The sequence below is a fragment of the Halichoerus grypus genome, chromosome 11 (assembly GCF_964656455.1).
Source record: "Halichoerus grypus chromosome 11, mHalGry1.hap1.1, whole genome shotgun sequence".
Classification (NCBI taxonomy): domain Eukaryota; kingdom Metazoa; phylum Chordata; class Mammalia; order Carnivora; family Phocidae; genus Halichoerus; species Halichoerus grypus.
This window is the reverse complement of record NC_135722.1, coordinates 75,655,477-75,799,655: the sequence shown is the minus strand read 5'-3', so window position 1 is coordinate 75,799,655 and position 144,179 is coordinate 75,655,477. Positions and strand designations below refer to the sequence as shown.

At 38.2% G+C, this 144,179-nt stretch overlaps 3 protein-coding genes across 8 annotated transcripts in view; 2 read left to right on the top strand and 1 right to left on the bottom strand.

Moving 5' to 3' along the window:
• MTMR2 (myotubularin related protein 2) overlaps positions 1-20,027 on the top strand; it is a 108,510-nt gene extending 88,483 nt beyond the window's left edge. Inside the window, exons 8-13 of the mRNA XM_078058724.1 lie at positions 3,769-3,954; positions 6,612-6,818; positions 12,019-12,111; positions 15,322-15,435; positions 17,546-17,722; positions 18,636-20,027. Of these exons, the coding sequence (XP_077914850.1) occupies positions 3,769-3,954; positions 6,612-6,818; positions 12,019-12,111; positions 15,322-15,435; positions 17,546-17,722; positions 18,636-18,797 (939 nt within the window). The 3' untranslated portion in view covers positions 18,798-20,027. The remainder of the gene's footprint in view (positions 1-3,768; positions 3,955-6,611; positions 6,819-12,018; positions 12,112-15,321; positions 15,436-17,545; positions 17,723-18,635) is intronic.
• A 5,774-nt stretch (positions 20,028-25,801) lies between these two features.
• Positions 25,802-65,170, bottom strand: CEP57 (centrosomal protein 57). 2 transcript variants are annotated; one of them, XM_078058721.1, is made up of 11 exons: positions 64,681-65,170; positions 51,183-51,339; positions 42,505-42,684; positions 41,995-42,116; positions 40,755-40,871; positions 40,059-40,136; positions 37,020-37,127; positions 36,396-36,473; positions 30,172-30,413; positions 29,267-29,411; positions 25,802-27,598 (listed from the first exon to the last, which is right to left on the bottom strand). In XM_078058721.1, exons 1-11 carry the CDS (start codon positions 64,720-64,722, stop codon positions 27,365-27,367), a joined length of 1,503 nt encoding a protein of 500 aa, XP_077914847.1. In that variant the 5' UTR covers positions 64,723-65,170; the 3' UTR covers positions 25,802-27,364. The 2 variants fall into 2 exon arrangements, with proteins under 2 accessions (XP_077914847.1, XP_077914848.1); XM_078058722.1 differs by lacking the exon at positions 64,681-65,170 and adding an exon at positions 64,329-64,660.
• A 219-nt stretch (positions 65,171-65,389) lies between these two features.
• Positions 65,390-87,093, top strand: FAM76B (family with sequence similarity 76 member B). 5 transcript variants are annotated; one of them, XM_036104445.2, is made up of 11 exons: positions 65,390-66,029; positions 66,853-66,917; positions 67,776-67,830; positions 68,914-69,069; positions 71,454-71,653; positions 75,226-75,273; positions 75,465-75,545; positions 76,210-76,345; positions 79,333-79,434; positions 80,131-80,211; positions 84,419-87,093. In XM_036104445.2, the coding sequence occupies exons 1-10, from the start codon at positions 65,943-65,945 to the stop codon at positions 80,170-80,172; spliced, it is 972 nt and encodes a 323-aa protein (XP_035960338.1). In that variant the 5' UTR covers positions 65,390-65,942; the 3' UTR covers positions 80,173-80,211; positions 84,419-87,093. The 5 variants fall into 5 exon arrangements, 4 of the variants coding, with proteins under 4 accessions (XP_035960338.1, XP_077914849.1, XP_035960336.1 ...); XM_078058723.1 differs by lacking the exon at positions 84,419-87,093 and adding an exon at positions 80,945-81,045; XR_013442533.1 differs by lacking the exon at positions 80,131-80,211 and adding an exon at positions 80,945-81,044 and having other exon boundaries at positions 65,391-66,029.
• The last annotated feature ends 57,086 nt before the right edge of the window (positions 87,094-144,179 follow it).

Here is a 144,179-nt window from a genome sequence, read left to right as displayed (position 1 = left end):
TCTTCGCTATCTGGTATGGGGAGATACACCAGACTCATCAGAAAGTCTTGTGCATTGCCTGGCCACAGCCTCGAAACAGCTATTTCTTTTCTTTTCTTTTTTTTTTTTTCTTTCTTTCTTTTTTTAAGATTTATTTATTTTTTTATTTGAGATAAAGAGGGAGAGAGAGCACAAGCAGGTGGGAGTGGCAGAGGGAGAGGGAAAAGCAGATTCCCTGCTGAGCAGGGAGCCCCATGCGGAGCTCTATCCCAGGACCCTGAGATCATGACCTGAGCTGAAGGCAAACACTTAACTAACTGAGCCACCCAGGTGCCCGAAACAGCTATTTCTCCAAGAAGTTCTCATTCCTATTAGTACCAGATGGTGTTGCAAACCATCGTCTGGGGTGCTGAGGATATCTGCTACTGGATTTGTACTGTTTTGAGGTCTTTCCAGTGAATAGGATTAGGGAATATTTACATATTTTTAGAGGTAAAGTACCTCAAGAGTTCCTACTGGTGTTTTCAATTTAAATTCAGTGCTAAACAATTTTTACGTAGCTTCTTCTAAATTACATATGTATCTCCTTTCTTCCACACCAGCAATCCCGGTTCTCAAAGACTCAGGGGATGATATGTATGTTTCATAATTACTTGTGTGCTTTATCCTACCAATCTCAGAATAACAATATTAATACCACCATCACCAGTACCTACTGGAAAGTTAATTGTTTTTCACTTGCTCTCCCCATCCTCCCCCACTTTTAAATACATTGTATTATATTGACATTGTCAGCGGATATAGCCTTAACACTTTCTCCCTTTGGAACACAGTTTCCCTTTTACCTCTGACTTCGACAAATAGCTATATATTTTGTGCTCACAAGCAATTTGTATATGGATGACTTTCTAGACATTATTATTATTATTATTATTATTATTATTATCATCATCATCTGAAGTTGTTCTCTAAATATTTCAGCAAGAGTTCGTGGGAACAATACTCTGAGTGTTTGTATGCTAATAGGAGCTTGTGTCCTTTATTAAAGTTTGAAAGTCAGTTTGGCTGGACATAAAACCCTTAGCTTACATGTGATTTTCCTGAGTTTCTTAAATATGTTGCTTATTTTCTTTTGGCATAAAGCTTCAAAGGCTAACGATAAACTAAATTTCTTTACCTTCTACGTCACTCTTTTTACTTGGATGTTCAAAGGACTTTTTTCTTTTCCTTTGAAGTACAGTTATTGCCAGAATATGTCTCCATGCTGTGTATTCTGGGTCTGTATTCTCAGGTATGCACGTGTGCTGTTTCAATATGTAATTTCCAATTTTTTTAAAAAATACATGCAGTTTTCTTTAATCATTGTTCTTAGCATTCTGTTTCCTTGTTCTGACTTTCTTCTTCAGGCCTCTTGTGTTGGCTCTTCTTCACCTTTCTTCATCATTTGTCACTTTCTCTTGACTCCTTCTTATGTCTTTCTAATTTCATTTTGGTTTTAAATATTTTCCTTTTCTCTATTTCTTTTAACTCGATACCTACTGTATTATTTACTCTTGTGTTTCTTCTTCTTTGGTCTTCCTGATTTTTTTCCTCTTATTTCTAATTTGTTCCCAAGTTCTGTCACTTCATTTTTGAGTTTTCTAATTCCAATTTATTTTGTTTTTCATGCCTGGTATTATTTTTTAATGTCTTTAGCTTGCTTGAAAAGAGATTTCAGTGTTGAGAGGCATTTTCAGAGGATATGTTATGAATGCTGCTCATTCTCTTTTTAAGATAGCGCCTATGGGACTTGACCTTGATCCTTTCCTATTATTCATTTTTAGGTGAAATTAGTTTTCCTGAACCTTCAGGGTGGTTGGTTCAGTTAGAAGCCATGGCTCAGAAGTTAGGTGTACCCAGAAGTTAGAACTAATTTCACTGAGCTGCCTCTTTTATTGTTTGCATGTAGCATCAAAAAATATGAAGTCTTACTTTCTGGGATTTCTTGGCTCTGTCCTGTCTCTCCCACCCAATACCTCCCCCACCCCATTCCCTTACCTGAAACTTCTTTTCCTTTGTCTTATTTCTCTGGACCTTCTCTTCCTTTGCCTCTGTTGACTCTGTCTGCTCAATTTTGATGATGTGCTTAGCAGAAGCAATCCCTGGCTGGTCTGTTAGGAGAGTTCAGAAAGGTTAGACTGCTTTGGCCCCTTTAGATCTACTGTAGATCCGTTAGATTCATGGGCTGTTAGAATGGACGGAACCCTTCCTGGTTTTCAGCTGCACGTCTTAGATTGACCTGTTGGGCTTCCCTATAGTTCTGGAAGATGAAGGCCAACACGGGAAGCAGAACAAACACTAAAAAGTGTAAGGCTCTCTCATGGTTCTCCTGTTCTCCAGTCCTTTTATATCCATCGCTTCCTCTGCTTCTTCCCACACATTCACTGACAGCATTCAGATCTTGTGGCTGTGGGTGGTTTTGCGGTTTCACAGAATGCTTTGTCCCCATTTCTGTTTTAAATGATTTGTGTTTTTGGTTTTACTGTCTAGTTGTTCTGTTTTCTTTTAAATGTCAATTTTTTTGAAATCTAATACACATGCCAGAAAACACACTCTTTTCAAGTATATATTTCAGTGTTTTTAGTATACTCACAAAGTTCTACAACTGTCTGATTCCAGAGCATTTTCTGTTTGTTTTTGTGACTGGCCTGTGTAGTTTCCACTGCCATCTTTCTAGAATTTGTTGCAACCAGTTTGAATTGAAAGCATCTCTTACCCCTGACCTGTTCAGTTCCCATGCTCCAGGAATAATCCTTGTTAACAGGTACCCACTGAAACACTGTTAACTTTGTAGCTGTGCCAATCTTGAATCCAAACTATTTCCCAGACTGTCAGTGTTAGAAACAGACCTTCTGTTTTTTGGTAATCTGTTGTTGGTTAGGCCTTGGTGGGTTTTGTAGTTTTCAATGGTGTGAGTCATATGAACACTTAATTTTTTTATACAGTGGCTACCCTAGTATGCTATGGTATTCTGTGCTGTTATACTTGTTCCGTCTTTTTATTTGGAAATAATTATGTGGTTGAAACAGAAGCAAGTCATTATGATTGCAAAGCATTTTGCAAATATTAAGATTAAAATGAGGTGAAGAGGAAGGGAGGTGAAGAAGCATGGGCCAGTACAAAACTAGCTAGACGTCGTCCCGGCATACAGAGCTGGTGATTTCAATCTTCTCTAATAAATTATGCTTGGGTAGAACTGGAAATATAGGTAGGAAAAATTTAGTGCTTTAAAAATATTTAAGGACCTTCATATATGGTATCACATTTAATTTAAAACAGCCACATAAGGAAGTCAGGGTTAGAGTGTATATTCCTGTTTTATAAAGAAGAACGTGTAATAGGGAGTGGCTGTGTTAAGATGTCCTGAGCCATTGACATTTTCCCATGGAGTTTTCCTATTCATCAGTAATATTTATCATCGGGGCGCCTGGGTGGCTCAGTCGGTTAAGCATCTGCCTTCAGCTCAGGTTATGATCCCAGGTTTCCAGGATCCAGCCCTGCATCGGGCTCCCTGCTCAGTGGGGAGTCTGCTTCTCCCTCTCCCTCTGTCCCTACTGTCTTCCCACCCCAGCTCGTGCTCTCTGTCGCTCTTTCTCTCAAATAAATAAGATCTTTAAAAAAAAAAAAAAAGAATAATATGTATCATCTTTCATGTTATTGGATATTTTATGGCACTTTTTCACATATGTTTACATGCAGTGGGTGTACATTCATTTATGATTTCCTGTGGTGTGTGCTTTTTTTCCCCAGGCGAAGGGTGGAGGTTATGAGAGTGAAGATGCCTATCAAAATGCAGAACTAGTTTTTCTGGATATCCACAATATTCACGTTATGAGAGAATCATTACGAAAACTGAAGGAGATTGTGTACCCTAACATTGAGGAGACTCACTGGTTGTCTAACTTGGAATCTACTCACTGGCTTGAACATATTAAGGTTAGGTATATGTTATTTCCTTATATTATTACAGAAGATCAGACAAGGACTTTCTCTGCCCCTCTATTTTGGCACTTTTCTTACAATTGAACTTAAGATGAAGGTATCTTTCTGTATAATGAAAAAATTGATAACTGCTTTGAAAATTGTAAGTACTTCTAAGGTGTGTTGCTTGAATGAATTAGTTTTCTATACTGTGCATTTGGTTCTGTTGTGGTCTTCTCTTCCCCTCTCTTCCCCACCCTGTCTGAATTCTACCCATCCTTCAGACCCCGGTTCCGATTTCTTCTCTTCCATGAAGTCTTCCCGGATCGCACCCACTTCCATTGTCTCTGCACTTTTCACTTTACTTTCTCTTTCCAACTCATCAGGTAAGACCTTACACTTCAGTTAATTACTTTGTGTCAGCTGGAGTATATTCCTAATTCATGGAAACCTGGGCTGGGTAATTTATTAGTGTTTTTGGACCCCTCAGGAGCTAGGGCAGCACTGTGTGTGTGAATAACAGGCACCCGCTAAATCTGTGTTGCTCGACTAGTGAAGTGAGAGGCATTCTGGTCAGAGAAGGGAGGCGAAGCAGTTGAACGAAGGGTATGAAGGCTAAATGATGTGGAGACTGCCCTGTGAACACTAATGTGCCCAGCCTGTCACTGTCATGTTTGGAACACCGGATGTGATCGCACTTTGTATGGTTACATAACTTTTTTCATCTGTGTTCTAAATTTCAGTAACACAGCGTACCGAGAGACAGACTTCTATAGCCACATACACATTCATACTGTGAAATAAAGGGAAATGAGATTTTTCATGATAAGGAGCAGACATGTGCTCACATTTGAATCTAAAATTCGGACAGAACTGAAGAGAAGGCCAAATTGACCTAATTGAGAATTAGAGATTATTTTTATTTTTGCTCTCCCAGATGCTTAGAAGCTTGAGTGTAGCAGAGTGCACCACTCCTCAGTCAGAGAGCATGTTCTGGGGGCCCATCTGTTACAGCCTGTGAAGTGTAAATAGTAAACAGTAACACTTGATTGGAAGCGAAAGCGAACATAAATTGCAGTGTCAGCTTCAGTAAATTGCAAGGCATTCCACCAGTGCATAGAACAGTCTCTCCAAAAAGCTTGCTCTAACAGAAACAAGTCTCCTTAGAGGTATAAGAGATCGGCTGTGCCTGGACTGCCTTCTCCACCCGCAGTCCTCACACCAGCAAAGCTACCTGCTCACCTCCTTCAGAACTCTGCTCAAATAACACCTTCTCAGAAAGGCCTTTCCCAACCACACCTTACAAAATAACAGCTCCACCAGCAGGGGGCAGTGCGTATTTTCTTATTTACTTGCATCTGGCTGGCCTCGCCGGGGTAGAATGTACCAGCCCTTTGTCTCTTTGGTTCACTGCTGTCTCCAGCACCTAGAGCAGAGCCTGCCACATGGTAAGGCACTCCAAAATGTTTATTTTATAAGTGAAAGAAGGAAGGAAGGAAGGGGGGGCGGAGGAAAGGAGGGAAGGAGGGAGGGAGATGACCATGGAAGAGAGGTGACCACTTTGGATAACTCCCTGGTCAGTCTTAACTTTCTAGCTGTTCTAATCCTTTGGGTCGGTGATTCTTAAGTCTCGATATCCACTGAATTACAAGTGGAAGATATTTAAAATAGTAAGCCAGGAATAGTGAAGAATGGAGCCCAGACACTTAAAAAAATGCTCACAGGTGACTCTGATGCATAGTCAAGATTGACATTGCTTCGGAGTACCCCAGTTCCAGAATATGCCTATAGTTAAAATCAAAAGGAAGTTATCACGAGATTCTCCAAGCCTAGAAAATCTACTTTCTTTCATTCTGATCCATGTTTGTGGACCCATACTGTTCTCTAAGTATGTATGGTCTAGCCGTTGCAGAGAAGAATGGGACTGTATTATTCATTTTAAAGAATATTATACTTTTGTGTTTCTTATTTGGTTATATCTAATTCTGTCTAGTTTTAACTCAAGATCAACTTCAGAAAAGATACTTTGCACTGTCTGCATATTTAAAAAAATAAATTATTTCAAATACCAGTTAAGTTGACATAGTAATATATTGATCTGATGAGAATTTTTCATTCATACTGATAACAGAAAAGTAGCTTTAAAGTTCTGTACTGTGCTTGCTGTAAGCTATGTGACAAATATAAAAACAGTAAAATAAATGCTATAGAAGCTATAGAGTAAGAGAGATCCAATTTTATTGCTTTCATATTTATCCTGTTTTGGTTAAGTAGGGATTGTTTAACGTGTATGACTTCATTTGGCATATTATTTTTTATTTAAATAGATGATCTTGGAATATTTGAAGATTCTTAGAAACAGATCTCTTTAAAACTTAATCCTTCTTTTCTCTCACTCATACTGTTGATTTGTACAGAACCCAGAGATACCCATCATTTGACTCTTTCATTGTTCAGATCAATAGGAGCCTGGATTTATGAGATTTTTCTAGGTACAAAGGCAAAATATTATAGATCTTCTGCCACTTACAAGAATTCTTTTTAGGAAGGGACTGATGTTTTTTTCTTCATGTGTTATTGAGACAGTCATCCGTAATAAAACTGTATTAGTTAATTTTGAAGAAGGAAGCACTTAATTTTTTAAAAATGTCACTTAAAAATCTGTTTGGCAGCTCATTCTTGCGGGGGCTCTCCGGATCGCCGACAAGGTGGAGTCCGGGAAGACGTCCGTGATAGTGCATTGCAGTGACGGCTGGGACCGCACGGCCCAGCTGACTTCCCTCGCCATGCTCATGCTCGACGGGTACTATCGGAGCATCCGAGGCTTTGAAGTCCTCGTGGAAAAAGAATGGCTAAGCTTTGGTCATCGATTTCAGCTTGTGAGTAAAGAACCCTGACTCCATATTTGACATGCATCCTGCATAAGGCATGTGAAAACAGTGCCTTTTATTCATTACTCGTCGGAAACCACCCCTTTACTAAAGGGGTGAACTTCTAGAGAGAACTTTCTCGTTAGTTGTGGAAAGCGGTAGGGTAGCCTCTCATGCTGTCGGGTCATGTGTCTCTTCTGTGATGAGTGCTGGGGGAGGGCGACGACATCAGGTACCATGCCTTCATTTGTGCCCGTGTCTCTGCCTTTAAATGCAGATTAGCAGGAGTGGTTGTGGAATTACAGGCCTCTTCTGATCTCCATGCAAAAGAAGCCAAGGATGGCTTAATTGTTATTCTTAATTTAAGAATACTTCAGAGTAGCAGTGCTCACACAGGAACAGGGTCTTAAAAAAATCAGGCTGGGACCAAAAGAAATACCAGAGGAAAAAAAAAATTAACTCAGAGTGGGGAATAAAATGGCTTTTCGATTATCCTTCTTAAAGTACTAACACTGTAATGAGCATATGTATGGAGAGTGTTGCAGTTGGTTTTATGGAAAGGACGAATTTTCGTGCCCTCTATTTGCCTCAGTGCCTTTTGATGTTGTCGTTCGTGTCAGATCTGAGTTGGCAGGACCTCAGTGTCCAGGCCTCATTGTTGGATGTCTTCTGCGGTGTCCCCATGAAATGATTGTTCAGTTTCTGCATTTACACCTCCAGAAGGCAGCAGTCAGGCTCTTCCTCAGGCTGTCCAGTCTCACTTCAGAAAGTCTGCCTACTAGAAAGTTCTTCCTCATAGTGGACCAAAATTTCCTTCCCATTTCCCTTTTGAAGACAAGAACAAATATGACTACTTAACCAAATAAGATAGCCCTTCAAGTATTTGGAAGTAGTTGTCTACCCATGTCATGCATAAACTTTTAGTTCTTCTGGCTAAGCATTCATTTTCTTCAGGGTTTCCCATCTCAATCCCCTCTTCACTCCAGTTGTCCTCCGGACTTAGGTCATGTCTTTCATCAAATGTGGTACCCAAAACTAATCACAGTTCCTAAAATAGAGGAATGGGGTTATTATGTCCCTTTTAAAGGATACTAAGCTTTCAGTTTTGCTTTTTTGCTACATCATACTTTGGATTCATGCACCTTTTAATTAAATAAACATTCATGTGGTTTTTAGTTGTGTTTCTGCTAAACACTAAATTTGCAATCAGAAAACTTGAGAACAGTAACCACATAGGCCTTGGTTTTCATGTATTGCTCATCTCTGTTAGTTGTAATCATAGAATTTAGAGTGAGGAGTAGGAATATTTTCCCCAAAAGGAGGAACAGGGTGAGCAAAAGTCTAGATGGGATTGAGCTTGGCAAGAGTAGAGTTGAGGGAAGGGTGGGGTTAGAGAATCATGGAGGGGGAGAGTCAGATTGTCAGAGGCGTTGAAGCCACTGAGAGTGTGCGTGGTTCCTGGCAGTGTTTTCCTAGATTAGCTGAAAGACTTTTGAAAGATGTTTACCCAGAGGCTGTCTCGAATGTTAACCTTTACTATTCTGTAGTTCCCAGGGCATACCAGCAATGTTTATAAATACAGATGACCCTTGCACAATGCACAATGTGTGGGTTAGGAGTGCAGTCAAAAATCCACATACGACTATTGACTCCTCCCCAGAACTTAATGGTTGACAGAAATCTTACCAATAAGATCGTCGATTAACACGTGTTTTGTATGTTGTATGTATGATATACTGTATTCTTATAATAAAGTAAGCTGACAAAAGGACATGTTACTAAGAAAATCATAAGAGAAAATACATTTACAGTTCTGTAAAAAATCCACGTTTAAGTGAACTCGCATACAATCCGTGTTGCTCAAGAGTCAACAGTTAACTTGAAAGAAACAGACATTTAAAGGTAGTCTGCTCTTTTGAACTTGAACTGTTAAATAAAATTGGGCATCTGGAGTATCTTTTCAGATGGCTCACATTTTTGAGTTCTCTCTAAAATAAACCAACCACGAAAAAAACATTACAAAAACCCTCTTACTTCAAAGAATGAAGTGTTAGTCATCCAGAGTTGCACGTGTTCATATCAATGTGACCAAAATAGTAAACATTTAAGACTGTTGGAAGTTGCTGTGGATTCCTAGATTGCTAACTCTGGTTCCCTACTCCATCCCCCCCCCCCCATTTATCTGAAAGCAGAATTTGACAATTAAAGGACAACTGGTCAAGAGGGTACATTCACCTGGTTAATATAGGGTAATGAGTCATGATGTCAGGATCTCTTTCCATTCTTAACAATTCTTGATGACCCCAAAGAACTTTGTTTATATGGTTTGTATCTACCAATATTTACCATATTAGAAATTAAATTCTAAAAAATTTTTAAATATTAATTAAATAATAAACCTGTCTTAGTCTGTTTGGGTTGCTCTAACATAATACCACACACTGGGTGGCTTGTAAAATTTCAACAGAAATTTATTTCTCGGGGCGCCTGGGTGGCTCAGTCGTTAAGTGTCTGCCTTCGGCTCAGGTCATGATCCCAAGGTTCTGGGATCGAGCCCCGCATCGGACTCCCTGCTCAGCGGGAAGCCTCCTTCTCCCTCTCCCACTCCCCCCGCTTGTGTTCCCTCTCTCGCTGTCTCTCTCTGTCAAATAAATAAATAAAATCTTTTAAAAAAAATTTATTTCTCACAGTTTTGAAGGCTGGAAATCCAAGGTCACGGTGTCAGCATAAGTCAGGTTCCGTGGAAGACCCTAGATTGTGGTTTGTAGATTGTCAACCTCTCTGTGTCCTCACATGGTGACGAGAACGAGAGAGCTCCGTGGGGTCTTTTGATAAGAACACTAACCCCTTTATTGGGCTTCTGCCCTCATGACTAGCAGCTCCCAGATGATGACTCCTGCCATTACATCTGGCATTAGGATTTCAACATGAATTTTTTGGGGGGGGGGGCGGGGGACACAAACATTCAGGACATAGTACTACTATATATTAACCTAAATAAAATTTTGAAGAAAACTAACTGTATTTTCCAAAACAACAACAGAAATTTAATATGAAGAGTGGCATTGTTTTACATTTTTTGCAAATTCCTTTCATGTCTGGCTTATTAGAAGACAGCCGAATTTCACAACTACTTCCACATTCAGTTTATTGCAATGTGTGCTGTTGCTTAAAGTAAATGAGGAAAATCTGACCACACACAGATACGCAGGTTGAAAATCAGAGAGTGTCTTAAAAGCTTTTTCAGGGAATTGTGGATAGTCTTCATACTGTGCCAAAATTTAACAAATGCTAATTTCTTCGAGGTTACTTGTAATGTGGAATCCAAAACTAGATCAATGAGTTTTTCGTTGTTTGTTCCATTAAATTCCATTGGTCTGTCTTGCGCTTTGAATAGAACTTTTACCCATGCATGATTCTGTAACATCAGGGATTGGTTATTTTGGAAAATACTGCCTTACTGACTTATACAGCTCTTCCGATGTTAATGCATTTCCTTAGATACTATCATAATATCTCATTTGCGAGTATCACCAATGATTTTATCAGAAAAGTCTATTATCAAGCTTATAGTGGCAGGTAGTTTTCCAAAGATCTAATGTGCACTCAAAGCTTGAATTTTATCATAGTTTTCCTTGAGATGACACATTCACTTTGTACATTAAAAAAAAAAAGTCTTCAGGACTTTCAAGTCTTAATAACCATAGTTCATATGTCAGTTGTTCTTTCAAGTCAAAATGATGTTCCATGAAAAGGTGGTGTTTTGTACCATCAACTTATGTTTGCAGCAGAAGAATATTATGTGTATTTCCCATTTTGTTACACAGGCTGTCCTTAAGGGGAGAGATTTAACAGGATTAATATTTACTGCTTCATCAAAGAAACTGGCTCCCCCGCCCCCTTCATTTAACTGCGAGTGTGTGGCAAGGCGGGATATGACACGACTCGACCAGCTTGATTCCAGTGCCTTGCTTGGTTTCTCCTAAGGAACCCAGAGTTTTCTCCTTCGTCACTTTCGCGCCATCAGTGTAAATGGCAGTGCATTGAAAAAGGCAAATAATGTCTTAGTATTATTCTGAAAATGGTTTTGATGTCACAGACCCCCCCCGCCCCCCCCCCCCCCGGACCCTGGAAATCTATGAACCAGACTCTTAGACTCACTGTTTTGTTGGAGTGTGGAGGGTCTGTTTCAGTCATCTGGGGCAAAGGTCCTTAGAAGAGAAAAAACTGAGAAAGTAGGTGAGTCCATGCTTGGAAGGCAGATGTCAAGCATTCCTTAAAGGTTTTCAAGAGTTTGTGCTGATGTGATTCTTCTTGATAAAGACAGCTGAGCTAAGATAACAACAGGTCTCCTGCACTCACTGGCCAAGTTGTTAAAGGAGACGGGTGCTTCCTGAGGCTGTTGGATAAGTAACTGTTAATATATATATTTTTAATTAATTATTTATTTATTTTTAAAGATTTTATTTATTTGAGAGAGAGAGAGAGAGAGCGAGCATGAGCAGGGGGAGGGGCAGAGGGAGAAGCAGGCACCCTGCCGAGCAGGGAGCCCGATGCGGGACTCGATCCCGGGATCCCGGGATCATGACCTGAGCTGAAGGCAGACGCTCAGTCAACTGAGCCACCCAGGTGCCCCAAGACTGTCAATATTTAGGGAATATTAAATCTCTGGGACAAAGATATCTGGGTTCTGGGGTCTGACTGCTCCTGTCTTCCATTATTAACCTTTTAAGATCTGGGTTCCACTTAATAAACAAAGTTGTGATTTCCTATTACAAGCATCTCATGTCAGAAAAAAATATGGCAGTTTGTACATCAAAATGGTAATAGAGACTTTTGCTTGGTAAGACTGAGTGATTTCTGTTTTCCTTGCTGTGCTTTTACTTTTTTAAATTTATTTTTTTAAGATTTTACTTCTTTTTGAGAGAGAGGACGAGCCGGCGAGAGAGAGGGGCAGAGGGAGAAGCAGGCCCCCCAGAGAGCAGGGAGCCCAGTGTGGGACTCGATTCCAGGACCCTGGGATCATGACCTGAGCCGAAGGCAGACCCTTAAGTGACTGAGCCACCCAGGCTCCCCCTTGCTGTGCTCTCTTAAAAAGACTTTTGAACTTTAAAAAATATTAGAAGATAATTACTTTTATTGGAAAATAAAGTTATTTCCATGAAAAAAAAAATTCCACAAAACTCATACTTGACTCTTTCTGCTTCAGAGACTTGGCCATGGAGATAAGAACCATGCAGATGCAGACAGATCGCCTGTTTTTCTTCAGTTTATTGACTGTGTCTGGCAAATGACAAGACAGGTAACTTCTCTGGGATAGTCATTCTTGCATCTTTCTTTTAAGCCATCCAGAATTGGGAGGTTTGGTCAGTGATTATCTATCCTGCGTTTCATGTAAAATGGAAATTCTTGGAAGATTTCTTGGTAATAGAACTATTACTTGTTGTTACATTATGAACTAAGTTAAAGGATATTATTTGGAGATCGTATTAAACACTTCAGATTTCAACCAGTAGCATTAATAATAACCCAAGAGGTTTCCTCCTTCGTTTTGGACAAGTAGTTAAATAATGGCAATATATTTACCCGGAAGCTCATCTATACATTGCTAAGAAAGGTAGAGGTAAAGAAATGAAGAAATAGGCTAGGTCACTCAAGCAAAATAAAATCCTATTTTAAGTAATTTTAATGGAAAAATATGTTTACGTGGGAATTATGGGTAGGTAGGTATGTAATAGATTCAGTTCTTTTTGTTCTTAGGTATGGAGAGATTGTTTTTTAGACCTTCTATTAACTTTCTAACAAACTGATTTGAAATATTAATGGTAATGGATTTTGTCTTTTGGAAAGATATCAGAGGAGATTGAAAAACACCTGGTTTATTATGGGATCACTTCGCTAGTGAGGCAAAGCGTTGGTGTCTTAAAAATATTTAACTCAAGAGAAATCATCTCAGACCTTGGCTACAGCTCACTGCTATGTCAGCTAATTATTTAGCCAAGGGTTTATCAGACCCCAGACAACTGGGAGTCTGGTTTGTTTCTTGTGAGCCTGCCACGTGAATATAAAATAGGGTGGTTGCTGGCTCTGCTTTGCTTGAGGATTATACTTTAGCTTCAAGAAAATCCTGTTATTTCATTAAAAGAAAACGAATGGTGATCTTCAGGGGAAATACACCAATTATATAAGCATCTCCCCTGGAAGCATGTATCAGTTTGGGTGGGTTATTTTGAAAGCTGCTGGGTTAAATGAAGTGTTGTAGTAGATACGACTATGGTATGATGAGGCTGGTATTTTAATGTATATACTGCAAATGTGTATGACAGTTCCAGTTCTGTTGTATAAAAGGCCCTTGGTGTGTTGGGAGGAGGGGAGATACTAACCGCATAGTTAATGGTGTTTACTACTTCTTGGACTAGGTTTGAATTTTTCCTTTGGGATTGCTCTTGAGTTAGTGTAGCAGCTCTACAGATCCTTGCCAATCCTTTTTTGGGTGTTTGACCAAAAACAAGAAGGCCCACTATTGACCATTACCATATTTGATTTTAAAATAACATTTGACTCTTGGCAAAAAGTAAATATGCCCTATAAAAAGGCTCTAAAAGCTGTTTGAAACCACGGCACCATTGACAGCTGAGTGTACTGCTTCCCCAGGGCGATTACCTTGAAGGGGCAACATGTGTGAATATGTTAGTTCTGGTTTGTTAGTAATAAAATCACATTTGCCAATTGTTTGCATAGAAGAGTACACTCTAAGTATCTTCCTCGGTAATTGTGTTCACTTATCGCATGCTACAGATCTAAAAGCAGCTTCACTCGAATTTTGAGCTTAAGTTACTGCATAGAAAATCAGTTTACTCTTACGTTTCTCTGATAGAACTGAAAATACATCATATAGTGATGAGTATTTTAGATATCTAGTTCTGTTTTTCTGTATGATATTCTGGAACACAGAACATGGTAGACATGCTTATTGGCAATCACCAGTTTTATAAATAGTTGATCTTTGGTGCAGAGACTTAAGTAAGCACATTTGTCAAAATGACACCAGTTATGTGGTGATTAGCCAGATTCTACCTGTCCCCGCACCCTCGGCCGCAGCCCCTCACTCCTGGGTCAGGAAGCAGTTGGAGAAGGGCCCTTCAGATTGTAAACCCATTAGGAGTAGGAAATATTCCTCCTGTGCTCCCAGCGGTTCCAGCTCTGCTACCCCCATTATGTGGTGGGGACCTGCCGCTGTTGCAGCTCTCGTCTTCTCATGACTGAGCATGTGCTTTGTCCAAAAAGATGAGGAACTGATGACAGGCTTAGCTCCTTTGGATGGCTGTTTAATGAGTCAGCGCATTCACAGTTGGCTAATAAGGCTGTTCAGGGTGTCTAGCAATACAGGGGATGGGATTTATTTTGTAAATGAATGAATGGGATTTGACCAAGTTTCTTACAGGTAATTGGCTTTTTGTTGGTATGTGCTCCGGTCACCTGGTTCAGCTTTGCAGCCACAGAAATTATCATTCAAGGCAGGCTAGTTAGCCTTCATTGTTCGAGAAATTTGCCGTATTAGCCTGCTTCTAAATTTAGGAAATGTCGAGGCAAAGGTGGTTTCATCCCTATCCCTTGTGCATGCGCTTCAGGCTGTTTTCTTGCACTACTAGGTAGGGATCATTCTAAGAAAAACTTGAACCAATGCTTAGTCCCCAAATCTGCAGTCCAAATATTCACAGAATTTCTTTTTCACAGTCCTAGAATTGGTACAATTTTCAAGGAGACTACTTGAAAATTTTGAAGTATTAGATGGATAAGGGTGGATTATACGAACTCTTTCCCTCCTGGCGTCTGTCATCCATCCTTGATAAGTCCCCCCCCCCCCCCCACCAAGTTGGTTGTTTATGTAATATTAGGATATCTAGCCAAGCTCTTGTCCTAGGTTAAAGAGAAAGTGCATTTTCTTTCTGTTAGAAAGAGGCTGCCACAGTACCGGATTACAGGATACTCAGGTTTGACTAGGCTGGCCTCTAAGTGATCTGCACATCTGCCTTGGATCTTTATTTTTGTGCGTTGCTGACATTTTCTGGAGACAGTGATATTTTTTGTGTAATTCCTAAAACCAAAACTATGTTGCTGAAAATTTAAAGAAAATCTTATTACGTTGTTTATGGTCATTTTTGGCAAAGAAAGGCTAAGGGTTGCCAGATTTGCCAAAGTCAAAATTCATCCCTGTCCACGTTTAGGATTAACAGATACAGGAGATAAAGGAACACACCAGGGTCACACCATTCAAACTCTTGCTGCACAAGAAAAGGATTTCTCTTGGGGAGAAGTCTCAGAAAAGTGGTAGAGTGATTTTTGAACAGAAAATGAAACAGATAAGGCCATAATGGCTTAGAAATACATAGTTATGAATATTGTTTAGCCTAATTTTAAGAAGTATTACAAAGAATCTGCCCATATATGGGGATGAATATGCTTGAAAAAATGTCCTAATAATTTTATGTTTGTGGTATTCAATTTGCAGTTTCCTACAGCTTTTGAATTCAATGAATATTTTCTCATTACCATTTTGGACCATCTATATAGCTGTTTATTTGGAACATTCCTCTGTAACAGTGAACATCAGAGAGGAAAAGAGGTAAAATATGAGCCCTGACCCTCCCCGCTCTACTCCCAATATGTGTGATGTTCCCTAGGAGGGTGCATTCTCTGATAGATTTCAACTTAATAGTCCTCTTGGATGATTACTTTGGTCATGTTTTATTCTCACGTACTGTAATATGATGACTTCTCTCCATATATCTGAGCCTGATTTGTTTTTAAGTACCTCTGGGGCGAGGCTGAAGGTACCAGGTGCGTTTACAGGTGAATAGTAGTGTCTGCTAGAGAGCTGAAGTCTGTGTAATCATAGGAGCTCCAGTCCTTGCAGGATGGAAATCCTTCAAAGCAGGTGCAGAAAAATCTAATTAGCAAAAAATATACATACGAATGAAGAGATCCCCAAATACATTGTGCATACATATGAGCCATTTTAATTTTTTTTTAATTATAAAAGAATACTGTAAAACATCCAAACACTGAAGAGATACTGTGTAGAAAGTTACCATTTCCCTGCTTCACCAGAGACATCACTGGTAAGTGGTTGGTATTACTTAGAAGAAACCCTGTAAGGATGACGTTTCAAGTTTTACTTCTGACCTCAAAATACATTATCTATCCTATGTATGAAATTCCAAATCCTCCTGATTTGGTGTCGCCCTCTGCATCAATTTTCATTCTAAAAATGTGGTTACAGCCTAGTTTTATTCATGCTGGGAGTGCTTGCTCTGGAGCCAGGCTGCCTGGGCTGAAATCTTAGATCTGTCCCTTCTGGTGTAACCTTGGGCAAGTTCATTTCTGCTTTGGTAAATTGGGAAAAATAGTGCTTACTATTGTGTGGCTAAATAAAACAAGCTACAGAACACTGCAGTAATTACCATGTAGCAGACTGTAAGTTCCTTGAAGGCAGGTATTAAAATTTTTTTTTTAAGATTTTATTTATTTATTTGAGAGAGCGAGCACAGGAGAGGTGGGGAGCAGCAGAGGAAGAGGGTGAAGCAGGCTCCCCGCTGAGCAGGGAGCCCGGCCACATGGGACTTGATCCCAGGATCCCGAGATCATGACCTGAGCCGAAGGCAGACGCTTAACCGACTGAGCCACCCAGGCGCCCCAGGAAATTTTGAATCCACCGTATCTTCAGTGGCCAGCCTGCAGTCAGTATTCCCATGCAGAGGAGGCACTTAAGAACTTACCGAATGTTGGGGCGCCTGGGTGGCTCAGTTGATTAAAGTGTCTGTCTTCGGCTCGGGTCGTGATCCTGGAGTCCTGGGATTGAGCCCTGCATTGGGCTCCCCGCTCGGGGGGAAGCCTGCTTCTCCCTCTGCCCTTCACCCTGCTCATGCTCTCACTCTCAAATAAATAAATAAAATCTTTAAAAAAAAAAAAAAAAGAAAACTTACCGAATGTTAGATAAGTAAAAATACCTAAGTTCCAAAGATACTTTTTTCTCATCTTTTGAGAGGCTTGAATAGGATTTAACTATATCTTGATTTTAAGAAAAGAATATTTTTTGCTGAGCTGTAATTTGCAGTCCGTAAAATTAAAAGTGTATTATTTGGTAGTTTTCAGTTTATATAGAGTCGTACAACTATTGCCACTATTAACTTCGGAACATTGAGAGGTAACCGTGTCCCTGTTTGTGCAGTTTGTCCCTAGTCTCCTCTCCTGGTCCCTTGGCCATCACTACTCTCTGGATTTGCCCCTTCTGGATACATCCTGTAAATGGAATCATTCACGATGGGGCCTTTGTGTCTGGCTTCTGTCACTTAGCGTGTCTCCAAGGTGCAATCTGTAGTATGCATCAGTGCTTTATTCCCTTTCATGGTGAAGTGTTGTTCCATTATATAAATATACCAATTTTATCCATTTTATCAGTTGATGGACTTCTGGGTTGTTTCTTCCTTTTGCTCTTATGAGGATGCTGATTTGAACATCTGTGTACAGGTTTTTGTGTGCATGTGTTTCTGTTCTCTTGGTATATAGACCTGAGTGGAATTCTGGTGTGGGAGCTTGTTTAACTTTTTAATGAACTGCAGTGTTTTCTAGTATTCTCTGGTTTGATGAAAGTGGGGCTATTACTGAAGTGTCCATGTCCTCTCCCTCTAAAGAGATTTTAATAATCAAAAATACCTATGTTACCTTCTTTACAGAATCTTCCTAAAAGGACTGTGTCACTGTGGTCTTACATAAATAGCCAGCTGGAAGACTTCACTAATCCTCTCTATGGGAGCTACTCCAATCACGTCCTTTATCCAGTAGCCAGCATGCGCCACCTAGAGCTCTGGGTGGGCTATTACGTCAGGTGGAATCCCCGGATGAAACCACAGGTATGCGTGCTCTCCAGTAGACAGTGGGAGTTTTCATCGGTTAGGTCCGTCACCTTTAAAGCAACAAAAAAATTAGATATATTTAAAACTTTCTTTTTTTCCTCTTAATAGTTATAATTGTATAGTAGAGAAAGCACTGCATGGGGGTCAGCAATATACTTGATTCTTGCCCTGCTTTTGCTTGTATGGTCTTGGGTGAATCACTGTCTTTTTGTCCCTCCTCAGGAAAATGAGTGTGGTGGATTGGATGACTTCTGCAGGTCATTTTAATAGGTTTGAGGAAATAGCTTTAAGAAAATTAAAAGCCTGGGGCGCCTGGGTGGCTCAGTCGTTAAGTGTCTGCCTTCGGCTCAGGTCATGGTCCCAGGGTCCTGGGATCGAGCCCCGCATCGGGCTCCCTGCTCAGCGGGAAGCCTGCTTCTCCCTCTCCCACTCCCTCTGCTTGTGTTCCCTCTCTCACTGTGTCTCTCTCTGTCAAATAAATAAATAAAATCTTTAAAAAAAAAAAAAAAAAAAAGAAAATTAAAAGCCTGACAGATTCTGGTCCATTTTGAACCATGTTATGGAATATATACTACTTAGAACTGCTTAAAAGACTAAAAATCTGCAACCAAGTGATAGGAAATCTTTTGAGTTTTGGCTTTTAGATTGTCTTGTTACTTAGTTGTTTGTTGTATTTAAGTACCAGCCGCAGAAAATACTTGGGGGCACTGGGAGAGCCACTCAAAGAGCAGTGTTGTCAAGAGAGTCCAGTTAATTCTCACCGATGTGCTGGAAAGGTCGGCCTGGTCCCCAGAGCAGAGAAAATGCACGTTGCAGCACTTAGGGAAAGGACCACGTACCAGAACGATTTGACTTTGGGTTTGTTTAGGATTGCCTCGTTGAATGACATTATGGTGTTTTGCTCTTGTAGGAGCCCATTCACAACAGATATAAAGAACTTCTTGCTAAACGAGCAGAGCTTCAGAAAAAAGTAGAGGAACTCCAGAGAGAGATTTCCAACCGATCAACCTCATCCTCCGAGAGAGCCAGTTCTCCTGCACAGTGTGTCACTCCTGTCCAAACTGTTGTATGAAGGGACTGTTCAAGGGGGACCGGCATTGCCATGAACTCCGGATTACAGTGGCAGCTCTAGGAGGATACAGTCTTCTGAAGTTAGGATGCACCCCCGGGAGAAGTGCAGTTGCTGTATTTATTTTAAATCCCTCCAGGATGGGTTTAGAACTGTGGCAGTGCGGGTGGTGTGTGTGAAATAACCCTGTATGTAATTACACGATTATGCCACTAATCTTCTAAGTCACCCAAAGAATATTAAGACGCTTCAATACCAGATCCACAGTGGGAACAAGTTTCTGATTTTAAAATCAAAATACAGACCGCTTCAGAAACATACCTCCTGCTGGAAGAGAACTCGTGGCACAAAGGGAAGGAGCATCCCATTTATCTCAGCACACCGACCCTGCAGTTCCGTGGCAGTTCCGTGGCATTATACAGATACTGAGCCTCGATGGCCCGAAAGCTCAGAGATCAGTAGACACTCCCTTCCCCCGTCGTGGGTTTTTCTTTTCTGCAGTAATTTACTTTGAGCACCTCTCTGCACCCACTCTCTTCATATCTGATGTGGCAAAGTCTTGAGGCTGTGATGGCGTAGTAGTAGTTGGAACTTTCTGCTGTCGTGCCTGGCGTATGTACTGAAGATGTAGTAGCTAGCTGTTCCGGACAGACGCCTCGGGGATGGGCTTGGGGGCGGGGGCGGGACTGAGGAGGAGGGAGTGCCAGCCGTCCAGGATGTCAAGAATTCTACACCCTTCAGATTCGTTTCCGTTTGCCCAGTTACCAGAAACATAATGAAACGTATTTTACAAATTCATTATTACCTTACTTTATTGCATTTATGCAGTAATGTTTTTTGTGTGTGTCTGAACACAGAAGTTAACTGGTTAAGTTCTGAGGCAATATTTTAAAAGTTCACTAGGATTGACTTTTTTCCTGAAGGCTGTACAAATAGCTTATGGGTGAGAAATACGATGCTCAAATTTTACATAAAATATTTTACTACTTGGCAAATTCTGTAATTCCACTGAAAGATGAAGTCTACCAAAGAACTTACTGCACGTACAAATGTATTAGTCTCAATGCCAGTAAAGGAAATACTGCTTCAGTGTTCACCTGCCGGTAACAGTTCAGCACTGGTATAAACATTTGACTCCCTGATGTCTAAGAGCCATATGTTATGTACTGTAACAAAGGAGCTTCTTGTCCCTTGGGGCTTTAATTAAAAGGAAATTTCAACTGACTTTTAAAACGTTGTCCTTATCCTAAGTTGTTTGCCTGAAATGTCTTTTGCAAAAATGTTATTTGGAAAGTTTTTGAAGAAAGGGGTGGCTTAGCACCTGCTCCAAATTGAAATGTTCAGTTTCAACCCGTTTTGCTTCTAATACCCAAATCAAACAGTACTCAAAAATGCAGTATTCTTTCACTTGTTAATTCACCATAGTCTGGACCTCAGCCCTGTTCTTGGGTCTTGTGGTGAGGAACTATAATTTCTCTTAGTACCTCCAGTATTAGCAAAATTTGTACCAAGATGATTTGGTCTTTGTATGATACTCATTTTAAGAAAAGTAGTGACGGTATTTAAGTGGCCGGCCTATCAACTGAAGCTAAGTTTTCTATTCCACATGTTTTACATATCCATTCTTTTCTGTCCATTCTACCATTTTCCTTAATTTAAGCCTTGATCATCTTGGTCTGATATCACATAAAAGAATATGGATAACTGAAGAGATCAAGAATTTCAAACTTCCAGCCTCAATACCCTCACATCCACTTTAAATTCCATTCAAAGGCCAGAGCAATCTAAATGCAAATCTATCACTTAACCATTTTAAGACTTTCCACGGGTTTCCTTTTCACCTTCCACAGGAGTCTCCAAAGTGGAGTGCATTTAAGATAATCCCTTGGTGGTAAAGTCAGGATCATGACGGCGTGAGACATTCCTCTTTCCTCCCCTTCGATTTAACAACCCATTGGACATCCCTAACTGAATATAAGCGCCTGTGCACATCACACGGGGACATCCATCTGTGCACTTGACGTCAAAGGAAGCTATGGAGCCAAGGGACTCATGTGGCGGTGACCTCTCTAGCGGAGGTGGTAGAAAGAGAAGGGGGTAACTCAGTGCGCTGCAGCTGGAGGGTTCTATTGCTTTTCAGGAACACCTAGATTTCTGAGGAGAGACCTCCATGACTGGGTAGAGGGGAAGAAAAAAACCGCCAAAGAGAGCTGAAGGGACATGTTTCCTGCCATATGCCCTGGGATTCCAGCAAGAGGTCCACCCACGGGCCTTTGGGAATCCCCCAGTCTAGGACTGCCCTACCAGACCCTGGGCACACCTAAAGCCCCAAGTGCTAAGCACACATCCTCCCCCCACCCTGCTTCTAGTCTTTAAAAAACAAAACCAAACCAAAGATTTTATTTGAGAGAGGAGATGGGCGTGCATGCATGGGGTGAGGGGCAGAGGGAGAGGGAGTCTCAGGCTGACTGCACTGTGCGCCCCCCATGGAGCAGAGGTGGGGCTGGATCTCAAGACCCTGAGATCATCACCTGAGCTGAGACCAGGAGACGCCCAACCCACTGAGCCACACAGGCGCCCCCCAGCGTGTTTTTTTAACGCCATCTTCTTTAAGCACACGTCAAACTTTAGCAGGGAGTCACTTCCAGTAAGAAAACCCAAAAGCTAGTGCTATAGCACCACCTTCTGGAAAACAAAAGAAAGGCTTCTAACTGCCAACCTGATGAATTATTAAAATCAAAGCCTTCGGTAAATAAGAAAGGTGTTTGCTACTTTAAATGTGGCAGCACAGGCGCATTTCATTGAACACTATGAAAAATCATGGTAACACAGGATCACAAAAAGGCAATGACAATTCTCCAGCAATGGTACCCAAAGACATGGAATACCACAATTTAACTGATAAAGAATTCAAAACAGGACAAAATTCAACAAGCTACAAGGAAATTCAGAAAGGCAATTCAATGAACTTAGGAATAAAATTAATGAACATTAAGAAGTACTTTCCCAAAGAGATTGAAATTCTAAAAAAGAACCAAAATGAAAATCTGAAGCTGACAAACTCATTGAAATGAAGAATGTATTAGAGAGCATTGGAAATGGAGATCAGATGGAAGAGAGAATAAGCAAGCTGGAAGATAAGGGTTTAGAAATGATTCAGGAGGAAGAGGAGAGAGAACTAAGATATTTAAAAGGTGGACACAACCTATAACAATTACCAGACTCCATTAGAAAAGCTAACATAAGATTAATGGTTATACCAGAAAGAGAAGAGGAGGCAGAGAGTTTATAGAAATAACGGTTGAAAACTTCCTAAACCGGGGGAAGGAACTGGATATACAAGAATACAAAGCTTAATAGACTTTCTCCAAGACACATTGTAATGAAACTGTCAAAAGTCAATGATAAAGCCAGGGGAAAAAACCTACAAGGGAACCTCCCCCGCCCCCACCCACCCAACCCCCATTAGGCTATCAGATTTCTCAGCACAAATTCTACAGGCTAGGAGAGAATGGAATGACCTATTCAAACAATTGAAAAGATAAAAATTGCCAGGCAAAACTACTCTTAAGTGGCAAAGTTATCCTTGATATGAAAGAGAAACAAAGGATTTCCCAAACCAATAAAATGTGAGAGTTCACCACCACTAACACTGCCTTACAAGAAACGTCAGAAGTAGATCTTCCAGCTGAAAAGATCTCAGTACGCAACCTTCTTATTAAGGTGATCAACAGAAAACTATTTTAGAATAAAAAATAACTGCAGCATAAAGGTTAAAGAGCATTAAAAATGATAGCTATTAAAATCTGGTAACAATTCACAGCATAATGAGATCATTTGTGACATCTAATAAAGTATAAAAGGATGAAATTAGTAAATGAAGATAAACTTTTATCAGCATAAAATGACTGCCCCCCCCCCACCCCCCAATGAGATGTTTTATTTAGTAAAACTTCTGGTAACCATAAAGCAAAAATTTAGAGCAAAGACCCAAAACAAAAAAAGGAGACTGAGCAAATCACCAAGGACAAACACCAGCTTACAAAGGTAGACAGAAACAGAAGGAAAAAGAAACAACGGAGAGATAAACGAGAAGGCAAAAGATAAAATGGCCGTAGTAATTCCTCACATATCAATAATCACCCTCCATGTAAAATGGATTGAGTTTACCAAAAGGCACAGAGTGGCTGGATAGGTAAAAAAAACAAAAACAAAAACAAAACAAGGCCCATCTATATGCTCTCTACAGAATACTCATTTCAGCTCTAAAGACATACATAGGCTCAAGGTGAAAGGATGGAAAATGACATTCAAAACAAGTAGAAACCAAAACAAGACAGGCATTGCCTACTTACACAAAATAGACTTCAAGCTAAAAATCATAAAACTGGCAAAGGTCATATGATGATAAAGAGGTCCATATACCACGGAAGTTTAACAATTGTAAATATATATGCTAACAACTGAGCACCAAAATACATTAAGCAAATACTAACAGATCTTAAGGGAGAAATAGACAATAACTTATAAGAGTAGGGGACTTCAATACCCCACTATCACCAATGGGAAGATCATCCAGACAGAAAGTCAACAAGGAAGATGTGCAGAAGAGTGGCCTAGTGATCTAAGGCTCTGGGTTAAGAAAATCAACAAGGTGAACACTGGAATGGAATCATACTTTAGAGCAAATGAACTTATTAGACATACACAGAATTCATCAAACAACAGAATACACATTGTTCTTAAGTGCACATGAACATTCTCCAGAACAGATCATATGATAGGACACCGAACAAATTTCAGCAAATTTAGATTGAAATCATACTATCTTTTCTGACCACCATGGTATGAAACTAGAAATCAATAAGGGAGAAATGAGAAAATCTATAAATATGTGGAACCTAAACAACATATTCCTCAAAAACACATAGGTCAAAGAAATCAAAAGGGAAAGAAGGTAAGTTTATAGTAATAAACACGGATGTTAAGAAATTAGATCTCGACCTAACTTTATATCTCAAGAAAGCAGAAAAAAACAGATTAAGCCTAAAGTTAGCAGAACAAGAAAATAATAAAGACCAGAACAGAAATAAATGAGACCAGAGAAACAAGAGAAATGGTCAACTGAACTAAGAGCTGGTTCTTTGAAAAGGTAAAATTGACAGACTTTTAGCTAGATTAAGAAAAAGAAAACTCAAAATTAGATTACAATGATACCACAGAATAAGAAATATGAACAATTATGTGCCAAAAAATTACATAACACAATACCCATCAAAATATCAAAGGCGTTCTTCACAGAAATAGAACAATCCAAAATTTTTTGTGGAACCACAAATGACCCCAAATATCCAAAGCAATCTCAAGAAAAAAGACCAGCACCAGAGGTATCCTTGAACAACATGGCAGTCAGGGGTGCAGAGCCTTCATGCAGTTTAAAATCCTAGTATAACTTTTGACTCCCTTAATACTTAGCTACTAATAGCCTACTGTTGACCAGAAGCCTTACCAATAACAGAGTCAAAAAACATTTTGGGGGCACCTGGGTGGCTCAGTCTGTTGAGCATCTGCCTTCAGCTCAGGTCATGATCCCGGAGTCCTGGGATCGAGCCCCGCACTGGGCTCCCTGCTCATCGGGAAGCCTGCTTCTTCCTCTCGCTCTGCCTACCGCTTCCCCTGCTTGTGCTCTTTCTATAATAAATAAATAAAATCTTAAAAAACCATATTTTGTATATATAGTGTATTCTTAAAGTAAGCTAGAAAAAAAAAGGTTAAGATCATAAGGAAAATACATTTACAATACTGTAAAAAATTCATGTGTAAGTGGTCCTACACAGTTCAAACTCATGTTGTTCGAGAGTCAGTGTATACTAGTAAAGCCATAGTAATAAAAACAGTATGGTACTGGCACAAAAATAGAACAGGAGAGAGGCCAGAATCAAATCCTGGCACATGTGGTTAACTAATACTCGACAAGGGAGCCAAGAACACCTGATGGGGAGAGGACAGTCTCTTCAACAAGTGGTGCTGGGAAAACTGGAGAAATACATGCGGAGAACAATGGAATTGGACCCCTACCTCACACCACTCACAAAACTTAACTCAAAATCTACCAAAGACTTAAACGTAAGACAAGATGCTGTAAAATTCCTAGAGGAAACATAGGAGGAAGCTCCCTGATGTTTTTTTGGACATAATGCCAAAAGCACAAAAAAGAAAAGGAAAAATTAACCAATGGGACTACATCCAATTCAGCAGCTTATGCAACCTTCATATTTGAGTTGACAGATGTTTTGTAACTTTGTATCTATGACTAGCGGTTGTGCAGGTGCACTTCTTCCTTTATGATCCGGGATACAAAATTGAGACCCGTGTGGTTATGTCAAAGCTCTTTAGCCCCCTGTAACTCGTTGGCTTACCCTTCTAGTCTCACGTGCATACCTCGACTCTTACGCACCGGTACCACTCAGCTGGTCACAGCTCTCCCACGTCAACTGCAGAATCTGGCCTCTTCCCTTTTTATTTTATCCTGTTGACCTGGAACTCTTCTCCCTTATGACTAATTCCAGTTCTCCAGAGTCTAGCATCACTTCCTCCTCCAGGATGTTAACCTCCTCTTCTGCATCCTCACAGCCCTGTGCTCATGCTGTCACCACTGCATTCACCACACAAGTGTTAGAATAATTCAGACGTCTACCACCTACCTTGGATCATACCCTTCTTACTTAGCCTGGTATTCATATCGGCATCTTCCACGTAGAAGATACTTGTATTTGAAATGCACTGCAATAGCACTCTTACAAGAGAGATGTAGAACAGCATACTCCTCCGCTGTAAAGTCTCAGATAAGGAGACTGAGGGAGTATTGGTATCTTCTTGTTTTCAACTCTCACCTGAAGGTATTAAAAGCTGGAGTTGAAGGTCTGACTCCTACCTGTGGGATGGGGTAGGTTTTTAACACCATTAAACTTCTGCTAATTAGGACTGAGAACCACTACAATGAAAAATGAGTGTCACACAGTTTAATGACCTGAAATTCAAACAGCGATAACAAAAGTTTAATAGTTGAAATGGTGGTTGAGACACAAGAAAATATTTTCCATGTCACTAGAGCAGTGATTCCTTGGGTCTGTGGACTCACTGTTGTGAATTCAATGAAGATACAAAACTGCACATGCAAGCAAAAGTTTACATAAAATTTTAGAACATTCACAAACAGATCCAAATCGAAGGAACCTAAATCAAGAACTCTGTAAAAAAATTAATTCAATTAAGAGGCCTAACAAGCTTAGTGCCCAGACAGGCACCACATTTCATGCTGATTATACCCAGATAAAATCCCAGAATGCCCATTTGGATCCCAGGGGAGGCATAAAAAGGAATCTCTTTAACATGTGGTTAATGTGTTCATTAGTACTCTTTAGAGTATCTTATCATATGCCATGAGACAGTTCAGTCTTGTTGGGTTTAGTTTCTGTGTAAGCATGAGATAGGCAAATTATGTAATACCATATATTATTGTTTCTCAAAATATGTTAATGTCCTATTTAGAAATGCATTTTTTGGAGAGATTATAACAAATAAAGCCTTTATTAACAGGCTGTTAAAGAAAATTTCAGTGTTTCCTTAAAAAAGCTGCTTTATTGACTTCAGTGGCAAATTTATAAAAAGTTCACGTCTTGATCTAAGCAGAATTATGATTCACATTATTAACATAATGACAGTTGCACGTGTACAGTTAATGCACTCATACTGTACACCGAGAACATGTCCAAGGGGCAAGTTTCAAGATTAAAAACCATAATGCCTCGAACTCAACAGCATGATTACGAACAGGTATTATTTAAAAACGACAAATGTGTATGCTTTACAACATTTCCTCTTCTCTCTTCATTCTAAAAGCTCATTTACTTCATTAATAATTTATACTTTAAAAAATGCTTTTATAATTTTTGCAGTGAATGGACTTAAAATGAATGTTTGGGTCTTTAAAAATTTTTTAATGACGGATAACATCAATACAAGTGTACTTAATACTGATCAATGTCTGAAATGTCAAAAAGAAAAACAAAACAATCCTCTTAAATATGTATAAATACTTTTAAATATAGAAAACCTCCATCAATAGTCGAGACAAAGTATATTTAATGGTTGTGCTGGAAAGGAGAAAGGGGCAATTTGTGCCAGGGGAAGATTTAAAGATTTTGTTAATTTTGATAATTTAAACCTAATTTTACTTAGATATGTAAGGAACTATTAAAAAATCACACCCACAAGTAAACAACTGGTAATTTGTTTACAAAGTGCAGTATTTCAGTACAGCAAATTCATCTCAAAGAAGCCGAGCATGTGGCTTCCTGGCCTTTAAAACTCCCCTGGTTTCCATGTAGATGGTTTAACATTCAGTCATGATGTGTAACACAAGAAGCCTGTGTAGTGAAGCTTGGGCCCCTTAACACCGGCTATTCATTAATTCCAACATAAGAGAGTATGAGACCTGGAGAGTAAATTGTCAAAATCTGATTGATGAGGTACAGATTATCTGAATAAAATTTATAACCTGGTACCAGTCAGTAATCCCAACATAAACTATTGCTTTGTAATGAACTCTGTATGGTTTGCATGTCCTTCAATAACTGAAGATTTTTCCTGCTTTTTTCACCAGGTCTCGGTTTGGCAACGTCCTTCTTGTTTGTGGTCCCTGTGATTCCAGAAGAACGACTGCTGCTGTTCCCTTCTTCATCAGGAGTCTTTCTGGTGGTTCGCAAGTCCCTCTTCGGCTTCTCTACCTTCTGTTTCTCCAGCTACAACAAATAACCAAGCCAGGGAAAAAGGAGTATTCAATGAAAACATTCTCTTCCGACAACTGGTATTTTTAACTCTCGTATGAACTAAAATGCAAATAATATATTCTGGGTTTATTGTTTTAAAGCCTTCCAAAAACCTATGGTACCAGTCATTGAACACTCAGTGTGTAAAAATACAATGTGACACACAGACAAATGAACGAGAGTAAACACATCGGTCCTGGTGCTGTTTCAGAAGGCAAGGCAGTGCTGCCGAAGTGCAGAACAGGGTGAGAAACGAGAGTTTGGGGAAGATGTCACAGAAAAGACAAAAAATCTGACATGGTAAGTGAAGGATAGGATGGATACTAAAGGTGAAGAACAGGAGAAGAGTGGGTCTAGAAACCAGTCTGAGGGGCAACGAAACATATTCTAGATGGATGAAGAGATGTAATGGTAATGTATTAATACAAAAGATTTTTAATTATTTTACTATTTTAGAATAATTTAAACCAGAGAATTTATTTTTAGAGAGCTTTACTTGTACTTTAAGCTGCTGCCAAGTTGGTGTTCCATTAGAGAGAATAAAGTTAAGTCTAATGTACAAGAAACAAATTAGACCATTACTCCTACAGCAATCATTCGCTTATATTTATTCCTCTTTTTTTAAACGTGAACTTTACAAAAAATATTAAAAGCTCAGGTTCTGGAGTCAAGAAGACCCACGTTTGCATGCCAGCTCTGCATTTACCAGGGGGCTAGTATGTCCTTGCACAGAAGTTACCTAATTTCACTTTAGCATATGCCTACCTCCCAAAAACTTAGCCCAGTTTCCCTATCTATACAGTAAGATAATGCACCCAGTTCACAAGGGTTCAATGAAAATTAAATAAGAGGACATATTCAAAAGCACTTAGCATCGTGCCTATTACACAGCCACCAATCAGTAAATGTTAGTAAGCCTGTTCTGCTCCCAGTCCTTCTCCATTTCCATCAGTGGTACGGCCACACTCTCCGTCCAAATGATATTCAGCAGCAAGTCGCCCTGATCTTTCTACTTCTAAAACACACCTCCAATCTGTCGCTTCTCCCCCACTGCAGTCACTGATGACCTCTGACAGAGAAGAGCTTCACCCTGCCCAGCTGGTCTCCAGCCCACTCCCAGCAGTCACAGCAATCTCTTAAGCCACGAATCATTACGTTTCTCTCCAGACGAAAACCCTGGAGTGTGCCTTCCCACTGCACTTAGTAGATATTAAATGGCTGCAACATAAATATAACTGAAAATTTTTTTCACATATTTATATCTGACTTATTCCTTTGGAAATCAAGAATTTCCAAGGGCTTTCACAAGACCTAGGTAAATTTAGAACCATTTAAATTCATCACGGAAGTTAAGGTTTGTTCATATAAAGATAAGAATATTAAATATATTCAGTATTTGAAAGACGTATCTTCGATGATAAAATCTACTCTCACAGATTACAAGATGACGTCTTCCTTCCTAGCCCACTGAACACCAATTCTTAATAATGAAGGGACCGAGTTAGTGTCTACAGTAACGAAATGCTCCCTGTAGCTCCCTGTGATACCCTTCAGTGTCATCAAGGAAAAGGGTTTTGGTTCTCCCTTGTTCTTGTTTTTTAATCATTAGAAACAGGGAAAGGGAAATTGAGCTGGAGTTACCTGGGCTTGGTATTTTCGAACTTTAGTTATTTGGTTGGCTTTGGCCTCCATCCTCCCCACCAACGCCTCCAGTTCACACTCTAAGTTGTCTTTCAGTTCAACAGTTGGGGATTCTTGGATAAGTTTCGCAAGCTGCTGGTGATCACTGTACAAAAAATAAAAGCAGGGCTTGGTTAAGTTTCTGGTTTCATGGTTAGGTCCACCACAACCCACTCACCATGGGACCACTGCTCTGTGCAATAAAAAATGACTCAATTTCTTAAACAGAGCAACAAGATGGTTTAAAGGTTCAAGAAAGGCACTGGAGGCAAACGCAAAAGGACTTCTTAATTTCAAAGACCTAATTATTTATATTCCTACCCCTCCCAGAATAGTATGCATGTAAAAAGGAAAGCCTGGAAAGAAAGGATCTTGTTCCTCAGATACATCCAAACTTATCATTTAACTAAACTCAATGTATATCAAGCTCCTGAATAAGGAAATAAAACTTAAATGTAAACCTTGGTCTTGAAAACATTTAACAGTATTAGAAAAGGGAGAGATTTCCCCCAGAACAGTTGTATTTGTTAAGGTCCTAGTAACTTACTCAGCGGTTGGTGCAAGGACTGTGCTCAGGTATTTGAACAAATTAACAATTAATGAAGTCACTGAGAAGTTAAAAGGAAGTTTTAGAACTGTAAGTTTTTTAAAAAAAGATTTTATTTATTTGAGAGGCAGAGAATACAAGCAGCGGGGAGGAGCAGAGGGAGAAGCAGATTCCCCGCTGAGCACGGAGGCCAACGTGGGGCTCAATCCCAGGACCCCGGGATGACCTGAGCCAAAGGCAGACGCTTAACTGACTGAGCCACCCAGGTGCCCCTAGAACTAAATATAATTAAAAAAAAACCCCCAAAACTAAAACTCACAAGCTCATTTGCCCAAATTCATCTTGTAAAGTCTGTAAGACTTCTGATAACTCTTCATTAATGCTGTTGGAGGAGGAAGGCGTTACTGACAACTTCTTACTTTTACCACTTCGTGAAGAACCTTGCTTTGTCAAAGGAACACTGTTGACCACTCGATCATTGCACAGGGCTTTACTGTGTTGCTTCATTAGATGCAAGACATGCTGAACATTGGCTACCACAGCATGGCTAGGACTGGTGGACTGAAGAAAAATGAGAATTAATTGAAGCCACATTGTCTGAATCTGTTTCCTGTTTACTCCCTAAGCTGAGTAAAAAGACCCCCACCAATAGAGAGGCTAGGATCTAAATCTCCTAGAGGAAATCCAAATACCAAGTCCCATTTAACCTCTGAAATATCTCCAATCCACCTCTTAAGTCTCCACCCTACTGTCTTTCCCTTGCAACCACTTCTATTTGCTACAGGAAGATGCCATTTGGCCTCCCTGCCCCCAGTGTGTTCAGTCTTTAACTCCATAGTGCTATCGGCTCTCCTCCTAAAATATTACTCTAATAGTAATATCAGGTTGTTCTCCTACTTGAAATATTTGATGTTAAGCCCACGAACTCTAATGTCCAAACTCCTTAGCATAGAAAAAAGTCGTCTATCATTGAGCTGCAACTGATACTCCCTGGCCTTATGTCCCACCATCCCCTAATTTCTCTGCTTGCTTATTTTAATTTTATTAACATATAACAACGTGGATGAAACTAGAGGGTATTATGCTAAGTGAAATAAGTCAGTCAGAGAAAGACAAATACCGTATGATTTCACTGATATGTGGAATTTAAGAAACAAAACAGATGAACACAGAGGAAGGGAAGGAAAAATAAAGTAAGATGAAAACAGAGAGGGAGGCAAACCATGACAGATTCTTAATTCTAGGAAACAGAGTTGCTGGAGGGGAGGGGAGTGGGGGTAACTGGGTGATGGGCATTAAGGAAGGCACGTGGAAGTAATGAGCACTGGGTGTTGTATGCAACTGATGAATCACTGAACTCTCTCTGAAAATCTGTATTTAAATAAACTGTATTTGCACATACCACTTCTTTTGTGTGGCCAACACTTTTACCATTCCTTAAAACCCAGTTCAAGTATATTAACTTTTAAAGACTTCCTTAAAACCTCCAGGTAACGAATTGGTCCAATTAAGTCGTCCACTCTCAGATCAACTACAGCATTTATCTCTATCATAGTGTTTATCACAATGTATTACAATTGTGTTTGCACATGTATTTCACCTACTAAGTGGTGTATGTACTTCCAGGTGGTAGGGACTGTTGTCAGATTCATTTCTCTATCCTCAAACAGTAAGACGCACTAAGTTCATCCTTGTCACATAAACAACCATGGGAAAAACCTGGTATCCTTCTCAAAATTTCCAGTTTTGAATATTAAACAATAATCTCCATAAGCTATTTCAATTTACAAACAGATGGCTGGACTAACTTGGCTCCATGAGCATCATCTTGTTTAAAATGCAGATTCCTAGGTAGCACTCCAAACTCAATCAGTGTGGGGTCAAGGCTTGGAAATGTGTATTTTTAAGTTTGCCACTTGACTCTGACCAGCAGGTTTGAAAACCACTATGCTAACGGATACTCTGTTTTATCCTACTTTCCATTGTTAGGTAGCAAACTGAATCCAGCATTATATATGAAGAAGTATGTATACCATATCCAAGTCAGGTTTGTTCCAGGAATTCAAGACTAGTCCAATTATTTTAAAAAATCGATCAATGTAATGTAGCATATCAACAGTAAAAAGGAAAAATCACATAACCATATCATTTAATGAAGAAAAGCATTTGAAAATATCCAGCGCCCAATCAGGTACTCTCAGCAAAGTAGAAACAGAAGGAAATTTCCTTTTTAAATAAAGAGCATTGACAACCTACAGCTAACACCCTATTTACTGGTGAGACTGAATGCTAACGTTCTCCCCCCACTTAAGATCAGAAAAAAGGCAAGGATGTCCACTCTCATCACTCTTGCTTAATGTAATACTGGAAATCCTAGCTAGTGCATTAAGGCAGAGAAAGAAATAAAAGGCATGCAAATTAAAAAGAAATAAAACTGTCCCTATTTACAGATGACATGCTTCTCTACATAGAAAATCCAAACCAATCCAAAAAATAATTCCTAGGACTAAAATCACAGAATGTAAGTTCAACATACAAAAACTATACTAGCAATGATCACATAGAAACTAAATTAAAACTAAATACAACTTGCTCCAAAAAAAAACATGTGAGTATAAATCTAATAGACATGGAACCAATATGCCGGAAACCACAAAATACTGATGAAAGAAATCAAAGATCTAAATAAATAAATAAAAGCTATACTGTACTCATGGTCTGGAAGACTCAACATAATAAGGACATCAATTCTCCTAAGCTGATCTATAGGTATAATGTAATTCCAATCAAAATTATAACAAGACTTTTTTTTTGTAGACAGAGACAAGTTTATTCTAGAATTCATATGAAGAGTCAAAGAAACTAGAAGAGCTAAAACAATTGTGAAAAAGAATAGAGAAAAGAATCACTCTGCCTGATGTTAAGACTTATTATAAAAAGCCACAGTGATCGAGGCAGTGTGGTACGGGCAAAGAGGTAAACACCTATATCGATGGAACAGAATCAAAAATAAACCTTGACCTAACAAGCCTCTTACTGTATACAAAAATCATTTCAAGTAGATCACAGATTGAGATGTAAAATATAAAACTATAAAATATATATGAAACATAAGTGAAAACCTACAGGATGTCTGTCCTGGCAAAGAGTTCTTAGACTTGACAGCAAAAGCATGATCCATTAAAAAGCAAAAATCAATTAACTGGATTTCATCAAAACAAAAAGCTGCTCTGTGAAACTCTGTAAGAGGAAGAAAGACTGGGAGAATATACTTGCAAACTATGTATCTGACATATGACTTGTATCAAAATACAGAACTCAAAACCTAACAGTAAAAAAAACAAACAAAATAACCAACCCAATTAAAAAAGGGCAAGAAATGTAGATAGATATTTCATTAGGATATATGGATGGTAAATAAGCACATGAAAAGAACAGGACTACCATCATTAGTGTAATATAAATTAAAAGCACAATGAGATATCATACTCAGCAAGCAGCTAAAATAAAAAGTGACAATATTAAATGCTGGTAAGGATGGGGAAAAACTTCATCTCTTGGGCATTGCTACTAGGAATGAAAAATGGTACAATCACTCAAAAATAATTGGGGAGTTTAAAAACAAAATATACACTTACCATACAATCCAGCAATCACATTCCCAGACATTTATCCCACAGAAATGAATACTTATGTCCACACAAAAACCTGTACACAATGTTTATACTGGTTTTGTTTGTGAACACCAAAAACTTGGAGCAACCCAAAGGTCCTTCAATGGGTGAATCATTAAACTGTGGTACATTCACACCATGGGATATTCAGCCAAGAGAAAAGAAGGAACTATGGATACACACAACAATTTGATGAATCTTGGGATTTATATTGAGTAAAAGGTCAATCTCAAAAAGGTTACATCCTGCATGATTCCCATTTTTGAAATGGCAAAACTAGATATGGAGTGGTGGTTGCATGAATATAAATGTGATAAAATCGTACTGACCTAAACCCACGCATGTGTATACACACGTACACACCAACAAGGACATGTGAAACTAGAGAAATCTGAGTAAGGTCAGCGGATTGTACCAGTGCTAATCTCCTGGTTGTGAAACTATACTATGTTACGTAATGTACCGCTGCTACGGTACACCAGATGAAGGTACATGGGACCCTTTACTATTTTTGCAACTTCCTATAAATCTAGAATCATTTCAAAATTAAAAAGTTAGTCTATGTTTTTATCAAGATGATTTAAATTCACCTACAATTAAAATGGTTTAGATATACATTCTGCCTTGCAACTCTGCAGTCATCAATACAACCTTGATTATCAAGAACCAAATTCATTTGTCTCATTCACAATTTAAATGCTGATACACATGGTAGTCATTTAAAGTGTGAAAATATGTATGTGAAATCACTATTCCGCTTGTAACTTGTAATATGTATTGGCTATACTAATTGCCTATGTATACTTTCAATAAGCAGTATATAGTTTTTAAAATTCCTTTTCCTGTTATTTTTCTGGTTGTATTTATTAATGTAATTTTTTATCCATTCAATCTATAATTTAAAACTCAGGATGTGTATTTTATGTCTTTTTAATTTCATTTTTCTAGTAATTCATTTTTATTGCATTTTACAAGTGTACTGGTCTATGACAACATATAATTAAAAATAAAAACTGATCCTTCACAATAGAGAATTTGAGGAACACTTGGCTAGGTGACAGCACATTCTTAGCTATTTGAATAATTATTTTTTAATTTTTTTTTAAAGATTTTTAAAAATTTATTTATTTGACAGAGAGATAGCACAAGTAGGCAGAGCGGCAGGCAGAGGGGAAAGGGAGAAGCAGGCTCTCTGCTGAGCAGGGAGCCCGATGCGGGGCTCGATCCCAGGACCCTGAGATCATGACCTGAGCCGAAGGCAGCCGCTTAACCGACTGAGCCACCCAGGTGCCCCAATTTGAATAATTATTTTTTTAAAGGTTTTATTTATTTGAGAGAGTGAGCAAGTGAGAGAGAGCATAAGGAGCAGAAGGAGAGGGAGAAGCAGACTTCCCGCTAAGCAGGAAGCCCGATGAGGGGCTCAGTACAAATAACTTCAGAAGGAGTTTAGTTGAAAAGCCTGGTCTTTGAACCTGTCCTGTTTAACCTTTGTATTAATGAATTCAATGAGAATTATCGAAGACAGGCAATTAAATGTGGAGATAACACAAATAATGAACTAGATTCTAATGTAATGTGGGATAGGGTGAATCTATTCCTATAGAATTTCATTTACTTACAAATTCTGTATAAAATAATTAAATCTACAAGTATAGGGCCTACACTACAGAGGCTAATGCAAAGATTCAGGAAAACACCCGTTACTTCAGTTGACTCTAAAACTAATGAGAGGGAGGGATGATGTGGCTTCCCCCAGAACATTAATATGATGCTAGTTTGAGCTGACAGACTCTCAAAGATGACAAAGTCTCTATTCTGTGCTAGTCACACCACATTTAGAAAGGAAGAGAGTGATGAGGAGGTAAAGAAACTCATAAAACACATCCGGAATAGTTGAAGAAAATGGAAGTGTTTATAACCTAGAAGAGAATTAAGGAGATGAGAATAAAGTTATTTTCACGTAACAATTTAAATAAATATTTAAAATTTCCCTAGTCAAGGGCTCATTTGTTCTATGTGGATCTCTGAAAGCAGAAAAAGAACAATGAGAATTTACAGTGAAAGATTTTAACTTACTTAGGAACTTTCAAATAAAGTGGTCTAGAATTAATGAGGTCTCATCAGATGTATTGAAAAAAAAGTATTTATTTTAGAGAGCAAGTGGGGAGAAGGGAAGGGGGAGAGAGAATCTCAAGTAAACTCCCTGCTGAGTGCAAAACAGGACTTGGGGCTTGATCCCAGGACCCTGAGATCATGACCTGAGCTGAAATCAAGAGTCGGCCGTTCAACCAACTGAGCCACCCAGGTGCCCCTAAACTAACACAGTGTGAAGCATTTATTAGAAATGACCCAGTACTTGCTGATATTTGACAAAATTACCATCTCTACATTTAAACACTCAAGGAACAGAAGATTCAAGTCTATTTCTGACTGCCTCTTGGAGAATGAGTTCTGTAAGTAATATGCATGTGTGGACAAACAGTATGTGATTTCTATTTATTTAAATATCTACCTATATTTAAATATAAATGAACAAGATTGATACTAAAAACCCAATGCTACAAATTACTATTTCCTATTTCATTTACTCCTATCTGCAAACACCCCTTCTCCAAACCAGGGTGTCGGATTTTGTTCATAACCTTCCTTCCACATATGCTTTACCTGCTTTAAAGTCCCCCTTGTCTCTTCTCTGCTCCCCCAATCCCATAAAACCTTCTTCTATCTCTTCTCACATCACTATGATCCATATGGCAAAGGGACAGAAAAATGTTTTCAACATTTATAGGCATACAGGTGTAAGAGTTGATTCAATTCAAAGAGCTAGGTTGTAAAGAAAAAAAAAAAATCCAGACTTTGACCAACTCACCTTTCCAGCTACAAAAGGCATATCCCCCAAGCATAATCTATAATGTGGTTGTGCAGCAAAATAGTTCCTAGAACCTTTCTGAATGGAAAGGAAAGAAAAACAAGTTTACTCACATGATGATAAAAGCTGACCATACACCACTAACCTGAAATTTCAGCTTACTGCTGGGCTACTACTTGCTTTATCGATACTGGAATGTTCTCGAGCTCCTAATAATACTTGACAACTTGCATCCTAGCCTAGGAAAGGCTAGGAAGGAAAAAATAGTACCTGCCAAAACAGCAATTACAGTCTCACTAAAGAAACAGAGTGTGTATGTATGTGATGTATGTATAGTTACATACACCTAAAAACATTTTAAGAGTAAAAAGTCGTTAAAGCAATACTGAATAATAATTAAGATTTGTGTAGTGTTTTGCAGTTCTAAAATGCTTTCATATATATTATCTATCAAGGTAAAAATTTATATGTAGTTATTACTTATCCCCATCTTCCCAATGAAGAAACTGAATGAAAGAGATCTCCTTATCCAAGGTTGATGTACCATACTGTTTTATGAGTATTTTCACATAAATTACGCTAAGTAATAATCAGCACTTTGACTTATTGGTCCCATTTTCGTACCTTTTCTGGTGGTTTTGACTTCTTTTTTTTAACTCTTCTTGCATTGGGAACACATGGAGTTGTCTTATCTTCAAAGATAATTCTATTTGTTTCTAGACCAGTCTGCAACTAAGAAAAACAGGACAACATAAAGTTAATGCTATAGAAATAAAAGCTATTATTTAAATTTGAGATTGGCCATGTAAAGACCTGTAAAAACCTTATAGTAGTATCTGACTGAAAAACACACCATAGCTGTGTAACCTGTCTTGAATCAATCTGTGAATCAATCTGTCAACATTTGTCAAATATTTTAAATCAATACAGGTCTCTCATTTTATCTTTAAGTGCTATGTTATTTTTTTTTTTTTTAATTTTGGAACCCTTTAGCTCCATTATTTGCAGTTGTTCCATAAATTAGACCTAATGAGTTAAATGCAATATATCTAACTCCAAACCAATGCTTCAATATTTTCTTCTTTTTTACACATGGCAACCACATCAGTGCCAGACACAAAGCAGTTGGAGAGCAAAATACATTTCTTCCTCTTTAAAAAACTCATACTCTTAAAATTTAAGACAAAGAAACCAGAAATTTATGTCCAAAAGAACTGAAAGGTATGTCACAGCAAATGCTATTATGCCCTTTCCTCTAGAAGCTTAGTGACTACGTTAATTTAAAAATCGTTTCCTATGCATATGGTAGAAATTCCATAACTAATTACTAGGGATATCAAACAAGGACTGGTGCCTTCCCTAAACCAACTTACAGATTTCCTTAAAACAAAAAACAAAAAACAGTTGTGTGTATTTGTCTACAGTAGTGGTTTTCAAACCAGCCTGTGTATCAAAATCATTTGGAGTTTATGAGAATCATTCAGAATGTCACGATCTTCTCTGGACCTCATTGTTTTAAAAAGTACTGTAAAGTTCCCCAGGAAATTATGATGGAGCTGGAATGAACACTCAGAATCAATGGATTAAAGAAACAGAATACTAATAATTCCTACAATGACTGCATTCATTAGGCAGATGCCTACCTCAGGAGCATCTACATTCCCACACATCTAACAATGCTTTATATATAGTAAACTGAATAGATAGAATTCATTGAACATAAAATTACTACTCTGGAATACCTATGAAGCCAAAAGAGTTTGACTAGCATAAAAAGAACAATTTTTTTGAAAATTAACTTCTAGTTTATTTAGTTCTTCCTGGTAGTGGTTATCTATTTGTGTGGCAGAATTTTACCATTTTAAAGTACTTTCGTTGTCTTTTCTCTTGTTTGATCTCTCTAATACTAGGAAGATATAATATGAAGACCACTTAATCAATGTTAAAATCCAAGCTCTGAATCGTTAAGTATCTTGCCCGAGACTGCGAAAGTTAAGGTTAACTTAACTTGGGGTTGCCTGGGAGGCTCAGTCGGTTAAGCGTCTGCCTTCGGCTCAGGGTCATGATCCCGGGGTCCTGAGATGGAGCCCGGCATCCGGTTCCCTGCTCACTGGGAGTCTGCTTCTCCCTATCTCCCTCCTCTACACCTCCCCCCAACCATGTGCTCACACTCTCTCAAATAAATAAAATCTTAAAAAAAAAAAGCTTGACTTGGAACCATGTACGATCCCTGGTCATTGTTATTCCACTATAATAGTTTTCACTATCAGAACTCAAAATCTTTACTGAAAGAGAATTCAAAACCTTTACTATATTATCAGTAATAACTATTTGGTCCCTTCTTTATGCCTGAGAAATGAAAAAAGAAAGCGAAAATACTGTAAATTAAAATTTAAGTTAATAAAATAATGAACTTGCTTAATTTTTATTTCATGTACAATAGGACTCACCACCACAATGTATATAAAGCACAATCCATGAGTTTACATGTTACAAGTGAGGAAATGGAGACACAGTAAAGTGGCCTACCCTAAAGTGGAATGGGCAGAGAAACCAAGTAATTTCAAAATTTGTTGGTGATCGAAAATAAAGCCACATGACTATGTATCTCAGCACACTGAAGCAAAAAATAAATAAAATAATAAAAACAAAAATATACAAATTGATCAGAAGGTAAATATTTGAGAAAGAAAATACATCAGGTTTAATAGAGATTATGTTAACTCAGTGAGCTCTGGGAAGTAATGGAAGAAGTAGACAAGACGACAAAGATAACAGAATGTTTACAGTCCTGCGAGCCCATACATGAACTGAGCTCAGGAATCCGCTGGCATCGGACCACAGCCTGAACTGCAGAGCCGCCACTCCTAACTGTTTTGGAATCAAGACCTGCTTCTTGTGTTAATATGATGAGAAAAGATACATACAAATTTATAAAACTTAAAGACTTTGAAGTGGGAGGGCAATATATGGGAGGTATTTGAATAAATAAGCTCTTAAGAGAGTCGTCAGTTACAAACAAGGTGTTTATTTGTAAGACTTACGGGGTACAAAAGTATTACTGTATCTTTTAGAAAGGCAGTTCTGGTTGGTATACATAAACTCAGTGTTTCTGTGACTTCAAACTGCCTCACCTATTCCATCCGGTAGCCACTGCATGGGATAAAATCAAAGACTAGGAGCAAACAGAGCTCGCTTTCCTTATATGGTAGCTTTTGTGAATTAGTATGGGTCACTAGCTATTGGGATAGCCCATTACCTCAATTTCTGTCCTGGTGTTTTGAGGCCACCAAGGAAAAGGAAAATGTGTAAGAAGAAAACTACACGATGGCTTTCAAACATTTCCGGTAGTGTCCCATGTGAGAAATTTTACATGATTAAGTATCACCTTATTATATATATCTTTGATGTTTTTTAGTCTATTAATTTTTTTAAAATGCTGATTGAAACCCCACAATTTGAACAACTCTAAAAACTGCTCAACTTTTACTCTCTGTCTGTAAAAATATAGGTTTGCATTTTCCATACCAGGCTATGTCTGACAATTTATATATTGGGCTATTCCAAAATATAAATAATCTAAGAAGCCCACATTTAATCTTTTGTTTATATATAAAGAAAGTATGAAATATGAGGAGCCTACCTGCTGACACTGCAACTTACCTGGGCTGCCTTAGCTTGCATACGTTTCCTTTCCTGTTCTTCTTCACGGAGTTTTGCTTCCAACTCTTGCATTTTTTTCTAGTGATAAAAATATTAAAAGTGGTTAGTGAAAAGATTTAGTGTCTTTATGTAAAATTTTAATACAGCAACATAGTAATCTGCTATAAAATTTTAGCACAGCAAATATATGCTTGTTATTTCACTCCAGTAATGACACTGTGCTTGCCAATAACCATGACATTCTCCTTTGTGATTCATTATTAGTCATTTGTGAAGTAGCTGTGAGGCAGTTGAATAGAATTATGGGTAAAATCTATGGCCAAAGAACACAGCTCTGTATGAAGGAATATAGGATATATGGAAGCTAAATTGGGAACTTAATCTCAGTGGTATTAAATACTTCCCAAGTGAATCAATTAAAACTAAAGAGAACAACTTAAACCAAGTAATTCAAGCCTTAAGGATGATCAAAAACATTTAAGCTTCCAACATTTTCAAAAAGAACTACTTCCTTATGTACATCAAGATTATAAAATGTGAACACTTTCTCCAAATTTACATTTTTGTCCTTTAAAAATTCCTGTTTCTTTGCTACAAGGTCACTTTTCTTCCTATGAATATCCAGTATTTTAAAATGATCAATTTTACAAAAGAACCAATATTATGCACTGATGAGTAAAAGAAACATTCACTGACTTCTGCCAGAGCCTGCATTGTGGTAAGTTTGTTATACTCCTGTTCCAGAAGATCCAACTTTTCAAGCTGGCTCTGCACATGTGTTTGATCATGTTGTCGTTCTCTTTCGAGGGAAACCTGGGGAACAGTATTAAACACAGCATGATAATTTGACAAAACAAAAAGTAACTGACACTGGGCATATACTGTATTTGTCTGGCCTTTCATAGAAGTACTTAGATACTATAGAGAAATTCTAGGAGAACAATATTAAGATGAAACCACAGGGAGAAAACAAAAAAATACAAGTGGAATCCTGTTCTTACCATATACTATTATAATATTTGGGTCCATATACTGAGACTTTCATTACACTCTGAGATAGCAGGGATTTATTAGATACATATAGACTAATACTTTCAATGAGTCTGGTTCTCTTACACAGTTAATCTCTTAATTAAGGTAATACTTATGTTTTTTGTATCTATCATTTATACTTCCTCTGAATTCTATGCAAAACATCATTATTTTTTTAGGTTTAGGGTCAAGGCTTTGAAAAGACTACCATCCGACAGTCACAGAGTAAACCATTAAACTAGGCTAAATTGAGGTCTATTAGTAAAAAAAAAAGCCAAAACACTAAGTACCTAAATTTTTAAACAGTATATCTTCATCTATAAGACTATGGCAATAAGTGTCATACTAATAGAAATTTGAGTAAGATAAAGTAAAACTGTAATTTTCCCAGGAATTTGTGTGAACTATCAATTCCCTCCAATCCACCTTAGTGGATAGTTACTGCCCTAAAAAATACACTGTTAAAAATTGGCATAAATCATATTTTATTTCCAGTATTGGAACCATTCTTAGGAAATGGGCTATTTCCAATCATGTGGCAGACTGAATGGACTACCCCTTCCCCACCCTATAAATGATTCAAGTAATTTCAGTCTTGGGCTGTTATACTGTTCAAAAGCCAGAAGCTATCAAAGCTATATGCAGAGGATATGGCAGGGTGTGTGAAGGTCAGCCAAAAAGGAAACCTCTTTATAGCTATGCTGAAGAAAGAAATCACATTTTCCCTCAAAGCTTACACTAGTTGTTTCTCAAGATGAATTACTGGTACTGCTATCAGTGATCAGGATAAAAGGAGAAATGATTATAACAGAACCAAGTCTTTACTGAGAAAAAAGATCTTTAGGTCAGTCTAATTTTCCCCATAACTAACTGTTCCTGAAAACGAATCTGTGATGTACCATACCTGTTTTTCTAAGACAGATGTCCTTTCCATTTCTGCATGCTTTATCATATTGCGCATGTATTCCAACTGTTTTTCTAAAAGATTACACTTACTTTCTGCAGCTAACAACTGAGAGGTCAGTTCTAAAAAGAATATGTAAGAAAAGCAGAAATTAGCTCACTCATGGAACAGTTGTAACAAGCTATTTAATGGGAATTAACTCTACTGTGTATACAACAAACACTTTCCAGTAGCTCTAGAAGCCTATTCAGGTGACCTAAGTCATTCTCTTCCTATATGCTAGGTCCAATCTGTCTTGAATTCGGTCAGTAAATATAATGCAGGACCATCAGGATGTGCTCTTCAAAATGCACTTGAGTATAATGCAATTCTGGAGTGCCCAAAGACACTGACTACTAGAAAATACGAACATGAAATTGCTTTTAGAATAATTTTACAATACTTATTTTGTGTATTTCATTTTGTATTTTGTGTATTTGTAGGTTTCATTTCCTTCATAATTAAACAAACCTTGATTGTGCTTTGACTCCTCATTCTTTGAATTCTCTCTTTCTTGTATCTGTTCATCCAATACTTTCTTATATTCAATTGTTTCTCTAGACAAGGTTTTCACACTTTCTTCTGCCTGAATCCTTTCAAGTTCTAAGCGTCGAATCTTATCTTGAAGATTCTTCAGAGCAGAAAATATAGCTGCCAAATCCAAACACGAATAATATAAATATATGGAGAAGGTTCAATGAAAAAAAAAAGAACTCATCTAAATAAAAAATAAAACATGGGTGGGCCCAGGGGAGAATCACTCTTTGGGAAAAATGAAATGCTAATTACTGCCACATAATTGTTTTTTTAAAAAAATCCATTTAAAGACATATTCTGAGTCTCCGAAACACGCTAGAGACTCAAAAACCAAATTATGGTAAAACATTTTAAAGATTTTATAAAATGGTAAAAATATTTAGCTAATCATACAAAATTCCTAACTGTCCAAAAGTACATTAACTACCAATCCTTCTTCTGTTTCATTAATAGGATCACATGCAGAATCCAATTGTAGAGTTAAAGATCTCAAGCACAAAAAGGACTATTTTTTTAAATCTCAATTTTTCATTATATAGGAAAAATTCTAATTATTCTTTAAACTGTCCCCCCCACCCAAAGTTTCTGATTATAAAAGTAATACATATTCACTACAGAAAGCACAGGAAAATACAACAAAAAGAACAACTTATACTCCTACTACCAAGAGATAATGACTATCACTTTTGGCTACTGCTTTCAATCTTTTTTGATATGCATAAAATAAATTGAGATCAAAATTTATCTAAGTTTTCTTTTTCACATTAGCACTATCAAACTGTGAGCATTCCCTCATACAATCAGATAATCTTAAAAGATTACTTCCTCATAATCAATAATTAAAAACTGAAAAATTAAGTTGCTGGGTCCAAAAATACCCGTATTTGAAAGGTGCTTGAAACAAAGTACCTTCATAAAAGGCTGTATCAATTTATACTTTCACCAGATGTGTCTTTGGCAACACATACCACTATTAATTACAATATTTCTGTTATTTTGATTAAGAAACAAAAGCTACTTCTGGTTATTTCATTTTGCATTTCTATTAAAAGTTTATATATATAATTGGTCAATTTTCTTTTGAATTCCTTAAGAAAAAGTCCCCCCACCACTTTATTATTGGTCTTTAATTCCAGAAAACATAGCTGCCAATTTAGATGTTGTCAGTTTTGGTATAAAGATGTTCTGATTTTTCATATCATCGTAACAATATTTCACATCAAGTTCTTTATTTCTTTATATAGGTAGAACATTCTTCTATAACTTCAAGAAATATAAACTTTATATTTTCCTTTATTGTACTTATAGTTTCACATATGTTTACATTTAATTCTTTAAGTGAAATAAAAGTTACTTTGGTATTGAAGGAAGAACTTTAAATGGCATCTGTATCATATACCAAATTCACACAGGTACCAATATATACAGATGTAATTATTACTCACACACACATACCCACTACATAGTTTCACACACACATACCTGAAACCACAGTTTCAGGACTTTTATTCTGATTTATTATTATTGTTCTAGTGTTTTAACTATTAAAACCTTATAAACATCGATACTGCCAGTCTCCCACATTACAGAAATCTTTAAAACATTTAAAATTTATTCTTACCAATTAAATAGTCAGAAACATTTCGCCTAAACAATGACTTACATGAAACATCATATAAACCATATAATATGCAGGAAGAACTGTCATCTTGTAAAAATCGAGGCTTCTTACTCAAAACAAGGTATACTTTTCCGTTTATTAATGTAATTCATTCATTCACCAAATTTTTAGGGCCTAGAATGTTATAGGCCCCAAACAGGAGACTGATACATTTTATAATATAGCCAGCTTATTCTATTATGCAATGAGACTACAGTGTAATTAGAAAGAACACAGACATGAAACACATACAACGTAGAAACCTGAAAAATCAACGGAAAAGACTATGAGAAGAGGAAAACAGTCCAGATTTAAGATTAGTATTTAGGCTAGCTCAGTCGGTAGAGCATGTGACTCCTGATCTTGGGGTTGTAAATTCAAGCCCTGTGTGGGGTATAGAGATTACTTTAAAACTAAAAAATTAGTATTTAAAGGAACTATTCTCTAAAAAACCTGGAGTAATTAGATAACAAATATAATAGGAGATGGGAAAATTAATATATGCCTTTATATATCAGTTCAGGTCTTTTTTTTTCAAGATCTATTTATTTATTCCAGAGAGAGAGAACATGGTGGGGAGGGGCAGAGGGAGAAGGAGAAAGAAACTCAAGCAGACTCTGCTCTGAGCACAGAGCCTGATGTGGAGCTCGATCCCACCACAAGATCATGACCTGAGCTGAAACCAAGGGTCGGACACCCGACCAACTGTGCCACCTAGGCGCCCCATCAATTCAGGTTTTTTTTAAACCTCCTCTGAACTACTAAAACTTTGTAATACCAAACATTTCTTGCATTCCTTAGATTATACCTCATAGTGAATGCTTTTGCTAGTATTTTATTTCTGCATTTACAGTTATTAGAGCAATTAGCTGGAACATACCATTTTATTTCTGTATGTCAGCAAATGTAGTATCAAAGATGTGCTGGATTAACAAAAAGACCCAATATGAGGTATATGCTCTCCTTTTCTACATTCTGGAATGGCTTATATATCACCAAATTATTTCAATGTTTCTCAACAACACAAAAAAATGGAAAGATATACCCTGCTCATGGATTCAAAGAATTGTTAAAATGTCCCTATTGCCAAAAGCAATCTACAGATTAAATGTAATCTTTTTTTTTTTTTTTAAAGATTTTATTTATTTATTTGACAGAGAGAGACACAGCGAGAGAGGGAACACAAGCAGGGGGAGTGGGAGAGGGAGAAGCAGGATTCCCACCGAGCAGGGAGCCCGATGTGGGGCTCGATCCCAGGACCCTGAGATCACGACCTGAGCCGAAGGCAGACGCTTAACGGCTGAGCCACCCAGGCGCCCCAAGATTAAATGTAATCTTTATCAAAATACCAATTGGTATTACTCACAGAACTAGAACAAATGATCCTAAAATTTATATGGAACCATAAAAGACCCTAAATAGCAAAAGCCATCTTGAGAAAGATAAACAAAGCTGGAGGTATCACAATCCCAGATTTCAAGATATACAACAAAGCTATAGTAATCAAAACAGTATGGTACTGGCACAAAAATAAACACACAGATCAACGGAATAGGATGGAGAGCCCAGAAATAAACTTAAACTTATATGATCAGTTAATCTGTGATAAAGGAGGCAAGAACATACACTGGGGAAAAGACAGACTCTTTAATAAGTGGTACTGGGAAAACTGGACAGCTATATGCAAAAGAATGAAACCGGACCACTTTCTTACACCATACATAAAAATAAACTCAAAATGGATTAAAGACCTAAATGTGAGACCTGAAACTATAAAACTCCTAAAAGAAAATATAAGCAGTAATCTCTCGGACACTGGCCTTAGCAACACTTTTATGGATATGTCTCCTTATGTCAGGGAAACAAAAGCAGAAACAAACTACTGAGACTATATCAAACTAAAAAGTTTTTACACAGCAAAGGAATCCATCAACAAAACAAAAAGGCAACCTACTGAATGGCAGAAAATATTTGCAAATCATGTATGCTGATAAGGGGTTAATGTCCAAAATAGACAAAGAACTCCTAAAACATAACACAAAAAAAAATCCACAAATAATCCAATCAAAAATGAGAAGACATGAATAGACATTTTTCCAAAGAAGACATACAGATGGCCAATAGACACGTGAACAGATAGATGTTCAACATCACTAATCAGCATGGAAATGCAAGTCAAAACCACTATATCACTTCACACTAGTCAGAACAGCTAGTATCAAAAAGACAAGAAATGACAAGTGTTGACAAGGATGTGAAGAGGGATCCCTTATGCACTGCTGATAAGAATAAACTGGGGAAGCCACTGTAGAAACATTAAGGAGGTTCCTTAAAAAAAAAAAAAAAATACCATATGATCCAGTAATTCCACTACTGATTACCCAAAGAAAACATACTAATTTGAAAAGACACATGCACTCCTATGTTTATTGCAGCATTATTTATAATAGCTAGTCTAAGCGTCCATCCATAGATGAATAAAGATGTGGTATACACAATGGAGTATTACATATTCCACACATATATACATAATGGAATATTACTCAGCCATAAAAAAGAACGAAATCTTGCCATAGGTGACAACATGGGTCAACTTAGAGGGTTTTATGCTAAATGAAATAAGCCAGAAAGACAAATACTGTATGATTTCACTTGTATGTAGAGTCAAAACAAAAACAAAACCAAAACCCTAACCAACCAACCAACCAATCAACCAGAAACAGACTCATAAATACAGAGAACTGGTGGTTGCCAGAAGGGAGGAGAGTGGGAGATAAGGCAGAATAGGTGAAGGGGATTAAAAGATACAAACTCCAGTTATAGTAAGTCACAGGGATGAAAAGTACAGCATAGGCAACACAACCAATAATACTGCAATAACACTGTATGGTGACAGTAAACTATACTTATTGTGGTGAGAAGAATATAATATATAGGACTGTCAAATCACTATGTTGTGTATGGGTAATATAACACGTATGTCAATTATCCTTCAATTAAAAAATAAATTCTTACAAAAAAAATTTATACAGCAGGCCTGAACCTTGGCTACCCTCTGGAAACTAGGCTCTTGGAATGTTCCCAAAGTTACTAATTAATAAGGTTTTGTATGTCTAAGGCACTAAATCCTGCTGCACAAGTCTGCCTTGATTGCGTAAACAAAAGTGTTTTATGGTGAATATCATGACTGTTTGTGTAGGCGCGAAGTGTTTGTGTAACTAGCTCCAAATAAAAGCCATAGTGTCTGAGCCTTAAGTGGGCTTTTCTGGGCAGAAACACTACACATGTCATGCAGTTTATTGCTAGAGGAAGAAGTGTTTTTCTCTGTGACCCCCATGAGGGAGAAATTTGGAAGCCTGCATCTCAGTAAGCCTCAGCCATAATTACAACCACTTCTGAAACCTGTGAGTCTTCTGAGTTAATCTCCCACCATATAGGTGGTCCTGAGGTCCCAGAATATGAAAAAAATCAATGTTGTTTTCAGATTCCACAATGCAACTAAATTTTAAGAAACCACTTGCCAAGTTTTGGTGTAATATCAAATAAAAATATCCACAAATTGTTGGGAAGGCTATTAAAGTATTACTTCTTTTCTACCTACATATCCGTGTAAGGCCAGATTTTTTTCACATACTTCAATTAAAACAATTTATTAACACAAATGGAATGCACAAATAAATGAGAATCAAGCAGTTTTCTATTAAGACAGAAATAAGAGATTTACAAAGTATAAAACAATGTCACTCTTAGCAGTATATTTTTTAAATTTGGGAAACAGTTATTCTATTTATGTAAACATGCAGTGGGTTAATTAGGGTTTCCTGAATTAAAAAATTGGAGAACCAGTGCTTTAGAAGAACAGATGGGCAGTAAATTGTTATCAATACCTAGCACACTAGCTATAACTTGACTTCTCTCACTGGTCACAATAATGCTGAGCTTTTTCCAACAGGTATGACACAAATTTGTAATAGATAGGTCAAGATTTTCTCTCTCAGCTCTTACAGGGGCCACGAGTGGCCTGGCACAGTGGAAGACCCCAGACTAGTTCCCATCAACCCCATCAGTTTATCTCCATGTGCTGTACATGCGTTACCATTTCATTTTCCACATGGACTAGGATTAAGTGAAAGGTTTAGAAAGCACTGGCCTAGCAGAATTGCCTCATAGTTATCTTGCTTCAAATGTTCACATTCTGCACAATACTGTCACTTGAAATGTATTAAATAACATGAACAACAGGTTAAATTTTTTGGATTGACATTCGTTACCATTTTTTTAAAGGGTTCCAAGGGGGAGGGGAAAAATGGGGTCCCAAGGACAATACATTTTTTGAAGGCAGTAATAACTTCCAATTTCTTGCTCATCTCTTTTCTAAAACTCAAAATGAATATGAAAATGAGAATTACAAGAAACAGTTTAATTATCTCTTTCCATGGCATTAATCAAACTATATTTTCAAAGTGATTATTAGATAGCAAAGTGAAACGGTAATTTATCAAATGAAAATATATTAAACTAGAACTAAAGAGTAACACTTTTTTTTTTTACTGTATTAGTGCAATAAAAGCATTTATTACATGTAAAGAAAAAAAGTTTATCATACAGAGTATCTATTCCAATTAAGACTTCACTCATTCAAATGGAAGTCTGGTGTTTTGCACAAATATCTATATTCAGTGCTCAACTTACTAACTAGAAACCTCTTATTTACAGGATATAGTGTCTCAAAGATAATGATAATAAAGAAAATACTAATTAATTCAATGGTTAATAAATCAAGTAATAAAATGCTACTCATCTGAACACAGCAGCTAAAGACTTTGGCAATTCAGAAAAATAAAAGTTGTATAACATACAAACAACATATGGTAAAAAAGCAAAGAATAAATAACTGAAGCTCACTGGATAAAAATCTGTTAAGATTTAGTAATAATTTATTTAAAAAATAAGCACACACACAAAAATAATCATGCAACAAAGTTCTAGCAGGAACACAAAATCTAGGAATTAGATATCAATCCTTCCACTACAATATTATATCTAGGTCTGATCTTTCCTTTTATCTAAAGAAACTTAAAAAAAAAAAAAAGTTCAGAGAAAAGTAATTACTAAAGAATGAAAAGAATAAGTTAAATGGGGCAGATTTATTCATAAAGCAGAAAGTCAGCAAATGTTTACCCCAGCGTGTTAGCGATAATGCTACAGTCTGCTTGTGTGTCACTACTGGTTTTAAAGAACATGTGAGAAAAGAGGGAAAAAGGAGATGAAGAGGAAAGTAAACAAAAGAAAAAATAATGTGGAAACAGTAAATCAGCATCTCTTATCCCTTCAGAGCATGGTGTTGTGAACCGTTTAAGCAATGCCTCCGGATATTCATTATGATCCATTATGCTTTTATAGTACTTTTTGTATCAGTCCAGTGATATCTACCTTCAGTATGGGATGGGCAGACAAGGAAACCACTACCCGCTTTACCCTGACAAAAAATGAAGGCCCAAGTGAATTTAGAAGAGACATCTGAGGAGAGCAGGAAGAGGTATGTGTTGGGGAAGCTGGGAGAGAGGAAGACTTCTCAAAATAAATAATACATAATGTGGATTTTAAAGAGTACAATTCTACAACAGCAAGATTTCAATAAGCGCACTGCATGAGAAAGACTTATAAGCTTGACAAGGCTGGTGTGGCAGCCAGAATGGACACCCAAGGATACCTATGTCCTAATCCTTCAAACCCTGAATACCTGCTATATGGCGAAAGGACTTTGGGAAAGGACCCTAAACAGAGAGATATGAAGCATGAAAGACACGTGACCCACCATTCCTAAAGGGGGCCATAAAGAAAGCAAAGGAAGGAATGTAGACAGCCTCTAGGAGGAAAGACTGGCCCTGACTAAAAGTCAGCAGGACAATGGAACCTCAGCTCTATAACCACAAGCCAAAAATCTGAATGTGCTGAGAGCAGATTCCTTCCTAGACTCTCTAGTAAGGAACACAGCCCAGTCAACACCTTGATTTCAGCCTCATAGGACCCTAAACAGAAGACCCTGCTAAGCCCATCCAGATTTCTGACCTACAGAAACTGTGTGATGACACATCTGTGTTAAAGTTGCTGAGCTGTGGTACTTTGCTAAGGCAGCAAGAAAGCTGATACAGATGGCAAGTTTTGGGAACAAATATATTTCAAAGTAGCCAGGGCAAAGGATGTGTGGGTAAGGAAGAACAGAAGAGAAGATAGGGATGAAGTTGGTAAGGCAGGTGGAGTCCAGATTAAAAAAAAAAAAAAATCTAGGACTTTGTTATGTAAGCCATGGAGAGGAGCTAAAATTTGTTTAAAGTAGGGGAGATGATAGCAGGAATGTTGTTTAAATGGGGATGAGAGGGAGACCACAGGCTAAGCAATTACTTAGGAGTGTATCACAATTATCTATGCAATAGATGATGAAAGTCTGAACCAAAGCAATGAGAATGAAGAGAAAGAACTAATACATCTTTGGGACTGATACAAAAAGTACAAAGGCAAAAATACTGATTTTTGGTTCCTGACTGATACTGCATATGACAGAGCAGTTCTAGATTTCTCAAAGTATTTAGTCTTGATGATTTGGTGAACAATACTGTTTCACAATCAGTGAACAAAAGAAAAGTGCTGTATTTTGAGGAGGTTAAAAATAGGTAAGGGGAAATAGATACTCTTCTTTTTTTTTTTGAGAGAGAGAGTGAGCATGTGTGTGAGCAGGGGGGGTGGGTATGGTAGGGGTAGGAGACAGGGAGAGAGAGAGAATCACGACCCTGAGATCATGACCTGAGCCGAAATCAAGAGTTGAATGCTTAACTGACTGAGCCACCCAGGTGCCACTCCTCTAATTTTAAAATACATGGAAGACACAAGAGTTTTAAAGTAGTGGATAAACAAACAAACAAAAAACATCTATTTTGTTAGGCTCTATTACCTCTGCTGTTACTTTCCGGATAGGCAAACGTAGGCTTATTTGGGGAGCGTCGTAGATCACTATTAAGGAAAGGCTTATCAGGTGGATATACTACATATGGAGATGAGGAATGGCGAACCATACTTCCATTAGACCTTGAGGGTTCGACTAAGATGTTCTGAAAAATAAAAATATAGAAATTACCTTTCAAAATTTTAAACTGCAAATAGAATGTAAATACACACACACACACACACACACACACACACACACACAATTTGTTCCTGACTGAAAATTGTACTGCTCATGTTCCACTGATAGAGACAACAGAAAAAACAAAGCCCACTGACCATACACAACAGAATTCAATCATTATTTTAAAATTTTCAAGTGTTTCTTATGTGTCTAAATATAGCCATATGCCAGACACTGTAAAAAGGAAATAATGTTCAAACAACTTGAATAGAAATGCTGCACAGAAATACTTAAATATGATACTCATAATAAATTTAATGTTTTACCTAAAAATATGTAGTGTAAAATATAATTCAGAAAAGTAAATATTACCTTTTTACAGTATCTGAAACTGCTACAAAATGACTGAATTAATCTCTCTCCAATCAACTAAGTAATTCCTGAATATTTATCAAATGTCCAAGACTCTGTGGTATATAGAAAGGCATAGTTCTTGCTTCAAAAAATTTATACTTAGGAAAAAGAGGTAGGAGGGGGGCAATTAGAAATATCAAATACCCAAATATAAAATTTTATTTCCACAAAAACACCATTCTATTATGAATGAGATTCTGTTCAATTAGGGATTATGTTCCACATGATTTCAGTTGCAGGGTGTGCTAACTGTGGCGTTTTTTTAGTTGTAGACAACTTCCTATCGGTAGAGAGACACCTAGAGTGGGGGAAGGAATGGAGAAACTGAAAGCTAAGGTGAAAGATACAGCTGCTCGCTGTTCAAAATTCTCATTTATTTTTCTTATTCAAATAACCACAGCAAAATAAGTTCTCGACTCTTACCTTTGGAGAACTATACTATACAGCAAAGAATAATCTGTGCCCAGAAAAGTACAAAGGGACAAAGAATATTTACAATAATGGTAAACAAGCTCCTGGAATAAACAAAGGCAATCAAGAAAACCACACTGTATCTAAATCTTATTAAAAATCAAAGACTGTTTCCATGTAAAACCACGCAATTTTCCAATTGATTTAAGAAAGCAAATACAAAACACAAACTATGGCTATGAAAACTAAAGAAGAGAAAAGACTTGGAAAACATAGGGGTAAGTCTCAAAGTGGTACTCAAGTAAATTAATGTTAAGTCAAAAGTAAAAAGTATGTTCACATGCAACAGGACTAAGAGCTGGCATTTTTCAAACTTTTTGACAAGCTGACATCAGGTTTTTGGAGGTGGCTGGAAAACAGGGTGAGTTTTCAATTCTTAAAATACATTATACTGCCAAAGCTCTTACAAAGCACCATGAATTACCACTTAGCTTAATTTCAAATATGATTCTTCACAGAGAACCTTAGGTCTTCATACAACCTACTAGAATCCTATCATTTAACAACTACCATTCAAAGTAACTGGCTAGGAAGTATTCCTTATCAACATATATGTATGAACATAAAACACCTGCAAATTTACGTAAGATTTTCAAAACAATTTTTATTAGAATTACTGAATACTGCACAGATATTAACAGGACTATGCATAAATAATTTACCTTCAAAAAACACAAACCAAAACAAAATGAAAATAAACCATCTTCATTAAATTCACTGCCTGCTAGCTCTTGTGTAACTATCAGTTCAAAATTTGTCCTTTTCGAAACATTTCTCCAAAGCCAACAGATACATGAAAAGATGCTCAACATTCTTTAGTCATTAGGGAAATGCAAATTAAAACCACAATGAGGGGCGCCTGGGTGGCTCAGCTGGTTAAGCGTCTACCTTCGGGCTCAGGTCCTGATCCCAGGATCGTGCCCCACATTGGGCTCTCCTGCTCAACGGGGAGCCTGCTTCTCCCTCTCCCTCTGTCTGCTGTTCCCCCTGCTTGTGGGCGCACGCTCTCGCTCTCTCTCTCTCTCTCTGTTAAACAGGTAAATTTTTAAAAATTGCTTTAAAGCCACAATGAGAGATCATCTCACACCTGTTAAGACTAACCATCATCCAGGAAGGACACTATATCCTACTTAAAGGGTCTATCCAACAAGAAGATCTAACAATTGTAAATATCTATGCCCCTAACATGGGAGCAGCCAATTATATAAGGCAATTAATAACAAAAGCAAAGAAACACATCGACAACAATACAATAATAGTGGGGGACTTTAACACCCCCCTCACTGAAATGGACAGATCGTCTAAGCAAAAGATCAACAAGGAAATAAAGACTTTAAATGACACACTGGACCAAATGGACTTCACAGACATATTCAGAACATTCCATCCCAAAGCAACGGAATACACATTCTTCTCTAGTGCCCATGGAACATTCTCCAGAATAGATCACATCCTAGGTCATAAATCAGGTCTCAACCGGTACCAGAAGATTGGGATCATCCCCTGCCTATTTTCAGACCACAATGCTTTGAAACTAGAACTCAATCACAAGAGGAAAGTCAGAAAGAACTCAAATACATGGAGGCTAAAGAGCATCCTACTGAAGAATGAATGGGTCAACCAGGAAATTAAAGAAGAATTAAAAAAATTCATGGAAACCAATGAAAATGAAAACACAACTATTCAAAATCTTTGGGATACAGCAAAGGCAGTCCTAAGAGGAAAGTATATAGCAATACAAGCCTTTCTCAAGAAACAAGAAAGGTCTCAAGTACACAACCTAACCCTACACCTAAAGGAGCTGGAGAAAGAACAGCAAATAAAGCCTAAACCCAGCAGGAGAAGAGAAATAATAAAGATCAGAGCAGAAATCAATGAAATAGAAACCAAAAGAACAGTAGAACAGATCAACGAAACTAGGAGCTGGTTCTTTGAAAGAATTAACAAGATTGATAAGCCCCTGGCCAGACTTATCAAAAAGAAAAGAGAAATGACCCAAATCAACAAAATCATGAATGAAAGAGGAGAAATCACAACCAACACCAAAGAAATACAAACAATTATAAGAACATATTATGAGCAACTCTATGCCAGCAAATTAGATAACCTGGAAGTAATGGATGCATTCCTAGAGATGTATCAACTACCAAAACTGAACCAGGAAGAAATAGAAAACCTGAACAGACCTATAACCACTAAGGAAATAGAAGCAGTCATCAAAAATCTCCCAAAACACAAAAGCCCAGGGCCAGATGGCTTCCCAGGGGAATTCTACCAAACATTTCAAGAAGAATTAATACCTATCCTTCTGAAACTGTTCCAAAAGATAGAAATGGAAGGAAAACTTCCAAACTCATTTTATGAGGCCAGCATTACCTTGATCCCAAAACCAGACAAAGACCCCATCAAAAAGGAGAATTACAGACCAATATCCCTGATGAACATGGATGCAAAAATTCTCACCAAAATACTAGCCAATAGGATCCAACAGTACATTAAAAGGATTATTCACCACGACCAACTGGGATTTATCCCTGGGCTGCAAGGTTGGTTCAACATCCGCAAATCAATCAACGTGATACAATACATTAACAAAAGAAAGAACAAGAATCATATGATCCTCTCAATAGATGCAGAAAAAGCATTTGACAAAGTACAGCATCCTTTCTTGATCAAAACTCTTCAGAGTATAGGGATAGAGGGTACATACCTCAATATCATAAAAGCCATCTATGAAAAACCTACAGCGAATATCATTCTCAATGGGGAAAAACTGAGAGCTTTCCCCCTAAGGTCAGGAACGCGGCAGGGATGTCCACTATCACCACTGCTATTCAACATAGTATTGGAAGTCCTAGCCACAGCAATCAGACAACAAAAAGAAATCAAAGGCATCCAAATCAGCAAAGAAGAAGTCAAACTCTCACTCTTTGCAGATGATATGATACTTTATGTGGAAAATCCCAAAGACTCCACCCCAAAACTGCTAGAACTCATACAGGAATTCAGTAAAGTGGCAGGATATAAAATCAATGCACAGAAGTCAGTGGCATTCCTATACAACAACAACAAGTCAGAAGAAAGAGAAATTAAGGAGTCGATCCCATTTACAATTGCACCCAAAACCATAAGATACCTAGGAATAAATCTAACCAAAGAGGCAAAGGATCTGTACTCAGAAAACTATAAAATACTCATGAAAGAAATTGAGGAAGACACAAAGAAATAGAAAAACGTTCCATGCTCATGGAGTGGAAGAACAAATATTGTGAAGATGTCAATCCTACCTAGAGCAATCTACACATTCAATGCAATCCCCATCAAAATACCATCCACTTTCTTCAAAGAAATGGAACAAATAATCCTAAAATTTGTATGGAACCAGAAAAGACCCCGCATAGCCAGAGGAATGTTGAAAAAGAAAAGCAAAGCTGGCGGCATCACAATTCCAGACTTCCAGCTCTACTACAAAGCTGTCATCATCAAGACAGTATGGTACTGGCACAAAAACAGACACATAGATCAATGGAACAGAATAGAGAGCCCAGAAATGGACCCTCAACTCTATGGTCAACTAATCTTTGACAAAGCAGGAAAGAATGTCCAATGGCAAAAAGACAGTCTCTTCAACAAATGGTGTTGGGAAAATTGGACAGCCACATGCAGAAGAATGAAACTGGACCATTTCCTTACACCACACACAAAAATAGACTCCAAATGGTTGAAAGACCTCAATGTGAGACAGGAGTCCATCAAAATCCTAAAGGAGAACACAGGCAGCAACCTCTTCGACCTCAGCCGCAGCAACTTCTTCCTAGAAACATCGCCAAAGGCAAGGGAAGCAAGGGCAAAAATGAACTATTGGGACTTCATCAAGATAAAAAGCTTTTGCAAAGCAAAGGAAACAGTCAACAAAACCAAAAGACAACTGACAGAATGGGAGAAGATATTTGCAAATGACATATCAGATAAAGGGCTAGTATCCAAAATCTATAAAGAACTCATCAAACTCAACACCAAAAGAACAAAGAATCCAATCAAGAAATGGGCAGAAGACATGAACAGACATTTTTCCAAAGAAGACATCCAAATGGCCAACAGACACATGAAAAAGTGCTCAATATCGCTCGGCATCAGGGAAATCCAAATCAAAACCTCAATGAGATACCACCTCACACCAGTCAGAATGGCTAAAATTAACAAGTCAGGAAATGACAGATGCTGGCGGCGATGCGGAGAAAGGGGAACCCTCCTACACTGTTGGTGGGAATGCAAGCTGGTGCAGCCACTCTGGAAAACAGTATGGAGGTTCCTCAAAAAGTTGAAAATAGAGCTACCATATGATCCAGCAATTGCACTCCTGGGTATTTACCCCAAAGATACAAAAGTAGGGACCCGAAAGGCTACGTGCACCCCGATGTTTATAGCAGCAATGTCCACAATAGCCAAACTGTGGAAAGAGCCAAGATGTCCATCAACAGATGAATGGATAAAGAAGATGTGGTATATATATACAATGGAATATTATGCAGCCATCAAAAGGAATAAGATCTTGCCATTTGCAACGACGTGGATGGAACTGGAGGGTATTATGCTGAGCGAAATAAGTCAAACAGAGAAAGACATGTATCATATGAGCTCACTGATATGAGGAATTCTTAATCTCAGGAAACAAACTGAGGGTTGCTGGAGTGGGGGGTGGGGTGGGAGGGATGGGGTGACTGGGTGATGGACACTGGGGAGGGTATGTGTTCTGGTAAGCACTGTGAATTGTGCAAGACTGTTGAATCTCAGATCTGTACCTCTGAAACAAATAATGCAATATATGTTAAGAAAGAAAAAAGAAGAAGAAGAATGTAGCAGGAGGGGAAGAATGAAGGGGGGGAAATCGGAGGGGGAGAAGAACCATGAGAGACAATGGACTCTGAAAAACAAACTGAGGGTTCTAGAGGGGAGGGGGGTGGGAGGATGGGTTAGCCTGGTGATGGGTATTGAGGAGGGCACGTTCTGCATGGAGCACTGGGTGTTATGCACAAACAATGAATCATGGAACACTATATCTAAAACTAATGATGTAATGTATGGGGATTAACATAACAATAAAAAAAATTAAAAAAAAAAAAAAAGACTAACCATCATCCAAAAGACAAGAGATTACAAAAGCTGGCATGGATGCAGAGAAAAGGGAATCCTTTGTGCACTGTTTGTGGAATTGTAAATCGATACAGCCACTATAGAAAACAGTATGGAGGATCCTCAAAAAATTAAAAATAGAACTACAATATAATCCAGAAATTCTACTTCTGGGTATATATCCAAAAGAAATGAGAACACTAACCTGAAGAGATATCTGCACCTCCACGTTCAGATCATAGCAGCATTACTTACAAGAGCCAAGACATGGAAGCAATGTGTGTCCATTGATGGATGAATGGGTAAAGAAGTTGTGGCATATACAATGGAATATTATTCAGCCATAAAAAAAAAACACACAAGAAAACCTTATCATTTGCAAAAGCATAACTGGACCTTGAAGGCATTATGCTAAATGAAGTCAGACAGAGAAAGACAAACACTGTATGAACTCACTTATATGTGGAAACTCTCCAATTTCTCATTAATTCCACTACTAATGCCCTGGTTTGACACCACTGGGATCTGTTGTCTAGACTGCATTAATAGCCTCCTAATCACTCTTGTCCACATCCCCTTAGCCTGTCTCCAAGTATTAATCGTTATGATTGTTTTAAAAAAAAGTATATTAGAGTAATACCCCTAATTAAAACCCTCCAATAGATTTCCATCACAAAATAAAATCCAAAATTCTCACCATGGCTTGCTTATTTGAAAGAGAGTGAGCATACGAGTGCATGTGCATGCACATGAGCAGGGGGAGGGGCAGAAGGAGAGGGAGAATCTCTAGCAGATTCTGCGCTAAGCGCACATCTCACCACCTGAGATCATGACCTGAGCTGAAATCAAGAGTTGGAAGCTCAACTGACTGAGCCACCCAGGTGTCTCCTTACCATGGCTTTCATGGCCCCACATATCTGACCTCAGACTAATCTGACTTCATTCCCTCCCACTCTTTCTCCACACCCCTCTGCCCCCTCATTATTTCCCAGCTATACTGACCTACTTTTGGATTTCTAAAATGCACAGTACACTGTTTTCTTTTCCTACATTTATCTGCCTGGAAAGCTCCCTTTCTCACACCACTCAGTCATCTGCTCAGAAGTCTTGTCAGTAAGACTTTCCCTGACTATTCTACCTAAAGTAGCACCTTTCTGTCACTCTCTCGCCTTTATTCTTTTTTAAAAATGCTTATTCCTACTTGATATATTTAGTATCTCTATGCCCTGTGGAATAAAAAAAAAAAAAAAATGTTTTTGTCCTTGGTTCCTGACACACAGATTCAAAAACTCTGGGAATTTCTTAAGTGACAGGTGTCTTTGTTATACCAAGAGTGGGACCCCCTAGATAGCTTCAGGATGAAGGCTGGTAGCCAGAAAAACCAACCAAGTCATTAGCATTAGAAATTTCAGCCCCACACCCTGACCTCAGGAGAAGGGAGGGGCTGGAGACTGAGTTCATTTACTAATGGCCAATGATTGAATAAATCGTAAGTACATGATGAAACCTTCATAAAAACTCCTGAACAATGAGGTTCCAGGAGCATCCAGAGTGGTCATGGAAGCCCCTTTATATCTTGCCCTATGTGTCTCTTCCATTAGGCTGTTTCTGAGTTGTATCCTCTATTAAAAAACAAAAACAAAAACAACTAACTGTAAGCATAACTCACTTCCCTGAGTTTTGTGAGTCATTCTAGCAAATTAATAAATGTGAGGAGAAAGGGTCATGGGAACTCCTTCATTTGTAGTTGACTGGGCAGAAGTGCAAAAACCTACCTTCAGGACACCTGGGATTAAGGTAGGGGCAGTCATGTGGGAGCCAGCCCCTTAAAGTGTGGGGCCTGCACTATCTCCAGCTAGTCAGCAGCAGAACTGAATTGATTGTAGGACACCCAGTTGACACAGGAAAATTGAGTTTAAGTTCCAATAAAAACACTTGATAAAGATATTTAATAAATCTGTTGAATGTCTAGTACAAAGCTATAAGCATCAAGACAGTATAGTACTGGCACAAAAACAGACACACAGATCAATGAAACAGAAAACCCAGAAATGGACCCTCAACTCTGGTCAACTAATCTTCGACAAAGCAGGAATGTCCAGTGGAAATAACGCAGTCTCTTCAGCAAATGGTGCTGGGATAATTGGACAACCACATGCAGAAGAATGAAACTGGACCATTTCCTTACACCACACACAAAAATAGACTCAAAATGGATGAAAGACCTAAATGTGAGACAGGAATCCATCAAAATCCTTGAGGAGAACACAGGCAGCAACCTCTTCGACCTCTCAGCTGCAGCAATTTCTTCCTAGACATATCGCCAAAGGCAAGGCCCTTGCAAGGTCAAAAATGAACTATCGGGACTTCATCAAGATAAAAAGCTCTTGCACAGCAAAAGAAACAGTCAACAAAACCAAAAGACAACCGACAGAATGGGAGAAGATATTTTCAAATGACATATCAGATAAAGGGCTAGTATCCAAAATCTATAAAGAACTTATCAAACTCAACACCCAAAGAACAAATAATCCAATCAAGAAATGGGCAGAAGACATGAACAGACATTTCTGCAAAGATGACATCCAAATGGCCAACAGACACATGAAAAAGTGCTCAACATCACTCAGCATCAGGGAAAGACAAATCAAAACCACAATGAGATACCACCTCACACCAGTCAGAATGGCTAAAATTAACAAGTCAGGAAATGACAGATGTTGGCGGGGATGCGGAGAAAGATGAACCCTCCTAAACTGTTGGTGGGAATGCAAGCTGGTGCAGCCACTCTGGAAAACAGTATGGAGGTTCCTCAAAAAGTTGAAAATAGAGCTACCCTACGACCCAGCAATTGCACTACTGGGTATTTACCCCAAAGATACAAATGTAGTGATCCGAAGGGGCATGTGCACCCCAATGTTTATAGCAGCAATGTCCACAATAACCAAACTATGGAAAGAGCCTAGATGTCCACTGACAGATGAGTGGATAAAGAAAATGTGGTGTGTGTGTGTGTATACACACACACACACACACACACACACACAAACGGACTAATACGCAGCCATCAAAAAATTGAAATCTTGCCATTTGCAACGACCATAGGGAGAGAGAGGAAAAAATGAAACAAGATGAAACCAGAGAGGGAGACAAACCATAAGAGACTCTTAATCTCAGGAAACAAACTGAAGGTTGCTGGAGTGGAGGGGGGTGGGAGGGAGGGATGGGGTGGCTGGGTGATGGACATTGGGGAGGGTATGTGCTATGGTGAGCGCTGTGAATTGTGTAAGACTGATGAATCACAGACCTGTACCCCTGAAACAAATAATACATTATATGTTAATAAAAATAAATAAATAAATCTGTTGAATGAATTAATTATATAATTCCTCTGCAAAACAGGAAAAACTGCACATTGTCTATAAAATTGAATTATTCCATTCAAGTATATAAATTATAAAATTACATACATTTATAAAATATAAATTACAAAATATAATTTCCTTTATACCAAACAACAACAAAGAGCACAAATGTCATAGAGAGACTGTGCAGAAAGGATTAATATAGCAGACATGCGACTGCTATACTTAGAGATGTCTGCTTTCAAGGCTGGTTCTTGGCTGGTATCTGGTAACTTGAATTTTGGGAATGTTCCAACTACTGTCATCGTGACTGTCAGCAGTCCTCAGGACCAGCCCAAGGTTCGATGATTTGCTAGAAGGACTGACAGGACTCAGCATATAGTTATACCCATCTCTAGGATTTATTACAGCAAAGGGATACAAAGCAAAATAGCAAAAGCAAAAAACCCATGGGGGTGAAGTCTGTAAGATATCAGGCACAAGCTTTCAAAATTCCTCTCTAGCTGCTTACAGGATGTGCTTAATTCCTCCAGCAACTAATAGCGACAACTTTTGCGAAGTGTTTTCTACCAAGGCTTCTTAGACTCAGTGGCCAAGGTTTTCATTGGGGGCTGGTTACAATCCTGACTCCCAGAAAGAAAGCTGGTGTTCAGCATAAACCACACTGTACACAGTTTAGGCAGAGTGAGGTACTCATCATTTAAAGTTTTATATTAGTGTATGAAATTGTTTACCATTTAAGTCCACAGCTGCCTATCAAGAGCTAACCCTGCCAATAGACCTTTCTCAAGATAGCAGCCATCTGAGATGACAGAAGATTTCAAGTGAATTCTTCTTGCTTTCAGTGCCACATGCCATTCAATCATGGGTACCTGAGAACTACTGAAGGGCAAAGGATCTTTCAAGCAGAATTAGGCCCCCCCCCATACATGCAATATATACATACGCAAAATAAAAACAACCACAGACCTCAAATTTGCATGGTACTTTACAATTTACATTTCCTTTATCTTAGTTGATCCTCACAACAATCCTGACAAGTAAGAAAGTATCTTCACTTTAGAGTTCAGAAAAATGTATTTGGGATTTTTCAGAACACTGAACATAGAACCTCAGATTTGTCAACATATTTTTTCCAAGCACACTCATATTCTCCTTTAGTTATTACAAGAACCACTGAAGGAAGCATAGCAAATATTATTGTCTCCATTTTGTAGGTGAAAAAAACAGGCTAAGAAAACTTAGACCATTTGCTTAAGGTCTCACAGCTATTAAGGGGCCTGAGTATAACTCCTAATTAGTATGCTTTCCAAGACCCCAAGCATTCAATAAATATTTTTCCAACTAAAATGATATGATTCTAAGAGAAACTTTCAGGATTGAAGGCAAAATGCTTTACCTGACCACTTTCTTCCCTGGTAACTTTAGTTCCTACTTAGGAACACTTATGATTCAAGTATTTATTGAACATCTCTGTGTATGGCACTGCATTAAGTATGAAGGATGATAAGAAATGTGTATTATTTGCCTTCTTTTCAAATGGAATGAGCAACATGGCTTGAAGAAATCCGGTATATAAAAACTTAAATACAATTTAGCAAACCATACTCAACTATATAGAAAAAATAATACAGTATGTTCAAAATGGGGTTATTCCAGGAATGTTTAAAACTGAATGAACATTAGAACACCCATTTCACTTTAATGTGAAAATCCATATGATCATCAACAAATGCAAAAAAGTAATCAATAAAATTCAATATCCAGCCATTATTAAAGAACTATTTTCTTACAGTAATAAGAAAATTTACCAAAAAACATGACAACATATTTAATGGTACAAATTTAAAACATTCTTTTTAAATTCAGGAACAAGGCAAAGAAATCTGCAAGGCAACTTCTAGTCAAAGTTGTGCTGCATTTCATAGCCTGCATATTAAGATAATGAAAGGAAGTAATAAATGTTAAGATTGTAAAACAATCAAAATTTCACAGGTTATGATCATCTGAATAGAAAATACCAAAGAATCCTCAATTATGAGAATTAGAGTTTAGGACAAATTGCTGAGTAAAATTAATATGAAAGAATGTGTAACAGTTCTGTATAACAGAAAACACAACTTGTGAAAATGCATAAAAAATAAACTAAAAATAAATTTAATAAATGATATACAAGACCTGAAATTATAAAATTTTACTGAAAAATGTTAAAGTTAAAAAAAACTGGAGTAACAAGACACAAGACTCAATATCTTAAAGGCATTGGTTATTACCCAACTGAACTGGAAATTCAATGCAGTTTGAATTGAAATTCCAATAGCAGATTTTATAATTTCTATTAAAGAACAGCAAAGGACCAAGAATAGCTAACACTTCTCTTGAAGGAACAAGGAACAGGCAGGTACTCTCTTAGAAATATAAAGGAGAATCCTTAATACAGTGAGTATAGATACAAGGAAAGACAAATACAACCATAGAACAAAGAGCCCAGTAAAACAAACATACACATACAAAAATATATTGATAGCTAGAAATGCAAACCATTGGGGAAAGATAAATTTAACAAGTAATGTTGGAGAAATTGCGTATCTTAAGTAGAAACATTAAACTAGATCCCTACCTCACAGCACACAAATTAACTTCACGCATATTAAGGACTTAAAAGGCCCCAACTTTAAAACTTGTAGGAAAAATACATAAGAATTTCATTAATGGCCTTTGCTACAAGAATTTCTTAACCAAAAAGCACTAAACAGAAAAAGGAAAGACTAATAAATTTTACCCCATGAACATTAGGAGCTCCCAACAAAAGAGATCTCAGACAAGTGAAAGACAAGCCAAAGAGTAATTAGAATACAGCATTAACATCCAGAATACATAATGACTATAAATCAGTAGGAAAAGACAAACCGATTCAAGACAGGCAAAAGACACAAGTATTCCACAGAAGAAAAAAACTATGAGTAAAGTTATGAATAAGTAAAAGGTGCATCTTCTCCACTGATCAGGGACTGTTTCTAGCTTACACCCAAGAACTGCTAACCATTCATGCCTAGGTTATTCTACCATAGCAGCATTTATCAAACTGAACTGCGTAACAGCCTAATTACACGCAGTTTCTCCTCAGTGTCTGCTCCTTCAGCGCAAGGATCCTATCTCATTCACCTGTGTAATCCTGGCGCCTCCAAGTATGCCAGGCACTCCGCTTTAGCTAAATGAAGATATAACGGCTCTCACTTGAGCCTCCCCCCATTTTCTGCCTATTCCCAATGTGGCGGATCCCCAAACACTATGCGCTGACATTCCAATTCGACAAATAATAGTGACTGAACTGGCTGGTGGCCCCTGAGAGGCGAAAACAATGTTTAGGTTCAGCTCTCCTTGTCGCCTCTCTAGAACGGCATGTACACGCTGCACAGTAACACCGGAGGCGGAAAGCGCGCGCTCTGGGTACAAGCAAGGACAAAGTCACTGGGAATACGCGACGGGAGCCACTGCAGGCAATGGAATCAGCACAAGCAGCAACTAGTAAGCACTCGATACTGAGGACTATTCAACAGCTGCCAATTAAGCCAACCTGTGAGCCTACCTGGTCTCGGCGAGTTTCCAAGAGGGGCCGTTACACCCACGTGACCAAAGCTGCACTGTTTTCTCAAGGCCAGGGCGTGGGTAGACACCCTAGCGAATCCTGGCAAAGTTCGGCAACCTGCGCTGCTAGGCCGGAAGGTGAAGGGAGCAGAGGGGATGGACGGGCCAGGCCTGTTTCGAGGTAAGGGTGCATCCTCCACAGAGGAGCAGTGAGCGTCCGGGCAGCAAGGCAAGGGGCATCCCCGGCCGTTCCCCAGGATGGGGTGAGGCTCTGGGCCCAGAGCGCTTTGAAGGGTGAGGAAAAGCAAAGAGGCGCCAGGACCGAGCCTATTTGAACGTCAGCCGCTTCTTACCGAGATCTGGGAACCAGAAGTCGCAGAGACCGATGCCGCCATCTTCCTGCCTACCCAGAGGACCTCCGCAGCCCTGGGGGGGTCCGGGTTCTCGAGCTCCTCCTCAAGATTCGAGAGCCGCCCACCAGGGGCGACCCTAAGCCGAACCCCTGATGGAAGGGGGTTGGGGTATTGGTGCCGGGTCTAGAAACCCCTGCACACACCCCCACAGGGGCGCCCACGCTCACAGTGCACTCGGAAAAGGCAACACGTCCTAACGGACGTCTTGAGTAGCCAATCAAAAGAGCGGACGTCTTCCGGTAGTAGGAGAGAATCCGCCTCTTCCCTCGCTGATGTCACAAGGTAGCGCATCGCTGAAACCGCGGGGGCTGCTAACGCTGCCGACTGCCGCACGGCTCTGAGGGGGACTCTACAAAGGGGCGGGCCACATCGAGGAGGAAATGTTGGCCATGGGTTGTGATGTCTCCAGTGGCAATGGAATAGAATGACTGAAACAGAATAAAAGCAAGTGCGAAGTTCAAACACTCCATCAGTTCCCTTGGACTAAACGCCGGAGAGAGCGTGAGCTCGAGTCGGAGACGCCTCTCTAGGTGAAGTACTTAGCTTTTGACCAATAACAAATAGAATGTGGAGGGGCTTTGGTGACTTGGTCCAATAGAAGTCAAGGGAAAAAAGAGTGGAGGCAGAGAGTAAACCTTCACGAACACTTGCCCAATTGGATTGGGGCGTTCTCACTCAAACCTGGGACTGGCTGCTACATAGAGGCTCTACGGGGGCCTTTGGGCGGGGCGAGTTTGAAGCGGATTTCGCGCGCTGAAAGCGTCGGGCCGTCATTGGCCAGCAACTTCCTCCCTTTGTGGGAGCTCCCAGCGTAGCCGGGGTTAGGGGTTGGGAGGAGCGACCGAGTGACGCAGTAGCCTTCCCAGCCAATCAGAGATGGGGAAGGGAGGCCGAGAAGGAAGCGGATCCACTGCCGCGCAGCTAAACCGCATCGAACTATCCTCTTCGTCTTCCTCCGCCGCTATAGGGGCCTAAGCGGGAGCGGCCTGGACGGCGTCACTGAGAGGGCTGGGGGCGGAAGTGGAGGCGGAGGGAGACGGTACAGACCGCAGGGCCTCGGGCCTTCGCGGCGAGGCTCTGGTGGGCGCGAGGCAGGGGAGGGGGGAGGAGGAGGAGCCCGCGGCCCGGGCGGCGGCGGCGGCGGCGCCCGAGTTCCCCGTAGGGCCCCGCCTCGGAGCGGGCGGCGGTGGAGGAGGAGCAGGATGGCGGCCTCGGCCCTGTACGCCTGCACCAAGTGTACCCAGCGCTATCCCTTCGAGGAGCTCTCCCAGGGCCAGCAGCTCTGCAAGGTCCGTGGGTGCTGGGCGGCGGGCGGGCGGGGTTTCCTCGGCCAGAGCCCGAGGGAGCTGGGTGTCCTCTGCACTGCAGCCCGGCTCTCTTCGCCGGCGCCTTGGGGGCTTTGAGCTCTTTCTTGCCTCCTCACTCGGGACCCCTTTATCCGAGGACGTGGGCATCAGATGGGAGGGGCCCCTGAGGAAGACAAAATTCTGTTCTCTTCCAGGCGGCCCAGGAGGGGGCCGGGCCCCACCAACATTCAGGGGTCTCAGGGGTGGGGCTGAGTGAGGCGGCAGCCACCTGTCTATGCCGCAGAGACCCTGGGGTGGAGATGTTTTCATCTCGGTTTTCTGCCTGGACTGTCCTCTCCTTCCACCGGGAGGCAGGGGACGGTTTTTGCACTTTCTTGCTAGGAACCTGAAGCCGCAAAGCTGATGGCATCCTTCTTCCCTGTCCAGGAAAGCGAAGCGACTGGTTTGGGGACAGAATGCTCTATGATTTGGAGCTCCTCCCATCCCATTAAAGCCGGGATGCTGTCTGTGAGCAACGGTGCAAAATATTAAGTAGTTTCACATTTAACCAACCCTTGAAATCGGCCCTGACAGCTTTCTTATTTGTAGCATACCCCCCACATCAAATAAAGACAAAGACACCTATACCTTCCCTAAGAAAATATGCTGTAATTGGCCACTTATATGATAAATTACTCAATTGTTTACGTTGGGGGACAGGTATTATTGATGTTTTAGGAATTTGACTAGGTTGTGTAATAATTTTCTACCAGAAAAGTGAAATTTGGGACTTTGAGATAGATACTAATATATTGTCTTATTACAGGAATGTCGGATTGCGCATCCTATTGTAAAATGTACTTACTGCAGATCAGAATTTCAACAAGAGAGGTTTGTATACTAAATAGTTTTTGATTGTTAAAGACACAATTGTCTGTAAGGAATACTGGGGGGTTGTAATCCTGTATTTGTGGTGAAGTATTCTTAAATATGGTTTAGTGTCTTAAATTTTAAGTTGTAAACCTTTTATATGTGGTGGGAGAGACCATGTTGACAAATAATTAATGGCTGTTTTACAGCTAGACTTCAGTTTACACACGAGGAAATGGAGAATAAATTATTGCATGGAAAATACACAGCCTCGCTGACTAAAAATGCAAATATAAAGTTACTATTAAGCTGTAAAAAATGACAAAACATTAGTGCTGACATAATGTTACCAACTATCTTCCCAGTGAAATCTAGTAACTTGTTACCAGTGGAAGAACAGCACATACTTTTTAACAGGGTGATTCCTGTTAAAAGATCAGAGCACGTTTAAGTGAGTAGTAGCCTAAGGAGAAGAACAAATAATTTCTTCATAAGTAGATAACTGGCATCATAATAGTGGAGAAGGTCCAGAGGAAGGTTAGGTAAGCACTGAGATGTAAGGCTGTGCATAAACAGTGGCAAATGTGAAGATTTTGGAACTAAATAGGAAACATTAGGATTTTTGTTTTGTTTTGTTTCCTTTACCAAAAGATACACAATAAAAATGTATAAAAACATTTATCATTTGTCTAAAGTTAATGAAAGAAGAGAAAATGTGTATAGGACACATCCCTAAAAAGATCCTTGGTCTATATTAGAGGAAATTTTAAGAACCACTAAATAGTCAATTATAAACTGTATTTGCTTTAGTTCGACAGTGTGCTAATTACCTCAGAAAGCTATGTAAATTTGATCATCTATATTCAATTTCCTTTTCAGCAAAACTAATACAATTTGTAAGAAGTGTGCTCAAAATGTGAAGCAATTTGGCACAGTAAGTATGTCTTACATTTTTATTTCATGTTATTGTTACTAGTCAGTGTTTTTCACAAAATGGACTTTTAAAAAAATCTGTATTGTTATGTCCTTAAATATTCAACATGTTAAGATATTCCAGGAAAGAAATTTTCTGTAGACAGACAGGATGACAACATTTAAAAACAGTCATATTATGTGCATGTTTTGTGTATATTGAATTTCAGTGTGAAATGTATGATTTTATTCTTTAAAGGCTCAAATATAACAAACTAACTCCTGGTTATGGAGAACCCACTTATCTATAAAGTTTGCATAATCACACTCCGCTCCACCCCCCATAAAGTTTGCATAATCACCCTGCCTCCCACCCCCCAGGACCTCTAACAGTTTTTATATAGTAGTACAGTTCAGGCATTTATTCACAAAAGTCATGACATTATGGTAGTATAAATTTTTCCTCACAGGTATGTGACAGTCATTATTGGTATGGTACAGTCATGATTAGTTAAGGTGCTGGCCTTAAGGTTCTGTAAAATCCTGAATTGTCTTTTGAGTATCAAAGAAAATCAAGCTATGTTATAGTTTAGGTTGAATATGCTTGTGCCAATTCTTAAGTTGAAAGCTCATGTGTAATGTATATTCTTTTCATCACCTATACCTGTATATGATAAAAGGTTGTTAAATTTTTTTTTAATGAAACAGTAATAAAAGTAATTAGGATATTAAATTATTTCATGCTCCTAAATACTGAATACATGAAACTTTTCTATTAGTGTGTACCTTTATTTTCATTCTTTGAGACCTTTTTCACATGTAGCTTTTATATAACATACTATCCAATCATAAATACATTTCTCATGATCTTATTTATTTAATAGAGTTGACAAAAAGTTGCATGACTCTAGAAATAAATGTTAGTAAATGAATAAGAACATGATGAATGTCATTAAATATGACAGGGTAACATACTTGACAGAAAATTTTTTTATCTGTTTCCTTAATTAGTCCCAGAAATATGTCTGTATACAGGTGTATATTTTATGCGGCAAATTTTTGATATTTTTAAATGTCTCAGTTAAAATGTATATCTGCTTTTCAGCCTAAGCCTTGTCAGTACTGTAACATAATTGCAGCATTTATTGGTACAAAGTGTCAGCGTTGTACAAATTCAGAAAAAAAATATGGACCACCTCAGACCTGTGAACAGTGCAAACAACAATGTGCTTTTGATCGAAAGGAGGAAGGAAGAAGAAAGGTATTTATATTATGATATCTTCTGGAAATTGAATGAAACACCCGGGTTGGGAGTTATTTTCATGAATACACTACTGCTACATGATGTATCTTTTGGATCCCTGAAAATGGTTAGATGGAAGTGCAGGAACAGTGCATTTTCTCTGTTTGCATCACACATAGATTTATGTTGATCAGTTGAGATTACTGTATTTTAAAAAAATATTCTGTGATAGCTGTTCTGTACTATTTGGTTATCTAACATTTTGTTCGGGAGAATTACTAACTGCTTTTAAATCCTTTCAGCTACTTACCCTTTTGCTGGTTACTTGAAGTTGCTGGTGTGAAAAAATACCTGATGGCACATTAACATGTATAATTCAAAGTTAATCTTGTGCCTTTTGACTTGGGGCTCATGTTTTCAACCATTGTTTGTTTTTCTCTACCTACAGTGACTTAAAAAGTGTGTGTGTGCCTGTGGCATTCCTCTGCTGATCAGCATTCACTTCACATAGGCCTCCTGTTGTCTGTCAGTTTCAGTTGAGTTGGAGGATGACTGTCTCTTTGAGAAGCTCCCCCAGGTTCTTCCACAGCAGTATATGTACCCTAGTTGTAAGACATGTCCCTCCAGCACTTCTTGTGTGAACAAGTAGAAGAAAGAAATTTAATTTCATTTTTATAGGGTTTTGTCTTAATTTTGGAAAGAAGTCTCCTTTCCTCACCCTTGACACATGTACAGTTGATCCTCATTATTCGTGGTAGATAGGTTCTATAAAGTTGCTGCGAACACTGAATTAGCGAATATTGAACTATTGCTTCTAAGAGGGCAGTATAGGATTAGATTCTTGCCTCTGGTCACAACATGGTAATCTTTCGATCAATACTTAATCTTGTTTTGTGGATGTTTCTCTTCAGAGACATCTTTTTTAAAAAATTTTTTATTGTTATGTTAATCACCATACATTACATCATTAGTTTTAGATGTAGTGTTCCATGATTCATTGTTTGTGCATAACACTCAGTGCTCCTTGCAGAACGTGCCCTCTTTAATACCCATCACCAGGCTAACCCATCCTCCCACCACCCCCCCTCTAGAACCCTCAGTTTGTTTTTCAGAGTCCATCGTCTCTCATGGTTCGTCTCCCCCTCCGATTTCCCCCCCCTTCATTCTTCCCCACCTGCTATCTTCTTTTTTTTTCTTAACATATATTGCATTATTTGTTTCAGAGGTACAGATCTGAGATTCAACAGTCTTGCACAATTCACAGCGCTTACCAGAACACATACCCTCCCCAGTGTCCATCACCCAGTCACCCCATCCCTCCCACCCCACCCCCCACTCCAGCAACCCTCAGTTTGTTTCCTGAGATTAAGAATTCCTCATATCAGTGAGGTCATATGATATGTGTCTTTCTCTGCTTGACTTATTTTGCTCAGCATAATACCCTCCAGTTCCATCCATGTCGTTGCAAATGGCAAGATCTCATTCCTTTTGATCAGAGACATCTTAATATAAATTGTTGTTTGATCACATTGAAGTCATGGCAGACGGCACTATATGCCTGACGGAACTTATCCGAGATATGTATTTTTTACATAAGGCATATCACAGCCTTCTTGCGCTAAAGAACACTATACATCACTTCAGCACTACACTTGGGGACCATTATAAGCAGTGGAATCATCAATAGAAAGCACAGATGCAGAAAACATGGCACTAAATAGACCGTGAAAAGGACACTTGTTTGTGGTGTAAGAGCGGAAAGAAGACGACCGCGGAGTGTCACCTTGTTAAACTTCTGCAGGGATTGTTTGCTCTCGGCTACAGAAATTTTTTGCTACTGTGTGCGTGTTCGTGAATGATCATGAAAGCACTGCAAGTTGATTTGGGGGTTACAGATAAATTTTAGCAAGTAGGTGGTGAATTTGCAAATGGGAAACCTGCCAATAATGAGAATCAAATGTATATGTCATTCAAGGTCTCCTTGTTTCTGTAAACTAACAGTTTTCACTGTAGTGGGAATTACTTTGTGATTTTAGTAATTGCACAGTGACTTAAGAATTCAGGCTGGTGCTTAGTAAGATTCTTTGAAGTATGTCAATTTATGCTTATTTCCCAGTAATAAGAAAACAAACTTTTCTCTCCAAATTAAAAAATGCCTCAAAACTAATGGCAGTTCATAGATCATCCTCACCAATTTTATGACATACCAAATGAGCATTTTCCCAGGTTTCATAAAAGTCTAATTTTATTTCCATTTTGCAACGATCTGTGTATGTGTGCATGTGTGTGTGAGAGAGCGCACATGTGTGTGTGCGCCTGCGCTAGAAGTTGAATAGTTTATTTTTCACTTAAACTCAGTTTATAGGTACATTTAATTCAATACAAATATTTTCTTTAAAAAGGTTGATGGAAAGTTGTTATGCTGGCTCTGTACTTTATCATACAAGAGAGTTTTACAGAAGACAAAAGAACAAAGGAAGAGCCTGGGATCTTCACATTCAAACTCATCTTCTTCATCTCTTACTGAGAAAGACCAGCATCATTCAAAACATCACCACCACCATCATCACCATCACCATCGTCACAGCAGTAGTCACCACAAGTAAGTACTTTGAAAGCAGGTTTTCTAAAATCCTCTTGGCAATTTAATGCCAAGTATTGCTGTTTAACTTTTTGCAAATACTACTTATGTGCAAGTCTAGTTTCTGTTGTACATGGTAAGCTTCTTGAGTGTTTAGGGCCTTTTCCCTACTTTATTCAGTATATAGAACACCTTGTTTTATCACATTTTTGCTTTATTATGCTTCACAGATACTGCATTTTTTTACAAATTGAGGGGTTGGGGTAACCCCGCGTTGAGCAAGTCTGTAGGCACCATTTCCAACAGCATTTACTCACGTTTCTGTGTCACATTTTGGATTCTCACAATATTTCAGACTTTTTCCTTATTAAATCTGTTATGGTGATCTGTGATCAGTGATTCATGCATGACTTGCTGAAAGGTCAGATGACATTAGCATTTTTAAGCAATTTTTTAATTACTTTTTTAAGGTATGTAATGCTCTTGCACACTTAATAGACCATAGTATGGTATACACATAAGTTAGGTGCACTGGGAAACAAAAAATGTATTTGACTTGCTTTATTGCAGTATTTATTGCATGGTCTAGAACCCAACCCACAGTATCTTTGAGGTAAGCCTGTATAAAATTATACACCTGGAGTGTGTTAAGCTGTTTACCATAAAAATAAAGAATAGTACATTTAGGGAATTACATAAAATTTTGATCATATGAAGTAAAAATACAGGTACACCAGCGTTAATACTTCATAGGTTTATGTTATCAAAGTCCTCATTATTCTTTTTTTGTTTAAATAATTGTTAGGATTTTACTTGTAAAAATTGTATTTACAGTTATAAATACAAATTATAGTCCTATGCAGTTATATTTATCAGTGACTAGGATATGTACATTCAGTGTTTTTGTAGAACAGATTGTGAGATTATCATTTGTGATCATGATAGAAGCATTCTAAATCTTGAAGTTTCCAAAAGTGTGAAAAATAATCTTTTAAATTAGCAGTACTTTGCTGCTTTTTTAAGAACACATAGGCAGGAATTCTATTCAAATATAAACAACTACTTGATTTTTAAAGTGCCTTGGGAGGAGAAAGTTATATAGTGGTAATATGTGTATAGCATAAAGTTTTTTGAACTGTGGTTTTAGTCTTCATGGAAAAATCAAGAATATTAAAGCACAAATTAAACACAAAATGGACAAAACAAGGACATGATAACCAGTTTTCAGAAGAACTTGTTTTTTTCCTGAATTTCTCTATGAGTCTTTAAAGTTCTAGGTAGATAAAACATAATTTCATTTATAGAAAATTGATGCTTACAACATTTAAGAACACATTTTTAGAATATAATGTAGTACTAATTAACAAAATTTGATTCTAAATTGTAGGCAAGCACATATTACGAAGTTTTATCGAGGTACTGATGTTTACTTAGCAATTTTTTCACTTGCCTTACCCTGGTGTTGTACTTTCTGCATGTCACAGTGGTGGAGTGCATAGTGACTTCTAATCTGACTCTTTTGAAGAAATCTTGTGGTGCCTCTGTCAGAATATCCCAAGGAACAAAGGAACATAAATCTTTCTTGATTTTGCCTTTTTAAGAAAAACTGTGACAAAGTAACTATAACAGACCTACTCCTGAAACTCAACTGAAGTGTCCCTTTCCCCTGTCCTTTATAGATAAATTTTTCTTAGTGTGTGATAGGACACAGGGTATGTTTATAAAGATCAAATTCTATGACAGTAACTTAATCTTTAGAAAGAAAAACAGGTGTCAAAAGTAAAAGGAATAAGGACGGTATTGACCTTTAATTTTTTTTCCTTTTTATTGCTTAAGAAATAGAAATACTGTTTTGTATTTGATGGATATAGACTGTTTAATGAGTAGGCAACCAGTTTGTGAGGTTCTATTGTAAGTTTAGTAGGTTAGAACAGTTATGAGGATGTACATATTGTGATATATAGTGATGGGTGGGGATAGAGGAGAGCAAAAGCAGGTCAGTCGGGATCCAGGAATGGCCACCTCAGAAAGCAAGGATGTGAATTCCAGGTGTTTTTGTTAAGCCATTACTAATGTGATTGTTCTCACTTTGAGATCTGGATAGTGCTGTTAATTCATGTGTGATTATATGGTTTGCTAATGCTTATGATGAAATTTGTAAAAAGAAAGGGCAACTGAATTCCTCAGTAGTGTTGCCATTTATTGCCACAAATAAATAATAACTCGGGTTTATGGAATTACAGCATTTTTCCCCAACTTAGTATTTATTTACAGCTGATTTTTAAGAACATGGTCTGATTTTTTTTTTTCTTTTTTTTTTAAAATTCTTTTTTTTTTTTTTTTTTTTTTAAAGATTTATTTATTTGAGACAGAGAGAATGAGAGAGAGAGAGCACATGAGAGGGGAGAGGGTCAGAGGGAGAAGCAGGCTCCTTGCTGAGCAGGGAGCCCGATGCGGGACTCGATCCAGGGACTCCAGGATCATGACCTGAGCCGAAGGCAGTCGCTTAACCAACTGAGCCACCCAGGCGCCCTGATTTTTTTTTTTCTTGCTCGAAAAACTTATACAGCTACAATAGTAAATTTTATACTCATAAATATATGTACATGTTTTTATTGTATATACACTAGTAATGTATGAAGTGTTTTTATATAAATTCATTTAAGTCTGATATCCCTATAAGGTATAAATTATACCCATTTCACAGATGAGGGAACTAAGGCTCAGGAATTTTAAGTAACTGGCAAAAGGTCACACAGCCTAGGTTTTTTTAACATCTTACATTGTATAAATATGTGGTGTCTGGTATGTAGGAGATGCTCTATACATGTTGAGTCAATAAACTAGGGGTTAATGCAGGATTGGCTGATATGCAACTGCAAGAAAACTTGATTCATAGTGAATTATAAAGTCATTATTAGTGTTATGGCATAATGGAAAAGACTTAGTAATACAGCATTTAATTATAAATAAAAGTAAAATCAGTTCTTAATATGAAATTTCCCAGTATTTTTGGTATGTCTGTTCCACAGTACTGACTGAAGAAACATCTAGGGACTTTGGAGAGGGTTCTTAGGAAAACTAGAAATGAAACAAATTAAGATATTTCCTGGTTGAACTTGACACACTATTCTGAGCAACTTGAGTTACTCTAAAGGAGGAATCTCCAGATAGGATTATTAGGAAGGCCTTAACTTTAAAGATAGAACATTTTTTGTCTGAAATAGTAAGGGCACCCTATGTATGATGATTGTCATACTTTATAAATTATAAAGCCTTATCATGGTGGGTTTCATGCTTATATACTCCAACTTTTAGTATGATATTAAATTGACTTTTGGAAAACGATTAAAAAAAGAATTTAATCCCTGTCACTGTACCTTTGTTAGAGAACTTAGTAGCAATTGGCTACCAGTTATTAGAATCGAACTTAGTAGAATGTGATTAGCTTTAGTTCAAAAACTTAATTGAATATGCATTCTCTGAACAAAAGATTCTAAACATACATAATTTGAGTCCATTAGGAAAAATGTTGTTAAGCATAGATGTATTAAATAAATGTTGTTGTTAGATGTCATTTATATATTTTTCAGAATCAGCAATCTGAGTCCAGAACAAGAGCAGGGACTGTGGAAACAGAGGTAAATATGTTAACATATTTTCTGAAGCATTTTGAAGCATACTTTTTTTTAACGTGACATCCCTTTAACTTTGTTACTTATGCTTTTAAAAGATCAATGATATTCGGTAATATTTTAGGGGAAGAAGAATAACATCATTTGGTGCCTCTGCCCTTTTTACTCTAATTATTCTTATTAATGTTTGGTTTCAGCCATAAATCCTCTGCAGCAATTCAGAATGAAACTCCAAAGAAAAAGCCCAAATTGGAATCTAAGCCATCTAATGGAGATAGGTAAAAATGAATTCCTTTAGCGCTACGAAAATTCAAGTTAGTTGAACAGTTACAGTTGATTGCCAGTTATTACTAGGTAAAAGAATAGAAACATGTATCTTCTTCATTGACTTTTTTGAGTCACCTAGAAAAGTAACCATAATTAGTTAAAATTTTTAACTTAATTTTGGCAATAAGCAAGTGGCACTGAACTGTTGTTCTATTTGGGGAATACATTGGGTTTTGAAAAAAGGAGAACAAATCTGAATAGAACATTCTCTTGATCTTAATTATTCTTCAGTGAAACACAGATCTAAAAATCTAATTGTGATGTTTTAAATTGACCTGCTTGGAAAATGTATTTAAATTTAAAGTATTATGAGCGTGAGTTTGTTTTTAGTTCATTAGCCAAAAGTTTGCTGATGTTACTGTACAAATTGGCTGCCTATTGCTTTACACTAGAAGTATTGACCCCCTAAAAGCTAATACTGAATTATATTTCTGCAGGTGTATGTAATGTGTGCCATTAGTAAGGTAATTTGCCAGTTGCATCCATTTCTGTCAGGTACATATTTTTTTGCATTAGCCTTAAGGATGTTTGTGGAATTGTCTAATTTATGCAATTTGAACACCTGCTAATTTTCCTTCTACTTCATTTAACTGTGTTTTACTTTTTTCTTTTTAGTAGCTCTATAAATCAGTCAGCAGATAGTGGGGGAACAGACAATTTTGTCCTTATAAGTCAACTGAAAGAAGAAGTGATGTCACTTAAACGTCTCTTACAGCAGAGAGACCAGACCATTTTAGAAAAAGATAAAAAGGTAAGAACATGGTTCACTGAAGCCTGGTAAGATTTACATCTTGAGTTCTGCTTGAAGATGCAAGTTTTATTAGACTTTAATAATTTGGTAATGCTGTGCATGATTCTTTTTTTTTTTTTAAAGATTTTATTTATTTTTATTTGACAGAGAGAGACATAGCGAGAGAGGGAATACAAGCAGGGGGAGTGGGAGAGGGAGAAGCAGGCTTCCCGCGGAGCAGGGAGCCCGATGCGGGGCTCGATCCCAGGACCCTGGGATCATGACCTGAGCCGAAGGCAGACGCTTAACGACTGAGCCACCCAGGCACCCCATGCTGTGCATGATTCTTACAAGACACATTACAAAAACCAAATTGGAACATAAGCCGTCTAAAGAAGATAGGTGAAAATGGTGAATTCAAGCACCACTATGGATATTCAGAAATAGAGATAATTCATACACATATTTATAATCAAGTCTTACTCATAATTTTATGAATTATGGCTGAAATAGGTCTTTCAGAATTTTAGTTCTAAGAATTAACTGAGAGCTAATTAGAATTATAATAATTTTTGAACATTAGCTTCCAGTAACCTGTAGCTTAAAAGAAAGCCTAATGTCTTAATTTGGAAATGACATGTAAATGGAATATTATGTAAATTCTTGTGATTTGAGAAAGTAGTTGAGTTTAGTCCTTGACATACCAATCGTGTATTTCAATCCAGATCAAATAACTGGTGAAAAGTAGTGCTATGGAAATTTCCTGTGTGGTGATCAGCAGTAGGTGTCTAAGATCATTTTGTAGGAACTAAGTGTACTTCTGAGGACTTTGTCAGTTAGATTAGGAGTATCAAATATGTTGTCAATTTAGTGAAAAGTTCCAACACTTTCTGTGTGAACTTGAGCAGAATGCTTTCACATCTTTGGTCCTCAGTTTTTTAAAAATGGGAGTATTAATACCATCTCAGGAGATGGTTGTTAGGATTAAATGGAAATATAAAGTACTTACTACAGCTCCTGCCATGTATAAATGCTCATAGCTGCTATTACTGGTGTTGGGTCATCTTTGAGGGTAGAACCAACTTTTGTACTTGTTTATAGTTGTAGACTATTCTATAAGTTTGACTTACTTCAAATGCCTTATGCAATAGAAGAACATTAAAAACATTCCTTTTAAAATTATGAATAAGACTTAATTACAGATATGTGTATGAATTATCTGTATTTCTGAGTATCTGTAGTGGTGCTTGAATCTGAGCTTGGCATTTAACAACTTTTGTGTTAAATTTTCCCGTGCCTTGATGGTTAGTGGATTTAAATTTATTTTAATATATTTGTATCTTAGTTTAAGCAAATTCAGTATATGAAATTTAGGATTGACATAAGAATAGGTTAGTTAGGAGTGTCTTTTTATGGTTCTTTCTGATTAACAGAATTTTTTGAATTAATGAACTTTTATGGAAATTTGTTTTATGCACAAAATTTTAAAGACATTTCTATGCACAAAGATTTATCTATATTAACCTAGGTAATCTAGGTACAAGTTGAATAAAATAGTAAATTTGCTATAAAGTAACAATTCCAAAACCAAGTAGTAATGCATTGTGGAATTTTGACTTTTCTATTAGATTTTTTTTTTCATAGCATGACTCTTCTGTGTTAGTGCAGTTTGTGAAAGTTTTCTGCTTTTGTTAGTGTTCCTTTAAAAAAAAAATAATGGGAATGGAAATAGGCAGTGTTGTAAGGAAAATAATAATTCTGAGCCTAAAATATTTTGCTACATATTTGTTCTTTTTTCTTATAATGTAAATCTAAGGCAACCAAGATATTTTCTTAAATTTATTTCACTTTATTCAATGACTTCTAGAGCCAGCCATGTATCCTCTAGTGATCATGAGGATACAAAAATGAATAAATAAATTGGACATGATCCTTATCTTCCAGAAATTCATAATCTGAAGGCAACACACAGTGGAGTGACAAGAATAATTATCTTAGCTGATCTGATGTGAATTGACATTTCAGAACAGGAATTCCTTTGTAATGTAGTAAACAGAATTCAGTTATTCTTTGAATTTGGCAAAAGCAAGGGCTTTTATTCAGACAGTAAGAATATAATACACCATGACTTCCTTTCTCTCTTTGCTGTTATATATCTATACAAAAAAAAAAGAACGTGCAAACCTTTAAAGTTTATATATAATGAAAACCATTTAAAAATAACCAGAAGCTTTCTTCTCCATGGTTCTGATAATGAAATTATATAATACCAACTTATTTTTTAGTTCAAGGTCATAAGGATTATGTATTTTTATGTATGTCATTGATATTTAAGAAGAAAATGTAGCTTCCTCAAACCACTGATTTTTTTTTCTTACATTTGTCTAAGTTAGCAAAAATTTTAAATTAACTTTCTTATTCCATGTTGTATTTCTGTGCTTTGTTCTCCATTTTACCTCAAGCCTTAGGTGGTATTAGATACATAATTCCGGATGTAAATTTTAAAGTAAAAGCAGTATAGCTCATGGTTGATAAAACCACTCCTCTTTGTACTTGTCCAGTGTGAAATTTTCTTCTTTTGTCATTGAAAGATTATTTTAACCTGACACCATTTTTAACATTTACTTTGTTTATATATAATGTGAAGTATGTTGTAATTGAAGCATTTTTCCCCGGTATGAGCCATTAAACTTTCCTGTTGGCATTCCAGTTGCCAAACTCTGTGTCCAGTGAAGCCATTTTTAAATTGAAACAGAAAAAGGCAACTTCTCAAAAGTTTTACTGACAGTTCAGTATTATCTTAACTTTAAAATATACTATAATAAAATAGAATTTCATTTCACAAAACAAATTCTAAATGAGTTATAAAACTCAGGAAACTGCTGACATCTTCCACTTCTATAATGAGTTGTGAATTTATAATGAATGTTTAAAATGATGTGTGCATATATATATATTTTTACACATGCGCATATATAAATTTATATGCTTGTTTATCTGTTTCTCAGTTAACTGAACTAAAGGCAGACTTTCAGTACCAAGAGTCAAATTTGAGAACAAAGATGAACAGTATGGAAAAAGCTCACAAAGAAACTGTGGAACAACTTCAGGTAAATGACATTATTTATATGAACTGTTAGGCAAGGAGGGCTAACCTTGCTTAATTGTTAATAATATTGTCTTAGACTGGTATTGGTATCCCTATTTTATGTGTATTTGGTGCATTTTCAGCTTCAATTTTGACTTTTTAAAGATTTTTATTTATTCATTTGAGAGAGAGTGAGCAAGAGCAGGAGCAGAGGGGAGGGTGAGAAGCAGACTCCCTGCTTAGTGGGGAGCCTGTCGCAGGATCCCAGGACCCTGAGATCATGACCTGAGCTGGAGGCAGACACTTAACCAACTGAGCCACCCGGGCGCCCCTGATTTTGACTTTTTACCAGTTCTTAATCCTGCTCCCATTAAAAGTTATTGCTTGAAATCACTTGATAAGGGGATTCAGTATATTAATTCTGAAAACTTTTGCTTAGACTCGTTATGGGGTTTTTAGAGGAGGATACCAGTGGAGTATGTTCAATTGATCATTGCGTGAAAAACAAAAAATTAAAAGATCGGATTCATGAAACTAAGGTGAAAATAAGGTCTTTAGTACATTGTGCAATCATTCTTCGTGTTTCTGCCCAGATAATGGGAAGGGAGGTGGGTGTACAAAACCAATTCTCAGGGGCCTCAAGTGGAGGAAATTTATGCTACGTGCAGTGATGAAAGGCAAAGGAGTGCACTTTAACCTTTGTACTGTGATTTTTAAGGTGCCAAATAGGATTCTGTGTGCTGCAGCAGGGAGCCTCTAGTGATCAAGGCCAAGGCCAGCCTCCCAAGATTACTGCAAGGTATATTCAGGAGGATTTCAATATACAGAACAACTGAATGGTGAAGCCAAGAGTCACCATAGTGACAGAGAGGGTAGTATCTGATGTCCGGCATGCGGAGATGGAGAGCATCCAGCAGGGATAGACATTACTCCCTTATTTAAGCCTTTTCTCACCTCAGTTTCATAAATTTAGAAATCAGACCACATTAAATTAATTACATGTTCTGTCGATTTATACATTCTGACATCTGAGGAATGAATCTTTGGGTAACAGGGCTTTTAAACTTTAGTAGTTTTAAGTCTTAAAAGCAAAGAGGATGCATGTCAGCACATAGAGTTTAGACTTCATGGGAGAGTGCAGCTTGGAAAGGAAGGGAGTAATACTGCCCTGAGGTTTTTTTTGTTTTTGTTTTTTTCATTGTAAAACCAGGGTATATGTGCTAGTCCTGCCTTTTGGTTTGTTTTCCTCATACTTTTTTGAAGGTAGCTTAAATTGCATGAAATTGTAAAATGAATTTAGGAACCTGAATTTCAATTACAGCCCTAGTCTTAACATTAGTCTTACAAAGAGTTTTAAAGAGAAACTTTGTGTAGAACCTGGCACATGGTAGGCACTCAAATAATTTGTTGAATGAATGATTTATGGAAGTGTCCATCTGCCTTCTGTTGAGAAATTGCCCATATAATTGGGTTTTTGGACATTATCCACCAGTATATATTTGCTTTATGATTTTCTTATTTTTCTCATTCAGTTATTACTGCTGAATGATTACCTGGCAACAGAATCTTCTGCATGATGATCTCTGATTTAAAGTGGTGTAACCAAAACTCTGGAGTAAATCCAGAATTGAGGTAACAGAAAAACTGTGAGCAATACTTAAATTTATGATAAAACTTAGTACAACTCACTGTCCAAAAGAGCAGTTTGTTGTTTTATTTTGTTGTTGTAAACAGAGGGGACCTTCTCTTTGACATCTTAGCCTGATTGGTATCTTAAGCCTAGTAACTCTTCTTGGTCAGTAGCTGAACTTCTATGTAATAGAATAGCAACTAATGTTTAGATAGAAGTATGACATTTCTAACATGATTTTACGTAGGCTGTCTTACTTGCTTTTTATAATAACTGAGTTCCCACTTTACGGATGAAATGGTGGTCACATAATCAGAACTGACATAGAAACCTACATCTTGTGACTCAAATTAAACTGTACTTTCTCTTGTGTTCCCAGGTCACTCAGGTTTCTGTTCCTTGTTATCAGACCACTTCCTATATCTTCTGTGTTAATTGCTAGAAACATTCTGTTACAGTTGTGTACTCTCTTAACTGTAGTCCCTATAGCAGCCATGTACTAGTAGGGTTTTCCATTTAGTTGAGTAAACAGAATTAACTATTTTTCTTACCTTTTTGTTGTAACAACCCTGTAGCAGAAAATTTACTATGTTCTAATAGTTCTCAAAACATTTTAAACTATTAAACCTGGGAAATAAGCAGGGAGCATCACAAGAAAAAATTGTGCAAAATACCAAATAAAAAATTTTGTTTAGGAGTGAAGTTAATGAAGGGGGAAAGGGGATTAAGGTTTGAGTGCCTCTGTGTATCAGCCTCTGTGTTAGGCTAAGTGTTTTATATATTTGATTAGTTCTTTCAACTCCTCTTGAGGTGGTGGTGAGGTTTCTGTCTTACGTATGAGAAAATAGACTCCAGGTTACACAGCAGGATCTGTGTTACTCCAGATAGTCTTTCCTTTAGGCCACTATTTCTAAACATTTTTAGCTTAACTTGTTAAGAATTTTAAATTTTTTTATTTTTTTTGCAGGGTACATAATAAAGAAGTAACATTAGGATAAAAATTTTAAATGCATACATATTTAAGTATTGCATTGTAAAATACATTTTTAATGTACCTAAATTAGAATAAGACACATTTGGACTTATCTGCATTTAACAACTGATACATTGTTTATTTTTCTTAAGGGCCTTTTCTTACATAATTTATCAGTAAATAGATTTATTAGTGCTGCAATTAGGAGACCGAATATATAAATGCAAATTGAAAATTAGCTGCTAAAAAATTAAAAGGGAAAACTGCTTTCAACACCTAATGTTTGAATTCTTGTGTTTCATATTTAGAATATGAAAATTACAAACTCTGATTTTTGTGTTTGCTTCTTATTGATGACTAAGAAAAGATAATTTGAATATTGTCAGTATATAAACGGTTTTGGATAAATATAACTTAGAGATCTGATGGCAATCTCTTTGAGGCACATTTGCAAACATACCATTTTTTTATGCCCTTCATTAATCTGTATTTTAAAAATTCTGTTAAGATTTCTGTTTTTGGCAAAGAGAATCTATTGTAGTTACAAATTAAATAACGTGGCTAACAATAAAAAGAAAACAATTTAAAACTATTACACTGACTAGGACTGGTCAGCTGAGAAATAAACCAGTTGATCATTAAGTGTACTCACTTGACTTACTGCTAACTACCCGGAATTCTCCTTATTTGTCTTCTGAGTTTCTCAAGCTGTTTAATTTTAAAGGGAAAACAAAATCCTATTAAACTCTTTGTGATTTTTCTAGATTTAAAATTGAAATTGGATTTGAAATTAAAACTTGTTTTTTTTTAGAGGGCTGAGGGCAGAGGAACGGAGGAAGAGGGAAAGAACCTTAAGCAGGCTCCATGCCCAGTGCAGAGTCCATCATGGGGCTCGATCTCACGACCCTGAGATCATGACCTGAGCTGAAATTAAGAGTCAGACACTTAACCAACTGAGCCATCCAAGCGCCCCTGAAATTGAAACTTTTAATTATCACCTTATTTAACAACTATTGAATAGAGAGAAATTCTGTCAGGCATTCGAACATAAAAATGGTTAGGTTTGCAAATATGAAATCGTTCTAAGAATATTTGCATTTAGGAGGTAATGGGTATTAATTGGGGAGAGTTTGGTTTAAGAAAGGTGGGGGAGTGGAAATACAAAGCTTTGGAAAAGGTTATGTTTCACGAAACTGGTTTAAGATGGTGTACAGAGAAGGCAGGGTGTTATCTTGCCATACAAAGGCCAAAATTAGAGTAGAAGATGAAGCCCTGAGGTTAAAAAAAAAAGTATTATCTAGATAATAAAAAATCTTGAGACTTGTGAAGGAAAATAAATGGTTTTCCTACGTAAACCAGAGGAAAAATTTTGTTGCTTTTAGGGCAGCACTCAGATTCTAGTCTGTTGTCAACACTCTCCCCATTTTGGCTCAAAAACTCCAAAAGTGTTTGATCATTAATGTATTTGTATATATGGAGGGTTCTTATTACCTGTGTTTCCACAGTTAAGAGATCACATAGGGAGACAAAGGCAGTCAAAATATGAGAGTATTCACTTGAAAGTCCCTCTTTACACATTCCTCTTCACTAAACACTGGTGATTGTCATAGTGCTTTGGCTCAAGGACAGTGTCTTTGGCGGGTAGAACATTTGAATGAAGGGCACATTCAGTTCAGAGCAATGGCAAAGTGAAATTTGGAGTCTTTGAAAAATAATTTCATCCTTTCACAGATCTGAAAACGATGATGTGTAGGTGTTCAAATTACATCAAAGCCAGTACCTAATTACTGTTATGGCAATTAAAGAAACAAAAATGAGATCAGAGAGGGCGTTTCTGATGGATACTTCAAAAAAAATTAGTTGAATAGCATTAAGTTGAGAGAGGGTCCCTTTGGCAAAGTGATAAAGTGTAGAATATTTTTGCAAAACGGACCTCTTTTGCTTATTCTATAAATAGGTAAACATCAAATGGAACACTTTGTATAGTTTGTTGGGCAGTATTCCTCCCAAATCATTACTTGAATCATTAATTATAGAATTTATTTTCATAGTTTTCATTTTATGTTTTTAAGTTAAAGAGCCAGACATTTTCTCCTTATTTAAAATTTGACCCTCTCAAATGGATTGCCTAAGTTGCCTTTTTTCTAACTGATTGTATCTTTGAACAATAGTTACATTAATCAACATTTACAAAAGGGGCTGATAAACCAATCTAGAATATTCCTTCTCCAATATCCAGCATTAAAGAGATGAACCTTAATATACCAACTCTTTGATCTGGTCTTAGTGTTTCAATGAAATCTTGTTGTACAAGTGAAAAGAACAGCATTAAATAAGTAGTATTCTTCAACATGACTTAATATTTCAAGCATTTTTCATCTTAAATGTTTTTGTCTCCCACAGGCCAAAAACAGAGAACTACTCAAACAGGTCGCAGCATTGTCAAAGGGTAAAAAGTTTGACAAAAGTGGAAGCATACTAACATCCCCTTGAGAAAGTAGTTATTCATGTAGTGTTTCTGCTGAAAATGTAAATTTGAGAAAAATTCTGTGAAGCCCTTAAATTCTGTGTAGTGGAGAAATATTTTTGCACACCAGATGAATTGGCGTGTTTCCTATTCACTTTTGTAACTGATATACAGCATTTTTTAAGTTGTAAAACGTTCAAATAAAACTTCAACTGGCTTGAAGTTACTTTTTAATGATTTGCTATCCAGGAACTTTTTTGCCAGCAATAGTATTAAACACTTGTAAAGGAGTGCATGAGTCGTGCTCTTTATAAAATGCAACATGCAATAATAGAGTAGGTGACGGTGTTCAGAAGTCAGAGCAGCAGGGCTTTTGGTTTGTTTTGTTTTTTTGTTTTACACTATGTTGATTTCAGATAAACAGTTTTCACTTTAGAAATACAAAAACTTTTAAACAAGGAAAATGGTAAACACTGGTTTTTTTGGTAATTGTGTTTTTACTTTGCATCAACATGAATTTAGGAGAAAATCATGGTGCTTTTATTAAATGAACTTCAGAGTATATGTAAATATGTTTTTAAAAGTTACATCATTAACATTAGTTAGTAAACTAGTATTTTCATTATTGGTATAAGAATTAATGTTTATTGTACAGTATCCAAGGTAAAATGTGTTCTGTTTTGTACAAACTACTGTAGATTTTTACTTACAAGTGCCTTTTTGCCACCTAATGTTTTTATTTATAGGAATGCTGATCTTTTGTACATACAGTTTGTTTTAAAATCATGTTTAATAAATGTTTGTATATAAATGCATATGTACAGAAGCCTATTTCAAAAGGAAATCAAAGTTGTTAGTAAAATGTTTGAGATCGCATTAAGAACTGATGATGCATATAGACTCTAGATGATTTTGTGGTTTGTTTCTGTGTGATATGAGAAGCTGTTGGTCACTGAATTCATTGAATTATGTAAAAATACATCCCCCAAAGATTTAATTTTAAATCATTTCTGATAGAGTAATTTTATTTTTTATGTCATATGGCTTCATGTTCATATTTCGTGAGTTACATGTTCTGCTTTATTTTTCTTTTATAAAAGCTTTTGAAAATTTATAATTTCCTGCAGTGGTCCATATATCTGCCTTTTATCTAAGTTAATATTTATGTACACCATATTTGATTTGTAAGTTTAAAGCAAATCTGGAAAAATTTAAATAACTTAAATCAATCCATGAGTATCTTTGAATAAATTGGAATCTACTATAAGATACAGGCACTATTTATAAGAAAATTATATCAGAGTCTTTAAAATTGTCTATAAAGGTTAAGATAGGTTGGGATAGGTTGTGTAAAGTTATTGACTAATTATTTTCTGATCCAGTGGTTTTTCAGCCTTTAATGGAATTAATCTCCTTAATAAATGCCAGTTCAGACTATTAGTTCAATTGTAAAGCATCAGGCATTGCTAGATACACTGGAGAGAGTGGAAGAGAGTTCCTTCTCTTAGGAATTTATGGGAAGGATAAATTTGTTTTAAGTAAACTGTTATTAAATGTATTAGTTTTTAAGTTTTTAAACAAACAATGATTATGAATGTCAGGTCAAAGATCATCTTTCCTCAGAACACAGGATGATTACAATAATTGTTCTTAACATAACCGATGTTTCAGGAGATGATTCCTGCAGTTTTTCATTATATGTTGATATCAAATAATTCTTTGTCCAATTTGAGAACATTATCTAGGGTGATTTTGAAGTAATATAGCAAAAGATTGAATCAGTCAGACTTCACTTGGAAAAATTAAACCAGTTTATTTTTATGAGCTCTTCATGCAATAATCTTCCTAAATTTAGTACTCTCAACAATGAGAGATAATGCCTTCTTAACACAGATTTTAATGTTTGCGGGATTTGCTAAATTCGTAAGATAGTCATTACCTTTCTTTAAAATTTATAATGTTTTATATTCTGGTTTCATAGCCATTTATCAATCCACAGTGCTCATTATGGTTTTAAAATAAACTGTGTAATAGTTCTTATAACATATTGGAGCTGCTACTAAAAACCAAGGTGCCCCTTCCCCCTTTTTTAGGAAACAGATTAAAAATTGAAAATCAGTCTCAGTAATTAAGCTTTGTAAATTCCAAGGCTAAAACTTTTTAGGGGCTTCACAGTATTTAGTCCTAATTAAATGCCCTCTCTTTATTCCATGACCTTATTTTATAACTTAATTTTTTTGCAATTGTATAAACTAGTAATTGAGTCCCAGTCCTGGATCTGTAGTGTATTGACAAAATGAGCTGATATTCTTTAAATGTGGACCTGTAAGGAGATACTATGGTGTGCCGTATTGTGCTTTTTAGCCTGTTTTCAGCTATTAATTAGCATTTACCAGTGAGGGTCATTTTGGCCCAAGTTCTTTATGTATTAATAGCCTGTGAATATTGCAGTTCTTTTTAGATTGTATTGGTCTAAATATGCATTCTCCGGTGAACCTGATAAGCTGTTCACATGTATAGACTATTGAAATACTGTACTTGTACACATCTGACTGTTGACATTTTGTACTTTTTTCTAAATCCAATATTTCACAATAAAAACTTGTCAAAAGTTTTGTATTAGTTTCCTGTTGCTTCTGCAACAAATTACCACAAGCTTAGTGGCTTAAAACAGCAAAGATTAATTCCCTGACAGTTCTGGAGGCCAGAAGTCCAAAATCAGTATTACTAGACTAATGTCAAGTGTCAGCAGAGCTGGTTCCTTCTGGATGCACTAGGGGAGAATATGTTTTCATGCCTTTTTCAGCTTTTGGAGCTGCATTCCTTGCATTCGTTAGCTCTGCCCCTTCCTCCATCTTCAGAGCTAAAAAATGTAGCATCTTCAAATCTCTAGTTCTGTTATGTGGTGTTCTCTCTTTGGTCATGGTATTTCCTTCTGCTCCCATCATTGGGCCAACCTGGATCATCAGGAGTCTTCATATCTCAAATTCTTAGTCACATCTGCAAACTCCCTATTGTCACATAAGGTAACCTATTCACAGAGATTAGAACGTGGACTTCTTGGGGGACCATTACTGAGCCTACCATAAGCTTCATCTACATTTTCCCAGTCTGAGGCTTTAAAATTAACAGATTTAAGAGAACTGGTTCAGGCAAACACATTCAATTTTGTGACATGTTCATTAAGACTGCTTTCATGAAACAGGTTATTGAGCTATTGAGATATTTCAAAGCAACAGTAAAGCAAATCAAGCTAGATGTAGTTACGTTTTTGCGAACTTTGGAACATGACTAAAACCATGTTGTTTGATAAAATAAGTTAAAGACCTGATTCATAGACCTTTATAGTCTAGTTGGGGAGACCATATACGTGAAAAGATATCTGGAGCTTTGGTATTAGGAAGTGCAATAAGAAGCTAATAGCTTTTAGCAAGGGCATTCTAAGAATTGTGGGAAAGGTTAGTCTAAGTCATTGCTTTCTCAAACTTGAGCATGCATCAGTCACAGGGCGAGATGGGGGACCTCGTGAGGCACATGTGGCTGGGCCTCTGCCCTAATTTCTTGAGTCCATGACTCTGGGATGGTCCCAAGAATTTGCATTTCTAAGTTCCCAGGTAATGCTAATGCGTCTGGCCCAGAGGGCACACACTGAGAACAAGTGGAATATAAAAAAAGGCATGAAATATTGAAGGACTAATGAGTAGAGGATATTTTGAGGAGAATTGGGGAGTGAACTTAGAAAAATTATTTAGAGCTGCATTTTAAAGGCAGTTTGGGTAGTCTCCTAGAGTTTTGAAAAGGAAATGATGTAAGACCAGATAATTGAACACGTCAAGAAGATCGTTATGTATCATTTTCTCCAACTGCTTTATTTTGTAGCCAAGGAAATGGAGTGGGAAGTGGTAAATGACTTGAGTATTGACTTTTATTAATGCCCTGCCATTTTCCAAAAGGAAATTGAGGTAGCTTGGTTGAAGTGACTTGTACCTAGACAGTTTGCCACACAAAATCAGTATTAAGGAGGTGTGTGTATAGTTGTCCTCTCAGACATAGCCAAGAAGTTGGCTATGAGGACGATGAGAATCATCAGTTGGATGTCAGTTGGATAGGACAAGCGTATGGGCAGAGAAAAACTTCAATTCTAAACAATGTCTTGGCATAGAAGGTGCAGAATTTGTTTTTTAATTGACGGGGATAGTGGATGACAAGCCCACTGGTTTGATGCTCATGTTTGTTGCTGCTATGACTGAATTTGGAATTGTTGTGCTAGTCACCACTTTTTCAAGAAAAATGTGGTCTGAGAAGTTATATGATTAGAGGGTTGAAAACTGTATTTTGACTAAAATGATTGACTTGTTTCTAAAATAAAGAAGGAAAAAGACCAACAACTGTATAGAAACTGGGCCAGAGGAATGAGTAGACCGTTCACAGGGAAAATGCAGATGGTTTTTACGTGAAAAAATGACCTTACTCATAATAAAAAAGAAAATTAAGAAAAAATTAAGTGTATGGAGTTAACCATTTCTCACCTGTAGGTTTTCAGTATTCCAAATCTGACAACATAAAGACACCGTTGTGAGGAAACAGACACTCTCTGACATTCCTGGTGGCCATTGCAAAATAGTCCTATTTTAATTCTGAGTTTTAATAACTGGCAGCATTACATATACGTTTATGCTTTGATCTAGCAATCCAATTTCTAGGAATCTGTCCCAAACACACTCTTAGAAAAATGAAAAGACATACGCACAACTCTGCAATAGCAGAAACAGAAAACAGTCGAAATTAAGGGGTTGGTCAAAAAACTTTGGGACAGCTATAGTGGAATCTATGTAGCCGTAGAATTTACTCAGCCAGCACTCACACTACGTTGTTGAAGTGAGAAAAGCGAAGGAGAAGAAAGTATGCTGTAGCATGTTAAGGGTAGGGCTAACACCCACATACATACACAAAAAGTATCTGCTTATATTTTTTAAAAACTGAAGGCTTAACCCTAATTGTTTAAAAATGGTTACCAATAAGGGGTGGGGGAGAAAATATGTTGGAGGGGACACTGTTAGAAATCAGAGTTTTTTGAACACATGTTTTATTGATTTGACTTTGGAGTCATTGAGATATTTTTACAAAATTATAAAAGTCTTTAAATTTAATTTTTTTTACTTGAGTAGACACACTGTTACATTAGTTTCAGGTATATGGCATAGTGACTTGACAAGTTTATGCATCATGCTGTCTATCCTCACCACAAGTGTAGCTACCATCTGTCACCATACAACGCTGTTACAGTATCATTGACTATATTCCTTATGCTGTGACTTATTCACATAACTTACTCATTCCATAACTGGAAACTGTATCTCCTACTCCCCTTCACTCATGAAGCAAAAGTCTTAAAAAAAAAAAAAAGAAATGAAACGCATATACTTAAATATATAGCCAATTGGTGCCATAACCACACAGAGGGTTCTTCTAATTGCCATAAAAAGCAGTAACTTGTACCTCCTTAGTGGGATATGTTCTAAGGTAAAAAAAAAAAAAACACTGCAAAAATAATTTTATACTGTTGACAATAGTCATAGTGTTGGTGGCAGTGTCAGTATTGTTATTCTGAAATTATGGTGTGGGATAAAATTTTGTGGGATAAAGCAAGTAAATAATTATGTGATATTCTATTATTCCATTTGTCGCTCAGGCCTGGGATTCTTGGCTAAAGAGAAAAGAGATAGGTTTAGCAAAATCTGTGTCCTGTTTTTAATTAGAATTATCAGTATAAACTCGAGATATTTTATCTAAGAAATAAATAGACATATTTAGCGGGAAAAGTATGCACCATGTTATCATGCCATATAGTAAGAAAGCTATCAAGGACTATTTAGTATGCTCTCAAAAAGACTCATAAGGCAATTGGAAGATTGCACAATTTGAACATCAGTATAGAAAATCATAACTGCAATGGGTTGAAACATTGAATATGTTTTAAATACATGAGTTCAAAATGATACTAAATAGTCATATACACCACACGAGAAACAAAGCACTAATTGCTCACCATTAGAGGATGCTAGTGAGCTAACTCATTATTTTAAAAATTGGTAAATAGAAAAGAATCAATATTTCCTATGGTTCTCATACAAACTGTATCGCTGGGTAGGTAAGTAGTAAATGAGGGATACATTCTCTCTGAAAAAGCATTCCAGCTAATAAGTGGAAAAGGAATGGCAAAATTACAATATCTCCGTTTTGCAACTTCTAATGAATTGATGGAGTAATAGGCATTATTCATGCCTAGGTCAGCTGCTAAAAATACACAGACACATTCTTAACATCACATGCTTTCTGATTGAGGAACATACTGCTACCCATATTTTTTTCCAGAAAAGAACCAAACCTAGATCTGATTGAACATGTACCAATTTACAGGAAATGGAACAGAGATCATGATGAATGACACCAAAGGCATGCGATTTGGCATATTGTTCCTTCAGTAAGTTGCAAGGGGAAAAGTGATGGAGTGAGGGGGACTTAGGAGATACCAGCCAATCACAATGTGTGGACCTTGAATCAAAGAAATTTAAAAATGGAAGAAAAATGTTTTTACTCATTTATGATATAACTGGAAATTTAAATGCTTTCTTTAGTGGCATTAAGGAATTACTAACTTTTGAAGTGTGATAATGGTGTAGCTATGTATAATTTTTTATTGAGATATAATTAGCATATAACACCAGTTTCCAGTATACAACATGATAATTTGATATTTGTATAATTTACAAATATGTTTAATTTTTTAAACAGTCCTAGAGACACTTAACTAAAATACAGTGAAATATCGTGATGTTCGGTATTCTTCAAAATAATATAGGGAGGAAGGTGGATGGGACTATAAATCAAAAAGGACTTGCTGTGTGTTGTTATTGGAACTGAGGAATCGGTATATGGCAGTTCATTACACTATTCAGTTCAACTTTATGTAAGTTCTTTTCATAATGAAAAGTAAGAACATCACCACCACCATCACCCCTGCCAAATTATAGCTCACCTTAAAAATACAGGCTCACTATGGGTGCCTGGGTGGCTCAGTCGGTTAAGCATCTGCCTTCTGCTCAGGTTATGATCCAAGGGTCCTGGGATTGAGCCTAGGGCCCTGGGGTCGAGCCCCGCATCAGGTTCCCTGCTCAGTGGGAAGCCTGCTTCTCTCTCTCCCTCTGCCTGCCACTCTCCCTGCTTGTTCTCTCTCTCTCAAATAAATGAATAAAATCTTAAAAAAAAAATACAGGTTCACTAAAAAGAAGAAAAAAAATAGGGACAATACAAAAAAAGAGTAGAAATAAAGGGGAAAAAAGACCACCTGCTCATAAATTCTACCGAATTCTCTTTTGTACATTTTCTTCTGGCATTATCCATGAATAATGGCTATGATCATGTTACAATATAATTTTGATTCCTGTTTCCACCCTTCACTTCCTAGATAAGCTCATTAAATATTACCTATAAGCCAATGACTCCCAAATTTATATGAACAGCCTGGATTTCTCTCCTAATTTCCCAGACTATATATCCAATGCAGCTTGGCATCTCCATTCAGGTGTCTAAAAAGCCTCTCAAGAACGTAACATGCCAGGGTGCCTGGGTGGCTCAGTTGTTAAGCATCTGCCTTCGGCTCGGGTCATGATCCCAGGGTCCTGGGATCGAGCCCCGCATCGGGCTCCCTGCTCAGCGGGAAGCCTGCTTCTCCCTCTCCCACTCCCCCTGCTTGTGTTCCCTCTCTCGTTGTGTCTCTCTCTATCAAATAAATAAAAATCTAAAAAAAAAAAGAATGTAACATGCCCACAACTGCGTGTTCCTGATCTACAACATATTCCCAGCCAGCTCCTCTTGCTGTCTTCCCACCTCTGTTCATGGCAACTCGATTCTAGTTTGTTCAGGCTAAAATCCTTGGTGTCGCCTCTGACTCTCCTCTCTCTCACTCCGTATCTGTAACTTCAAATTTTTGGTCGGCTTTTAACTTCAAAGTATATCCAGAATTTGACCACTTTTCACTATCTCCATCCCTACCTGGTGTTCTCAATAGAGAAGCAGAGAGCGAGCTTAGTAAACGATGTCATGTCATGTCGTCCCTCTATTCCAATGGTTCTCAACTGGGTGCTGTTTTGCTTCCTTGGAGACATTTAGCAATGTCTGTAGACATTTTTCATCGTCAGGACCTGTGGTTAGTGGTTGGGGGTTGGGGGGTGCTACTGATGTCAACTAAATGGAGGTCAGAGATGCTGCTATACATCCTAAAATGCAAAGAACATCACCCCCCCCCAAAAAGAATTACCTAGTCCAAAATGCCAATGGTGCTGAGGTCGAGAAAACGTGGGCCACTCGAAACCCTAAAATGCTTTTTACATCTCTACTCTTACAATGGCCTAAAAAGCTTTGACCTTAACACAAGTCTTTCTGCTACAACAGCTTTTATGGCCCATCGGTGAAGCGGCTATTAATTCCATGAGTTAAATATTAAAGAGGAAATGAAATGTATTGGAAGATTTTACCGTTTTTACTTAAATTCCTACTTATGCCCACTAGGTGGAGCACTTCGCTGCTAAATAATACCACACTGCCTTTGCGGAAAGGCTTTGGGAGTCACTGATAGGAGCAAGCATTTCTGTAGCTACCCTTTGTGACAAGTTTTGTTATATACGATAAGAAGCAATTGTTTTTCACAATTCCACCGTACAATTCTTTAGTTCAGTCAGTGGAGTAGCTCACACACACACACAAAAGAGTTTAAAAATGTCTTAAGACAGGTTGTTTTTGAATTCAGAAGTATTTTTAAAAGAGTTGCCTAGAGATTTCTGTCTTGAATTTTCACGCACATTTCTCTTTCTCTCTAAAGCCAGTCCCACTTTTGCACTAAGCACAACATCTGTTTGGCCCTTCCCTCTCCTAGTTGTGCGGGAGTTCCTGCACCCAGTATAGGGCAACATAACTTCTAAGTCAGAAGCCCGTTTCCACCTGAGCTGTGTCTCTCAGAGAGGTTTGACAGGGACACGCCAGAGATGGACTTGGCTATGTCAACAGCTTGCTGGAGTCCTGGGGTTATTAATAGACAGCCTGTGCAACCGTGAATGATGGCCTGGGATTCGGAGTACCCACTGGGCTGGAATGGTAAGCTCTAAGTCAAGCTATTGCATGTATTGGGTGGCTCCGAAATGATCATTTCTTTGTAGATTTTGCTCATTTTTGCACATTTCATGTGACATGGATTTTTCTTTGAGAGGGTGATTAAAGTCTCCCTTATTCTTTAGTAGTGGCACAGATCTGCCAGGTATCAGGAGCCTATATGAGCTGGGCCATTCAGCTTCTATTGAAAGCTCCTCTTATTATACTCTTAATTGTCAATACGGCTAGAAAAATCATTTCTCCTTCGCCTACAGAACAACCAACCAAACTGCTAATAGAATCTACATTCTTATTACTTTACATCATTTTCAAGTTATCGTAAGTTCTTTTCTAATATAAATTTCATTAGTACAAGTTGATGGTTCAAAAATGGCTGTAAGGAATTCAGATACTTCTTTTAGAAATCATTCCCAAGTACTTCTTAAAAGGACTGAAAGGCATTTTATATGTTTTCTTTATATCACCTTGTGATTCCTTGAAACATCATAGCACTGAGCAAACAGGAGCCACATACCAGCCTCTGTTGTCACTGGGTGCCTGCTCCTATGGTTACCAAGATGGGCCCACGATGCCTGATCATCTATGTCAGGAAAGTGGCCTGGTTCCTACACTATAAATATCTGTGTGGCTGTACAGAGTAAAGGGAGGAAAGGGCATTTGTCAGTATTTAGTCTCTCCTTTAAGTAAAGAAATCCGAGGATGTTGTGATACAAATTAGTTTTAAAACATAAAGCACTATATGTTTTGTGTGTTCTTTAAATAACTGTGTTCTCAATCCACCTGTCTCAAAGTACATTTTGGGAGCATTTGAAAAGGAGTGCAAAGCAAACATTTGAATTAGGAATTGGGTGATGAATTCAGCTGTGCACGCAGATCATTTGTGACAGGACATGAGATTGAAAGTCACAACTGAGACGCCAAGACTCGATAGATAGCAGATTCCAGAATGAGATGGGCCACCCTTGGGGACTGGTGAAAAGGAGGTAACTGGAAACCCAGGACACAATTCTTAAACCCCTCACCAACACTGAGGGTCTAAAAAGGTTGAGGATGGTACGTAGGAGAAGGTTTGTTTGGGGACAGCTGAGCTACAAGCCTTTCGTCTCCATCCAAGGAAGGACATTTGGTGTGTAATCCCCCCCAAAAGAGGATCTTCAGTGAGTTCACTTGAAGAGCTTGATATGTTCTCTGCCATTGTGGGGACAAAATGGACTGGTGCCTGACTTCTCCTTCGAATATCTAATACCTGGTAGATATGGTTGGCTTGGCTAGCTTCTCTGATGGCACCAACAAAGGAAATGTTGCTATATCGAGATTAATTTCCATTCTCAGAGATTATTGGGTCAAAGATGTATGAGTAGGATTTTCAGTTGTGGGAAATGTGATTCAGCCAGCTTGGAGCTGTTCCAAATTTTGCCCAAGAGAGCTGCTTTGGGTGGGTAGAAGATGAACAGCGAGGGGAGTCCAGCAAAGATTCTTCATTGAATAGTCAAAGAAAAACCTGGGCTTTAAGGACACACAGTGAGCCATAGGAAAATACCTTGCCCAGGTCGTGGAAAGTACAATGAAAAGTTCCCAGTGGCATGGAAGGAGATCTCAAAAGAACTTTAATGAAAGCACCAACTTGGCCACAGCTACCCGTCCCATCACAAGAGAAGACATCAGCTCTAAACATTTGCCAAAGCCAGGGAGTGAGACCGTCTTATAATAATGACACTAAAAACTCCCACTTTGCTTACTGCCTTTGCATTTCCCAGCTTTGGTACTGGCTGGGTCAGAAACATTGGCAAGCTGCAGGAGAGGACAAATGCTAAGTAGGGGGGAAGAAGGATCATGATCTCTCTACCAACTGCAGATGGCTAGCCCACAGCAGTCCTCAGTTGGAGAAGAAAAGACATGTTAACTTTAAACTTGTGAAGTTTTCATTAATATATAGGTGGGATAGCTGTCTCCAAAAATCAGCCCATGAATCACGTCTTCCAGTATTCACATCCTTGGGTAGTCCCCTCCTACACTGACTCTGGGATGGCTCCGTGTCTCCCTGTAGGTAATATAATGAAATGATGCTGTGCCAGGGTTCTGGGCTAAGCTATAAGAAGTTCTGGAAGTTTACACGGCTGTGTTCTCGGGGAGTCCTTTCTGTAAGAAGGCCATTTGTGCTGCTAAGGCCACATGGAAAGGAAAAGTCTGGAGAAGGAAGGAAGCCAACCATTTCACTCAAGTTTAAGGTCAATCTTACTTCATCTATATCTATACCCAATTCCCCCCAATTATGTTGAAGTGAATCCTAATCATGTAATTTCATTCAAAAATATTTTAGTATGTTATCTCTCAATGAAAAAGATTTGAAAAACAGAACTCCTAATCCCATTATCATTGAAAAGTTATAATTTCTTAGTGTGATTAGTATCAGTCTTCAAATTTTCCCAATCATTTTCCATTTGTTAAAATTAAAATCTATGTAAGACCTATATAAAATTTTACCAGAGTCGAGTCTGCAAAAGAAGAGACTTGCCAATAGTGAGCGGTCCACCCCACAGAGATCTTACAAGGCTCAGAACTTGGAGGTGTCAAGTACTGGGGAGGTTGGGAATGAGGCACAGGGCTGAAAATAAGAAGACTGTTTGAAGGACTCTAGCAAAGAAAAGAAAGTTCGAGTTCAGAACTCAGCCATATCTGGCACCGTGTGTGGCTAGGGTGAGAGGCAGACAAGAAAGCAGGGAGGGAGGGAGGGTCAACATTCAGAAAATCCAGCCACTCCCCCGGTTCTGCTTCTAGGATATCAGAAGCCTGAGAATGAATAAAACAAGATACAAATATACAAGAGTAGAGAAAAGGGGCTAGGAAACCACAGCAGGTATGATATGCCAACAGATACTCTAGAAGGGAGAAAACTGGTTTAGCCAAGTGCCAACAGCTGAAAAGGAAGTGCCTGCAAACCGGGTGCCAACAATGAAGTTTCACTCTGGAGGACCCAGGGAAGGCTGAGGAACTGGAGGCAGGGTGGGGATGGCTTAATGAAGATAGACTGAAATTTAGGCTACTTGAACCCTTCTCCCATCACCACAAAGCCTGGCATCTAGAGGTTTATTTTCCAGAAAAATTGGAACCAAGACACTCTGGACTTTGAGATGACAGGTATAGCCTGGGGTCAGAGTGAGTCACTTTTCTAGCAATAGGGATTCCATTAAATTCTGCACAACGAATGGTAAGATCTCTCAGTCTGTTTCTTTAGCTGGTCTCCCGAATCATGGACAGTCAGTGTATGGCACTGAGGTAGGAGTTTGGGAGGATTTAACTCTCTAAAGGAAACAGGCATGACAAGACCTGGGGTGATTATTAATGTTCCATATAACAAACCACTACAAAATTTAGTGGCATAAAACAAGCTGTTTGTTATGCTAATGAATCTGTGGTCAGGATTTCAGACAGGGTATTCTCTAATAAAACTTAAGTGGGGGTCTTTTTCTCTGCTTTATACCACCTCAGAGTCTCAACTGGGAACACTCAAACGTCTGGAGTGACTCCAATGACTAGGGACTGGAATCACCTAGAAATGTCTTCAACCATGGGTACAGTGCTTGGTGGGATGGTGTAAAGACTGGGCTCAACTGGGATGGTCAACTAGAATGCCTACACGTAGTCTCCATGCTGATTGAGCTTCCTAACAGCATGGTGGACTTGTCCAGCAAAAACGACACAACCTCCCTGGCCATTTAAGACCCAGCTTTGTAAGTCACATCGTATCAGTTCTGCTGTACTTTATTAGTCAAAGCAGTCAAAACTCACCCAGATTCAAGTGGGCATAGACATCATTTCTCAAGAGAAGGAGTGTCAAAGAATTTGTAGCCAAGTTTTAAAACCAGCACAGATAATCGTGAAAGCAGTAGACAAGTAGTCAGGAGCTTGCCAGGGAAATCAAAACAGAAGCCCAAATTAAAATCGGACTGAGCCCTGGTTAATAAGGGTCGTGGCAACAAAAATAATTTTCTGATCCACCTGCTGGTGCCTGAAGCTGCTGCTACCATTACTGGCTTGATCAGCTCTGGCTCAGGAGCTTCAAGGGAAGGGCATCCAGGGCCCTGGAGAGGAGGATCAGGGAAGGTGGGTATGTGGTGAACCTCTGGAGCCCTATCAACCAAAGGCTCCGTGTGGACCTTGTTTGGACCCTGACTCAGGAAGATAACCAGGGAAATTTGAACATTGTTGATACTGAAGGTTTACTCTAATTTTTGGGTATGATAATAATAGTATTGCTATGTTAAAATGATGTCTTTTTTTTTTTTAAAAAAAGAGGCTTTATTTTTTAACAAATGTGCTAAACTAAATACAGATAAAATAATATGATGTATTGGATTTACTTCAAAATAACCCAGTGAAGGAAGGTGGGGGAGATGGGAGTATAGATTAAACAAGATTGGCTAAATAATTACAGAAATGAGCACATGGAAGTTTGTTACACTATTTTCTTTTCTTTTGCATATGGTTGAAAACCTTCACCATGAAAAATTTTTAAAAAGGTACACACGTACATACACATACAAATAGGAATTAACCTCTAGAATGGATTTGCCATATTTATTTATTTAAAAGATTTTGTTTTATTTATTTTTAAAAATATTTTATTTACTTATTTGAGACAGAGAGAGAGAGAACGAGCCAGGAGAGGGGCAGAGGGAGAAGGAGAAGCAGACTCCCCTGCTGATCATGACCTGATCTGAAGGTAGGCGCTTAACCGACTGAGTCACCCAGGTGCCCCTAAAAGATTTTATTTTTAAGCAATCTCCACAGCCAACATGTGGCTTGAAATTACAACCCTGAGATCAAGAGTTACATGCTTCACTGACTGAGCCAGCTAGGCACCCCTGGGTTTGCCATATTTAAAAGAGCAACGAAGAACTTCTAATAAACCAAATTTGCATTTACTTATGTTAATTTTTATTTTTATAGATAACAATAGTGTAGCACTTTATATTTTATGAAACCCTTTGACTTTCACACAATTCTACAAGGTAGGCTGATGGTGAACTTAGGCATAGAGAGATAAAGGGATATATTTAAGGTCATACAGGTAGTGTACGGGGGACCCAAGTCTCAAACTTGAGGTTCTAGCTTCATAACTTGTTGTCATTACATGATAATTTACTATGCAGCAATGGTTTATAACATTTAGAGGTTATGTGATACTTTCATAACCCGATCATATTTTAAAAAAAACCTCTTCTCAGAAAAATGTGTATGTGCACACATCCAGAAATGTAAGAATTTTCAGGGATGGAGAGATTCGTGGCTCCTAAGAAGAACATGCTTGTTAGTCAGTTATTTGCTGTCATTACCCAGCCTTTGAACAGAGTTCTGGCTTCTTTTGTCATGCAATTAGCTACATCAGACCTGGTCTCTTGCTTTCTCTCCTTTTCTCTGATAATGATCTATGCACTAAACATGAGGATATCCTCACTCCGCCCAAAATCAGCAGCCCCAGAAAAAGCTATTTTGTTTGGTAATATTTAGCTTAATGCTCCGTGTATTTTTAGGGTATTTCTAGTTCAAAACTCTCTTGATTCTGAGATGCTCTACTACTGAAATGGCACCTGCTCTAGGTAGCTTTTCTCAAGGCATGGAGAATCACACCCTCTTCTGTGTTCCTACAGCACTCAGAGCATGTCTCTATCCATGTTATATCTATATTATAATCTGTATTATATCTATATTATAATGATCGAGTTACACATCTTGCTCCTCCCGGAGACTGTGAGCTCCTTAGGAATGGTAACCATATCCACTCACCCCTAGGGAATAGCTAACACAGGGCCTAGATGTTTCTGAATTAATAGGTAAATTACTCCAAACATACTATTTAACAAATTACTTAAAAGAGTAAAAAATAATAATTAAAATTAAAACAAAATAAAATAACAACAAACTAACCTATAAATACTTACCAGGTGTAACTGTATTATCCCTTGGAAGTCAATTAAGTAGGAAGTGTTTTGAATGCTTCTGTCTATTGCTCTTCTGGAGACTGGAAGTTGAGAGATATATTTTGATTTAGTGTTATTAAAAGTTCCCCAGTTTTATTAACTATCTACCTGGAGATTATTTAAAGACCTGATCTAATTAAGATGTTCACTCCCAAAGACTGGCCAAGAAGCCTTTGTTCCTACCTAGGCTGATTAGATGTACTCTTTTGAGTTAAACAACAAAGGCAGAACTGTTGTCTCCAGAAGGGGTCTGCTAAAAAGAACAGATGTTACCTTGGTCAAAAGCAATAAACCTTGAGCTAGTCTCCCACCACCACTGAAGTGTGGCCCACAAATATGGTCCCTGAATGGGGAGTTGGACTCTGAACAGATGGCTAATTAGGCAGGAAATTCTGTTGAGAGACATTTTGGAAAGAATGAGGAGCATGATGTACTGCATGGGGAATCCAGAACCAAGAAGGTAGGTGAGGAAAAGTGGAAAGGCAGAGAGGTGTTGCTAAAAAAGTGCTAACCTTTTTAATGGAAGTCCTGCCAACATAACCAATGGAGGTTTTCTTTGACCTTTTATTCTTTGCTTTTCCTTAAATCTGTTTAATGATGAAAAGGGATTACTGTGGTCTTTGAAGGGGAAGGTTAAGTCTTTTGTAGATTAATGTGAATTTTACTTAAATCAGAAAACCATTTTGGCTACAGTGTAACAGCAATTAAAATGTAATGTTTGACTTCCACTTCCAAATATGATGCAGTCAAATGCTCTACCCCTGAGCTATACCCCCTCACTTCCAAATATGATGAAGTAACTGAAACTGGACTCACTCTCCCACCATAAACACTAGCAAATTGGACAAAAATACAATAAACCATCTTCAAACTTTGGACAACAGACAGTGCAGAATCGGGATTCTTGAGAGAAAGTAAAAAAAGCAATGTGAGGTCACTGTTTCTTCCAGTTTTCTGTACTTTCTGGATGGAAGCTCGTAGAGGGAGAACCCAAGCAGAACTCAGTGGTCTTGTGTTGAGGACACAGAATCCTGAAGTTGAGGAGGCTAAGGTAGTTGAAATTTTTAGGTCAGTGAACTGGACAGTAGGAAGCCATGCAGAGAAAGAGCACCAGAGACTTGCATAGAGGTCCACTTGAGTCCATTACTAAATACTAATCCATGCAGAGCATTAAAACTCCTCCCAGCCAAGTAAAGAACCACTACGGAGCTGTAAAATCAGCAATTTTCAGAGATCATACTTGACTGAAAGCTATTTGAGTTCCAACTAACCAAAGTAGTGAGGTTTCATTTAACATTAAAAAGGAACCCCAGAATGTTCACACTTTAGTCATAGGGCTAGACTAGCCCTAGAGTAAAGACTACTCTAGACATTCCTAAACACTTAAAAATAAACCTCAAAATAATGAAGTTCATCTTTGATTGCTTGCCAAAACGAACAAAACACACTTTCATGGAAGACAACAAAATCATGCAGAATGTAACAAATCACAGTTCCCAGCATCCAACAAAAATTACTAGACATGTAAAGAAACAAGAAAACATGAGGCATAACCAGGACAAAGAAAAGTTAGTAGTAACACACCTAGAAATGACAAAGAAGATAGGAATTGACATATAATAGCTTTAAAATTGCTTTAACAAATATGCTGTAGGAATTACAGAAAAAACATGAAGTTAGTGAGGAGAGAAGTAAAAAATATTTCAAAGAAAACAAGTGGGATTTCCAAGAATGAAAAATCAATGTCTAAAATAAATATGTTGGGCACCTGGGTGGCTCAGTAGGTGAAGTGTCTGCCTTTGGCTCAGGTCATGATCCTGGGGTCCTGGGATCAAGTCCTGCATGGGGCTCCCCGCTGAGCAGAGAAGGGAGTCTACTTCTCCCTCTACCCATCCTCCCTGCTCATGCTCTCTCTCTCTTTCTCTGTCTCTGTCAAAAAAATGTAAAAAAATCTTAAAAAGATAATAAAATAAACATGTTACATGTTGAAGGTAACAGAAGACTAGATAGTGTAGAAGGAAAGATTAGTGAAGTTGAAGATGTAGGAATAGAAACTATCCAAATGGAAACAGAAAGAAAAAAGACTAAAATAAATGAATACAGCCTCTTGCAATCTTTGCAAGGATCTCAAGTAGTCTACATACATATAATTGGAATCCAAGAAGAAAGGAAGGCAGTAGGGTAAGTCTTTGATGAAATAAAGGGAAAACATTTCCAGCTTTGATAAAATCCATAAAATTATAAATCCAAGAAACTCAACAAATCCCAACCAAAATTAACAATCAGATAAACAATAAAAAAAACCCACCAAGGCCTCTCTTAATCAAATTGCTGAAAATCAATGATACAGAGAAGATCCTAAAACAGCTAAAGGAAAAGAAAATTATTCCATAAAAGAGAACACAGATAAAAATGTCAAACTTCTTTCCAGAAACAATACAAGCCAATACATAATGGGAAAACAGATTTAAGCTACTGAAAAAAGAAAAAAAAAAAAAAGACCCACTAACCTAGAATTCTATATTAAACACAAATATTTTCAGAAATGAAGGTGAGAAAAAGATTTATTCAAACAAACGTAAACAGCACATTGCAGATTGTGTATTTTAACCCAATCGTGTCAATAATTCATGAAATGTAGATGGACTAAAGGCCCTAAATAAAAGACCAAGACAGTCAAATTGGATTAAAAAAAGCAATACTCAACTCTACAAGAAACCCACTTTAAATATCAAGACCTAAGTTAAAAGTAAAAGATGAAAAACTAATAAGAAAAAAAAACAAATCAAAAGAAAGAGAGAGAGGCTCTACTAGACTGAGAACAAGGAATACTATCAGGATGAACAAGGACATTATCTAGGCTTTCACTTTAAGAAGATGCTATTGAATACCACAGAGGAAATAACCCCAACATAAACAAAAGAAAATAATAGATAAAGTAATTTTTTATGGCTGAGTAATATTCCATTGTATATATATACCACATCATCTTTATCCATTCATCTGTTGATGGACATCTGGGGTCTACCTCTGAAATAAATAATACATTGTATGTTAATTAATTGATTTTTAAAAAGAAGGAAACGAAAGTAATTAAATAGCAGACCAGCAGAAAATCAATAAAACGAAAAGCTGATTTTTTTGAAAAGATGGCTAAAATTGGTAATCCTGTAGCCAGCCGATCAGAAAAAAAAGAACATACAACTTAAAAATATCAAGAATAAAACAGGATTTATTACTGTAAATTAAAAGGAAAAAAGGAAATATTATGAACAACTGTATGCTAAAAAAATTGAGAACTTGGAGGAAATAAGCATTTCTTGAATAGCACAAATTACCAAAACTAATGTAGATAAAAGTAGAATATTTAAATAGCCTTGTATCTATAGAAAATAAAGTTAAAGTGTAAAGTTAAAAGATGTCCCACAAAGAAAACTACAGATTTGCTAGATTGCTTCATTGGTGAATTCCACTGAACACTTACGAAAGAAATAATACAAATTCTACATGAACTTTTTTTGAAAACTGTAGAGAAGGAAATACTTCTCACTCTCATTTTATGAAGCCAGTCTTACTCTGATGACAAAACCAGACTAAGACATTACAAGAAACTGGGTGCCTATCCTAAACACATAAAGAACTCTCAAAATTCAATAATAAGATAAAGAAAGCCAAGCTGAAAATAGGCAAAAGATTTGAACAGATATTCTACCAAAGAAGACATACGAACAACCAATAAGCACAGGAACAGATGCTCAACATCACTAATCATCAGGGAGTGAAAATTAAAATACAATGAGATATAATCACACACCCACTAGCATTACTAAAATTAGAAAGATTGGCAATATCAAACATTGGCAAGAATGTGAAATAACTGGAACTCTTGTAAATTACTTACAGGGATATAAAATGGTAAAACACTTTGGAAAACAGTCTGGCAGATTCTTACAGAGTTAAACACAAAATTCCCATTGGACTGGCAATCATGCCCAGGGATCTACCTAAAAGAAATAAAAGCATATGTCCACATGAAAAGCTGTCCATAAATGTTCATAGAAGCTTTATTCATAATAGTAAAAAAAGTGCAAACAATTCAAATGTCCATCAACAGGTGAATGGATAAACCAATTATCCACACATTGGAATTACTACTTAGCACACACACAAAAATACCCACTGGAACGTGTAACAATATGGATAACCCTTAAAAATATGTTGCATACAAGAAAATACACAGCAAATTTATAGAAAATTCTTGCAATGGCAAAACTCACCTACAGTGGTAGACGAGTTGTTGCCTAGGACTGGGGTAGGGATAAATTACTACCATCCGGCACAAGGGAGCTTTTTGGGGTGATACAAATGTATTGAAGATGTTGGTAGTTGTATAGGTGTATCCATTTGTCAAATCTTACGAAACTGAACACTTAAAAATGGGAGCATTTTATTATATGTAATTTATACCTCAATATAGTTGATTTTCAAAAAGCCATTTTTCATTGGGGAAAAAGGAAGGCTGCTATGACTGGTCAGCTGGTGATAATCATCCTGCTAATGATATGAATTCGTGTTACACTGACTCGCTATCCAAGCCAGGATGTGGCTATAGTTCTCTTGGTACAGCTGTGGGAGGTTTACGTGGCTAAAATTTATCATGACATCTGGATGGTGGAAGGTAGGAGTGAAAGACACCAAGACAAAGAACAGGGAAGACCAAAGTGCTCAGGTCTGCCATATGGTTAATGGTGTCCTTGACATCACTTCAACCAGGTACCAGAGAGATCTGAGTAGGAAGCAAGGCCAAAGGAAAATATACTATTCCTTGCCAGGCTGCTGGGCCCTCAAGCTTTATCAGCTTTGTGAGAAGTGGATACTAAGAGATGCAGAAAAGGGAACAGCATTAAGGGAGGGCAATTTACATGGGAGCAAGTGTTCATGAACTTGTTACTACTCTATTACTTGTCCTTCACATAGTAATGGCACAAGTTTTTGCTTTTGTTTTTAGAGAGGGAGAGGGAGGGGGAGAGGGAAGGGGTAGAGGGAGAAGGAGAGAGAGAATCTTAAGTAGGCTCCAAGCCCAGCATGGAGCCTGATGCTGGGCTCGATCCCATGACCCTGAGATCGTGACCTGAGCAGAAATCAAGAGTCAGATGTTTAACTGACTGAGTCACCCTGGCACGCCCACATAGTAATGGTGCAAGTTTGCATCGTGTTTACTGTGTACCAGACATTCAATAGATAGGTAGGTAGATAGATAGATAGAGATACAGAGATAGGTAGGTATAGGTATATAAAATCTATTTACTCATGACAACCCTCATTATTATCCTTGTCTGATAATTCAGTAATGAAGATACAGAGAGGCTAGCTAACTTGCCTAAAGTCACACAGCTACTAAGAGGCAGATCCAAGATCGAATCCTATACAGTATGGTGCAGAGTCTGTGCTTTCAATTGTTATATTATTCTACCAGTTGTACTCTGAAGTTATCAGCATTTCAGAACTATTCCTCACAGATAGACTCAAGCAAAGAGGGCCTTCACCTCCACCTTCAGATTGAGAAGTGTAAAAAAAACCAACCAAACAAACAAAAAAACCTTTCTCCGTCTTTCTCGGTCTCTCTCTTTCGTCTTCACTGAGGGTAACTGCCAATCACTTTATCTTTTGTTTAACAGATATATGTCAAGCGACCTCTCTGTACCTGATATTATGCCCATCCCTGGGGATTCAGAAATAAACACAAGGTAATCCTTGCTTTGGAAAGACTGGACATCTTTCCAAGATAAGTTGGTGAAAGACACCTGCCACACTAGTGTGTCCATGTTATCAGGAGACTGTCTGCACTTGACTAACTGAAGGTCACACCTGGGCATCCCTGGGGGTCCTCTTAGCTTTACCATTAAGCAATCTGAAGCCATAAAATGATTAGGGTTGGCCCACTTTTAGAGGATTAATGTTCTAACAAATTAGGTGATTTTGCTCAGCTTGGCTATTGAGGATAACATATTGTGAATTTACTGAGCTCATCTGTGACCAGATTCCTCTGCAGGGTAATTGAAAGTGAATGGAAATGGCTATTTATGTATTCTCAGCCATTAGATGTTGCTTTCATCTCTGATTTCGGTGGATGATGAGTCAAAATATATACTGAGATCACCGCTTGCGGGTGGCTCTTTGCATGTTCAATTAACGAAAGCCTGTGCACAGCACTGGTCGTGAAAAGGCAGATGGAGAAGAGAAGCTATACTGTTAGGCTTCGGAAATGACTCACTGGTCAAATGGGGGGTATATCTGAATTACATCTCATTTTTTTAGGGTTTGATGGTCACCAGGGGTGTGTGTGGCCATCGGCTAGATTCACAGTCTGATGGCAAAGTTGCCTAAAGTTTTTGCATGGGATGTTAAGAATAACTTTAAAACCCACCACAAAAAGAGTTCACGGTGAAATAGATTTAGGAATTCCTGTATTGAACAAATTTCATGTGTGTCTTTAGTGCAGAGCCCCAAGGGTACATACGTGCATTGCAAATCTCAAAGAGCAGGAGGTAATACAATTGTCAAATGTTTAGAAGGAAGCCAGCATTCATCAAGCGCCTCTGTATCTATTATGTTAAATGTAATACACACTAAATGTTGTACATAGATTACTTCAATTAATCCATATATCTATGTATCTTTATTTTCTGGAATGATGGCCCTGAGGTGTGGCGTGCTCAATAAACTTTGCTAAGATCATAATGAGCAAGTGGCTTTGCCGGGATTTGAACCCAAGCAGTTTGGCTGCAGAACCCATACTCTTGATCATCATGTTCTATTTTCTTCCTTTTTCTAAAGAATATCTTGCTCAGGCAGAATCCCAGAGATCACACTTTGAGAAGGGCATCTCTAGGATAAAGATACCAGTTATTCCTGGGATGTGCCCCAGCTCAGGGTCAACACACTAATGATAGAGTGGAGACAAGGAAACACAGAGCCAACGTTAGACACTTTTCAACTCACCCTAGCTTGATCCTATTCCCTAGAGTTCTAAGTAAAGTAATGACTCCTGGACTTTTCAGTGAGAGCTGACTCCCCATTTTCCTGAGCATTAGAATTGCCTTGTGCTTATCTAGGTCATTCTTCACATTTCTATTCAAGCATCACAAAATCCCTGACAATATTAGTTCATTAAGCTTACTCACTTTTGAGTGCATATCATGAGCCAGGCCCTCTGCTTAGCTGTGGCATTCAGAGCCGATTCAGGCATAAATGCAGGAATCTAACAGACATGCAAAGCTGGCTTTGTTGGGAAGGCTGACTACGCACTGTGGTTTAGAAATGGCATCTGCAATGGGCCATCTAAGACTTTACTTCTGAATTAGGCAGACTTACTCACCCAGGCCCTGGAAGAGTATTAAAACTCCCTTACTCTGCAGCCTACCCCATACACTTATACCCCATGATGGTGACAGTACATCTGGGCATCCTGAGGGCAGGCTGGCCTGAAAGGGCTGTGTGATTTCTTCTCCCACATTCCCAATGAAGTAAGCAGCCCAGGAAGGGGTGAAAGAGGGTTTTGAGAGACATTAGAAGTTCTGAGGAGGGAGGGAAAGAAGGCTCAGGAGTCAAGTTGACCAAAGTAAAGCTGTTTTGGTCTTAGGCTGACCCTTAACCTAAAAGTCAGCAGGTCCTAAAAGGAGTCACAAGACCTAACTGTGACTCAACTCATGGACCACCACAAGAACCAACTCCTTCCCACAGTAAAAGTCATAAAGCCTGGACGCTCTTAAAATTGCTCCCTGTGGGTAATTCTACAACCCTAAGACAAAGGAGAAACTAACCTTCCAATGTAAGTGACATGCCCAAAGTTCCAGAGTAAGCCCCTCCCTATATGGTTAAATTAAAAAAAAAAAAGAAAGAAAGAAACTTATAGAACCCTTTGCTAGAGGCAAAGAGGGGTCCTCTTCCTTACCCGAGAGGAGAGACCGCTACTTTGTCTATGAAGTGGTTCCCTTCTTACTTCTATACTTAATAAATCTTTGTCCCTTTTCCTTTCCTTTTTTTTTTTTTTTTAAGATTTTACTTATTCGAGAGAGAGCATGAACAGGAGGAGGGGCAGAGGGACAAGCAGACTCCCCGCTGAGCAGGGAGCCGGACTTGGGGCTTGATCCCAAGATCCGGAAGTCATGACCTGAGCCGAAATCAGATACTTAACCAACTGAGCCAGCCAAGGGCCCTGTGTCCCTTTTTCTAAATGGCTTGCTCTTGAATTCATTCTTGCACAAAGCCAAGAACCTTCTCGGTGATGGGCCTGAGGCCCCCTCCCTCTCAGGGCCTCAGCCCGTCCAGCATCAGTTCCTCCATGTTTTTCTCTTCTGAGGAGGGAGCAGACATTCCTGTTCTTCTCTGGCTGGAAACAAGTGGGGGAATAAATGTTCTCCCAACCTGGATGTTAGTGACAGGAGATGAAACAGCTAAACACATCTCTTGAGGAGCTCAGGGCTCAGGGGAAAAGACAGGCAGACACACAGACACATGAACCACTGTGAAATGAAAGTATGTATGCATGAGGAGGGGATAAAGCAGAAGGTTTATAAACCACTGGTTTATCTGTTATGTGGAAGTCTTCAAGGTAATGCCACACAGGAGGTATGCTTTGGGCAGGGGGGATGTGCACAGGTCAGGGCCCCCATCAGAGCCTTGTACATTGCAGGGGAAGAGAAGAAGAGAAGTGTGGTAATAAATGGGTTAAGAGTCTCAGAAGTGAGTTGGGGAGGGGCTCCCTCCCAGTCTTTCCTTGCTTCACTACTTTGCCCAGAGTGAGTATGTCTTTTATTAAGATAGGCTTGTATCCATGGAAGTTCACATGAGGTCCAGGGAGTCAAATCAAAGTTTTAGAATTGAATTGGTAGAGCTCTGACAGTGGTTGGACTATTCTGACATCAAAAGACACGAACCAGTAATTATTCTATTTGTGAAGGGAAGATGGAAAGATCGAGTACTTAGAGATAGAGAAAGCCAAATTAGTTCTAATGAAATACAATGGATATAGAAACCAGGGTATCTTAATATGTCGTTCTGCTAAATCAGATCTGGAGATTAAGAGTCAAAATCACTATGCAAAATTCTATTACTTGCTCGAATGGGAAGGGAACAAAGCTATTACTTGCCAGTATGAAACCCCATTCCAGAGGAAAAGACGTATGTCTTCACCAACTGTTCCGAGTACAGGGGAAATTTTCTACCCTTCTCCTCAACCCCGACTCAGCAGCTTCATCCTATTGACTCTGTGTTACAGTGCATTTTTAAAAAAAGATTTTATTTATTATTTGAGAGAGAGAGCATGAGCAGGGGGAGGGACAGGGGGAGAGAGAGAAGCAGGCTCCCTGCTGAGTGGCGAGCCAGATGTGGGGCTCCATCCCAGGACCCCAAGATCATGACCCAAGCCGAAGTCAGACACTTAACTGACTGAGCCACCCAGGTGCCCCTCTACAGTGCATTTTTAAATCTCTAATAGTTGTCACTTAACACACAATATGGTTTCCTTCTTTATTGTATTTCTTATTTGTTGTCTGTTTCCCTCACAAGGACAGAGATCTTTGTTTATTCCTTAATGTATCCCAAGTGCCTAGAAGAGTGCATGGCAACTATGGGTCTTTAAACACTTCTTGAATGATGAATTCTTTGCCAGGTTCCTCCAAGGGACCGAAATGGTAGCTCTATGAAAACAAGGGAAAGTGGTTCTTGACAAAAAGTGTCATTTGAGAGGAAGAGTGAATGGGCAGTGATAGATCATACTGGGGTTCCGAACCAGAGAGGAAGACAAAGCACTGAAAGGGAAACCAGAGCTTGGTCATTTGGTGAGAAAAACTGCCTCTCAGGAGGTACTTAAATAAGAAAACTACTACCAGAAAGTTGGACTTACAGAACTAAATTTTCCCCATCCCTTCTGGCAATTATTTTAAGATAAAGGTGTTCAGGTAACCTTTGTTTCTTCTGATAAAGATTTAGTCCACTTTTAGTATGGAAAATATTGGTTTGCCTGTTTAGTGGCTTGCCAGACCCAGGTGAGCCCTACACATCGAATATTCTGGGCGGTAAAGATTCAGTAACATAGCTGGGTGTGGTAAGTGAGTTTGAGGGTTGTCGTTGAGCTGCAGCAGCTGGGAAGGGATTGAAAATCGTCTGTGTTTCTCCTCCTCTAATCCTGTAATTGTTTTCTCTTCTGAAGACTGGGTTAATTATACAGTGGCTGTTTTAGGTTGCTTCTGACTACATAATATTTGTGGCCATGTTTTTTCTTCTGATAAAAGGAAGGCTCATTCTTGGGTCCCTGAAATAAAAAGGAAAACAATAGTCAACATCTGTACAGTAATGATCACAAACTTTATTCCATTAGATTGTCACAATGACCTTGTGGAGTGATACCATGACTGTAATGATTTTATTTCAACTAACCTGAGGCTCAGAGTTGCCAAGTTCTTTGTCCAAAGATGCACAGCTAGGAAAGTGCTCCAAGGCGTACTCGGACCCATGTCTTGGAACTCAAAATCCTGGGCACTCTCTACTGCTTTTAAGTTATCAAAGTACTTTTGCAACAATGGTCTAATTGTTAGTCTTGTCATAGCATCCTGCCTAGAAAATTACAGACTTAAGAAGTATATGAACACTTGACCTTTAGGGTCACAATCTTTTTTCAGACATAAATTTTTTTTATTGTTGAAATAACTTCACAATGTCAAAAAGAAAAAAAAGCCATATCTTCTGATTTTATTTACTAGTTTCATTTCTCTAAAAATATACAAAGCTTTGAGATTAATGTCAAGATAAGACCTGAAACATTACTGTCTTTTTTTTCCCCCCGATGCTGCAACTGGAGTCCAGAAATAACATGAAAACTTCTAACCTCCCTTTTTTGGCTCATTTCCACCGATCTCTATGCCATAAGAAGCCGAAAGAATAGGGCTGCTATGTGATGGAAACTGAGACCCCCATTTGTAGGTTCTCCTTGAATACTGATCTAGTCTAGTAATGTTTCATCATTAGGTAGTCTTTCCTCCTCCCTCCCTCCTTCTCTTCCTTCCTTCCTTCTTTCCTTCCTTCCTCTTTCTTTCTTTCTTTCTTTCTTTCTTTCTTTCTTTCTTTCTTTCTTTCTTTCTTTTTCTTTCTTCTTTCTTTTCTTTCTTTTTCTTTCTTTCTTTCTTTCTTCTTTCTTTCTTTCTTTCTTTCTTTCTTTCTTTCTTTCTTTCTTTCTTTCTTTCTTTCTTTCCTTCCTTCCTTCCTTCCTTCTTTCCTTCCTTCCTCTCTTTCTTTTCTTTTCTTTCTTTCTTCCTTCCTTCCTTCCTTCCTTCCTTCCTTTCTTTCTTCTTTCTTTCTTTCTTTCTTTCTTTCTTTCTTTCTTTCTTTCTTTCTTTCTTTCTTTCCTTCTGGAGGGCATAAGCCCCTTCCCCTTGCTTATGTTAGTACATGCATTTTAAAATGTTCTAGAATAACACCATATAGAGAATCATTCACTCTGACCAAAATTTTTGAATGTTTTCCAAATTCTGCAATATCTGTTTATTCTAGCTTTGGCCCAAAGCTGATTGCTGGCCTCAGATCTATTACTTGCACTTCCCCTGCTTGACTGGGCTGATCCCTGTGGGCTGTTTCCCAGGTTCATGTGGCAGCTGGCTTCTGGGTCAGTGTGGCCAACAGGAAGCTGTGCAGGAGATTGGAGGGTAAGAGAAATGAAGATGCCAGGGTATCTCTCTTTATTCCTCTCTTTCTTGTGGGTATCTCTGGCTGAGCTATATATTTTCCATGGAACTAATTCCTGTCTGACAGGCCTGCCTTGAAACCAGCTTCTGCTGGACAACCCTGACATCAGGGCTCTGGTAACTTTGTTTCTTCCCTTTATCTTTTCAGCCTAAGGATAGTAGTGGTTCCATGACAGTGGTAATTTCTGGATTCCCTCTCACGATTCCATTTGGCTTCTCAGCTCTTTCACCACCTGTACAAACAACTGTTTCAAATACTTTAAGTGAATTGTATTTTCCTGGTTGTACCCTGACCAAAACAGGCACTGAGAATCACGTGAAGATTTCTGAGACAAGCAGCTTTGTTAAACTATAATAGTAACAAACACTGACTTACTTGATGACAGAATTTGCTTACATTCTGAATGAGTTCACATTTACTGGATCAGTAAAAATTGAATGGGCGGTGATTCTTACATAAATTCACTGTTATTTGTAGGGCAAAGTAATCACTTCTTTTTTTTTTAATTAATAAACTTTATTTTTTAGAAGAGTTTTACGTTCATGGCAAAATTGAATAGGAAGTCGAGAGTTCCCATATATCTCCTGTCCCCACACATGACCATTAGTTTTTTTCCTCAAAAGAACCCTAAATTTATTTATTTATTATTAATTTTTTTAATTTAAATTCAATTGAAAAAGCTTAAATTAAAAAAAAATCTTACTACTGTTGTTCTATTTGTGAGGGCTTATATTGAAAGGGCAAAATAAATGTAGTTTTCTAGAAATTTCTGCCTGGTAATATGGTAAATAATAGCTACTTCCATGTAGTGAATGCTCTGAAGAGAAACACAAGCCATGAATCTATTCAGCTGAAGGAATTCTGGAAATGGAGTATATGAGTGATTTCTGGGTTGTAGAGAATGGAGAAGAGAGTGGAGATGAGGTTAGGTGCTGCTCATAAGAGAGGGCAAAGAAGTCTGAGACTTCCCTCACAATCAGGTGGTATATGCTTGGGGCAAGGGATGAGGAGAGAACCTATACAGATACATCTAGACACATACAGCAGAACCCAAGCAGATTATCTCCTGATGGGTGAAACATTTTAGTAACTCCATCTGAAGACATTGAGGTTTTTGGCACAAGAGAACACCTTGCATGTGCTGAAGAAAAAGGTTGGGAATTCCATGAATAGCTCAGATGGGATGGAAGTGAGCATTGAAATTCACTGGGAATAATTTGGCACTGTCTCAGCAGCTTGGGAGACCTTAGAAGTCACATAGAGTAGAGATGTCCTGGCAATTTGAGAGACACCTCAGACATTGTCCCCTTCTTTCTGAGTCCTTCCTTCCTTCCTTCCTTCCTTCCTTCCTTCCTTCCTTCCTTCCTTCCTTCCCTCTAACAATTATTTATGAGTGTCAACTTAAGTATCAAGCCCTGTTCTAGGCAATGGTGACACATTAATAAATAAAACAGACCAAAAAAAAAAAAAATCCCTTGTCTTCAAAAGAAAACAAAGAAAGCAGTCAGTCAATATGATAAGTTATAATTACATAGTATGCTAAAGGGGAAAAGTGCTATGGAGATATTTACAGCTAGTGAGAGTGTTAAGGTGGGGTAGAGGATAGGGTGGGACTGGTTAGTGTAGAGTTCATTGAGAAGGTGACTTCTGGTGAAGAGTTGAGGAAGTGAAGGAGTGAGTCATTAGATACCTGGAGGAAGAGCATTCTAGGTAAAGGGAACAACAAGAGCAAAAGCCAGAAGGCAAGAGTTGCTTCAATAAAGTTAAATATATATTTAGCTTATGACCCAGTAATACTACTCCTAGGTATTCACTCAAAAGAAACAAAAACAAATGTCCAGACAAAAACTGTGTACTAATGTTTATGTTTATATCAGCTTTATTCATATTACCCCCAAATGGAAAACATCCCTTATATCCAAGAGGAGAATGGGTATATGAATTGTGGTATATTCATACAATGGATACAATGGAATACTACTCATCAATTAAAAAGAAAGAACTATGAATACATGCTACAATAGGAATGAATCTCAAAAACATTGTGTTGAATCAAAGAAGCCAGACACAAAAGAATATATCGTATTTGATTCTATTTGTATTAAGTCTAAGAACAGGTAAAACTAAATCTATGGTGGACAGAAATTAAAGTGTTTCTTAAGGGCATGGGTAAGAATTGACTGGAAAAAGATGTGAGGAAATTTTATAGGAGATAGAAATGTTCTAGATCTTGATTTGTGTGGTGTTTACGTGGGTATATATAACTGTCAAAACCCCATGAACTGGACACTTAAGATTTACACATTCTATAGTATGTAAATTATACTTCAATTTAAAAAAATGTGCCAAGAGTGTTTGTTAAGGACAAGCAGGGAATCAGGGTGTTTGGTGTGGAGTGAGTGAAGAGGAATGTAGCAGCAGAGGAGGCCAAAGTAGAATGGGGGATGAAGCTGATCATATAAGGCCAGCTAGGCCATGGTAAGGCCCCTGGCTTTCATTCTGAATGAAATAGGGACCATCTGTCAGATTTTGAGCAGAGGCATGAAACGATCTGATATAGGTTTTAACAGGATCACTCTGGTTGCTGTGTTGAGAAAGACCGGAAAGCAGGCAGATCCATTTGAAGAGCATTGCAATGATCTGGGTTAGAGCTCATGATGGCTTGGATGGGGGGCAGCAGTGGAAATGGTGAGATGGATTTGGATCTTCGATACAATTTTGAAGGTAGAGGTGATGGAATTTGTGGAAAGATTGGATATGGGATTAGAGAGGAAGCAAGGAATAATTTGATTTCAAATTTTGGCTTGAGCAACGAGGAAGATGAAGTTGCATTAGTTGAGATGGGGAAGACTGGAGCAGGTTTTGTGGACATGTGAAGTTTGGGATGATGATGGACCACCCAAGGAGAGACAATGATTAGGCAGTTGGATATTGGGAGTTCTTAACCTACAAAAGTTACTAAAAGTTACCAGACTGGGTGAGGTCAATAAGGAATCAAGTGTGAATAGAAAAAAGAGGTCCAATGTTATTTGGATGTCAACCACACTGAAGGGGTTGCTGGCCCATGTTTGGCTGGAAAGGATATGCCACTACAGGAAAGGGATGGGAACCTCATCAAGGGCAGGTACAGAAGAAGACACAGTTTCTTCTCCCTTTCCCTCCTCCTTGCCTCAACATTACAGGAGAATTAGGAGATAGGATGGGGAAGGGTGAAAGAGGGGAGGAGTCAATAACCCTGTTATCCTCAGCCTCCTCTCAAGCTTCTAGAGTCATGAGTTTAGCCTGTGCTGGGGAAAAGAGAAGGAGAGCTTTGAATCAAATTTGAGATTGAAGCTAAGTGAATAGCACTGTTTTAAGATCCAAAATGTGACTTTTTTTTTTTTAAATACCTGAAAGTGGCTACAAAGCTATGGAACCAGAATAAATTACCTTAAGGGAGCCTGCTACCCAGCCTGGGAAATGGCCTGGATTGGAAAATTGTGTGGGGTGTTCATGAGAGCATAACTAGTATTGGTTATTTGGGTTAAAAAAAAAACCTTTGATGTTGATATCCTGTGAGTTGAGACTGCTCACAAAACTGGGTATGTCAGCATTTGATACTATGAGAACTGTGAGAGAGTTCTGGGCATTAATTGCTCATCTATAAAATATGTAGGTTGGCCAATATGATAATCTACAAGGTCATTTCCAAATCTCAAATTTTATTACTTGATTTAAAGCACTTAAGATCAGTCGTAGCAGACTGGCTGGTGCTAAGCCAACATTTTGCCAAATAGTGATTTCTTTTTCTTTGACACTACATTTGTGATAGCAGAGTTTGACCAAGTGAGTTACAGTGAAACTAAAGAGCTTTTTAAATCCACTTATTAAAATACTTTTAAGATTCTGCTTTTAAGGCAAGCATTACCAATAATAAGGAGCAATGTAATTTCTATCTATATGCAGAGCAAGCATATCAATGAAATTTCAGTTTATGCAGACACCTGCTTTACTGGGTTTAATGAGAATCTAAAAATAAGAACTAATGTCCTATGTGGAAATAAACACACTGACAGATTTGTTTGACACAAAGAATTCCCAACATTGAGGCACATATAATTCCAACTCATGTTTTGGCCTCTGTAAGCCCTCAAACAGCTATCTTCCAGCAAACTTAATGACGGATGTGTTGCAGAAATGATTCCTATAATTCTTCCACATTAGTGTAGAAATCAGCTAAGGTTGCAGAATGCAAAGCAGTGATTTTAACATAAAAAATTTATTCTACTTTTCCTCTTGGGAAAACCTTGCAATTGAAACACATTGGTTTTGAACATATTTGAGGCCTGTTTTGCAACTGTAATATACAAATATTGAAACTTAAACAGCAACTAAGGATCATGGTATCTCTGTGACTATGTCTGTTAGAAAAGAAGGAAAACCATCTGAAGTTGACTCTTGGAATTCATTGTTAATTTTCCAAAATTTAAAGGATCAATGAAATTATCAAAAATAAGATTTTGGGGAAGCCAGGTGCATCATTCCAGTGGGAAAAGAGCACTTAGTAAGATATTATCTGGATACAGTACTGGGCTCAAGACAGGTACTGACTGATCAGTTGACTGGGGTTTTCATACAGATGGAGGCATCAAATACAGAGAAGGTCGTCTCATTCACTTATTTTTTCATTTAGTAGGAACTGAGGTGAAACTGTCAACTTTATCTAGGCAGTAGTAAAGTAGTATACCAACATGTTAATTTCAGTAAAATGAAAAAAACAGTTAAAAGTGTAAATTTAATAGTCCTTATCCAGAACATTGAGGAGTTGTAATTGTTTACCTGTGTTACAAATTTTTCTAACTTTTGTTTTTCTATATATACTTTAAAAATTCTAGAAATACTATTTTCTTCAGAAACAAAAAATGTGGGTATCATACACATATATGTATAGTATATAAGTTTAGTAATATGTGTGTATGTATATGTGTGTATATATATATGTATGTATATACATACACACACATAATATAAAGCATACCATATTGCATATGAGCAACTGCTATGTACAAGTTCTTTACATGGTTCCTCAGAGTAAGTTGTGAGATCAGTAATAGCCTTACTTTACAGAAGGGAAACTAAGGCTCAACAAATCTAAGAAAGCATTTTAAGGTCATGCAGGTAGTTAATGGAGGTAAAGATCGATTCTTAGTCTTTTTTATTTTGTTTTATTTATTTATTTATTTATTTATTTATTTATTTATTTATTTATATTTTTGATTTTAAACCCATACTTTTCACTCTGCTGTGCTATCCTTTTTCTGCAAACTTGCTAAAGAGGCACTACAAATCTACAAAGAGATGAATGAGAGGTGATTATTTCCTTTACAAATGAATTTACTCTAGAATTTTTTCAACGATCAGTGTTTAAAAGATCATTTGCCTTTATATGCAGTTCATTGCAACATACAGACTTTTCCAGAATGTATTATGTAATATAGACATGTCTTTTAAAATGAATATAATAGGTGTGTCTGGTTTCAAAAGATTTTTGTTGCTATAGTCCATATGTATTACTTCCTGATATCCTGCCTAATATCACAGGTAGAAGTTTTTGCTGAGGATAGAAATGATACTGAAAGGATCCCATGTATGCGGGGCATCAGGATCGTCACCAACGACAAAGGTTTACTGAGTTCTTACAGAATGTCAGAAAGTGGGCAAGGGCAAACAAATGTACAGAATAACTTCTATACCATCAAGTACCATGAAATAGTCTGGTTCAGAGGCAGTACTCAGAGAACTCTATAGATATGGAGATAGAGAGATATTCACACAATTATAGTGATGTGTACGTGATATTTCCCAAGCCACACTAAGTGAGAGGTAAAATGAGAGGGTCAGAATAGCAGTGCAAATGCATTATTTCTATGGTTCTGTCTCATTCACTCCAGACTCCTTTAAAAACATTTACAGATTACTTCTGAGTTATCCTTAGAGTGTTTCACCATAATGCATATACCCAAACACCACCATTTTACTTCTTTCCAGCCCCAGCTTTACTGCCTAGGGTAAGGTCCGTTGCCAGATTTCCCAATGCCAAGAGCAGATGCTGCTGCCCAGGGCGCTTGCCTTGGTTCCTCCCTACCTCCCACTCCCTGCTTTCCTCAGTCCTAAAGCTATTTGATTGTGCCAAAGCCACTGACGGGGGAAGCTTTAGTGCAGAAATCTCACATTGTGTTTTCCACTGGCCTGTGGAGAATCCCTCTCTCCCTCTCTGTATCACACGCCTGGTATGTGTGTGACTCACGTCCTCTGCCTTCTCCAGTCTGTGGGCAGCAGTGCAATCACATTAGCATAATGGCCGGAATTCGCTGGCTTCTTTGCCCTCATTTATAAAACTGTAGGAATTTACCAATCCCCAGCCCTGCCCGAGTCTTTCCACTTAAGTGAGGGAATCCTTGGTGAGCATCTTGGAGCATGCAGAAACAGGTCAGTTCAGATTTCTCTACCCACTGTGTTCTCTGTGGAGATGTCTCCTCTACTCCAGTCTCTTGCTCTTTCCTTCAGACAAAAAAGAAAGCCTCCGTGCAAAGAATGTTGAAAAAGAGTCTTTGTGATCATGAGCCCTACACATGTGATCTTGGATTCTCAGCAGCACAATGTCCTTGTAATAAATTCCTATGTCTTGCTTTAAGCAGGCTGAAGTTAGTGTCTGTCACTTCTGACAGAAAGAATTGCAAATGATCCAGGTGTCGAAGGAAAGGTGATATGTTCGTCTCTGAACATAGTTATTTTTTCTGTTCTAAATCATTCCAGTTCTTGGGCGCCTGGGTGGCTCAGTCGTTAAGCGTCTGCCTTCAGCTCAGGTCATGATCCCAGGGTCCTGGGATCGAGTCCCACATCGGGCTCCCTGCTCGGCAGGAAGCCTGCTTCTCCCTCTCCCACTCCCCCTGCTTGTGTTCCTGCTCTCGCTATCTCTCTCTCTCTGTCAAATAAATAAATAAAATCTTAAAAAAAAAAATCATTCCAGTTCTTTAGAATTCCCACACTTGTCCAAAATACTCCATCACTAATTATATCCCATGTAGTGAATGAGGCTCTGTCCAATTAATTACTTTTGTGGGCTTGACTCTTTTTTTCTGATGTGATTTGTTGTCTGCATTGATTAATTGAACAGATTGTTAGGTAATTTCATTTTCCTCTGATATTGCAAAGTTTAACATTCTCGGTCTCATTTATTTATGTTTATAAACAACTAAATTGAGAAATATTCTTTTTATTGAGGTAAAATTGGTATATAATATTATATTAGTTTCATGTGTACAACATAATAATTCGGTATTTGCATATACTACAAAGTGATCACCATAATAAGTTCTTTTGATAAACAACTCTTACTGCAGCTGTACTTCAAATAACATGGGGCTTAGAAAGGACTTACAAAGCCTTGGCTGTGAGTCAGGAAACCTGCAATTTGGTCCTGGGTCCATCACTTATTTGCTATATGACTTTAATTCAGGTCCTCAGTATCTTTTAAAGTATTTCAGCATTTATGAAACAGACCAATGACATAAGTTTTATAAAAAGGCATTGAAAAATATAGAGCCTATAAAATGTGGAGTATTAATAATAAAAATACTAAGCAAAAGGATATTGAGAGTTTTATTTCAGTTTCTCTCTAGAAGATAGGTATGCAACATTTTCTTATTTGAACTCATTTCATAATACTTTTGGAAGTACTATAAGAAAAATATTTCATATAGTATTCAAGCTAAAATTGCTAGAGAAATAATGATGTATTTGAATGAGTTAAGATTTTTGGTAGGATAAAGTATATATTTATGAATTCATAGAATGAGATAAAAATATGTATTTACATATATTTACATCAGAATCTCCTTTGTAGTATTTTTAATGTTTGGTACAGTGATATCTTCTTCTCTAGATATACTACCATCAACCTCATTAAGCAGTCATTAACACTTCCAGATTTTAGGATGGGGTGAGGGGAGGCAAGGACAATATTTAATCCTATGTTTGCTTCAGGGCTGGTAAAGTTGTTAAGATACCCGATTCCTCAGTAGGTGCTAGACATCATCATCTGAAACAGACAATGAATTTGGTCTTAAATATATTTGTATGACTTCTGATGAGAGTTCCCCCAAGGACATCCTCTGATTTGAAGTTCCAGATTGTTTTCTACTTTCATTTCCATCCTAACATTTGCAGCATTATGTTACGAACAGCTATTTGTATGTTTGTTGAGCCCTTGGGTTCAGTTACAGTAGCTGTGGTAATACTAATACAATACAACATCACATATCCTGAATGAGTGTGACTAAATTATCCAATATATAGAAACATCTAAAAGAGTGTGTTTCCATACGTTTAATATAACTTAGGATTTGTTTATATCAGGTCAGTTAATGTAAATAGAATATACCACAAAATATATTACACTGCAGCTGCCAGGTTTCATTTTTATTCAGTAGAAGCACATGAATTCTGTCTGAATTGTCGAAAATTCTGAATTAGTGATATACAAGTTAATAAGATCGCATCACCTAGATTTTAAGTTCAAGTGTACTGTCTAGTTTTTCCTTTCTCTATAGCATATTCCCTGCTTCCAGAAATAAAGCAGCTTCCTTTCGCCCTCTGCAAGATAAATCGAGTTTCCTTGTGTGAAAGCAAAGCAACTAGAAAAACAATTTTTTCCATTTTGGGCAGCTCTGTTGAGCTATAGCGTCATTGCACAGCAGGATTTTACAGATCAAAAAGTCAGGTGTGGAGAGACAAGAGTTCTCAAGAAGAGAGGGGCAAATTAGGGGAGAAAGGGGAAACTATACCTAACAAGCCTATAGTCTGTGATCTCTCTAAGAAAAGTGAAGATGTGTTAGAGTAGAATTGGTCTGGACTAAGGGAGCAGACTGGTGTGAGGTTCCAGCTAAGCTGCTGGAAGTAGACAGTAAATGTGGTTGGCAATTTATACAATCACATTTAACCTTCACATCAACTCTGAAGAGTAAGTATTATTATCTAAATTTTACTGGTTAAAAATTGTAGGTCAAGAAATTGAAATGACTGATGAGAGACAGAATGTGGAATGCGATCCCAGGTCTTCTGATTCTGATAGATCCATTCATGCCCTGCTTACCCCCACCCTCTACAGAGTCCCCTTTGTCATCAACGAAGTGCTTGTCGGCTGCGTTAAAAGGCAGCCTGTGGTTGAGGTCCAGAGTAAAGGATATGATGCTTCTCTCTTTGGGATCTGTCTCAGGACATCTTTACAGACTCTGTAGCCATTCTACTTAATAAAATCCTCACAACGTAGGTGCTGTCTCTCTCTGTGTATTTGCTGAATGTCATTGCTTCAAATTAGACTATAAGCTCCCTGAAGGCATGGGCCAGTTTTGTTTTGCTCACTGTTGATACACAGTGTAACACAGTACAATGCAAGAGTATAGCAACATTTGCTCAAGGTAGAATGGATAATTTTTAAAATAAAGCTTTAGAATAAAGTGTTTAGATTTACATAATTGTAAATATAGCAGTCTTCCCATATACTTCACATCCAGTTTCCCCTCTTATTAATATTTACGTTAATATGGAACATTTGCCCAATTATGAACCAATATTGATAAGTTGTCATTAACTAGACGCCATATTTTATGCAGATTTCCTGTGAAATCGTTACTTTTTTTTTGCCTTGTTTTTGTTTTTACCAAGTGTCTTTTTTCTGTTTCAGAATCCCACCTATATTACATTAGTAGTCATGTCTCCTTTTATCTGTGGCAATTTCTCAGATTTTCCTCGTTTTGAGGACCCTGATGGTTTTGTGGAGCGCTAGTCAGATATTTTGTAGAATGTCCTTCAATTGGGACTTGTCTGATTATTTTCTCATGGTTAGACTGAGTAATATATCTGAGAGGATGACCACAGAAGTAAAGTACCATTCTCATTGCATTATCTCAAGGGCACGCATTATCAAAATGACCTCTCACTGCTGATATTAACCTTGATCATCTGGCATGAGGTGGTATTTGTCAGGTTTCTCCACTGTAAAGTTACTCTTCTCCTTTCCAGTGCACTCTTCGGAAGAAAGTCACTGCGTGCCCCACACGTAAGAAGTGGAGCATTGTGCTGCAAAGGTGGACTAGCTACATAAATTATTTGGAGTCCTCCTGTACAGGGGATTTGTTTATTCATCCCCATTGAGATATTCAATCATTTATATCAGTGTGAACTCATGGATATTTATGCTTTAAGTTAGAATCCAATGCTACATTATTTTGCTTACTCAAATTAGTCCAAACTTTGCCATTGGGAGCTCATTCAGTTGGCTCCTTTATGCCTTTGACATATCCCCGTGAGTGTGGGGTTTTTGCTCTGTTTGGTTTTAAACAGTTTCTTACGTTCTGGCATTACAAGATGCTTCAACAGTATCTTGTATATTTTCTGCCCCAAGTCCCAGAATCAGCTGTTTCTCCAAGGGGACATAGTTTTGTTTTTTGTTTTTTGTTTTTTTTTAATTGGAGAATGATATTAGAAACCAAAATCTGGACAGTAGATGTGCTCATTGCGACTGGCTATCATTGCTTCAAAGTCATCTCCGATGACAGAGCAAGGAGATATACGTGTGTACTCTTACTGGAATTTATACACATATCTATAAACATGTCTATAGGTAGTCATCTGTATCTATATTAAACTAAACATTAGTTTATACTGATGCCTCCAACGCTAACTCATGGATCATTCTAGGCTCCTCCTACTGCTTACTTGTAATCTCCCACTCCAATAGTGAGAAACCTGGCTACCACCCTCTGCTATCCATTTACTTAATTGTTGAATTCCAATATGCATGTATAGTGGTTTTAGAATTGTTAACCCAGACTTTGTGGAAACAACTTTATCAACTGGAGTACATGCACAGTCCCTTTGCCTTTAGAGTTGAAGACTCCACTGATTTCCAAAGTTATTTAGGTCAGCACCCTAATTCCTCACGATATCCAGTGAGGTGGTTCATACATTATAATATATTTTGATTCCTTTGTCACATTCTGTTTTCAATACAGATCCCGACCTCCAAAATGATTTTTAAACATTTGCATACATTAAGATTGCACTTTGTGTTGTACTATTCTATATGCTTTGACAAAGGTATCCTGTCATGCATCCACCATTACAGTACCATACAGAATAGTTTCACCACCCTAAAAATCCCCTGCAGTTCACCTGTTCAACCTACGATCCACCCTACCCCTTACCTGAACATCTAGCAACCACTGATCTGTTTACCATTTTCATAGTTTTGTTTTCTCCAGAATGTTATATAATTGGAATCATACAGTGTAGCTTTTTCAGACTGGCTGTTTTCACTTAGCAATATGTATTTAAGATTCATTCATGTCCTTTTGTGGCTTGATAGCTCATTCCTTTTTATCACTGAATAATATTCCATTGTATGGATATACCAAGGTTTGTTTATCCATTCACCTGTTGAAGGGCATCTTGGTTGCTTCCAGTTTTGGGCAATTTTGAATAAAGCTGCTACAAATATTCATGTAGAGGTTTTTGTGTGTATATGTGTTGGGGCCCAACATGGGGTCGAACTCAGGATCCTGAGATCAAGACCTGGGCTGAGATCAAGAGTCAGATGCTTAACAAGTTGAGCCACTCAGGCACCCCTGGATATGTATTTTCAAATCAGTTGGGTAAATACCTATGAGCACAATTGCTGCTAAGACTATATTAGTTTTATAAGAAACTGCCAAACTGCCTTTCAAAGTAGCAATACCATTTTGCATTTTCACCAACAATGAATGTGAGTCCTCTTGCTCTACATACTAGGCATTTAGTATTCTTAGTGTTTTGAATTCAATAGTTGTGTAGTACTCTGCCTTTGTTGTTAAATGGATGTATTTTTCACAGAGAAGTTATCATTCACTCACATCTCCCCTGAATGCACAATTTATAGATCATCTTCTGGACCACACTCTTGTTTTAAGCTAGTAAGTTGAGGGCCAGTGACTTGGCAAAGTCCCAGTGAAGTTTGGCAGAAGAGAAATCATACCAAGGCTATCTGTGTGATCATTGCTCTTCTTCTTCTTCTTCTTTTTTTTTTTTTTTTTTTTTTTTTTACAAGAATGAAGCTAGCTTTGTTGGGTAGAATTTGAAGAACTCCCACCGGCAAGAGATATTCTTTACTAAGTTATGAGACGTCAGAAATACAGGCAGGAACTACAGGCATGAGCAAATCTTTGTGGCCAGGCACTTAGGAGAGCTCAGGTAATATGGGGCCATGTTTATAAGGCTGAGGCAAACAGTCATTCTATGTCCTGTTAGCTTTGTACGAAGAAAAATGCAACTTCCTGACCCTGTGCTTGCATCTTTTCAAAAACCTTCAAGGATTAAAGCAAATCTTTGGGACACTGGAAGGAGAAATATACCCTCCTATCTATTACTTTTGCTGTTTATACAACAAAAAGATGGAATAAGAACATTTGCAGTTTACCTAAACTTTTTGTCTGGATATTAGAATCTTGACTGCAAAACCCAGTAAAGTTTCATCCCAGTCTAGAAATCTTTTTTTTACTAATATCTGGGGGAATTCTTTATCTTGTATTCTATTAAGAAAATAAAAGAATTAATTGAGAGTTAACAAATCCATATCATGAAATTAAATGATTTGAACTTTACAGTTAGTTGAGCACAATAATTATAATATATAACAAACTAAAAATCCTGTTCCAAGGAACCAGTGAAACCCTCTGCCAGATGTGACCAAGCAAACAATGCTGTTTTAGGTCTTTTTCCAGGGCTTTACTTGCTATTCTGCTGTGCCTCACAATGCTCACACCCCGGACTCTCTGTGCAGATAGATTACTTTCTTCATGGGTTTTACATTGAATTGCATCAATTATTTATTTTTTTTGTATTTCTATTTGCAATTGCCCAAAGTTCAGATGCAATGTCTGGAGTGCAAAGATGTTTATTGTCTCTAGCCATCTTTGTCATGTAGTTGCCCAGCTACAATCAAAGCTCTGAAAGATACTGGACTCATCTCTCTCTATTTCTCTACACCATGATCTATTCTGTCATGATGGCCAGGACATTGGATTTTTGCTTTGTGAGGGGATGAGAGTTTTGCCCAAATAGATATGACCTGAAAATGTTCCCCAGAGGCACAGAACGTGTGGATTCTTTAGATTGATCAGTTTCCTGGTGTGGCACTTGGAGTGGGTGCTGCCAGTGTTATTTCTGTCTGTCTAGAATTGGCGGGGGGAAGACCCTGGGAGCCAGCCTCTTAAGAGCAATACTTTCCAAAAGTAAAGTAGGCTAACTCTGTTAAATTACTCTGGGATCTGTAATTTCTGGGTACTTGTGTAACCTGAAGACATGAGATAGATCTCGGAAGCTTGACTACAGGATTTTCTGATTTTATTCTATTCCCTTTTAACAGATGGGGGGCTGGGATGATAGCAGTTGCAAGGGGTTCTCCTCCAAGAATCTCACTCTGCTTCAAGGTTCTCAGGTCCTTTCTCTTCAGCTTCCCTTTCTATGTTATTCCTCTGAAGACCCTCAGACCCAGGTGATCTAGAGTCCCACTCATATCACCACACAGAAGCCGTGATGTGGATGCAGGAAGTAGGATCAGTAGAAAGCGTCAAGAAGAAAGTTCTTGGAGGAGGAGGAAGTGCTTACTTATAAGACGTGTTTTAAGAGGCTCTAAAAATCCTTTTAACTCCTTTACCCAAATATTTCCCTTCCTGATTCTGCTAAAGTGCTTGGAATTCCGCAAATTTATCTAATCCCTTGGGCTTAGGCACTAAAGTCTTTGTAAAATGCAGGTGCTGTTTAGGTTCAGGAGCCATAAAGAAATTTAACTCAGATTAATTTATCGGTTAAACTGTAGTAATTTAGCAAGGGAATGGGATATTCTTGAAGGAACAGAACGTGAAGATAGAGAATCTGTTGTGGGAAGAGCAGTGTTTCTTACCTTTGGTGGTTATAGACTCCTCAGAGAATGTTTCAAAAACTGTAGAACTTCTCCCCAGAAACATGTACATACTGTGGAAGGGACTTCTGTAGCCAGGTATGTTCAAAAGTCAAAACTAGAGACAAAATTTTGCTTGCAAAACCATTAAATAGCCTATGAGGTATGGTATAAGTGGTTTTAAAATATTTTGCTATTCACTAATTGTTACACATATTGAGATTTGATTACCATTGATATAGACCAAAGGTGGAACAAAAAGAATACATATATTCCGCTGTCTTGCCTTTCACAACATTCTGCCTTTGAAGAACCTCTTAATCTCTGGAGGAGAAGGGGGACAGGTGTAAATTCTAAAGCTTGCCTAGGAGGCATAGTCCATTCTGATTTTTACTCTTCAGCCACTGTAACCTTAATACATGATAATAAATTGGTTTGTGGTTGAAGATTTAAAAAAATTAGTGGCAAGCTTAGGTTCTAAAGTCAGAATAGAAATTACATTTGTACAAAATGGCTCCACTGTACACAGAAAACTAACACAGAAAATTTGGAGCATTTGTTATTTCAGGTGGTTGAGAGGGCAGGTCACAGAGCAGCTGGGAAGGGGTGGGGACTGAAGGCGAAGAGAACACTGTAGAGAAGAGAGAGATGGAGAGGACTGTGTTAAAGTCCCTCTACTGACCTCCGATTTGTCCTTTGACCAGCCCCAGCTGGAGACCTTTCTCTTTTTTAAGATTCCCTTTGCTCCCTCTTCTGTATGCTCCTCTCCACACTCCTTTCTTTCTCCTCTATGTTCCAGCACTCTCCTCTGGCCTTTTAGCACTCAGCAATGAGGCCCTCAGGAAGTTGGCAGTTGGATAGGGGAAAGCATAAAGCAGCCTTACCACTACATCCCTGATTCCTCTGGGTTTTATTGTTATTAATTTTCTTATGCAGTTTTTCTGTGAGGCAGCTGTATTTTCAGCTGGAGAAAAGTTTGTGACCTTAAGGACAGAAAAAAAAAAAAGATGCCATAGGGCGCCTGGGTAGCCTAGTCGTTAAGCGTCTGCCTTCGGCTCAGGTCATGATCCCAGGGTCCTGGGATCGAGCCCCGCATCGGGCTCCCTGCTCCGCGGGAAGCCTGCTTCTCCCTCTCCCACTCCCCCTGCTTGTGTTCCCTCTCTTGCTGTCTGTCTCTCTGTGTCAAATCAAATAAATAAAAATCTTCAAAAAAAAAAGATGCCATTTAGAAAGGGAGTGGAGAATTTTGAAAGTCAGGATTTCTTTAAATAGCATCAATCTGTAGCCAGTTGCCATCTTTTTTATAAAATCTTGCCTGGCTGAATAGAAGGTAGATAGCCATTCTCTCTGGTCTGATGATTTCCCATTTCTTTTTTGGCACAGGGTAATGAACAACAAAATTCCTTAGTGTCTGGCGAGACCCTTCATTTATGCCCCCTTTAAGCAAGTCCAGAAATCTGTTAGTTGAGAAGTTAATTTGTGGTTTAGGAACTCTGACCTTTGCAAAACTACAATTTCTATTGGTATGTGGAAGGACATCTCTACCTCTGGTCCTATTTCCTCATTTGATAGAAAATAAAATAGAGGTCATACGATTTAGTTTATTTTTTGTTTATTGCCAAGATCAAATGAGGTAGTATATGTGAAAATTCCAATCATAACTTAGCACATGCGAACAGCTCTGTACATGTTAGTTATACTTTCGTTCTCTAGATGAATACTCCCAAACTCCACATGTTTCTCTTTCTATCAGAACCCAGTGCCCACTACCCAGAATCCTGGTAGGTGGCAATAAAAAATAAGACACATGTATTCATGTTCAAGCTCCTGGGAGCTTCTAAAGGTGGGCATGGAGTAGTATGCAGCTAGCTTGTTATTCATTATGGTAGATTCCTCCACCTTTAAGTTATATTTCTCAGGTTAAAACTTGACCGGTGTTACAGAAATATAACCCCACCTGATTGAGATAGAAAATTTGTGCAGTCCATAGCAATGTTATCTAATCTGAAAACGACATTATTTTGTAGTCAAGCAGCTAGATTTTTAAATTTCTTTTTCAAGTGTAGTTTTGATGACATGCAAGCTCCATGAGGCCAAACATTTTTGTCTGTTCTTTTCCTTGTAAAATCCCAATCACTCCGTGCCTGACAGTGCCTCACACATAATGCGAACTCAAAAATATTTGCTTTTTTTTAAAAAAAATTTATTTGTCAGAGAGAGGGAGTGAGTGAGCAAGCACAAGCAGGGGGAGGCAGGCAGAGGGAGAAGCAGGCTCCCCGCCGAGCAAGGAGCCCGATGTGGGACCCTACCCCAGGACCCTGGGGTCATGACCTGAGCCGAACGCAGATGCTTAACTGACTAAGCCACCCAGGTGATCCTCAAAAATACTTGTTGAATAAATGAATGAATAAATAAATGAATGATCTTGTTCAAGCCGTCTAATGAAAGAGCCAATCTAGGCTCTGCCACTCTAGAATATCTGAGAATCTCTATTCTTAGGAGTACTTAGAAAAAAATGTTTTTGAGAGCTGAGTATGTATCTGGCATTGTGTTGGGCCTTTGGAATTTGATGGTTAACAAGATAGTCATGCTGCTTGCAATGAAATGAGCATATACTTTAGCAAAGAAGAAATATTGTATTACAGAGTGAATACTAGAGGATTGGTTTTATGAAAAAGAAGGTACAGAGCGTCTTGGTGCACTGCAGGGGGGCCCAGCATGAGAACCAAGGCAATATTCTCAAAGCAGGTGTTATAGAACATGAAAATATCTTGAGAAGTTAAAAAAAAAAAAGTATTTCAAATGGCAGGCAGAATTAGTAAAGGCCCTGTGATTAATTAGCTGGATCTTTCCTGGTGCCCGGTCTCTTTGGTCTCTATCTTGGGATACAGAGGGAGAAGCGTTTGTTACTGCTGCAATATTTCCCGTGTGGATATGACCTTGAGATGCAGCTGAAGAACCAAGCCCAAACAGGACAGCAAACAACTTGTTCTAAAATTCTTCTTTTGAGGAAACATCTGTCTCTCTTTCAGGATGCCAACCATCACATGGGTCTTCCAGCTTTAGCATAGTTTTCAGCCATCTGCAATGTTTGCCTCCCACACACACGGGCTTAGTCACTGCACACAAACACACACCTCTGCCCAAACTTCAGTATCAAGCTTTACTGTGAAAGACTGAAAAATCTCCTTGGAACCACCTTAAAGAGTCATAACCCATGCATATTTTTTTCAAGAGTATTGAGGAGCTACTTTATTTGTAATATATTTATCAATTTTAAGCTCTTTTGAATGTAAGGGAAAACACAGGAGAGAGACTGTTTTGGTTTTTTGGTTATTACTGTTTTCCCTTAGAGTCACAGGATGGAAGAAAGCTTGAGATGTCCTTTGGTTTCACTTCCTACTAGGCAATCAGGGAGCCCACTCTTACATGAAACCTCTAATTTAGTATCTCCTCACTTTTAAGTCAACTGGGGGTGGAGGTAGATGAAATTCTGTAGGTTCCTATGGTAAATTATTCCAGAGTTAATAAACCTATTTTCAAAAATTCCTTTTACATTTAGCTAAAGTATCTCCCATTGCCTCTGTGAATAAGTGTTAAGTTTCTGTTGTAGGACTCAGTATAGTTAAGAACTAAGATCTGGGTTCAAATTTGACCTCTGCTTTAGATGAATTGTGGGATTTGAGACCATTATGGGACTATTTTGTATCCTATCTGTAAACTGAGGAACATAGCACTCATCTCTGGAGGATATGTGACCTTGGCGCATTGGTCTAATTTTTCTCACATGATGAATTTTGATAAATAGTGATTATTATTATTACTCTGTATAAAGTATCTAATAAGAATAACTTTGGGAACAGGAACTATTTCTCATTTGGGTTTGTATCATTCACAGCTTTTTGATAATATTGTGGATATGATAGAATTATATATAAATGATTAACAAAAAAGTAAGGTAGTAAGTGTAGGAAACAACCTGCTTTTCTATTAACTAGCTCCATGACAGAGCAAATCATTTGCACTTCTGAACCTTGGTTTCTTCATTTGTAAAATGGTTGTTTTATAAACAACACTTTGTAACTGAATATTTATGAGTATCTATTCTGTTCTATCTGAACTCCAGAAAAGGAAGTTCTTTAGGCAAAATTTCTGGACCTATGAATTATTTCGTATTAATAACCTGATTTAAAAAAAAAAACCTCTCAGATGTTTCATATAAGTACATTTAAGAGCATCTTTGAGAAGAGGTATTAGAAACGTGGTCATCTTTTCTTGGTTAGATTGAAGAGAAAAGAGGTAAATACTGAGTTCCTGTTCGTTTCGGTTTTACTTCATGGACATCACAGGACCAGTACTTAATGGTTTTTTCACTGGTTACCAAGTGAAAGTGGAGGTGGGGGAAAGAGGTGAAGGGCAAACTCTAGAATGATTTCATTTCATTTGTTGTTCCAGTGACTAATGGCTTCAGCTTTCTCCCTGGAGTGTTTCCAAAGCTCTTTGCTAGATGTTCACCTTGACTCTGCCCAATATTCTCAACCTCAGCTAAATGAAACTGCATTTTATGACAGCATAGAAGCTGAAGAAATGCAGCTTGTAAAGCCTGGGCATAATTCTACTTAGAAAGATAATGATAAACCCATACTTACATTAATTTAGCTCCATTGATTTCTTTCCTCAGAATTTTAGGTAGATCAGGGATAGAGGTTTGTGATGGGGAAAAAGGGGATAATTCCTTGGTGGGGGATCTTAAATACTCTTTGGAGTTTCCTTTTACACCTGGCTCTTTTCTGGGGTTCTAAAGGTTCCAACATGAATATTAATTGTAAGAAAATGAATTTTTTTTGTCAGTTTCACCAAAGGCCCCTATGAATTCCCGAAGAGCACAGTAACCTTCAGTTAGGTTAATAAACCATGAGGTGGAGTATGTCAATCTCAGCATAATCTTCTCATCTGATCCACTAAACTGCAAATTTTATGGTGTTCCCAGTCTATATGCCAATGTTGACTATTATACATATTAATAATTCATAAATATTAGTGATACATAAATAGAAAAATGTAAGAAAGACTATCTTCCTAAGAGTATAGACTTACAGAAGCCTAGTTATGTGGTGGTATTTTACATTGGAATTATGCAATATTTATTTATTTTGATGGATAAGTGACATTCCTTAGATTTTGGGTAGACTACCTCATAATATGAGAAAATTATTTGTCCAACTTCAAGTTAATTGATAACATCAATGAGAATAAAATTCAGGTTAGTTGGTACAGTTTCACACTTTGCTCTATTAGTTCTAGATTCATACTTTTATATTCAGCAGTTTATTTTGTGCCAATGACATCAACAAAAAGAAAACCAAACCCAAAGGAAATTTCCATGTTAAATCAAATAATTGTAAAAGAGTTATTTCTTCTTAGCTTTCTAAATTCTATGCCAGTGATTCCATCAGATATAGAGCAAAGAGTCTTTCCTTTGAGAACTTCCTTTCCCACAAACTGATTAAAATTATACAAGCCAGGAAATCCTTTTAGCACAAACCAGGGCAAATTGATATGAATAAAAATAAGGTAAAATGAAAACAGTGGGTAGAGCCTGATATATTTATTTGATAAAATATCATAGTTATAAATAGCACAATACAATTCAGATTCCACTAACATTTATTTAATAACATTATCATATATCTCATTTAATGTTTATATTAAACTTGTAAGGTAGCTCTTACTATTCTCTCCTTTTCCTGAAGAAAAGGAAATAGATGCAGAGAGAAATTAAATAATAGCCCCAAACAAGTACTTAGTATGTGTGGGAATCCAAATTAGATTCTCGTTTCATCTGACTGTAGGCCAGTGGTTTTTCTCATTTTGCTCATTTCTCATCCTTTTCTCACTCAGCGAATCTGATGATTCCTGCCCATCAACAGCAGTGTTCCTCTCTGGGGTGAGAAGGAGGAAGATTTTCCCTGGGGGCCCATCAGAATCTATGTGTGGGATCATATGTGTAGTTTGGAAAAGATGCCAGAGATAATTCTACTTCCTTATCACCTGCCTGGATTGACATACTGTACATTATCCCACATTGCACCATGATGGTTTGATTTTAGTCTATTGACTTTAGAACTTCTTTCAGCTTTTCTATTTAATAGCTCTGTAGAAAGGGTTCCCCCCCCCAAATTTACCAGGCAATTACTTTCATGGAATATTTCTGGGTTAGCATATTTCCTTCTCCCAGTAATAAATCTTGGATTATATGGGTCAAGGAACTCTTACCATAGAGTTAGATTAAGGTTTCATTAGGATAAAACATCAATTCAGAGGTTACTGCATGAAGCTAGAAATCTCTCTTCTGTCACATCTTTGCATTTCTCATGTAGTGAAAGTCTTTGACTTTGCCTATGGTGGCTTAATGAATAGGAATCATTCCACTTAAGCTCACTCCGATACCCAAGGCTCAAATGCTCCCTAACATACTTCCAGGATGGGGATTTCATTCCTTTCACCACCTCCTACCTGCAGGTCCTTTATTTCCTGGCCAGAATTGTATCTAGTTTTCCTTGAGGCTCTTCTTCACCCCTCCTCTGGCATCTACTCTGGCATCTCAGCCAAGCTACATCCATTCTTTATATCCTATTGTGTGTTGTACTGGTTGCTTTTTTCTTTCTTCACAGTCTCCTCCAAGGTATACTTGTAAAAACAAAGCAAAACTTAATAGCAAAATGAAGTGGTGAGTTTTGTGATATTGGAACTGGACATAGGGACAACACAATATTCGAGCATTAGGGCCATGGAACTCACTAAATGATGTCCTTAGCCCTCTGGAAATAATATCAAGTTGGCTGAGTTTAATGTTCAGTCTTTAGGACTGAAGCTGTATGTTCATAGTTTCAGTCTTTTGGACTCACTCTGCTTGCTAAAAGGGACGTTTCTTCTTTCTCTCTGTGTTGGTGGTTTCAATATCAAAATGATAATCTTCCAAAATTATTGGAACAGCCTTCGCAGGTTTTACCTGAGGGAAAGGAGCTGTTACTTTTCATACAAAGGCAGCTGCAGAAGCCAAACCATGGGAGGACTTTTCACAGCTGGCCTTGGTTGTTCTCAAACTCTTGTTGGAGCACCTGGGAGCTAATGAATCTGCTTCTAACCTCAGAAATTAAGTGAAAAGAGAAAGCCGCCTATTTTACATATTAATCTCCATCTTTCTATTACTTTCAGTCTGTGCTGTCTGGGCTCTAACATTTGTGGACGGTGGAGTAAGTGAGCCCCAAAATGATATAATTTCAGGAACAGATGTAATTTTCAACCTCTGTCAAGATATCTGACATCTTACCCTGAGAGATTCATGCTTGCGGGACTCTCTTCCAGAGTCCCACATAGAAGTGTAAACACCATTGGGAGATACAGTATTTTAAGCCTAATGCTTTTTTGCACTTAAAACACCTTAAGGCAATGTCAGTCCACACCTGAGGGATTATTCATTGACAACCGGCTGAAAGCAAAATAATAGGAAAAACAGAATCAGTATGCCAGGAAATGGTGCTAAAAAACAAAACAAAACAAAAAAAACGCCCAAACAAAACAAAGCAGGGGCAAACTTTGACAAGCTCACACCTTTCTTTGTTCTCCATATGTGGGTAAATCAGCATTCCATTGCAAGAGGCTTTGGCACATCCAATTGTAGGACATATATTATAGGTCGTGTTAGAAATTAACAATAGTGAACATTAGTCTCTAATAGTGGACAGACTAGTGTACATATTAGAATGTGGAATACTTTATTTCTCAGCAACCAGTGAAAATATAATCACAAAGTTGGATGTGTATTTGTCTCTCGAGTAGATGATTGGTATTTTTGTTTTTGTTAGCTAGTTACTCCTTTGGATGTTTGTGGCCCATCTCCCTTCCTTGGAGAGATCAGAAAGGCTTCCCTGGACAGGATGGGAAGGAGAGAAAAACCTCTCAGTGTGAGAGTATGTGGACCTAGACTGTGACTGCTCAATTGGGTCTAAGAGCACGCTGGCCAGACTATTGGGGGATGTCCTACTGTGTCATCAAATCAGAAGTGACCAGAAGTAGAAGTTGGGAGAAGAGTTCAAACAGAGAAGGTGAGAGCAGGAGGAGCAGATTGTCATCAATGAGTTTTTGGGACAAACGATATACATTGAGGAATGAGGCCTAGAGTTGAATTTTTACACATTCCTGCTACCCATTGCTTGGTTGGCTGGATCTGTTCCTTGGGCCTGGTATGGGATGGATCTATTCTTGTCAATTTTCCATGAGTGTGTGTGTGTGTGCGTGCGTGTGTGTTTGTGTGTGTGTGTGTGTTGAGTACTTCCTGTGGCCTCCCTGTTAGGCCTTGTGAATATAAATACCACCACCAATTATGCTTACTATTAAGGACTGTGATAAGTGCTTTGCACATATTACTCATTTTGTCCTCACAAATATCCCATTAGGGGAATGTTATCTTTATTTTACATATGAAGAAACAAGTCTAATGATGTCAGGAAACATGTCCAAGGCTACATGGGATTTAAATGGTAGAGATGGAAATTAAACTCAGGTTTTTTCTTTCTCTAAAATTTATGGTTTTAGCTACTATAGTTTAGAGCTGGCTATATCCTTAACATTAATGAAAACAAAGAATTCAAGAATTTCCATAGCATGGCTGGTAATTAAAATTAAGCTCTTTGGCTTATAGGATAGTGAGGAACCCTTAGAAGCAAAGAAAAAATTACTCATTCTTTGGTTTTGCTTATACTCACCCCATCCTCCTGTCTACTGTGCTGTGTGGATAAGGGAATACAGGGTATGTGGTTAACGACTAAATTCAGAGCTCTTTCACAAAGATAAACTCCTATGAAGAATTACACAGGGGGCGCCTGGGTGCCTCAGTCGTTAAGCATCTGCCTTCAGCTCAGGTCATGATCCCAGGGTCCTGGGATCGAGCCTCGCATCGGGCTCCCTGCTCAGTGGGAAGCCTGCTTCTCCCTCTCCCACTCCCCCTGCTTGTGTTCCCTCTCTCACTGTCTCTCTCTCTGTCAAGTAAATAAATAAAATCTTAAAAAAAAAAAAAAAGAATTACACAGAATATAATGAAAGAAGTTTTGGAGAAGAAATGATGCAATAAAGAAAAAGTTCCTGTCAGGGTCAAGGCCCTATTCTTGGTGCCGTGTGACATGGATAAATCTCATGTCACTGCTGTCCCCCAGGAACTTAAAAACCTGCTCGCAATGTCATCCCAAAGCATGAGACTACTTATAGGACCAGGAAAGAATTACATAACAAAACTTGTAAGAGGTGCCACTAGGTAGTTTCATTGATAAATAATTGGTATTGACCATGTGTGGCATGAAGAACTGCAAAGACTGACAAGAAAGCTTTCATGGAGAGAGAAAAACACTCTTAACTAGTCCTTGAAAGATAGACAGCTTTGGGCTAAGTGGTGAGGTCAAGGTAATGGGAGTGGAATGGGCAAAACCATGGGAAGCAATATAGGACATGGTGAGGAATCCAGTCTGAGGACTGGTGGCAGATAAGGCTGAGAAAGTGCACTGAAGCAGAGTGTGTCAGACCATGTATCTGGGTAGTAAGAAGTAATCTAAAACCCTCCTTCTGAATCTCCAATATACTCCTCTTTCCAAACTTCAAAGCTGACCCTTCCTTCTTCTTTCTTTATCCTACAGTCCAAGACACACTTGTCCGATTGATGCGTATACCTACTGGAAGTGGCCCTGGGCTTTCAAAGTCATGGGCATTTGGGACGCTTGGCCTCGAGGAGGTGATGGTTGTGAGGAGACAAGTGGGGCAGATACACTAGGTGGCGCTCTCTGACCGAGACAGGAAGAGCCAGCGCCCTGAGACCAGGCCAGTGGTCTGATATGGTCTGGTATCTAAGCTCCACCCTTCCTTAAATCTGGAGTGAGGAGCTTCCCAACCAGATAAAGGTATCACTATGCGTTGGTCACTATTATTTCTTACAGCTCTTAAAGACATTTTTAAAGCTCATTTTGGCAGATGAAACTGAGAGTTGCATTAAGAGCTCTTGATATTCTGCTCCGATGTCAAGTAGATGGTAGTCTTTCAAAGAAAAACAACTTGCATGCCCATCGAAGGTCTACTTTCTTTCTTTTCTAGCGCTTAGGTTTTGTATGGTATTACTAAACTTTATGGCAATAGATAAATAAATAATCAGTAATTACAGCCCTTTCTCAGAAGTGTGAAGAAAAGTCTGTTTCTATTGGAGATGGATCTTGGCAATATTTCGAATAGAAGGTTCTGTGTAGGTGGGGCATGAGGTGTTTTCACTGGTATGTTGCTATGGTAACATGTATTCTGCGGCCTATTCTTTGGCCCAGTGGAAGGAGAGTGCTGGGCTCAGGGCTTGACACTGAAAAGGGACTCAGAAAATAGTAAATTAAGCATCTGCTCTCTCCATATTTTGTGTTCAAGAAAGTAGGATATTTTATATTTGTCCACTTTTCCTTCACTTTTTATCCCCCTGAAGCTTGCAGCAAAAATATCGAGGGTTAAGTGGAAGCATTAGGGACACCTAGGGCGGCCTTGTGACATTTTGTTTTTCAGCATCAGCTGATTTCCTTTCCTTTCCTGTTTTCCTATTCTTCTTGTAAATGTGATGCTCTCGGGTGATGATGACCCCACGCTCTTCCATTCTACTGCTTCTGTGGCCTCATCATTGTCCACCACCATTAAAACAACCCTGTTTCATGCCTGTGATAACCTAATATTTCAATTCTTCTAGTACTGTTGTGACCTCAAAGGTTTTTGAAGTTCATAATTACATTTGTACTTAAACAACTACTTGACCCAATTCTAGATTTGGGTCAAGTTTAAAATATGTTCACTGTATTCAAGACCCCTTACTTGTTGATACAAAGATGTTTGCATAGACTCTAAGAGCTAAAAGTATTAATCATCCCTTTCCCCCAATTACTTTTTAATATTATGCTCACTTTAACAAAGGGAGTGAAGAATTTCAGGCCTATGTCAGGTTGGTGAAGGAGATGATTTGGGGGTAGGTAGGTCATTTAGTTCTGTCAAATCACACTGTCTTTGAGGAGAGTTATCTATGCAACCAAATCTCTTAGGGCCCTTTTTCTGCAGCCCTGTGATCTGCCAGTATGTAGAGTGGCGTACCCGGATAGAAATAATCCTGCGGAAGCAACATTCCGGAGTGGCTGTTGCTAATGTTTGTTTACTCTAATCACCAGAATCTTGGTTTTGATTGTCCATTGGGCACATTCAGTCCAGCTCATTTATTCATCACAGTATTTGCTGGGGAGTTTCACACTGGTTCTTATAATGAACACAAAAAGGATTAAATGAGGATAATTAAACCCATATCAAAGAATGTACTACGTCCAAGTTCTGAGTAGTTAACAGCAAATGCACACAGGCACATGCACACGTGAAACTACAAATAGTATATACTCAAGCAATCACAGGATCTTAACTCATTAGAGAACTGGTCATAGATTTAGCCAGGAATGCCTAAGGGAAATGTCTATGCTCGATCCATGTATAGGTCTCCATCTTTCCTCCTACTTTTCATCTGATTCTAGGACATGATTTTATTATCTTCTATGTGGCATGCTAGTCCATGTTTCTCATAGGTCTGCATTGGGATGGTTACTTCTTGAATCAGAGTTCTTAAACTATTGAGGATTCTTAGGTTCTGTCTGCAACAGCTTCAAGTTCACACTTTAAGATGAGTTTCTGTCAGCTGTGTTTCTTCAGTTCTAATTACTCCTCTCCCTAAGTACTGCTGCTGGGTCTGTGTAAGGCTGGAACTTCTGCAGATTTTTTTTTTTTTTCAGTCTGTTCATAGCACTGGACACCTGGGAATGACTTAACTCTCTCTTATGCCCCGCTTCATTTTTTTCGGCCCTCTCACTTAGTGGAAACAGTGTGTATGGTTATATACATAACTCTGGCTTTTATTTGAGGAAACAACAACATCCAAGTCAAGAGCTACCCAGAAGGGCGCCTGGGTGACTCAGTCAGTTAAGTGTCTGCCTTTGGCTCAGGTCATGATCCCAGGGTTCTGGGATCGAGTCCTGCATTGGGCTCCTTGCTCAGCGGGGAGTCTGCTTCTCCCTCTGCTCCTCCTCCCTGCTGGTGATCTCTCTCTCTCAAATAAATAAATAAAATCTTTGAAAGAAAAAAAAAAAAGGAACTACCCAGAAGTCTTTGCCATCATGAAAGTGTCATTAACTTTAGGCTAATTCCTCCATCTTTTTAGTGTGTATGGAGGTCTTTAACCATTTTTTGCCCATTCAGTTATGCAACCTGAGATCTTTCTTCGTCCTTGGGTACTCATCCTCATTCTTGTCTTAGGGCCAAGACAGCAAGCAGTGGAGACTGGCGCACTCTGCTGAATGCTGTGGCCCTTTTTCCAAAGGGAAAACAGTACAAAGAAAACAGTCAGTGTTGCTAAAAGCAACAAGCTGTGAATAGTGGGGTAGGTCAGAGAGAGAACAGCTTTTTCCCACAGAAAGAACACAAGTCCTGAGAATAGCCCATCCCTTATAAACTCTTCTCTACCTTAGTGGCTGGTTGCTGGGTACCCGGGTAATAGAAGTCAGTGAGGTTTCAGACTTAGCCCATCTCCACACATGACCAAGCTGCACCGGTCTTCCTACTTTCTCTCTCTGAAGGCTGTGGTTGAAACTAAGGTGGTCACTACTGTTTTGGGTTGGAGTTTAATTTCTGAACTGAATTGGGGATCACAGAGTCGCAGAAGGACTAAGGACAGGTTATAGTTTTTGTTGAACTGTAAAATGTGTTTATCATTTATCTCCATTGTTTAAGAAATGCCATGATTCACGTTGAGGTGAAGATGTGTGTGTTTGAGTGTGGGTTTGTCTGTGTATGTATGTCTGCGTATCTGCGCCTGTGTATGTCTGTGTGCGTGTCTGTATTCACACGACTCCTTTCTCAGCTATTAAAGCCTTACCGTGATTCACTGCTTTCTCCCCCGCAACAAACAACAGTCATTATGTATTGAATTAACTGGAAATAACAGATAGCAAGGCTTTATTTTATTAATACTATAAATCAGTAGTACCAGAAAGATGTTGGCTTGGTAGGTCTGGGCATTTTAGTCTTCACGTTTCCTAAAAGTTGGAGGTTTTTAAAAATCAAAAGGGTATTGACTCTGGGTCCTGCGATTGCTTTTCTGTTTAGGAGCAGGATAGATGAGGGGGAATATTTTTAAAAGCCCTCTTATAAACATGTTTCTCCTGGTTACTGCCTGAATGAGTGGCTTGAACCTTTGGTTTTTTATAGGGAAGTTTTTCTTTATTGGAGTGAAGGAAGTTAAATGCCCTGAGAACTGAGACTACTTTGTGCAGCACTTAACCCAGCAGCACCAAGGTGCTCAGGATGCATTTGCTGACTAAGTGATTGAAAAGTCAGCCCTAATCTGCTGCTCGACTCCTTTCTCTATTAATAAAAACAAATGTAATCCTGGCACACAAACTGTAATCTGGAAATGGGTTTTAAAAATCCACTCTACTGAATAAATGGGCCATTAAAGCCCATCATTATCAAGGTTAAGAAAGAACATTAGATGAGGTCGAGGTGGGAGCTGAAGGGGAGGGGGAGATGTATTTAACTATTTCAAGATATTGATAGAGGAAAAAAAATGTTTGCCTCTAAGTTTTGATCTGTCTAATATTCTTAACGACAGCCTAAAATATAATGTCTGGAAATTGTCAAGAACTGTGAAGGGTTGAGATTCTACCCTACTTGTAATCTAATACATTAGCCTGCTACGGCTTCATAGATACTGGCAGAAGACACAAGACTTCTGGATCAGAGACAGATAACTTTATTACTCAGAGAAATAGCAGAGCATCAGAATTTTCTTGTGGCAGTTTGCTGAGCCCCAATTCCTACAAAGGGACACAGAGAGGCCCAGCTGCCACCTACATATGCAGTAGGTTGGATGGCAAGAGAGGAACCCTGAATTGGGGAACCCAAAGCCATTACAATGGATAGTAAGTTGGCCTGTCCTTTGCTTTGGAAGGAACACTATATATTCCAAAGCTACTTTCTATACAAACTTCCCTTGGTAAGATAGTCCAAAACAAAGGGAGTCATTGCCTCTGCTCATGAGATGTGCAGAAACATGAGAGTCCCATGGAGAAATCATCTTGAAAGAATGTGGTATCCATGCCCAACGTGTGTTCTCTCTTTTCTACTGCTATCTCTAGGCCACCATCTTAATTGGAATGCAATGGTTCTGACTGCCTCCAGTCTCTGCTCTGAAGCTGGGCTTGGAATTCCCTGGATATCTTTATTTTCCTTGAGACTGAACCATTAAGGAGTCTCAGGGATCTTTGCAATCAAGAAAGTTGACAAATGAAGTAGGTCTCTGGTAGGAGGAAATAACTTATTCTGGGGCCAATAGTGACACATGATGGACCTAGACACAAGGAAGAGAGAATAAATAGGAGAGGAGAGAATACAATGTGGGAATGATGAGCAAATGAAGGATAAGAAAAAAAGGGAGAAGACATTTCCCTTCGTAATGAAAGGGCTCTGTATTGTGGGGAAGGAGAAATAAAGTGAACAGTTATATGACAGAGATTGACAAGCAGTGTTTATGACAAGCAGATTCGAGAGCAGAAAACAAGAGAGAAAGAGAAGGAGAGAAAAAAAGGAGAAGAGGAATATCTAACTGCATTAATTAAGATTTTTCCTTGAGTATATTCCATTCCAATAGAATCAAGGACAATTATTTAGCTTCTGTTTATGAAAAGTAAAGCAATGAGTCATAGCATACTGGTGAGGCTAAGGCCCCAGAGGAAACTGTGTGGGTAGCAAAGAAATCAAGCTTTCATATATTGAACTAGCTGCAAAAGATAAAGATACTTGAAAAAAAAAGTCACTCTATTTAGTATAGTGAACAATTTAAGGAAACTTGAAGAAAACACATTATGTAAGTAAAAGGCGAATGTTTGATGGCTTCAATTTACTAAGAAACTTAAAATAATCCAGAATTTTCTATAGGTGAGAGTGGGGACTCTACCAGCACGAGCTGACTTTGATTGTGAGTGGTGCCTATATCCACAAGGCATCATCTTGACTGAACTTCTTAATCTTCTCAACACACATCCAAGTAAACCTCTTTAACAGCAGAGGAAACACCGGCACAAAAGATAAACAACTTGCTCATCAGTGGACCAAAACATGAACCAAGTCACCTGACTCTGAGCCCAGATTTTGACCAATAATGTTAAACTGTAATGGAAAATAATGCAGTAGAAAAGCGAGGAAGAATACAAGTCATTTCTTTCTCTCTTTGCTCAAAGTTGACCCTCCTCTCTAAGGTAGTGGGAGATCATGTAACACGTAGCTGTTTTCCCACTGACTCACAGAACTGCTTCATACAAGGAATGACAGCAAAGGCAAACAGACGTTTGAGTGAAGGGATTGTGTTCTTCAAATGGGCAGAGATGAGCAGCCTACCCTTGGGATCCTTCTTCCAAAAGGACCTTGGTTTGTGAAAGGCAGAGAAAAAGAGCTTTCTAAAGACGTTACCCTTAACAATATTTTTGGGTTCTTACATTCTAAATTTTTTTAAAGCAGCTGGAATTCTTCATGAAATACTGTGGTCTTTCTTATCATCATTCAAATGATTCAACCTGCCATACTGGAAATTTGTTGAGCTTTAGGCTCAGCTTTCCTGAAGAATAGCTACATGGTCTTGTACAAGTCCTGGAATCCATGGAGAGGATGAGATAATGGGAAGAGAGTCAAGTCCTAGACAAATGAAAATAATCATTATTATTATGTAAGCAGCATCCCAAATCCATCTTTCTTTCCTAAGGAGATGATGACTTATATTAACCCTGTCCAGAAAAGAAACTCTAGCCAATTTTCTTTTTATCTCCAACCACCAACATCCTACCAATGGTCTTATCTAGCATACTGCCATTCTTCTTCTCTTTTTTTCCCCTTCTTCTTCTTCTTCCTTCCCCCTTCTCCTCCCCCCTCTTCCTCCTTCTTATTCTCCTCCTCCTTCCTATTCTCCTCCTCCTCCTCCTCCTCCTCCTTCTTCTTCTTCTTCCTCTTCTTCTTCTTCTGTTTCCTCCTGTAGAGTGTAAATATTCCTTTTAATCTTATGTATTGTTCAGTGATTATCATTCTATTCTGTGTGCTTTCCATGTATTGATCCTATAAATATTGGCTGTCACAGAGTGTAAATCTCTCAAGGGCATGGAATCTGTTACTATGAGCACTGTCTACATAAGTGACAAACACAAATAGGTGTTGGAAAATGCTTTGTGTTACCTTGAAGACAAGGTTGACGGTGATAATGATGGTAAACTCCTTCACAGTTTACTAAAACTTACTAAAGAAAGTGGTAAATTTATTCCCAAAAGCCTTAGAAAAAAAGCCTCAGATACAGTCAAAATTATGGAGAGAGACCAAAAATAGGGGGAAAAAAAAGGAAGAAAGAAAAAAGAAAATGGAGAATGCCCTAGACTTGCCCTTTTTAGTGTATGGAGAGCATTTCCACTTACACATTGCATCATTATGCGAAATTCAACATGCTTAAACCAAACTCTCTATTTTCCCTCTCAAAGCAACCCTCCTGATTAGCGTCCCTATTTCAGATTTATTCTTACAGCTTTCTAAGCTCAAAACCCCTGAGTCATTTATTACTGCCGCCTCTTCCATACACTCATATCCAATCAGTAATCAAGTCCTGTTGTTTCTGCCTTCAAAATAATTTCCATATCTTTCCCTTTCTGTTACCATGGATACCATTGAATCTCTCTCTCTCTCTTTCTCTCTCTCTCTCTTTTTTTTTTGCTTCATGCCTGGACAACTGCAGTAACTTCCTGAGTCTCTTGGCTCCAATCTACCCTGCATACAGCTGCTGTGGAATAATTTCTTTTGTCATGTCACACTGCTGTCCAAAAACCTTCAGTGTCTGCTCACTGTTGTCCTTTAAAGTACAAATTCTTTAAAGTAGCTTGCAAGGTCTTCAATAGTCTGACCATATGTAAATGATCCCTGCTAATGTACATCATGCCTTTGTGCAAAATTGAGAAGGCAACCCCTTGTGGGCTGCTTGGAGAGCAAAGCAAGACTTTGTGTGAACTATAAAGGGTGGTTGCATACTCAGGGTGTATCCTCTCTGCTGTAGGGTACACAGTGCCCTTGGAGAACAGGGTGCAGTCTGTTCTTCAGCCCCCAACCACTCAGAAGCCCTTGCCAATCACAACCTCTACGGCATTGGCAGGGTCCTGCAGCCTACCTGTTCAACCTGCTTTCTCTTTGCTCCTAGGCTCAGGCTTCCTCTCAGACAACTTTGTTTTCCTTGAACATGCTGTTCTTAATTTTACCAGTGTACCTTGACTCATGTTTTTTGCATTTCCTGAAATATAATTCTGCTTCCTCATAGCTGGATAACACCTGATTACCTTTCAAAAATTACCTTCCATGTTACTCCTCTGGGAAGTTATTTCTAAGTCCACAGTTGAAAAAACTGACCTTCTTTGTTCCCATCACACTATGCATATTCAGTCATAGTACGAACAGGTCAAATTTGGTAACCCACAACTGAGATGGGCCAAAGTCTGTACTTTTCAGTTTTTTAGTAACTGATTTCATCTTGCTCTGGAGTTTTCATATCTGGCAGTGCTGGAAAACCTTAAACTTGCCCATTTCAAGGTAGCTCTGTCTCTTTTGGATAATCAGACACTGCAAATGCTCTAACTTCTCTCTCAAGGGAGTTGATGGAGTCTGAGCAGGGGAATATTTGCATGAAGTAATGGTGTCCAGGAAGATGTGATTTACATGTTGTCCTCCTTTGCTTCCTTCTGGGCCTGTGCTTTAGCATCTCTCACCTGGTCTCTGGGAGTCAGCCTCTAATCACATTAAAGCTGCTATGGATCAGCAGCTGTTATAACTTGGTTCTGCTCTCTAGAATGGGTGCCACATAGTGATTGTTCCCAAAGAGCTTGGCCATTGCCTCCTGTTGATTAGGCCCCATATTGGCTCTTGTTACCGCTTCAGATCCCCAGTGACTCGGTTCCATCCCCTGTTTGGCCTATCTTTGCCTCTAACAAGTTCACAGCCAGCATTTATGGTCCACATCCCATGAGGCCTCCAGAAGTTTCTAAATTCTTCCTACATCATATAAGCACCATACCAGCTGTGCCATTCCGGAGTCAGGTGTGCCATCGTAGGCTCATCTCTGCAGATGCCTCCTCCACTCTTTGCTGTAAGGCCAGCTTGGACAGCCTGGGAAAACAGAACACTGGCATGGATGCTCTTGATTTCTGCATCAACATGTTGAGGGGTTCTGTGACAATCTCTACTACTACAAAATATTCCTGTCTCCACACACACCTGGCTGCTGTACTGGGGATATATTCAGGAGCCCATGATTGTTCTCTCCATTATCTGGTTTTCTTTAGATCTCCGTGTCTGACCACTGTCCCTCAAGTCAGAAGTTCTTTCCACTTCCTTCTTACCACTTAAGTGGGTGGCAACTTCCTTTAAATTGTAATCCTTGTATTTCTCTCTATCTAGTGCTTATAATAGAATTTTAGGTTTCAAATTTTCAAGTTTTGCACCTCGTATGAAAAGGCAAGCTAATGAACTTTATGAATACCTTTATTTCTGAGTAAATTCTGACTTTCATTACTACAGTTTTGCCGTGGGCTTCAAGATCCCCTCTCATTAACCAAAAACTGAACAGTGGCTCCTTCTTTGCATTCTAGTTAAAGCAATAAAATCCTCCCAGAGGTGACAATGTATCTGGTTCCACATCCCCAGGCAGGGAGT

Excerpts from the sequence above, each read along its gene's own strand:
- CEP57 (XM_078058721.1), bottom strand. The coding sequence starts at position 64,722 with ATGGCGGCATCGGTCTCTGCGACTTCTGGTTCCCAGATCTCG. Across the intron at positions 42,685-51,182 it reads TCCGGAAAGTAACAGCAGAG|CTATATTTTCTGCTCTGAAG; the intron begins GTAATAGAGCCT and ends TGGATTTGGCAG. Across the intron at positions 37,128-40,058 it reads TGCAAGCTAAGGCAGCCCAG|TTGCAGACTGGTCTAGAAAC; the intron begins GTAAGTTGCAGT and ends TGTTTTTCTTAG.
- FAM76B (XM_036104442.2), top strand. The coding sequence starts at position 65,943 with ATGGCGGCCTCGGCCCTGTACGCCTGCACCAAGTGTACCCAGCGCTAT. Across the intron at positions 75,546-76,209 it reads AAGCCATCTAATGGAGATAG|TAGCTCTATAAATCAGTCAG; the intron begins GTAAAAATGAAT and ends TTTTCTTTTTAG. Across the intron at positions 76,346-79,332 it reads TTTTAGAAAAAGATAAAAAG|TTAACTGAACTAAAGGCAGA; the intron begins GTAAGAACATGG and ends TCTGTTTCTCAG.